Source organism: Lynx canadensis, chromosome C2 (genome assembly GCF_007474595.2).
Source record: "Lynx canadensis isolate LIC74 chromosome C2, mLynCan4.pri.v2, whole genome shotgun sequence".
In the NCBI taxonomy this organism is placed as follows: domain Eukaryota; kingdom Metazoa; phylum Chordata; class Mammalia; order Carnivora; family Felidae; genus Lynx; species Lynx canadensis.
Window position 1 is genome coordinate 93,693,358 of NC_044311.2, and position 128,216 is coordinate 93,821,573.

Consider the following 128,216-nt stretch of genomic DNA (forward strand, 5'->3'; position numbering starts at 1 on the left):
ACTGCTTTTGAATACTCAATGGCAGAGGAGCAGAAGGCGGTGGGCATGACTGAGAGGAAGTGCCATTTATTAGAGATGGGGCTCGTTACTCTTAGAAGAGTGTTGGTGTTAGTTACCTGAGGGGAGCCAGCATGGGGGTGAGCCTTTTTCAGTTTTTAAAACATTCCCCAAATGGAATTTGAGACCCATTTAATTTTTTCTCTTCTTCATTAATCTTTATTTTTCCTTCTCCTCCTGCCTTCTCATCTGTTTTTAGTAGTAGCCTGAGATTATGGTATGTCCTTATGTATTTCAACTAGTATACTCTAGAAGGTCACTGATTATTTACCAAATTCAGCACCTGCTATGTGTCAGGTCATTTTGAGGTCCAGGAATACAAAAAACAATGGTTCTCTTTGAGAATTAAGTTAACTTAACTGCTGTATATTGACTTGGGTTTTGCTCAGTCTCTGACTTTTAAAATTTTAACTTTTAATTTTTAATTAATTTTAGACTTAGAGAGGAGTTGCAAAAATGGTACAGAGAAATCACTCAACCTCCCCTAATATTAGACCATTACATAACCATGGTTCAATTATCAGTACTATTAACTAGACTACAGATTTTATTTGGATTTCATCAGTTTTCCTGCTAATAATTTTTTGTTGTTGTTCCCATAGTCTATCCAGGATCTACATTGCATTTTGTTATTTTTCCTTTGTCTTTTCCATCTGAGATAGTTTCTCAGTTTTTCCTTGTCCTTCATTATTTTGACCCTTTTGGAGAGTACTGGTTATTTTGTGGAGTTCAATATATCACTGATTCATGAGGTTGATAGGTCTTAACACTGATGATACTAAACCTGATCACTTAGGGTGAAATCTATGTTACTCTGCTGTGAAGTTATTGTCTTTCCCTTTGCAACTAATAATTATCTTGGGGGAGATACTTGAGACTATGCAAACTCTGTTTATCCTCAATTTTTCATCCACTAATTTTAATTCTCATTGATGGATCTTGTCTGCAGCAATTGTTGCAGTGGTGTTTGCCTAGTGATTTTTTTCTACCTCCTGCTTCCTTATTAATTGAGAGTTTCCTATAAGGAGGAGCTGCCCTTTTTCCTCCCATTTGTTTATTTGATCATTTGTATCACTGTGGACTCTTCATTGTATTCTGTGGGTTAACATGCAATGCCATCATCATTTTCTTGCTTAAATGCTTACAATTTTGGAGCTTACAATTAGGGGCTCAGGCTCTGAGTTTAAATGTGCTTGTCAGTGGCTGTCATCATTTCTATCCCATCCTTACCCCCAACCCGGGGAATCATTGCTTCTTCAGGGTCTGGGCAGCGATCACTTAGCAGCCAGGTAAGGGAGCTATAAATAGAAGAACGAATACCAGAGGCCCAAAGAAGGTAGGACGACATGTGTGCAGACACTCAGCTCTCAGGAACTCTGCGAGAGTAAAATGAGTAGCCTTTCCCCTGCTGCTGCTCCAGAGAGGCCTATGGGAGTAGGACCATGTGCCTGGGGCCGTGCCCTGAGAGGCTCTGTGCTTAAAGGATGACCAGATGGGTTTGGAAAACAGCTGGGTTTAGAACTCTGACTTGGCACTCTTGGCTGCTAAATGAAGACCACACCCTTTCTTCTGGTGCATAAATGTTTAGTAAATATTTGTGGACTGCACCTAGTATTCTCCCTCCATCCCCTGTGGTACAGAGATTTGTATGTGTAGAGATTCTCCAAAAATGATACCTAGCATAAATGCTGATTTATCTTTAGTTATAGCTTATCTTCCTTGCCAGATTTTTTCTTTCATTATTATGGAAAAGTTCAAGCATACACAAAAGTAGAGAGGAAAGCAAAATGAACCCTTGGGTACCTATCAGCTAATTCAATACATCTCAATATTTTGCCAATCTTATTTCATCTATTCCTCCGTTTTCAGGGGTGGGGCTGGCATATTTTAAAACAAAAGACTCGGGGCGCCTGGGTGGCGCAGTCGGTTAAGCGTCCGACTTCAGCCAGGTCACGATCTCGCGGTCCGTGAGTTCGAGCCCCGCGTCGGGCTCTGGGCTGATGGCTCGGAGCCTGGAGCCTGTTTCCGATTCTGTGTCTCCCTCTCTCTCTGCCCCTCCCCTGTTCATGCTCTGTCTCTCTCTGTCCCCAAAATAAATAAAAAACGTTGAAAAAAAATTTAAAAAACAAAACAAAACAAAAAAAAAACAAAAGACTCATTGAAATTTAAGAAAGGATTGAAATAAACTCTAAGTGCAAGGACTATACCTTAATTCCCTTTTCTTCTCTTAGTGCCTAGCACTATGCCTGAAAATAGCCGATGCTCAGAAAAGACTGGTTGAATTGAGAGGGAGGAAAAACCAGTTTTGAAAGCCTCATCATTTTGAACTATAAGACAGACTTCTAGAGTCTTGCCCTAAAATAACTTCTTTCACGTTACCTGAATTTATTGTCTACAGTCATGATTTTCCTGTCTGTTTTTTGATTGAAAAAGGAAACTTTTCAAGGGTAGGTTCAAGGTCTGTCAATTACTTAATGTTATTATAAATAAGTCCAGTCTAATGACAGTTCCCTAAACATTAACCCAGAGTTACCTGCCCTAGAAAGAACTTGCTTTTAAAAATCATGATTTGTTTAAATCATAAAGGTAATATATTACCCATTAAAAGAAAAATAGGGGTGCCTGGGTGGCTCAGTCGGTTGAATGTCTGACTTTAGCTCAGGTCATGATCTCGCGGTTTGTGAGTTCGAGCCCCAAGTCAGGCTCTGTGCTGACAGCTCAGAGCCTGGAGCCTGCTTCAGATTCTGTGTCTCTCCTTCTCTCTGCTCCTCCCATGCTCACTCTCTGTCTCTCAATAATAAATAAACGTTAAAAAAGATTAAAAGAAAAATAAATTACAGAGAAATGGAAAATTATCTGGACTTCATAATGTAATTCCAAATTTAACATTATGTTGCTTGGCACCCTGATAAAATTTGAGCATAAATCACATTGGTAAATAGATTTGATTGATAACTATTACGTTCCTGGGAATGTACCAGGTGTGTTTGGGTGCAACATCTCATTAAATTCTTATAGCAACATTTTAAGATAAGTACATATATATCTTTATGTTTAATAGCTTGATAAAGTTGTTGAGAAGGGTTGCCCTCAGTCACTCAGCTGATAAGCAGGGTGGGCAGGAGATCTCTCTTGAAAGATCTTTGGACCAGTGTTACAGACCCTTCACACTTCAGATGTTTACTCCCAGGTACCAAGGAGACCTCACACTTGAGCTTCCTTCGTGCTGGCTCCCTGTACAGTTGGTTTGAGGATAGCACTAAGGCTTGGGAAAAAGGGGAAGTGATTATTTTTAACTAGATTGATGTCTTAAGAAATGGAGTTAGCAGTGAAGGGCTAATTATGAAGTAATCATTTTTTTTTTATGAAGTAATCATTAAGAATGGTTCCTTGCTTTTGTAATAAATTTCTTATCTTTGGACAAATTCTGTAGGCTGCAGTTTAGCTATGTTAGTCTGCGATTATTCCCAGCTTGCCACTGCTTGGGTAGGTTTTAAATCTCTCTAAACCACTCTTCCTCCCTCTGTAAAAGGAGGGGGTGCTAGACTTGTGTGTTTTCTGCTCGTTTCTGCTTCTAACACTATAGTACCTCTGTGATCAGAAATCTCTTGGCTTGTCAGGGGGCTATCCCTCCATAAGCAGCTTTTAGAAGAGCAGTGTTCTCAGTCTAAATTTTCCAAGATTGAGATGGAAGTGTTGAATCGCTGTATTGTATACCTGAAACTAATATTACACAGTATGTTCACTGGAATTTAAAAAAAAAACCCAAAACTTTAAAAAACCACTATTGCCAATTCTAGCAGTTAAGCCTCCTATAGTTGAGTCCCCAAAATGTTGTCTGATTGGCCCCAGGAACCTGTAGACTTAACAGATACAGAAAGCCATGCCAACACAGTCCCAAGGAAAGGGACAGGAGGCTGACAGAGAGAGGGGCTGCCAAAGGGAATCCTGCATATTCTAAGGGTTTGTGTTGGGTGCACCCAGGTACCTAGATGAGGAAAGAGATCGAAATGCCTATGTGAAGGGTGTGTCAGAGGTAGGCTTTGGGCCTGGCCTTGTGGGTTCAGACCCCAGCTCCACCACTTACTAATTGTGTGGTCGAGGGCACGTTCCTTAATCTCCCTTCATTTTTCTCCTCTATAAAATGAGACTAGTGATTCTTACCTTGCAAAGTTGAGAGGCGAAGTAAGTTAATACAAATGATTTCACTTCAGCACGTGCCATAGAGTAGATGCACAAATCAATCACTCTTATTAGCTGTTATTACTGCCTTCGGCATCATTTCTTATGATGCCTTCACAAGACCCTAAACACAGGCCATAGTGTTTAGTTGCTTCCTGAGTCAAATCTCATTTGTGGCTTGACTCAAGAATCTAATCTTCATTTATAATGTTGAATCTAGAGAGAAATGCTTTCTGGGTTGCCTTCAAACTAACCTAGAGCTAAATTTTTGGAATTCTACCCTTTAGTAACTAGGGGACTATCTCAAGAGGTGCTAAGATTGTTTTGTTTTTATTTTTCACATTGAATTACCACCTAGGGATCCCTATGTCTAATTTTAAAAAACGGACAAAACTCAACAACTAAATTTTCACTATAAAAGGGCAGAAGTATATCATACAAAATTCCAGAAATAGAAAAAAGTACCCTTGGCTAATCCCTACTCTTCATGCAGTTCTCGTTAGCTTTTGGCTAATATTTCTCTCTGGAGTTTTATTTCTGTAGTTTGAGTGGTAATCATACACATGTACAGTTTATTTCTGTTTTTCTTTTATTTAAGATTTGATCATACTTGTTTTCATGTTATTACTTGGCACAGAAAATATTTTGGTCTCCATTTAACTATCCATTTAACTGAGGGCATGTTTGGCTGTGGAGATTATCGCTGCCGTGGCTTTAGCATTTTCTATCCCCTTCTGATAGCACACTTAGAATTCGAGGGCAGATGTGGTTTTGGCAATGCAGAGAACATGTGGGGGGGGGATTGCTGGCTGTGTCCTTGGGGGACTTGCCAAGTAGCCTTCATCACCTTAATGTGTTCACATGGTCCAGAGTGGGCCATCAGCTTTGTGGCTTCAGAAATGGGATTTTTGTCAAGAATGGAGAGGATAGTGACCTTTCAGAAGTGAGTTCACACTATTCCACCACATGCTCGTGAAGAATGGCAGTTCATCAGCTGGCAGTGAGAAATACAGTATGATAGAGTGGTGCTTGGGGCAGCCACCAGTGTGCCCACCTGTTGGCCATCCTTAGAGTCACTTTATGCAAGTAACAGGACAATAACAACAGTGGTGGTCAGCACGTAGTTGGCGCTCGCTGTGCGTCAGGCATGGGCTACACTTTATGTATTAATACATTAGGCTGTTCAGTCATACAGTAACCTCTCCAGGGAGGTACTGTTTTTATCCCAATTTTACAGGTAAGGAGACTGAAGTTAGTCAAGTGACTGACTTGAGGTGTCATGGCTGATATGTGGTGGAGCTGTAGTTTCTGCCTAAATCCAAACCACTGATCTTAAACACTGCACTGTAGTTCCACCTGTTAGTCTTACAGATTACTGAGCTCCTGTCTTGGCCTTCTCTTATGTTTCTTGCCCTCACCCTTACCTGTTGGGATGTGCCCTGTGCCAGTGCCTCGTTGTGAATGTAACATTTATAGCTGCAACATCCTGGACTTTAATGCCTGTTGTTGAGGAACGTGTTTTTCTAGCTGTCACAGAGAAGAGCTTTTGTCTTTCTCCTTATTTTCTCTTTGAGTCAAAATACAAGATTTTTACATGTTGTTAACCGTCTTTTAAAGCTGTGCTAGGAAGGGGCCACTAAAGAAAAAATTGGGGAGCTGTATTTTGGGTTGTGCCCGACTCAGTACTGAGGAGGCTTTCACAGCTTCCTCTTTGCCCTCTCCTCCTGTGCGACATCTGGAAATGCCTTTTCCTCTTGGGTGACAGACAGCCTGGGTGGTAACTCCTGGGATGTATAGCTGGTTGGAACCTTCGACCTCTGAAATCCGATTTTCTGATCTCAAACCCCTCATTGGAGAATTCCCATTCCTGTTAGTCAAGATCCACTGGGAATAGGTTTTCAGTTTGCACTGACATGAATCATTCAGGATAGGATTTCCATGTGAAACAACATGTCTTTGTGATTGCCTTCCAGAGATTGTTGGAGCGGAATTACTGAACAAAAGCAGGCATTGCATCTTCAGTTGTCACCAAGTTTGCCATCAGATTACAAGAGTTGAACTCGAAGCTTCCCCTGCAGTGAAGTGGAAAGAGACATAATCCTCACGTAATAACAGACATGGGCTTCTTCATGACTTTCCACCTTTCCTACAAGTTCCGGTTACTGTTGCTTTTTCTCTTATGCCTGACAGTGCTTGGGTGGGCCACCAGTAACTACTTTGTGGGTGCTATTCAAGAGATTCCTAAAGCAAAGGATTTCATGGCCAATTTCAACAAGGTCCTAGTCTGGGGGAAGGGAAAAACTCTGACTCAGGAAGCATCCGTGAAAGAAGCAGACCTCAACAACTGCCCTTCTGTGTCTCCATACCTCAGTAAGTTTTTTTTTTTCTTTTTTTCAAGTGCTATGTAAACTGCTTAGTTAAATATCACATTTATAGATACAGAAAAGCATAAAAATCAGAAGTGTACAACTTGGTTAAGTTTCACAAAATGAATATACCTGTGTCATCAGTATGTTAAATTAAGAACTGGAATCCTTCTGGAACCCTGGGAGTTCTCGTGCTTCTTTCGGTCATGACCCTTACTTCAAGATTCTAACACCATCCGTTAGGTTTTTCCTGTTTTTAAGCTTTACATAATTAGAAACACGATGTGTAATCTTTTGTGTCTGGCTTTTGTTGTTCAACAGTGTGTTTATGAGATGTGTCTATGTTGCTGATGTATAGTTTTCCATTATACGAGCATACCCAATTTTATTGTCAAGCCACAGAAGTCTCACATCCACAGGCATGTATTTCATTCACAAGTCTGCCAGATGAACTGGGGGGTGCATTGATTTAGGCTGGTGGCTCTGCTCCATATGTCTTACCTTTTCCACCTGAGACCAATGAGCTCGCCTGAGGATGTCCTTCTCCTGGCATCCACGGGACATAGGAGCACAGGTGGAGAAATCCACTCATGTCACATCTGTTAGCATTCCCATGGTCAGAAGTATGCAGTCAAGGGACAGGACTGAGTAGGTTTTTCAATGTCATCTTTAGTGTTTATTTCTTAAATGTATTGTCTGTTCTGATTCCCCTTTGATGTCTTGCCTTTCAGTTTAAATTAGCAGTAAATTGGTTTGGGTGCCTGGGTGGCTCAGTCAGTTAAGCGTCCAACTTCAGTTCAGGTCATGAACTCGTGTTTCGTGGGTTCACGCCTGGCATTGGGCTCTGTGCTGACAGCTCAGAGCCTGGAGCCTGCTTGGGATTCTGTGTCTTCCTCTCTTTCTGCCCTGCTTGCACTCTGCCTCTCTCTCTCTCTCAAAAGTAAATAAACATTAAAAAAATAATAATAATAAATAAATTAATGGTAAATTGGTTCTGTGGAACACATTGATTAGAGAGGAAAAGCTCCACAGCGATATTAGATATAATCCACAAAGATTCTATGAGACCTCTGATTCTCCAGAACATCAAAACACTTGTAGTTCTCCAGATACTCCTCTGAGCCTTATACTGTTTCCTCTTTCCAGAATGCCTTTCCTCAATCTCTGTCTGCCTGGTGGATTCCTGTTTGTTCATCAGAAATCCAGTTGAGATTCCTTCTGTCTCAGAAAAGTACATACACTGAAGTAGCCCCCTGTGGGGTGGCTTCTTGCTCTTAGCTGAACGAAACCTGCAGACTCTCTTTCCTCACTGAATCACAGCCTTGTGCTGTGTTTCTGCTGGCATACTGCTTCTCTTTACTCAGTCATGGAACAGCCAAAATATCACTCCTGATTACCTGAGGGAAATTGTTCTGCTCACAAGTTACACAAGTTGAGATAGGAAAATGAGGCATTGAACTACACATCTGACTCTACTGTCTCCCTTGTTCAAAATCCTCACAACATATTTAAGCAATTAAAGTTTTCATAAAAATACATGGGCCATGACATAATACTGAGGAAGTACCTGGATTAAGAAGGTGACAAAAGTAGTGATGAAGTAACATGGGCCATTAGTGACCCAAGAAGAAACAAAATTGGAGAAGATGCCAAGGGAGTGGTAGGGAGACTAATAGTGAATGGAAGCAGGCTCTAGAAGGGTAGGGCACCTGAAAAGTTAAGACAATGAGAAAGTGAGCAAGGGGACTAGCTTATATCAGACTTGTCGCATGGGGCTCTTTCAGGGGCCAAGAATAGAGGCGTGGGTTAACTCACATGGTGGGGCTTGATAACAGGCTACATGGGAAACCATCTCAACAGCCACACCATCATCTTCCAGCTGCTCTACGGCCTGACAGCAGCTCTGGTAGCTTGCCTTTCACATCACTCCCTTTCTTACTGTTTGTTTTTAGGGCATTTCTGCCTGCCAACTGCATGTGTCACACCTTCAGGAAAGGTTCTTTCCTAGAGGCTGGTTATTGTCTGTAGGTGGCTGGAAGCAGTTATTTGCCCTTGGTGCCATTGGGCCGAGTCTTTCAGCCACTTCACGGACACTGGAGCCTGGTCTAAGCAGCCGTGGCTAGGACAGCAGTGGTCACATGGAGCAAGGCGTGGTGACTTACACATTGGAGGGGACTGTGACTGCTTTGTTCAGGAGAGGACGGCACAACATGCAAGCATCTTGAGATGTTATGGCCCGGCCAGTATATATGGAGTTAAAAAAAAGCGTGGCAGAGTTCTCTATCCAAAGCTCTGCCTCTTCTCTTACCAGTCAGTATTCCCTGTTAATTCAGATTGAGGAGGAGGGCCAGTGTCTTCAGCCTGATCTGTAAAGCCTTGCATGAGGTCGGTTCCCATGGGTGGCGCTGGGTTTCATCTAGTTAGGCTGTGTCCAGACTCGCTGAGCAAATGCTCCACTGGGATGTCTGCTACCATGCACAATGGGAGAATTGTGATGTTGCACATACATGTTACTGCTGGGTTAGGCAGGAGGCTAGTTGCTATTTTCTTTCATGGTTTTTACCTTCAGGGAGCTAGGATAGCTCCCAGGAGCTCATGGAAAGAATGGGAAAATGGCCTTGACCATGAGCTTGATTCCATGGAATGCTCTTGAGTTTTAATTTTGAGAAGGAAAAGGGGATCGAGCAAATTTGAAGTTATTCAGTCTCGCCCTGATCTTGGCTCTTGACCATGGTCAGTGGGACAGAATGCATCTCCTCCGTATGGATGAATCACAGACCCAGAGTTGGTTACCCCACCACAAGAGAATGCTCTCATATGTCATTTACTTGCTTTTGCAGAAAATACCCTGGGTCACATGACTCTGGTTATAGTTCATGACCAAAAGAGGCTTTAAAGTAATAATAATAAAAGCTGACACTCATGGTCCTCACTGTGTGCTGGGCAATGTTCTAAGGGCTTTAGGTCAGTGCTCATATAATCCTATCAGCCCTTGATGAGACAGCTACTGTTCTTTCCTGGGTCCTGTTTTTATTGTAGGGGGCCAAAACAAGCTCGTTTTCAAACCAGATCTCACTCTGGAAGAAGTGGAGGCAAAAAATCCCAAAGTGCACAGAGGCCGGTATCACCCCGAGGAATGTAAGGCTTCCCAGCGGGTCGCCATCCTCATTCCACACCGGAACCGAGAGAAACACCTGCTGTACCTGCTCGAACACCTCCATCCCTTCTTGCAGAGGCAGCAGCTGGACTATGGCATCTACGTCATCCACCAGGTGAGTGTGGGGGGCACACCCAGGCTCTGCCCTCCCAGTCCTCCTCTCTGTGAGGAGAGACCGACGGACTTGGCCCTCTGGATATCTTAGGTAAAAGGAGCACCAAACTGTCACCAAAGAAAAGGTCTCCTACCTCATTTATCCATTAAAGGAGTAAAGGAAATTCTTGTCTCAGAGTGTGGAATAATCAGACTAAGTGCTGGGAATTTTACTGCCTCTGATGTGAACTTCTGGAGGAAGTCTGGTTTGTTTTATTTTTGTCTGTGTGAGCCCTTCTGTGTTAGCCAATGACTGCCCAAAGATTTCCTCCTGAGATTTACCTTATATTTCCTCCTGCAGCTGCTATACACTGCACGATGAGATGCTGGAATTTTTCATTATTGAGCATCGCTATTCAGTGGGGATCTAGGCAGGGGATCCTACAGATTACTGGGTTAATAGCCATGGAGTTCTAGGACTGTTTCCTCCTTTCTGACTATAACTTTTATTATATAAAACATTTTATGTTTCATTTTCACTTTCTCGACTCATGTATTAGGCTTCCAGAGGACAATTTAGTAGGTATACAGTAAGTGATAAGTGTAGGCTGCTTTTGAAGAATTTAGCTCTAAGTAGAGTGGCTGATGAAAGATGCCTGTATTTGGTATTAATGTTTATTGAAAAAAAAAATAAGATATCCACTTAAATATCCGTGTCTAGCTCCCCCAAATTGTCCCAGACCATCCAAATAATTTCCCCTCAAATCCTTACAGATGACAAGAATGCAAAATCATTAACTGCATGCTTCATATTCAAAATCATTAACTGCATTTTATAACCAGCAGTATTTGTTTTAGGACAACTTTCGACAAATCAGAAGATGCAGTTCTCCAATGTATACTTTCTAATAACCAGGGGCCATTTTTTACGATTTGAAACAAAATTTTACTATTGGTTTATACTTATTTTTCTTTTTAACATTGTTAGTCATTCTCCATCCTTACTCAGGACAGCAACCCCCAATGTACAGTATTTTGTGACTAGAAAAAATATGTGTGCTTTGTTATTCTTTTCAGGAAAATACTGTGGTAACTTGAGAATTGTCTGTACTTCTGTTATGATAAACTGTTTATTAAACTGGAATTTATTCATAAGGAATTTGATCCAAATAGCCATAAAAAATAAATTCCGTAAAATCTTTTTCATACTACATAGCTTTGTTCATATTATTGTTTGAATTGTGTTCTCTTCTTACCCAGTGATGAATCCCTTTCCATGAGGTCACTATGAGGATTACCTTCTGCCATTAAATGTTAATGTTTGTTTATTTTTGAGAGTGAGAGAGACAGAGTGTGAGCAGGGGAGGGGCAGAGAGAAGGAGACAAAGAATCTGAAACAGGCTCCAGGCTCTGAGCGGTCAGCACATAGCCCGACGCGGGGCTCGAACTCACGGACCGTGAGATCATGACCTCAGCTGAAGTTGGACGCTTAACTGACTGAGCCACCCCTCACCCCAATAACTTCTGTTTATAGGTCCAGATTTCTTGTTTTTTTTGTTTTTTTTTCTGGCAAGCTGTGTCTCTTAGAAGCTTAGTGCAAATTTGTTACATAGAGTAAGATTGGATTAGCTAGAAGTTAAACAGTAAAGCAATGATGGTAATTGGCATGACTACCATGTAAGAAGGTTTATGGTTTTATGTGGAATAAATGTATGTTTTTAAAAATTTTTTTTGAGTTATTTTTATTTGTATTTTAAAAGTATGACCTTTTAAAAAATTGTGGTGAAATATACATGAAATTTAGTGTCTTAACTTTTTTTTTTTTTTTTTTTTTTGGATCAAACCATTTTATTGAGGGGCTTCAAGGCAAGGTTGATGGGCTGGGAGAACAGTGAAATCTGACACCCTGCCAGAATCTCCCCAGGTTCACAGTCACTAAAAGTGCATCTTAACTGTTTTTAAGCATACAGTTCAGTGGTGTGAAGTATATTCACAGTATTGTGTAAGCACTCTCTAGAAATTACTCACCTTGCAAAACTGAAACTCTATACGCATTAAGCAGCAACTGTCCATTTCAAGGCATGTTTATAGCTTTTAGAATGTAAGTGTATATGAAAAAAACCCACAAACACACAAGCAAGTGGTCTTTTATGATCACATCTACTCTGTTAGATCTTCATGTCACAAGTATATTCTTGTGCTTTGGAAAGAATAATTCCAGCTCTTGCCTCCGAACTGAAGAGAGGCATGGTGTGAAACCTTATCTCTGGAGCTTTTCAAGTTTTAATTTCTGTACCTATAGGCTGGAAGTAAAAAGTTTAATCGAGCCAAACTCTTGAATGTGGGCTATCTAGAAGCTCTCAAGGATGAAAACTGGGACTGCTTTATTTTCCACGATGTGGACCTGGTCCCCGAGAACGACTTGAACATTTATAAGTGTGAGGAGCAGCCCAAGCATCTGGTGGTTGGCCGGAACAGCACTGGGTACAGGTAAGCGGTACGGTGGCTCTGCCCAGGGCTTGCGTAGGCAGAGAAACTTGCTCTGTTGTCATCAAAGCTGTGGGGGGTGTAGTGTCCAGACTATTATAGAAAAATAAAGAACAGGAAAAATGGTCCAGGACGTATCACTTAGAGTTCAAAACAGGAATTATACCAACCCTGGCAGAGGATGAAAGAGGAAGGGAAAGAACAGGATAGGGAAGGCAATCCAGGCATTGCAAATGAGGGCCAGCCCCGCCCACGGCGCCCCCATGGTGCAGCTTTCACAAGCAAGTCCACACTGAGTAGGTGTCCCTGACTTCCCCTTCTAGCAGGCAACAAGAGCATGCCCCTTCGGTCAACGTTTAGGCCTCTGTTGTGAAACTGACTCTTCTTTTCAGACTGTGACATCTTCCCAGGGTTCTGAGGGAGAGTGGGGAAGGGCATATCCACTGAGTAGTCTGTTCAGGAGCAGGACACCCAGGACAAGTTCCTCACTCTCACAACCACTGTGAGAATTGCTTAGACACCATCATTTCTATCTTCGTTTCCATCCCCTCCACCTCTGAGCAGACACATAGCTTCTGTTCAGCCTTACTGACTTTGAACCCAAGCCCCGTGTAACACTTGGGATATAAACAAATGCCTAGAATAAGCCACAATGGGTGAGCACACAAGGTCTTTAAGAAACACTTACGGAAGGGTCTAAAGCTCTTCCCCAGAGAACATGGCACCTTCATCTTGTGCAACAGTGGGAATTTCCCAGCTTCCAAGACGTGGAAGCAAGAGAGAACATGGCGTGGTTTTGGGGGAAAACGCAGGTAGTTCATTTGGGCTGGAAAATGAATGTCTGGGATGGTGGAGGGAGGAGAGGCAAGAGATGAGGGTAGGCAGATTATGCAGGCCTCGTTCAGTCTGCTGAGGAAGTTGGATTTCCTGTGGAAGGGACTGGGGGGCATCTGACACATGGTTACAGCTGAAGAATGACAGGAGAAAGCTCATTGCTGGCCTTTAGTGTGTTGAGTGGAGCAAGGCAGAGGGGAGAAGCTGGGAGAGGAGATGCCATGCTCCTGAATTAGGCAGGGATAGTAGGGCCAGAGGGCAGGGGAGGGGTCTGGAAGAGAATCACAGGATTTTTTTCCTTTGAGGAATTATATCCTGATTCTTACCTGGACATTTTGTTTTCTGGTCTCCTAGAGCCACCTCTGCATGGAAGAAAGCAGCTTATTATGTCGGGGTACCTTGGCATTTTCAGAAGCATGTCAACCATATGCGTAAAATTAATAAGCTATCACCATGAATATAACACAGAATACCTGTACTTTGACCCTTTCATAGGGTCCAATTCTTTCTGAACATCTGTGATAAGACATTATAATCACACAAGATTGTTTTCGTTGTTTATTTCAGAGTGTAGCTACACGGGATTGTTTAAAGACCTTCTGTTGGGATTCTAGATTTTTTTTTAAGCCAGACCTCAAGAATCTGAATTCTTGGGCTTTTCTGCTGGAAATAAATTTTCAGCAAAACTTCAGTGCCACAATCAGATGCTACTTACTCTAAAAACAGCCCTTGTATGAATCTTGATGTTTTGATTTGTTCTTGTAACTGGCCAGACATTTCTTTTATAACTAGATATCAGAGAGCCTTTGTCGTCTTTGAGTAACTGGCAGGGTTTTCTTAATAGGAATCAGGTGATTGAATGTGTCTTCTCTTCTGATCTGGATGTAAGAAGTTCTGAGCCAAACCCATGGCTTTCTTTCAGAAGCTGAGAGAAGAATCTATCTGTAGATCAGAGTTCTAATATATTTCCCATGTTAATCTTCTGTTCTGATTTAAGTTTTCCTCTGGTCCTGGTTGTTTGTTATTTACATTTTTCTACTTCTTTATATGAATCATGTAAACTGCTCATCTTCTGGGGCCAGAGAGAGGTGAGTGCAAGTAATGTAGGAATTGCTCTTATCTCCGCTTACCTACTTCTTACCTTTGTTACTTTGGGCAAAGCCCCTCTATTTGCCTGGAGGGCAGGTGGGGTTGAAGGTAGCTAAGTGTCTTCTCCCTGCTGGTCACTACGTTTCACTGAGTCACAGAGCTTAAAACCCCACCCACTTTAGCTTTAATCATTGTTACCACAGCCCCATGAGGAGAAGTACAAGAAGTTTTTACCCTGCAGAGGGAAGAACTTGAAGTAATTTGCCCTGTCTCGGACTCTGATGAGGCCAGAAATAAATCTTGTTTATCCTACTGACTATGGATCAGTGATGAAGCCCTGGACCAGCCTGTGGGAAATTTTACTGCCAAGAATTCCTTTGGTACCTGCCTGCTTTCTTCAAGGACTCTACTGTTATTTTATGACTATGTTTTCCCTACCGTTGGGCCTTACAGCCCTTAAAAAAAAAAAAAAAGTGTTCCAAGGCCAATTTAATATTTAAGCTTTTCCTGGTAAGAAGAAAAGCCAAAAGCAAAGATCAATAAACACGTAGACCTTAGCCATCTAAGAAACAGCTGGGAAACTAAGAGTTCCTTAAACCTTTCTTATGGTACCTCCCACTGCATCTACACTGCTTTGTGGGTGCTCCCAGACAGCCCTCCTTTGTGTCTCTCTCCACTTTTCCTCATGGAGTTCTGACCACCAAGAGTTTCCCCATTTTCCTACCTATCTGAATCCTCCCAGACCCACCTGCTGGCCCCCTGATGCACGGCATCTCCTTCCTCAGAACGCTGATGAAGTTTGCCTCTTGTGTTAGACTATAAGCTCTTTGAGGGCAGGGCCTACCTGTTACAGCATCTAGCCAGCGGTTTTGCACACAGTGGATAGTGGTTATTTAATACATCACTCCCAAATCGGTGATGCTGGTTCTCTTCTGGTGACCCATTGTTGGTGCTTGGCAGGTTGTGCCTGGGCAGTGATGCTGCTCGGTGTCCTGATGAAGCTGCTGGTCTCAGGTCCTTAATCCCTTGTCAGAGTCCAGTGGCCATGGCTTCAAGTCACTGCAGTGGGTGTCTTGGCCAGTAACGGCTGCCTTCTGAGCCCTGCATTCCTTTTGTTTACTTTAGGTTGTTGTAATACCATTTTCTAGAATTTTAAGGTTGAGGGGTTATAAGTAAATCTATTCCCCTGTGGGTTAAACAGGGCCTCCCCATCTATACTCAGAACATAGAAATAGCTGAATTACAAATTGGCTTTTGGGACTGACTCCACCTGTTAGATAGCAATGCCTATGTGTTTATTGATCTTTCCTTTTGTTTGTTTTTTAAAGTTTATTTTTATTTATTTTGAGAGAGAGAGAGAGTGCAAGCGGGGGAGGGAGATAAGAGACAGAGGGAGAGACAGAATCCCTAGCTATCTGCTGATAGCGCAGAGCCCGATGATGTGGGGCTCTGTCTCACAAATGTGAGACCATGACCTGAGCCAAAATCAAGGGTTGGATGCTTAACCTACTGAGTCGCCCAGGTGCCCTGCAAAGCAGAAATATTTAATTGGTCCTGGAATACTTTGAAGTGAAGTTAATTAAAGTTAGAAATTCTCCATATATTCTTATCTTTTTATTTAGTAACATGTAAGTTATTAAGCTGCCCTCATTTGCATTTCTGAATTGTTACAGTGTGATATTCAGGGGTTATCTTTATTTCTCAGATATGCTAATTTGTGTGCCAATAATCCATAAGAGTCCGTATGACTGGGAGGTGCTCTCTGACCTCTCAAGGTCCTTCTTGACCTCTTCTCCCTTCCCTTTTTCTTATCGTATCCACATAGCTCCACTCTGTGCTCTCTTATCACCTACTGTGTTGTCTTCAGGCCATGTCTCCTACTCCTGCCCCTTCAGCTACTGCCTCTTGACATCTTAGTTCCAAAGCCATATCTGTAGCCACTCTTCTCTTTTGAACTTGAACCCTATATCCTTTTGCCCACTAGCAAAAGCACTAGGGGTATCTCAAATTCAGCTTATCCAAAACATAAAATTCACTGTCTTCCTCTTATTGTTCTGTGTACTCTTTTTTTTTTTTTTTTAACATTTTTATTTTATTTTTGAGACAGAGAGAGACAGCATGAACAGGGGAGGGTCAGCGAGAGGGAGACACAGAATCTGAAACAGGCTCCAGGCTGTGAGCTGTCAGCACAGAGCCCGACGCGGGGCTCGAACTCACGGACCGCGAGATCATGACCTGAGCCGAAGTCGGCCGCTCAACCGACTGAGCCACCCAGGCGCCCCTCTTTTTTTTTAACTTTTTTTTTTTTTTTTACATTTATTTATTTTTGAGAGACAGAGAGACAGAGCACAAGTGGGGGAGGGGCAGAGAAAAAGGGAGACAGAATCCAAAGCAGGCTCCAGGCTCTGAGCTGTCAGCACAGAGCCCAATGTGGGGCTTGAACCCACACACCGTGAGATCATGACCTGAGCCGAAGTCGGATGCTTAACCGACTGAGCCACCCAGGTGCCCCTCTGTTTTTTTTTTTTTTAAGACTGTATCATCTACCTTGTTACCCAAGCCAGAAACCTCAGGATTGTTGAGGTGCCTTGGCTTCTCCACCACGCAGACAATGAGATGGAGATTTGCATGCAGAGAAGTGGAGTTTGCAGACAAAGTGTGTGCAGGAGCTGTGTCCTCTCTACCTGACCCCCGCCAAAAAAAAAAAAAAAGTAAAACTAAAAAAACAGTATATTCATTATGGCATTCATTCATGCTGAACCTGGAGGCTGCCTCAGAATCCTTCTTAACCCCGTGCCCTTGGCAGCCATTACTATTCACTGGATTGGCACGTGAGTTGAAATCTGTTGTTCACCCTGATGTCGTGCTGCACATTTACAGGTACCTCTGTAGACCTCCACACACAAACATTCACAGTAACAGGTGGATAGCACTTTGCTTAGTGAGCAGAAGTGAGCACTTATGTCGACAGGAAAGAAGGGCAGACAGGGAAGGCCAGGAACGTTGGGGGAGGTGGATGTCAAGTAGGGGTGGATGGATGAAAGTGCATGGTCCTCAGACTGTTCCTAGAATGCCAGGCCTGAAATAGAGATTTCTGAAGAGTGTGTGGAGAACAGACGGCCTTGTGCTAATGTTACCTTCTCTCTCCTCTCTTTTGCTCCAGGTTACGTTACAACGGATATTTTGGGGGTGTTACTGCCCTAAGCAGAGAGCAATTTTTCAAGGTGAATGGATTCTCTAACAACTACTGGGGATGGGGAGGCGAAGACGATGACCTCAGACTCAGGTGAACAACAGGGATAGGTCCCCTTCATGGGGCTCTGCTGTCTATCAGTGGTGGCTCTGGAAACCCTCATTTGTGGATAGTTCCTCTAGATGCCAGTCCAGCAGGTCATAAGGCCGTGGAGTCCGGCGTAAAAGGGGGCAGGGGGCAGGGGGAGGGCAGGATGGTCCAAATTGCCGTTCGCCATTGGCAGTTCAGAAATGATGGAGGGTCGTTTGTTTCTGCAGGTGTTTAGAGACCAGAAGTGTTGATGGGGGTTTCTGTGGACTTGGTGGGTATTACTTACAGAGACAGGGTCCAGAACTCTGCAAAACTGCAATTTGAGGAAAGTGGCCAGAGAGCCTATTGTAAGCCTGTAGCTTTTTTTTTTTTTTTTAATGTTTATTTACTTTTGAGAGAGAGAGAGAGAGAGAGAGAGAGAGAGACAGACCCTGAGTGGGGGAGGGGCAGAGAGAGAGAGGGAGACACAGAGTCTGCAACAGCTGTCAGCTCAGAGCCTGATGCGGGGCTCGAACTCGGGAACTACAAGATCATGACCTAGGCCAAAGTCTGATGCTTAACCAACTGAGCCACCCAGACACTCCTGTAAGCCTGTGCTTTTGACCAGACACCAGGGAATCCTGGCACAGTTCTCAATTTCCAGAGCAGAGAGTGCCAACAGCCTGTGAGGAGTGGCACACCCAGGATCAGACCAAGATTCCCTTTCACCCTTATGCATTAGCCAGCCCCCGACACTGGGAGCAACTGCTGGCCTGACACCCCAGCCAGACTCAGGGCTGCTGGCATTACCCTCAGGCTCTCTTGCACTACTTTCTGCTCTGGGGGCTCAAAGGGAGTATGTCTGGACTCTTCTCTCAGCTCCCCCCTCCCTGCCAAACTTGGGTTTTGTGACCCAATCTTATCCCTAGCTCCCAAGAATAAGTATTCAGTAGCCTCAATTGAGGCGAGTATCTTCAGACTTCTAATAATAAGGCTTTGGGGGCTATTGGGAGACCCTCTTTCCTCCTACTGTTGCCTCTTAGAAAGGACATTTCTTTTTTATTTTATTTTTTAATGTTTCTTTATTTTTGAGATAGAGACAGAATGCGAGTGGGTTAGGGGCAGAGAGAGAGGGAGACAGAAGCAGAAGCAGGCTCCAGGCCCTGAGCTGTCAGCACGGAGTCCCGACACGGGGCTCGAACTCATGAGCTGTGAAATCATGACCTGAGCCGAAGTCAGATGCTTAACCGACTGAGCCATCCAGGCGCCCCTATGAAGGACATTTCTTAGCTGGGGTTCTGAAGTAATAGATGTGTGACTGCCGGAACTGCCCCAGTGCTTTAGTGTGAAGGAGCCAGGGCTCCATGTTGGTCTTGCTCCCATGTCTCGGCTGAGAGTCTCTGGAATGTTTCTGGCAGGAGAGAATGGATTTCCCTCACCACAGGCTCCATAGGAATGGTCATAGTGATGGGCATCAGTACTTTAAGGCCCGGCCCATTGGCAGCCTGTGTGGCTGTGGCTTATGAAGTAAACACAGGGCACCTGATAGATTTCTGGGCAAGAGTAGCAAGGACTAGAGGTAAACAGTATCCCTCATGTTCCCCAAATCATTTCACTGTCCAGATGGGATGACTAATAGAATCTTGCCTGTATTATGTGACTTCACTATCTTCTTGATCCTCCTCAGCTTCAAGGCAGGGGGGAGACCCCGGTTTTGCTTTCATTTGAGAAGAACATCATGGTCTCCAGAGTCGTTCTTGACTAATAACTGTGAATAAACCAATGACTTGAACATAAAAGTTTCCTGAGGTGTTTTAGAAAATGACAAACTATAAATTGACACCTCCCCTTTTACCCCAATAATAAATGTTAAATGTGATTCTTTTATAGACTTGCTGCCTGAGGCCGGATGTTAAAAGATTGCTTTTTTTAATATCCTAATTTTAATATTCTAATATCCTAATAAGCTCTGTGTGACTGTGTGTGTGTGTACATATATGTAAATTTTTGCAGATGATTCTTCTTAAGTATCTAGTGGTAGATGAAGTGGGATAGACTTTTTTTTAAAAAAACACTTCTATTATTCTTCTAGGGTTGAGCTTCATAGAATGAAAATAATCCGGCCAATGCCTAATGTGGGTAAATATACAATGATCTTCCACACTAGAGACAGAGGCAATGAGGTGAATATAGAACGGTAAGTCCTGGATTCATATGGCTGGCAGGCTACCTGCTTAGTTTCTTCTGTCAGTGAGGTCTGCTGAATTCAATCAGATGAGCCAGTTTCTTTTGTTCAAAGCTTTTTATTAAGGCAGTTTTCAAACAGACACAAAAGTAGAGGGAGTGGTATATGGAACCCTCATGTGCCCCATTCCTAGCTGCGACAGTTACCAACTCACATCCTCTCTCCCTTCTCCTGCTTTTTCCTCCTCCCCCACTAGATTATTTAGGAGCAAATCTGATATCACAGCATATCTTGTGTAAATGCTTCAGTATGTATCCTTAAATATAAGAAGTCTTAAAGAAACCAGTATACCTAAAATGAAAACCAGTATACCTAAAATGAAATTAACAGTACTTCTTTAATATCATCAAATATCCACTTAGTGTTTGGATTTCCTTGATCATCTCATAATTTCTTTTCCCTTAACTGTTGGTTTATTCACATCAGAATCTAGACAGAATCCACACATTGCATTTGGACGATCTCTCTGAAATCTCTCAGTCTGTAGATTACCTCTCTACTACCTTTTGCCTGCTGCATTTTATTTGTTGAACAAATCAGGTCATTTGTCTCCTGCAATTTCATACCTTGTGGATTTTGTGACTTGCATCCTGGTGGTATAACTTCATATGTGCCTCTGACCTCTACATTCCGTTGTAAGCTGGGAGTTAGATCTGGAGGCTTGAACAGAGTGCACTACTATTCAGGGTTAGAACACTTCATCAATGATGTCACATCTCTCTTCTTGTATCACAACTGGAAGATATGATGGCTTGTTGGGTCTTTGTGATATTAAGATTGATCTGTGGATTTAGGTGCTACTAGTCCCAACCAGGTTCCCCATCAGTCTTTCACCTGATGATTTTATCAGCCATTGGTGCTCATTGAATATATTTATTATTCCATTGGGAATCACAAAATTCTGATATTCTATCATGCCTTCTGCATTTATTAGATAGATTTTTCTGCAAAGAAGGCCTTGCCTTCATCTGTTTGAGTATGCCAAGGTATGGCTCTTATAGAAAAGGCAGATAAAGGGAAAGAATCAGTGCTGATTTTTCATTTTTCAAAATGATGACTTGATGTTCCCTAGCATCCTTCAGGATGTAGTTAATATTCTTTTCAATGCTCAGTTTATCTCATTGTTGGCAAGTGGAATCTTCTTCAGGCTGACTCCTGAGTCCTTTGACATAACTACACTAGTTTTGAGAGCTCCCTTACCTGTGCTCCTATGTGATGAGCTGTTCTAGGCTTACCATATACTTTTCTTGCCCCAGGAATTAGACCTTTCACCCAGGAACCCGACAGATAAGCCAGTTCTTTATGGGACTGTAGTTGAAGAATCTACAGTTCTTTGTTCTGATATTTTCTTCTACATTTTAAACAATATTAGGGGTGACTGGGTGGCTTAGTCAGTTAAGCGTCTGACTGCAGCTCAGGTCATGATCTCATGGTTTGTGGGTTCGAGCCCTGTGTCGGGCTCTGTGCTGACAGCTCAGAGCCTGGAACCTGCTTCGGATTCTGTGTCTTCCTCTCTCTCTCTCTCCATCCCTCCCTTACACTCAGTCTCTGTCTCAAAAATAAATAATAAACATTAAAAAAACAGTATTAAAATATTATAGGGCTTTGTTAGAGCTTATACTTTAAAACAATATTAAAAGGCTTTTAATGGAACTTGGGTGTATTATGCTAAGTGAAATAAGTCAGTCAGAGAAAGACAAATATGATTTCATTCATATATGGAATTTAAGATACAAAACAGATGAACATAAGGGGAGCAAAAATAGTATAAAAACAGAGAGAGACAAACCATAAGAGACTCTTAAAAACAGAGACAAGCTGAGGGTTGTTGGCAGGGCGTTGGGTGGGGGGTGGGGTGGGCTAAATGGGTGGTGGGCATTAAGGAGGGCACTTGTTAGGATGAGCACTGGGTGTTGTATATAAGTGATGAATCAATGAATTCTCCTGGAATCATTATTACACTATATGTTAACTACCTTGGATTTAAATTAAAAAAAAAATTAAAATTAAAAAAAAGAAGGCTTTTAGCCCATGTGTTAGAATCTGCAACTTTAACAAAGCAGCTACTTCTGTTTTCCATGCGTCTTTCTAGTCTTTGTCCATAGAAGTGCATTTTTCTCTTTACATTAAAAAAAAAAAATTAATTATGGAATAGATGCAAAATAATACTTACAAACTGTCTGAAAAATGTGAAGATTCTTGGTACCATGAACAGTGGTAGTGCCCACCACCCAGATTATATTTGTTACCTGTGACCCACCCCCCCCATACCCATTTCCTTCCCCCAACCCAAGAGGTCACGCTTTCCTGAATTTTTGTGATTATTACTTGTGATAATGATCGTTATTTCTGCTGTTTCTTTGTTGTTGTCGTTGTTGTTGTTGTTTTTCCAGAGGTGTGTATCCCTGTGAAAAAGATTGTTTAGTTTTATATGTTTTTCAACTTCATACAAGTGAAATCATACTGTATTATTTTTCTCTGACCTTACTTAGCTCATTGTGTTTCTGATCTCTGTCCACATTGATACTGTCACCAAAACGTTTTGCTTTTCACCCCAAAATCCTAGAGACCAATTCAGCTCACCACCTGCTTCACTCCCCACATCCCTGGGCTCCGGCCATGCAATTGCTGCTGCTTCTTGAAGCGCATCCTGCTGCTTTGCATGTCTCTGCATCTTGCATGGGATGATGACCCTGCCTGGTTGTCCTTTCCTGCACCTTTCTCCTAAGCCTCAGTCATGTCTACTTTCTCCGCACCCCCTCCCCAGACTCCTTCACAAAGTCAGGTTCTGCTTCATTCATCCTCTTCTACATATATCCTGATTTTGTTTGAGACTCTTAGGAGAGGTGTGTACCCTCCTGCCTACAGACAGCACTATGGGAGGATTCATAGATACCCTGAAGCTTAGCCAAGGACCTGTTAGCAATGGATGGTGCGTATTGCATTGTGTCCGTGTTACTTGTGCGTCCTTCTGTCCTGTAGACTGGGTGCATTGACTCTTCCCATCATGGGCCCCTAGGGTCTTAACATGAGGTCTGACACGTGAACACATGGCTATCATTGGTGTCCTGTTACTTTAGATGGGGAAAATTAACTTTTTGCAGCAGGAAATCCAGATGGTACGATAATTGACAAAGATGTTTTTGTCAAATTTGGGGGCAGGGCAAAAAGCAATGGAAATATATGTTAAATTCTTGCATTACCATTTACACTGTTCTTTTTATCTTTAGGATGAAGCTCTTACATCAGGTGTCACAAGTCTGGAGAACAGATGGGTTGACTAGTTGTATTTATAAATTACTCTCTGTGGATTATAATCCTTTATATACCAACATCACGGTGGATTTCTGGTCTGGTGCATAACGTGACCTTGGATCTTCTGGTGACATTCGGAAGAACTGAATATTTTATTGCAGTAATTTTGGACTAGACACATTCGGAAGAACTGAATATTTTATTGCAATAATTTTGGGCTAGAGACCAATAATTTTTGGACTAGTAGCACACATTAAGAACTCGTTGCAGCTAATTATTGAGCTGAACTTTTTCTTTTTGTATTTTCTTAGCAGAGCTCCAAGTAATACGGGATGTAAAACAATTGGAAGAAGACAGCTTTCTTGGTTGTTTTCCCCCTGAGGGTTAAATCTTGTAATACAGATACTTGAAGGACTGAGTATAAAAGGACTATTCAAAGAATACCATGAAGCCTAGCTACTTGAGAACTTGGATTGAAGGATATTTAAGTTTGGGCTAAGAAAGCCCACAGGAAATAAGATTGCTGAATGTCTCAGAGAACCAGAATTGTTCTCGTCTGTGGTAGAAAGGTACGAAGAAGTCTACCTGTTATTCATGTATCCTGCACGCTCCTCTGAAGAGCTGGGCCCCAGGTGGGAAGAAGGCCGCAGAAAAGAGGAGAGAGGTGAAGAATCAAGATGCGGTGAACTTGAGGATGAATGGCTGGGAGGAGGACAGTGATGGAGAAGCAGCCACAGTTGTGCTGGTCACTGCTGCTGCTCCCTGTCCTGGGGGTCACCTGCCCAGACATGTCTTCCCAGGAATAGCCCAGCAGGGAACACATTATCTACTAGTTTTTAAAGTATTTTTGTAAAAATGATTTTGTACGTGTAGGATATGAATTAGCTGTTTACAAATTACATATTAACTCATAATAGATCGAAAGTACCTCTGTAGTAAAATATGGAAAAGCTTTTGGTGCCTAGTCTTGGTTTGTCACTGTTGTTTGAGGCCTGTAGATGTGTTTATTTCAGTATCCATAATCCTCAGCAGTTTACAAGCAAATGAGACTGAGTCCCCTTACTCCCTTTCTTTTTTTTTGTATCCTTCTGTTCCTTCTTCCTGTTTTTCCCCTTTGTCAACTGGTGGCAGGCCCATGGCAGCTGCCTCTGCATCTCCTCTCCTGGGCCTATCATGCCTTTGTTCTCTTCATCCTCTTGTGCCTGCTCCTTCCCTACCATCAGCACTGGGTGCAGCAGGACTGGCCTCTGGGGCGCACCTGGTTGGTTATAGGATAGGAGGGTGGAGGCCAGGGCTTGGGAAGCCTCTGATAAGGAAGGTGGGGCCGGGGCACTGACTTGGGCAGCAGCAGTGATTTGGGAGAGAAGCCACCAATACCGCTGAGCTTCCTGGGGTTGGGGGGCAGGGATGTGCAAGGATTATCTAAGGAAGGTAATAGGAAATGGATTCTGGGTCAGAACAGAAATAATATTTTGTTTGCATGAGTGAATGGGCACATAAATAAGGTAGATGCGGATGTTCTTAAGCAAGTATTAATGCAACCGTGCCCCAGGGTCTCTCCATCCATCCTTATTATATGACACTTTAATCGTTAAACTTTAACATGAACGAGTGCTAGCCAGTAAGTGTAAATAATGTCCTTCCCAAACGGAGAGGGAGGGAATAGGAGGGTTTGGGGCTCCCAAGAAAGGCAGCAGTCACCTCCCAAGTGGGGAATGAGAATTTGAAAGGAAGATACATTTTATAGATAGGACAGGTTTACCTAGGGCTGGCCTGCTTTACGTCTAACTTAGTAGGGACAAGTAAAAGCTGTGTTTTTTTCTCCATTTAGCAAAGAAAATAATGGTGGTTTTCATGTTCCTATTCTCTCTCTTTTCTGCAGAATCTTTAGCATGCTGCCCCACATTCTCTTAATTATAATCATATGCAGACTGCTCTGTTGTAATTGCCAAAAGCCCATGCCAGGGATCCCCACTTTGGAGGCTGTGGGTCCCAGGTCATGGTTGGGAGGGTAAAGGAAGAGAATAATACGTGCAAGGAATTTGAGGATCCGTATTTGAGAATTCAGTTTTTTATTAAAGAGCAACAGAATATAGCCACTACAATGGAAATTCTGTGTTTTCAATGACGAGTAGGCATCTGCATTTTTTTTTTAATGTTAGAAACCACTGTTCTATGCCTATTACTCTTCAGATCATTCTTGCAACCAATATAACGCACCAGTCGTTGAAATGACTCATTGTGAAACCTCTCAAGGTGGAACAGAATTTTTTAAGACCTTGGGGCATCTGGCTGGCTCAGTTGGTTAAGTGTCGGACTCTGGCTCAGGTCACGATCTCAGTTTGAGCCCTGCATTGAGCTCTGCACTGACTGTGCCCTGACAGTGCAGAGCCTGCTTCAGATTCTCCAGCTCCCTCTCTCTCTGCTCCTCCCCTGCTCGCTCTCTCTCTCTCTCTCTCTCTCTCTCTCTCTCAAAAATAAACATTAAAAAAAAAGGACCTCTATTTCTCTACCATGCCACTTTACCTGCACTGGGGTGTGACAACTGCCTGCTCATGGCTGCCATCCACCTCCTTCTCTCCACAGCTGGGCAGAGGGGTTCAGCCTCAAAGGAACCAAATTTCCCCAATACCTGCCCTGTATGTTCTCATTGTCAACTGCAACAAAGAGGCCAAGGTTTTTGAGCTTTGTAGATCAGCCTACCGTAATTGCTAAGGATTATAGGAGTGCAGTCTATTTGGACATCACAAATACTTGGAAGAGTGTGCTCCTTTAAAAGTTTGGGTTGGTTTTTTTCTCACTTCCACTTCCACTCAGTTTTACGATTCTTTATGCTCTTGTGATGTTTTTACTCACACTTTATTGATCCTGTTGACTCTTGAGATAGGTAGAGTGGATGAGGAAGTAGAGGTTCTGAACAGGTGGGGGACTTGCCAGAAATGGCACAGCTAGTAAATGGCAGAGTCAGGGCACACACTCAGGTGTCCTGACTTCAAGACCACATTGCCTTCATCTTGGCTTCTCTCATTTTTTAATTTTTGGAGGGGGGCTGGCTTCTCTCATTTTCTTTTCCTTTTTTTAATAGACTGGGCACAAGTGAGCAAGAGCAGAGAGAGAAAGAATCCCATGGGGGGCAGAGAGAGAGACAAGTGGGGCTCACCAGAAGCAGGGCTCGAGCTCACGAACTGTGAGATCATGACCTGAGCTGAAGTCAGATGCTTAGCTGCCTGAGCCACCCAGGTACCCAGCTTCTCTCATTTTCAAAGGTAGTTTTCCTGTGTATATATCTTTGTCCTATTTCCCAGAGAAGTTTGGTATCTTCTGTGATCTAAAAAGTATGTTTCATTCTCATCTGGTCTCTGAACTTTTTTCCTGACTCCCTCCCTGGTTTTTCTGCCCTTAGCCCCCTCACTTCCACTCAAACCCCAATTGGACAGGTTTCTCGAGGGGTCCCAGATGCTCTGTGGATGGACTCTTAGGAGAGATGAAAGATATTTTCTGCTAGACTCAAAACCTCTACTTTCTCCAATTTTTGTATGTACACAGTTCTTCTCAAAAGCCATTAACGTGTCCTACAAGATGGAACATATTCAGGTATATTTCATAAGTACTTTTTGCCAATCACATTCCAAATTTTAAATGTATTCCTTAGTACCTTATTTAAGCTATTGCCACCGTCACTAGTTTTAAGTACACTGAAGACCATCTTATACCTGCTAAGAGGCCCTCAGAGGTCTGAAAGGTGTTCACAGAGGACTGGCTGAGAGGGTCTCACTCTCAGGGAGCTTGACTGTACCAGCAAAGGGTCCGTTGTTCCATTGATGACTGTTGAAAACTCAAAATCAAACCTCGTGTGTGTGTATGTGTGTGTGTGTGTGTGTGTGTGTGTGTGTGTGTGTGTGTGTAATTTTGGTCCTTGGAAGAGAAGTTGGTGAAGGGTGGGTCATAATAATAATTGAATGCTTGCTCTGTATTGGCCAAGTTACCTGTGTGATTTTATTTATTTTTTTAAATTTTATCTTGCCAGTAGCCCTGTAGCTGTGTATGTACTGCAAAGAAAAAAGCAGATTCAAGTTAAGTAGCTTAACCGAAGTTGGTAAGAGGAGGAGATAAGTCACTTGAATCCATTCTTCTTGACCCCAGTATCTTATGTTCCCCCACCCTGAATATCACATTGTCAGGAGATTATGAAATTTCTCTGTGATGGCAGCAAGGGCAGAAATCTCATCTGTAGCTAGGGTTCTAGAAATAACATACATGAGATGTATCCATTAAAATGCCTTATCTGGACTACCCCAGTACATTCTTCCACCATAGAGTAGGAATTTTGCTAAAAAGCTATTACTCATTGCTATTGTTTCAGGGCCAGTAAATTTGGACTGCGTATTTGATTATCAAGCTTATCATAATAAATTGAAGCAACATGACATTAGTTGGCATGTTCCCAGGGATTATGGGCCAAGCAGAGTACTTCAGACCAGATTTATGGTATAACTTCCTATTGGCATCTCTTACAGCCTGTTACCATTCTAACGCACTTGACATATCTTAGTCCTCTCAGTCTCCTTTGGGGAGAGACCTGTTTTCCTGAAACAGGTTCCAAGAGGCTGAGTAAATTGCCAAAGTCATGCAGAGCTGGGATTTGGAGGCAGATATTTGACTCCAGAGTTTGTGTTCTTAACCACTTCATGGTAACAAACCAACAAATATGCCAAGAAAGGAAAGAGGGATGGACAGTTATTTGGAGTGGCTACGCCCTTCAGAGACCCCCAGGAACACTTTTGCAGTAAATAAGTTGGGATTATGACTCCCAGTGAGGGAGAACACGCCATAAGGAATCATGAGGTGTCTTAGAAAAAGGGAGTTTGAACCTATTATGGCGTTTGGGTTTTGGTTGGGTCATTTGGGGAGGGCCCGAGCAAGCAGGGTGTGCTCTACGTTTGGACATTGTCAGAAAGCGGGGGCAATTCTATAAGCGTGTCTACATTTTATTCATAGGGACTAGCAGGAGAATAGAGCTGTAATTGGTAAACTCATAGCAGTCACTTATTTTAGCCAAATTGGGTGTGTTTGGTATTTTGCAGGTGGCCCAGTGACCTTGTACTTGTGCTTGGACAAAATGATGAAGTGGACTTGCTTTGCCTCATTTTATGTGACCTTATCTGAAGTTGGTGTTCTGTGAGATTGTTTACATCTGATAGGATTGCTTATAGGTATGAGTGCAGGCCAGTTTCTGACTGTTGGGCTGCTCTTGTTTTCTTTTTCAGCAGGAACCCAGGGTAGAGGCCATTAGAAAGTAGGGCATGATGGCAAGCTTTCTCTAACCCCAGGATTTGGTTATTTGCCTCCGTCAAAGGTAGGGGTGTGTGTGTGTGTGTGTGTGTGTTGGGCGTTGGTTGGGGATTGTGGGGAGGGTTGCTTGGAGAAGGGTCTGGGAACTATGCATTTCTCAGCAATGCTGCCTTTTTCCAAGATGTTTGTGGATCTCATCAGATGGGATCATTCAAGCCTTATGATAAAAATGTCACACATGAAAGCAAACTCAGTAGCTTACAACTAGTCTTCTTTGGCTTTTTTTTTCTTTTTTCTGGGTTTCTTTTTTGATTGAGTCTCAAGTATAGAAGGTGATAAGGATCTGGGTGTGGTGAAGCAGAAAAGACAAAAGGAAGGAAATATTCGATTCTGAAGGAGAAAGACAATTGGTCATTCAGTAGAGATAAGAAACCAGCTCAGTTTCCAGTTTCTCAGCCACAACCCTGCTCCTCAGTGGGCTGGGTGGGGGCGTAGGGTGGAGCTTTGAGAGGAGATTGGATTTTCGAATTCACGTGACCACTGTTCTTTCTCTTTATGGGTAGCCAGGAAGTATCTGATGTGCTGTTTAGAATTGGAGCAGTTTCTGTGTATTCCAGCTCATGTAGGAAAAATAGTTACAGGGCTAACAAACCTGAGCAGTGGGCTTTATAACATTCTGTGTACGCAGCATGCCAGGAGCCCGGGTGACACCCTGGGAGGAATCGGCGAACCAAGAGAGCCATCTGCCATTGCCGCCAAGTGAAACCTACCCCAGAGTTAACCTGACCCATTTTTGGTGTTGGTGCAGGCCCATGGACTGTTGCAGAAGTGGGAATTTCTCAAGATGGTTTGTCTGGGTGGGTCTTGAGCACAGCAGCCTGCCAGCTCCCCAGATCCAGGTGCTCCTACTCTCCCTGGTCTGGTGAGGCTGGACCTGGGCCTCACCCCGGGGCCTGAATGGTGGTGTGAGTCCCACTAACAGTCCCAGAAGCCAGAAGGAAGTGAGGAAGGCTGGGCTTCCAGGGAAGGTGGAGAAAGGTGGAGGCCCAAACTAGGCAGAGTGGAAACTGCCCTGAGGTTAAACTGAAGACCCCTGGGGCACAAAGCACAGTCCCGAGTGGCTGGACTTCTCCAGTGCAGAGAAGTCTCCAGGCCTGGGATTCTCTCAGCTGAAGGGTATGTCCTACCCGAGTGTTAGCGGCCTGGATGTAGTGGTACCTGAGTTCGGGGCCTTATTTGGTTTTTTGGAGGAACGAAGTCTGTCCACATTTACAGTGGAATTTGCACCTTCTCTGAAGATGAGGCCGAGGCTCCAGGTAGAAGGCTAGCTGGAGAGGTGACAAGGGGCACTTACTAACTGAAGGCCTGTTCTCTTTCTAGTTAATTCTTGGTAGAGAAGGCAGGAAGTAAGATTTAGAGAGCAGCAGGCGGGCCATCTTGCCCCACAACAGCACTTTCCTGTTCCCACAGCTGCCTTGGATTTTTACCAACTAGAAATCATTTTCAGTTATCAATGAAAAATCCACATAGAAGATTAAGGGAGTGGGAACTAGCTGTCATTCACTCCTTAGTATGAATTAGTCTGTACAAAGCTTTCCCTTAACCTAGAAGAGATCAAATCACAAGAAGAATGAAATTTTGTAGGTAGATTTTTGGAGAATGAAGCCCTAGAGGGAAAGTCAAGAGTGGTTTGGGGCAGAATTTGCTCAGTCAGCAGAGAGCGTGAGGGCACTGGAAAACCTGGTTAGCACTAGAAGCAAAAGGTATCGGAACACATGAGAGAGGCATTTGAAAACTTTGCCCAGAGTGAGGTCTTCCCTCTCTTTCTTCTAAAAGACCATGGAGAGAATCTCAGCCAAGTACAGGTGTCATTTATCCTGACATCCCAAGCACTCTCCTGGAGATATAAGGTGAGGCAGGGGAGGGCAAGCCAGTTGGGCATCAGGACATGAGCCTTTGGTCCCCTATCCTGGGAATTAAGGATCAGGCTGTCACCCCAGTTTTACCAGCAGGTGCATGGTGAAGGCACTCCTCTCCCCCCCCCCCCCCCGACCCCCCCCCCCCCCCCCATCCCAGGGCTCAGCCCAACTCACCAGAACCTGGCCGGGGCATGAGATCAGGGCACTCTGTGAGTCATCTGCGAGTAAGACCATGAAAGAAACATACATTTCCTTCCTAGGGGACACAGTTCAGCAGTTGGAAGTTTGAGATGCTTCCTTTGTAGAGGAAAAGGATTGAAGAGCTGGAGCATCATCACTGCTATTGGGCTAAGTGCAGCAGGAGTGAAAAGTGAAAGTAAATTTAGAAGTTCCAACCATTTAACTGCACAGCAGGGTTACAGAGTTTCCAGCAGGAAACCTCACCCTATTGCATTTTCCATCTCCTACACTTTAATTCCCATGAGCCTAAAAGGCTCTGCGGTTGGACCACTCATTTTGTTATACTTGTATATGACCAATTATGCCACTGGTAAACACAAAACAAAGTGAACACATTTAAAAGCCTTCTTTATTTATAAGACTAGACAAACAAATATTGAATTATAAGAATTTCTTTCAGGACCACAAATAGAAACAGTTCAGAAGAGGAATATTTTGACAGTAACAGAAATCACCATAAATCATGTAGCTAATAGCCAGCTTGCTTCTCTCTTGTTTGAAAGGTGTTTCAAAAGTTGACATGGGTGAATATGTGACAAGCCCCTTCTTTGACCCCAAAAGTCCATATACTTTTCATGGGAGAACTGAGCTTAATAGACAACATATCACTCTGCTGTGTCTGAGAGGAAGTTTCAACCACTATTAACTCAAGGTTGGATATTGTCCTGGAGAATAAAGGTGTCCTAAGTTGGCATTAAGGGAATCACATGAGTCTGCGTAGATGGGAGACACCATAGAACAAAGGCCAAAGACACCAAAGAACAAAGGCCATAGAACAAAGGCCAACTTTTCCTTAGTTCTCCCACCTGTGCAAAGTTGGCTTGAACAAAAGCCTTTGGAAGTCTCTTTTAGAAAGCAGTGAGAAATATTTGCCTTCCAAATACAGACTTGGGCTTACTGTGATAAAGGTTCCTGTGGATGTCTTTATGCCCCCAAATTAAACATAAACAGGGGTGGAAGTAGTTACCGTCTTTCTAAAGTCTCCTTTTCCTACCATGTATAAAAATGTCGCAGAACTCCAGACCAAGCTGAAAACACTAGTGAGAATTTTGAGAGGCTGAGAGCTCAGAGGAACACCACACCAACTGACTTGGTAATTTGAGTAAGAATGCACACATCCCCTCAGGGCTCAGATGTGAGAAATATACTGGGAAAGCAAGCTTGCAGCACGCGGTCCAGAGTCGCTGGAGGAAGGTGGTATAATGGTGACACTTCATTCTTAATATTCAATTCTGCTCCAGTAGAACATGGTACCCAGGAGAACCCAAAACTAGAATAGAAAGGCCAAAAAATAAATAAGGAATTGTTTTAGAAACATCTCATACTTGGGGGGAAAAGGATGTTAGGTTCACTCAGGTTTAGATGATGCTGAAATTTTAAGAGTAATCTCACCTTAAGAAACCTCGTGGGGCAGGGACACCAGGGTGGCTCAGTCTGCTAAGCGACCGGCTCTTGATTTTGGCTCAGCTCACGATCTAACAGTTCTTGAGATCGCGTTGGCAGCATGGAGCCTGCTTGGGATTCTGTCTTTCCCTCTCTGTCTGCCCCTCCCCTGCTTGCATTCTCTCTCTCTCTTAGTAAATAAGCAAATAAACTAAAAACAAACAAACAAACAACACCTCATGGGGCAGAGGTAACTATCCTGCCACTCAGACACACCTTCCCCATTTCCCACCTCCCTGTCCCAAACTGCACCCAGACTTGCCATCTTCTGGGATTGCTCCTCTCACCTCTGTGCTAAACTAGCCCCCCTGGGGAAATCCTTTCTTCTTCCCATCAGGGCTAATGACCCTCCAGTGGTTTCCTATTTCTCATATGTACCATTTGGAGGTACAATTTTCTTACCTTCTACTATTGAACCTCTCCTCCCACAGGACTCCCTCTTTTCCCAAAAATGCTTATGACCTGGTACAGCTGCCCCTGCAGAATGCCACAGAACTCAAGGCATTCGACTCAGGCACGGGGCTGGAATATCTGGGTTCTTCTGCAGCTCTGCTCCTCCCTCCCTACATCTGGAAAGTAGAGATAGTACCATCTTCTTCACCTACCCTCCAAGTTAGAAGATGGAATGAGATTATAAAATGAGATCATCAGACTACTAATGTCTGATGTTTATTGACTACGTATTACACATCAGACACTGTCCTGAGTGCTACGCATATAACTCCACTGAGTGCTTCCAGAACCCAGTGAAGAGACTGAGAGAGTGAGGAACTTAACCAAGGAGACTGGCTACCTACCTAGCTATTATTCTAGGGATTTAATGCTAAAAGCATTGGATACGACACCTTGTCCATAGCAGATCCTCACTACACTTGGTTTCCTTCCCTTCCCTCTTTTGAATTTCATTCAGGAGGGCTTCCTAGATTCAGAGTCCATTTGAGGCTTGTGGAAATGTCAAGGGTTTTAACTGGTCTGGAGTTTTAAGGTCCTTGGGAGCCTTTAAACATTATCCCACAGTTCCTGCTAGCATGGCTGAATAGGAACTTCACTGTTACAGTTTTTCATTCATTCAACAGAATATCAAGCACATGCCATGTGCTCTGCTAAGCACTGGGGATACAGAACGCTGCTGGTTCCCAGGCTTTTGGCGGAGACAAATCCATTGTAGTAGAGTGACCATTACATGACAGAGGTGTGTGCAGAGTGTTGTGGGTGTTCCTGAGGGTGGGTGAGGGACCACCGATGACTTCTCAGAGGAAATGGTTTTCCCTTCCTGCCTGCCTCACTCAGCTTCTCACCCCAAACCCAGCATTTCCTAAAGTGTGGTGCATAACCACCCAAGGGACCCTTGTGGGTGTCCATGAGGTCAAGACCTTTTGCATAACAATGTTAAGACTTTTTTTTTTTTTTGCCCTTTTCACTGTTTTCACATTTGTACTGATGATGCAAAGCAGTGGATAGTAAAACTGCTGGCATCTTAGCAGGATTTAAGGTAGAGGCACGAAACCGTGTTAGTAGTCAGTGTATTCTTCACTGCTCTGTACTTGCAGTAAAAAAAAAAAAAAAAAGGCAGACTTAAGAGATTTAGAGTTTTAGAATTTTAAGATTGTTTTTGGTGAAGCAGTAAGAATTACTAATTTTATTAAGTGTTCACCTTTGAATATACATCTTTGTAATATTCTTGAAACAAAGTATGCACAAAGCAGTTTGTTGCATAGTGAAACCTGATGGTTGTCTGAAGGCAAAGCACTCGTGTAATTGAGTTGTATGCTAAACCAGCCATTTTTTCATGCAACATGACTTTTACTTGAAAAAATGACTAATAGACAAGCTACAGTTATTCAGATTGGATGTTTGGCAGACATTTTCTCAAAATTTTACAAAGTGACTCTGTCACTTTGAGGAAAACAACTGACAATACTTGTTGCCAGTGATAAATTTGGGCACTCAAGCAAAACTCAGGAAACTTGTTTCTGTCATGATGGGCCCATAGCACCCCAATGCTTAAGGTCCTTTCCAATATGGCAATAACAATGAATGTGATTTATTGATATTGCATAGAGAATTCAGCCTACATTTGGAAGATCAGCATAACACATGAACCAATATTTTCCCAAATAACCGATGCATGTTGTTAATACAATCACAGACGGGTAAATGACGTATGCAAATTTCAAGACAAACTGATGTAACCTATTTTAATATAACAGTCTGAAAAGTTTGTTGACATAATTTTAGAACCCACATTGCAACTAATGTTTAAAAACTACTAGTTGTCAAGCTTTGTGTAATATCAAAGAATATTCACAATTACGTTTAGATAAGGCTATCAAAACATTCTTGGTTTTTTCACTACCTATCAGTGTGAGGATGGATTTCTTAAAATCCTTCAACCTAAGGAATATACTATTACAGAGGAAGTGAAGAAGCAAATATGAGAACCCAGCTGTCTTCTATTAAAACCAGACACCGAAGATACTTTTAAAAATGTAAAACAATGCTACTTTTCTCATCGTTTTTGTTTTAGAAAATAGGCACTTTTTTCACAAAAATATATTGTTAACAGTAACATGTAATCAGTTTATTATTGTTACTTTAAATGAATTAATAAGTATTTTTAAAAATTCTGTGTTAATTTCTAATAGCGTAACTATAAATAGATATAGCCCCCATAAATAAAAGCTTGCTGGAGTCCTCAGTAATTTTTGAGAGTGTGAAGGGGTTCTGAAACCAAAAGTTTAGAACTTCTTCCTGAATGCAATGAGTGGCTCTAAATCCTGACAGCAAATTAGAATTATGTGGAAAAAAAAAAATCTTTTTTTTTAAATGCCTGGCTCCTGCCCCTAGATCCACTGAATCAGAATCTCAGAGTTTGGGGCTCATGCATAGTTTCTTTTCCCCGAGCTCTCCCAGGAAGTTTTAATGCGCAGCCAGGGCTGAGAACCACTGCCCTACCTTTCTGTTGCACGAACATCAGATAAAGTAGATGAGGTGAGCCTGGAGGAGGCAGCTCTTTGGAAGGAGCAAACGCAGATCAATGCTGGGCAGGAGCCATCTAGGGAGCTGACAGTGTTTGGTATTTAACTATAATGAATTCATGAGATCTAGAGAGCCGGAAGGGCAGTCAAATGCTTCCCCATCAGCCTGAAGAAGGATGTGGCTAGTAGGGCACATCTCTTCCCTGGTAGGGGATGTGAACACTCACTTGCCAGGGGAATCCACTGTCCTTGGTCTGGTGCCAGCAGCTTCCTGACTAGCCCTCAGGTCCAAGGTTTTGCTTCCAGACTGTCTAGTGTGGCTGGATTAACCAGGGGTTAATTTCAAGTCATCTCCTTAACTTGTGCAGGGAAATACTCACAGTCCAGCAGAGAATGGCAAATCCAAACCAGGCGACCCCCCAGGCATGTCTGTTCATTGGTCCAGAGATGAGTTCGTAGCAGCCCTGGAGGGGCAGGTGATCCCACATGGGTGTGAGAGGAACCAGAGAGAAAGATGTAAGAGATGGGGGAAAAGCAGATATCTATTTGTATCAATACTCTTCCAAAGTCTAATTTAACACAACCAGGCTATTTCAACATCCCCGTGGACATCCAGGTATTAACAGCGCTCTGCCGAGGGGATAGAAATAATTCTGTTCAACAGCTACTCTATATCACATTATTTTGTGTTTTTATCACTCACTCTAACAAAGGTGCTGCTATTTTAGTCTGACTTTTTTTTTTTTTTAATTGAATACGCGGACACTGTCAAGTATTCTTTTTTTAAAAAACTGTAGTATAAAGTACAATATAAAGTATTCTTAATAAAATTTGAGTATTTTTCTCTCCTAAATTGGTGAGTTGTTTTGAGGGGACAATTACTTTTTAATTGCTTATTCTTTTTTTTTTTTTTTTGAAGTTTTATTTTTTTTTCAGAGAGAGAGAGAGAGAGAGTGTGTGCACAAGCGGGGGATGGGCAGAGAAAGAGAGAGGACAGAGAGAATCCCAAGCAGTTCTGCACTGCCAGCACAGAGCCCAACACAGGGCTCGAACTCCTGAAACCACAAGATCATGACCAGAGCCAGAACCAAGAGTCAGATGCCCAACTAAGCCACCCAGGTGCCCGTGATTATTTATTCTTTTTTTTTTTTAATGTTTTCATTTATTTTTGAGACAGAGAGAGACAGAGCATGAGCAAGGAGGGGCAAAGAGAGAGGGAGACACAGAATCTAAAGCAGGTTCCAGGCTCTGAGCTGTCAGCACAGAGCCCGACGCGGGGCTCATACTCACGGACTGTGAGATCATGACCTGAGCCAAAGTTGGACGCTTAACTGAGCCACCCAGGCACCCCTGTTTATGCTTAAAGAAAACTTCTAATCTATGAAAATCAGAGTTGTTTTTTTTTAACCATTAAAAAAAGTCCTGTTTCATGCTTTCATTTGACACTATGTTTCAACATATCTTTATTGGATTCTAGTGAGGGCTTGAAAAGCCATGTGTGCGTGCAAATGATTCATTTTTTATTAATCAAATCATTCATTCATGCATGCCATAATCCAGAAAGTTTGTATATTTGACACACTCTGTTCCAGTCACCATGTGAAGTTGGAGTAATACACACACATGGGGCTAGGGCTGACCTCTGAGTGACCCATGCTAAAGCCCTGGGAGAAGTCTAGGAAATGCAATCACCAGATGATTCCGTGGACTTTCATGTCCAGAGGGAAATGTTCTCCAAAGGCTGACCTTGAAGTTTAGGCCCTGCCCAGTGGCTATAGGTGACTGTTTAAGGTTCCATCTTTTCAGACCCTGTTCCAGTCCCTTGTTAACCCACTTACGCACCCTGCCTTTGCTAAGTACCTCTATTTTCTCCATTTATTCTTCTCTATATTACAGACATCTCCATTCAACTACATGCTCAAGTAAAAAAATTGAATTACCTTTATTTAAATTTTTTTAACATTTATTTATTTTTGAGACAGAGAGAGACAGAGCATGAACGGGGGAGGGGCAGAGAGAGAGGGAGACACAGAATCGGAAGCAGGCTCCAGGCTCTGAGCCATCAGCCCAGAGCCTGACGTGGGGCTTGAACTCACGGACCGCAAGATCGTGACCTGAGCTGAAGTCAGACGCTTAACCGACTGAGCCACCCAGGCGCCCTAACTGTTCTTCTCTTATCCAACATCAAATACTCAGGCAAAACCTTTTGGGTCTACTTTATTTTTATTTTTTTAAGATTTTATTTTTAAGCAATCTCTACACCAACATGGGGCTCAAACCTACAACCCTGAGATCAAGAGTAGCATACTCTTCCAACTGAGCCAGCCTGGGTCTACTTTTAAAATATATCTCAGGGACACCTGGGTGGCTCAGTCAGTTAAGTGTCTGACTCTTTGCTTCCGGTCATGATCTCACGATTTGTGGGTGTGAGCCCGTGTTGGGCTTTGCACTGGAAGCATGGAGTCTGCTTGAGATTCTCTCTCTCTCTCTCTCTCTCCCTCTCTCCCTCTCTCGCTCTTCCTCTCTCTCTGCCCCTCCCCCACTGATATCCCCCCTCTCAAAATACATAATACATAAACTTTAAAAACTATATCTCAAATTCAAACACTTACTAACTCCTGCTACCACTTTGGTCCACTATGGTCTCACACCAGAATTACTACAATGGCCTCTTCATTGGTCTCCCTGAGGGCTGAGCCTACTGTTGGCATCCAGTAGGATGCCTTTATATAGTGCCAGAGGGATGCTTATAAAACATAAATCAGATAAATCCCTGCTCAAAAGAAATGGCTCTCCGCCACCCTTAAAATGAAATTCTGAGTCCTCACAATGGCCTGCGGGATACTCTCTGATGAGGCTCTGCCTCTATGACCCCAGCTTCCTCTACCAGAAGCTGTTTCCCTGCAAAGCTAATGAGCTTAAGCTTCAGGGCTGCTTACTTGCAAGACCATTTCAAGGCCCTGCACCTAATTTTGTATGCGTATTTTTAGTTTTTTTTTTTTCCCTAAGGGGGATCCTTCCCTGCAGATTCAAGCCCTACAAATTCTAGATCATCTTTGCCTTCTACTCCTCCACTCATTCTGGCCTTGCCATGCTGATGTCCTTGGTGTTCCTCTACAAAGCTAACGGGTGCCTGGGTGGCTCAGTAGGTTAAGCCTCTGACTTCAGCTCACGTCATGATCTCACAGTTATGGGTTTGAGCCCTGCATTGGGCTCTGTGCTGACACCTCAGAGCCTGGAGCCTGCTTCAGATTCTGTGTCTCTCCTTCTCTCTCTGCCACTCCACTGTTTGTGCTCGCTCTCTCTCTCTTTCCAAAATGAATAAACTAAAAAAAAATTAAAAAGCTAAGAATGCTCTCACTTCAGAGCCTTTGCACTTGCTGCTTCTTTTCCTTAGAACTCTCTTCCCCAATCTTCTTTAAGTCAGGGTCTCATTTCCTCACTTAATTCAGAACTCTATGCAGATACTATCTCAACAAAGCCTTTCCTGACCACCATAGAGAAAAAAACCCCTATCATTCCTTATATACCTACCCTGCTTTATTTCTGTCTATGGCATTTATCACTACCTGGAATGTATCATGTATTTACTTGGTAACTTGTTTGGTGCCTCCCATACCACAGTGCAAGCTCTGGAGGGCAGGGATCTTATTATGCTCATTGTTGAATCTCTAGAACCCAGCACAAGTGCCTGGCACAAAATAGGCACCCAATAAACATTGATAGAATGAATGGAACATGATACGAAGAGATGATTATGACAGTATCATTCATGACACAATAGTTCACAAACACTCCTGTATCCATTACTCACTGATCCTCCTGACAATCCTGGGAGGGGGGGTCATTTGTCCTAACATGTACAAAAGCCCACTTATGTCAGGTGCCAGGCACTGGGCTGGACATTCAGCAGTGACAAGACAGACATGTGTATGTTCTCATGGAACTCACAGACAAAAGCCCCAGGTTTTTCACCTCTTCTTATTTAGTGCCTTTTCATGATGCCTTTTTATCATTGTAGTGGTGCTTACTTTGGTCGTCCTTAGTTCTGTGATAATGTTCTTGAGGTATAGTGATTAGATAGCGCGTAGCATTTCTAGGGCAGTTGGAGCATGAGTAAGAATACATATACCAGCATCTTACATGCTATATGAAATTCTGGTTTATTTATTTATTTTTTTAAGTTTATTTTGAGAGAGAGAGAGAGGGAAGAAAGAGAGAGAGAGAGGGAGAGAGAAGAAGGGCAGAAAGAGAATCCCAAGCAGTCTCTGTGCTGTCATCGCAGAGCGCAACATGGGGTTCAAACTCACAAACTGCGAGATCATGACCTGAGCTGAGATCAAGAGTCAGACACTGAACCGACTGAGCCCCCCAGGTGCCCTGGTTGATTTCTATTATCACCACACTTATGATGATATCCCTAATTTTGTTAGCCTTCATTTATGCAGATTTTGAAAAGCCACAATATGGATATGAAAAAGAGTCATTTATCTCTTCAACCACCCACCCACCAAACATTCCCCAATGCCTGCATTGTGCCAGGCAGCCTGTGGGGTACTGGAGACACAGAATGGAGTAATGCATGGTCCTCAAGGGGACTCAGAAAAAAGGAGCCTTGTGAAAAAATACTTACGATATGTCAACTGCAATGACAGAAGTACAGTGTATGAAGTACTGGGTGGCATATTTTGCTTTGTGGAAAGGGATTGCTATAGGAGAATTAGCAGGACTTATAACGTGGAAAGAATTGTGGTGTGTGGGAATCTGGAGGACCAGGAGGGGGAGAAGTGGAAAGGATTAGAAGATAAGAACTATGTCGAGAGTGAAGAATGAGTGAGATTGAGAAAGTAGGAGCACAGGGAGTTAGAGACAGAAGGAAGTTAGAGACGGGGACAGAGAGAAGAATTTCAGGTCCAGGAATTTGGCAGGAGGGTAGGGTTGCGTGATGATGAGTTTGTAGCTGTGGTGTAGCTGGTGGGTGGGTAAGGAGATGGAAATGTTAAGGACAGGTGAGGCCAAGGAACCGAAAGGGAGAATGTGAGAACGGTTGTCAAAACTCGAGTGAAGGTCCCTCCCTACTAGAAAATCACATGTCCTAGGGAGATAAACTGATTATCTGAGGGCAAATACCCCTTTCTGTCTCTCTCACAGAGATGATATAATTTCTATGTAATTACAGTCCAATCAAGATATGTTTGTGAGGGTCAGTGCCAAGGTTGAAATATGGAAAGCATTTTATTACTCCTGAGAGTGATAATTATATTGCATATTGTGATTATAAGGAATAAATTGAATCTTTAGAGCAGTCTGAATGTACCTGATTAAAATGACACTAAAACAATGCTGCTGAAAAGCTAAATAAGGGTTGCTTTGAAGGATTCTGCAAAATAATCTCCATCACCCCCACGTCCTTTTCTGGATTAATGCATCCAATCCCAGTCCAGGCACCCTTCCAGATGTGGGATGATGATCAGCTGTACAGTGTCCTTCATTCTGGACGTGCACGTTGCATTATTTACTGCCAGACTAAGGAGTCTGACATTTCTCAAATTATTTAACAAACTGGCACACAACCAACTTTCCTCAAAATGGTAACTCGCAAAGCAGTATAAACCTTTCAGAGGCTGGCTACAATGATACAAGGATTCGCATTGGGCTATTTGGGAATATTTCCAAATTCTTTCTTGGCTTATAGGCTAGGCTCTGGAACCAGACTGCTGGGGTATTAATCCTGATTCAACCATTTACTAGCTGAGTGACCTTGGGTTAGGTACTTCTTATATCTCTACATCTTAGTTCCTCATCCCTAAAGTAAGAATCATAATGGTGCCTACTTTTTTTTAACGTTTTTATTTCTTTTTGAGAGACAGAGAGAGAGTGTGCATGTGCGAGAGTGAGCAGGGGAGGGGCAGAGAGAGAGAGAGGGGGAAACACAGAATCCGAAGCAGGCTGCAGGCTCTGAGCTGTCAGCACAGAGCCTGATGTGGGACTCGAACCCATGGACTGTAACATCACGACCTGAGCCGAAGTCAGACGCTCAATGAACTGAGCCACCCAGGTGCCCCCTACCTTTGACCTTTAAACGAGTTAATATACATATGGTACTTAGAACAGTGTCTGGCTTTAGTAAGTACTCAATAAATGTTAGTTTTCAGGATCATTATATCATTCTCATCAGTCTGGAAACACTCAAAAACCATCTGTAACCAAATCACCAATCTAATATTTTATTAAGACTATCCTAGGGGAACCTAGGTGGCTTAGTTGGTTAAGCCACTGACTCTTGATTTTGGCTTAGGTCATGATCTCATGGTTCATGAGATTGAGCCCCATGTTGGGCTTCAAGCTGACAGGGTGGAGCCTGCTTGGGATTCTCTCTCTCTCTCTCTCTCTCTCTCTCTCTCTTCCCCTCCCCCACTCACATGCTAGCTTTCTCTCTCTCTCTCAAAATAAAAAAATAAACATGAAGAAAAGTATTATCCTATATTATCACTGAATAAGGAATGTGGTTATATAATTACTGCATTTACCATCAGCAATTGCCATTGCTTTGGAAATTAGCAAAGCATTCTCTCTTTATACACCCCTTCCAATTTACATTTTGCAAAAATAGAGCAAATCTTTGCTTAATGTAAATAGTTTTTGAAATACCAGTTCTAGGGGTCCGTAGGTGGCTCAGTTGATTAAGCATTTGACTTCGGCTCAGGTCATGATCTCTTGGTTCATGGGTTTGAGCCCTGCCTTGGGCTCTGTGCTAACAGCTCAGAGCTGGGAGCCTGATTCAGATTCTGTGTCTCCCTCTCTCTTGTCCCTCCTCTGCTCATGCTCTCTCTCACTCTCTCTTTCTCTCTCTCTCAAAAATAAACGTTAAAAAAAATTGAAACACCAATTCTATACATTGTGCAAATAGTTTGCATTTAAAAAAGTTGGACTTTGTTATTGCAATTCTCATGTTCTGTCAATTCTTTTAATATGTAGATTTTCCCAGATCACCCTGCTAATCTTAGCATCCATATTTTACTACCAGAGAAGGATATAGTTGACAAAAGGTTTAGGAAAAAGGATGCGGAATTCTTTATGAGGACTATTACCTACAGTTAAGCAGTATTTCCCTCATGAAGAGCAGGAAACCTGGCCGGTCTGGGGTGGCGAGGACTCACCTGCTTGTGGTAGTAACCAGGCACTCCTAGCTTGCAGGCCTCCAGGTTGAGAGGTTTTTTAAGACTGTCCATCACACAGCACTGACGAGGCCAGGGATAGTCGGCATCATTATTCTCGGTCCGGAAGGCAGATGTATATTTCTGCCAGTCTGATGGACCATTTACACCACAGCAATTGTCCTGTCAGTGGAAGAGAGATACAAAATTCTCTTTCATGGTCCTTGCTAGAGCCACCAATGTAGCAACTGAGATTTTATGGAGAAAGAAGATACAGAAAGTATACCATATCTTGCGTTTACTAAAATTCCCCAAACAGGGGCGCCTGGGTGGCTCAGTCGGTTGAGCATCTGACTTCAGCTCAGGTCACGATCTCATGGTCTGTGAGTTCGAACCCCGCGTCGGGCTCTGTGCCAATAGCTCAGAGCCTGGAGCCTGTTTCGGATTCTGTGTCTCTCCCTCTCTCTCTGACCCTCCCCCGTTCATGCTCTGTCTCTCTCTGTCTCAAAAAAATAAATAAATGTTAAAAAAAATTAAGAAAAAAATAAAATAAAATTCCCCAAACAAGAGCTGAGGGTATTAATAACTTATGTTTTAGAGGTTGGAAAATACTTCAGCATTTGTTACTTTACTAGCTATTGATGAGCTCCATGGCCTTTGATGAGTTCAACTCCCTATGCCTCATTTTCCTTAACTGTAAAACATGGCCTAGTTTCCTTAACACAGCCCATGGTCCTCAGAGTTTCAGTGAGGATTAGTTAATGCACCTAATCTGTTTTGTACAATGCCTGGTCCATAGTAAACCCTTGCTAAATGTTAATTATTATTAATATGAATATCTTGATACAGCAGTGTGAGAGAGCTATAATTATTCTCACGACATATGAGCAAATCAAAAATCAGAAAATTAAAACTTCTAGTGGTGAAGAAATTAGGAATAATTCTTATTTTACATTTCTATATTTTTAACATTTTCTAAAGTAATTATGTATGACTTTAATAATGGGAGAAAAAAATAACCAAAACCTGGTGGCACACAGCTATGTCTCTACATAGGAAACGAAGATCAGTGAACACATAGCTAATGTCCTCACAATCTGGATAGAGTTGAGGTTAAGGGATGAAACATACTTCACATCATTTCCCTTCCTTTTTCTAAATTCTGTTCAAATGTTTCAAGGGGAGGAACTTAAAACTACAGGCCCCTCTCAACGTTTAGAATAAATACTTCGCAACAAACTTGATGATAAATCAGCTGTCTTTAAAGCATGTCCTATTTTGCTACTGGATTATGGAAAATCTATCACCAAGGGAAATAAGTATCCTGCATTTTGACCTGAGACTTTTGGGGGAAGAATGGTTAAGTTTGAGCCAGGATTATTTTAGACTGGGTTTTTAAAAGTTGGTAAGAAGGTTTTTCAAAATATGTGGGCATTCCCATTTCCATTCAAAGGGCTTAGTTCTTGTTAAAAGAGTGGAAAAAGTACGTGACCTATGGTCAGAAGAGTGATAGAAAGTAAAAAAAGTGGCCAATGAATTGGAGGTTCTAATGGGGTAAAAAGAATTATTGGAATAGGAATATTCAGATAAATGAAGGAAATGATAGAAGATAGAGGGTAAAGAGACATTAAAGAAGGCACAGAGGCCATATGGGAGTTTGCTGATGATGTACTGTGAGCAGGTAGAGGGGAGGGGAGAGAGGGGGCAGTGTGAGAGTTGGGTCAGATTCGGGTTTATGTAGGGATAAAAGTTTACAAAGGCAGTAGGGGTGATTATGGATATTCTGAAAGACTTGGATTTTTGATGATATTTAAGATAAACTTGCATATAAGGTATGATGGCCAGTTAGAGAAAAGTGGGCATTCAAATCAATTCATACCCCATGGTCCTTAGGAGGACTAGCCCATAGGTACTACATAAGCAAAATAGGGAATGATTGCCACTTGAGTTCACTGTGGTGTGGAGGAAGCAAACTTTTTCTTTTAATGTAAGTGACGCCTGAGTTCTAAGAGGCAGCACGTGCCTCTAGATTTCTTAACAATGTCATTATCCCTAAATGGAAGTTAATCAACATCATGGATTGAGAATAAAATAGAGATCTTGGGGTCCCACTGAGTGATGTGCACACAAGAGGCATAGATGAGAGGAATAAATGAATTTGCCTATGTCCAGTCTCTTTTTGAAGGAAACGGCCTAGAGACTGTGGTCCCCACACTTTGACTTCACTTCCAACCACATCTTCACACCTGGATACTGGAGTCTCCCCAAGACTGCAGGCATTACCTGGAGCATGAGTCTGTCCCAGGTCTTGGTGACTCCATTGTTTTTCCATTGGTCGTCATTGTTTGGAGGGCTATTATTTTGGTACCTCTCCAGCATCTGCTTCAGGAAGAGGTTGGGCGTGAACTATGGTAGGAGGAGGCAACACAAGAAGAAGAGTTAGCACACTCATCCCCAAGGAAGCAAAATGATTTGCTTTGCCTGTTGCTGGGGGCACTGCACGTTATCTTCTGGAGTAAAACTGCTGGAGTAAAACTGTGCTCAGAGGCACCAAGAAGGGTGGTGCATGTGGGAGGTTGCTCTGCATGTCTGAAGTCCTTATGAGGGGGAATTTAAAGTCTACCATCCTCAAACAAATCCAAGTGAGACTAGGGCAGGGGGCAGGCATCGTAGGGTGGCTTGAACTGGGAAATGGAGAAAAGGAGAGAATGAGGGATGCTGAATTGAGAGGAAGTCTTAGATGCTGTGGATTATTGCCCATCCTGTTGGAGGGCTAGAGGCTACTGCAGTGTGGGGAAGAGCACAACAGTACAAGCTTGGGTCCTGGAGTCGCTCTGCCTGGACTCAGGATTCTTCTCCTTCCCTTACCAGTTGTGTAACCTTGGACAAGTTACTTCACCTTTTTAAGTCTCTTTTTTTTTTTTTTTTTTTAATCTATAAAATGACCACAGTGATAATACCTACTTCATAGAGTTCTTATGAGGATTAAGTAGTTATATATTGAAATTTTTTTAATGTTTATTTTTGAGACAGAGACAGAGTGAGAGCCGGGGAGGGGCAGAGAGAGAGGGAGACACAGAATCCAAAGCAGGCTCCAGGCTCCGAGCTGTCAGCACAGAGCCCGACGCGGGGCTTGAACTCACACACCGTGAGATCATGACCTTGAGGCAAAGTCGGATGCTTTGCCACCCAGGTGCCCCAAGTAGTTATGTATTTAATATTAATGCACATATTGGAGTGCCTGGTACAGTGTAAGGGCTTAATACATGTCAGCTCTTATATTGTTATGATGATAACAGTGATTCATGTGATCATTTTTGCTCTGTGCTTTTTGTGATTGTACTCACAAAGTCTCGTTGTGTTGCTGCTGTGATACAAGATGCCACTTCAAAGCCATATACTATAAACATCAGAATGAAATACTGGAAGGGAAACAAATTAAAAAAAAGAATTACATGTATCTCCAAAGAGAGAATTAAAAAAAATTGTTATATTCTTTCAGCATATTCATCAAAGTGTAACCATCTAATCAATAATGAAATTATTCAACAAACCTTCATTGATCAGCTGCTTGGAGCAAGTCTGGGTGCTAGGTGCTAGGTGCTAATCAGCTCAATTCTCTCCTTATCCCCAGACAACAAATGGCTATTGAATACAGAGCTTTCTCAGTCCAGTATATCCTATATTTCTACTTTAACTGAGAAAAACAAATACAAGAGAATGAACTGGGGTGTGCGTGCGTGTGTGTGTTCAATGTCTGGCAAAAGAGTTTTGGTGGATCGGACACTATGTACAGCTTCAAAAATCCCCTCATTAAGATAAATTTTCTTTATGGTTTACTGGAAATTTAGAATTACAAAGGTCAGAAAAAGATGACTGGATCGTGTTTAATATCCATTGTCCCTCCTGACAAGGGTCCTGAGAGGAGCAGGCAGCCTCCAGGTACACAGCTCTTCGCCGGCATTCTTCTCTCAAGCCCCACCCTTCCAGTTATGGGCCAGGCGAGTGGAACAGACCTTGCTGTGTGGTGTTGCTCTCATGTGTGTGTGTCCACACTCACATGCGTGCATGCACGTGTTCACGTGATGCCTCCCCACCACGCAGCCCCTGTTTGTGACTGGAAAATATCTGAACAGCAAGTTGCCTCTGAATCAGGGATGGGAACTATTTGTGAGGGTCTGTCTTTGCTTTCCTCAGCCTTGCACATTCACTGTTGGTCCCCTGCTGCAGTGTCCGTGGGGGAGGGCAAGGAAAATGGTCCTCTCTCCCTGGGCAGGGGCAGCTGGGCAGCTCTCTGAGCAGGACCCTCTGCTGCCCTAATTACTCAGCTTGGATAAAGGCTCTGGCTGGAGCAGGAGCACCTTCAGAGGCCTCAGAACATTTGCTGCCTTGTTCTTTGTCAGAGCTTTGTGTTATGGGTGCCTGGCTGGCTCAGTCCATAGAGCATGTGACTCTTGATCTCGGGGTTGTGAGTTTGAGCCCCGCGTTGGGTGTAGAAATTACTTAAGAGTAACATCTCTGAAAGAAAAAAAAAGAGCTTGACGACTCTTGGAGAGGCTCAGAAACCCCTTAGAGACACTCCAGACAGGAGGCCCAGGGTTCAGGTGTTTTCTCTGTCAGCCCCTTGGAAGGGGCACTGCTCCTTTTCTCTGCAGGGCACGGTGAACAATGTTTCCTTCTGGCTGTGTCAGGAATACATGGAGGGCCCAAAGTGAGACCAGGATGCAGGTGAAGCTGGTCTCTGAGGACACCTGCCCCTCCTCTCCCTTTCCCTGCATTGTTGTCCCCACCCAAAAAAGTGGGTGCTTTTGCCCTGGAACTTAACTCACACTAAAGGAATCAGAGAATGTAAAAGTTCTGCATTCCCTGGGTGCCAGGACAATGTTTAGATCACAGGAAAAGTAAACCGACAAGCACTTTAAGTTGCTGGGCTTGTTCCATAAAGATGTAACTCAGGTCCTTCAGCATTTGGGTAGGAGAGTTATTTCAGGGTGGGGAGTGGGGCTGGGACCCCATCACAGTGTGAGAAACCATTGACCTGAGCATGGGGGCAGAGAATAGAGGTCTAGACCCAATACCAAGGGTTCTTAGCTCAGCTGGTTGCAAATTTGCTTCCATCTACAAAGGGAGGGCATGACTGTCTGTGGCTTGGGGCAGAAGCTTCTCTGTGGGTGCACAGTGTTAGAGCCTCCACAGGCAGATGGAGCTGAAGCTGAACTCTCTAGTGCTGTGCATCAAGGTTTCCTAGGGGCCCTGAAAAGCAGAGTGAATGTATAATGTAGGAAATGCAGGTCATTATACAAAATCATCAGCCTTGGGCTCAAAAATGTCTGAAAAAGCTCATGCTTTCTCTTAAAAATTCATGCATATTTTGTATTTTATATCCTAAAATATCACTGATTAATATTAAAATAATACTTTAAACTACTTGTTGTCAAGAGAAAAACTCTAGTTATCAAATTCTCACTCTGTCTCTGCTTTGGCCTATATAGCTCCTGGCTGAACCCACTGGCTGCAGCTGGTTGGAGAAGCACAGATCTGGAAAATACTCAACAGGGTCACCATCAGGTTTCTCTCCTTTGGGTTCTCTGTACTGGAATCTTCTGGACTTGCAATAGTGGAGGGCATCTTTGCCCCCAAAATGGTCAAGCTTCGCTGCAGGGAAAGTGTTTCCTCCTTCTCTCCCCTTACCTGTCTCTCTCTGCTCCCACTTAGCCCACTAAGAGCCAAATCACTATGCTCAGGGAAGAAGAAAAGAATCCATCGAAATTGGCCCAGGAGGCAACCGTAGAGTTTTAAGCTCTCACCGCCAGAAGAATTTTCCTGTTGGACTTCATGATGCCTACAATGCCTAGAACGGACAGGCAGAAGAGGCAGATGCCAACAAACATGCCAATCCAGGCTGCCCCATAGATGTCATCATTGTCAGTGGCTTCCAGCAGCGGGTAGAGGCTATGCTGGTCGGATACAAAGAAGATGCACTCTGCAGTCAGGGCGATGCCGCACATCTGGGGGCAGAGGGCATTCTGTCAGGCTGGTAGTGCAACAGCGTTGGAAAGGGGATGCAAAAGTGTGGGGAGGGGTTGGTAAGAGAGTCTAACTCCATCTCTGCATAGGCTCAAAGCAATGAACTGAGACTCATCACCAGAAAATCAAACTGCTCCTTCTATCCTATTACTAGGATGTATGCCTCCTCCTACCTGTCACTCTGTCTTACTGCTATTTGGGGGAAAGACCCAGGCAATTTCAGACCATCTAAAGTCTGTGGGGCATGAACCACTCAAACAACATCTTGTATGAACAGAACCTCCCACCCCTACTCCCACGGTCCTTCGTCCCAATTCCTGGATTATAATATTTAGACTAGTCTTTGTCTGGCACTGAGCATTAGCGCTGGAAGTGACCTTGGTGGTTATCTTTCCCACCCTCTGCATTTTATTGATGAGGGACCTTGTCCTTGAAAGCTGATAACTTGTCCAGAGTCATGGAGTCAGAGGCAGGGCTGGGCCAAGACCCAGAGATCCTGACTCTCAAGCGCTCTGTCAGCACACTGAGCCCACACAGCCTGACCTCTGAGTCACTCTCCCATCCTGGTACTGGCCTCTGTGTGATAAGGACAAGTAAATGCAAACATCTGTCCCCAACAGCCTTAACAGCACTGTTCCATGCAAATCAAATCAAGGCAAAATAGGAAAGAAACACTGAAGTGTGTGTGTGGTGGCAATGTTTGCACAGTGACCACGGTTGACATGGCTTCTTTCGGATTCTTGTGTTTTAAAGTTGGGAGGGAGGGGTTTGGGAGGGGGCATGGGCTAAATGGGTAGGGGGCATTAAGGAATCTATCCTGAAATCATTGTTATACTACATATTAACTAACTTGGATATACATTTAAAAATTAAAAAAAAAACATTTAAGTTGGGAGGGAAATATCCATTTTTTTTGACATATCACATAGTTACATACGATTATTTATATAATTAAATTCTAGCTGGCCTATTTTGCTAACACATTTCCTAAAATTAGGAAGAAAAAAGATAGGAAGCCAGTAAGGATATCATGGTTTTCCTTTAAACTCCCACTTTCAATTAATCCAAAAATTGTGATTACAGAAAGAACAGAATTTCCTGAAAAATACTCATTACTTACACCAACAATCACATTTCCAAAAATCAGCAGGCCCTGGAAGCAACGAGCAGTGGAGTCATCTTTGGCCATCTTCAGGATTTCCCCCAAGCTGAGGACACGAGAACATTCCAGCTGAGTAGGACCGGGTGACAAATGTTGCTCCAGGTTTCATAACATGACTCCATCACACTATCACCTGCATCACCTTCTCGTGTTCCAAAGCATCCAAACTGAAGTCAGGCAATCATTTAGCAAGGGAGGGAATTGGATTACTAAGCTCAGGAATCATTGCATTTTTTTTTTTTTTACTGTAATTTTATAAAGAAGAAAAAAAAAGTAAAGCTTGCCAGAGTCTGATCAGTAACTTTCAGTTGTTCCTTAAGGTGGAGAATATACAGACTGTGCACTTCTGAGTGATGCACTGAGGTCCTGCATGTTAACAAGGGCAGACATGGGGTGCTGAGGACTGGGCAGGGCTGAAGCACCCCCAGGTGCCCCAGCATGGCTCTTCCTATCCTTGGTCATGGCAAACCGAAACCCCAAAGGAAAACCCATGGCCAAAGTTGGCAGCTGGTGCCCATATGGGCTACAGGCAGCTGTTAAAAATAATTATTATCAGAATATTTTGTTACCTTCAAAAATAGTTGGCAATTTAAAAAGCTCCCTGGGGGCACCTAGGGGGCTCAGTTGGTTAAGCGGCTGACTCGATCTAGGCTCAGGTCATGATCTCACTGTTTGTGATTTTGAACCCTGCACTGGGCTCTGCACTGATAATGGGAGGAACCTGCTTGGGATTCTCTCTCTCCCTCTCCTCCTCCCCTGCTCATGTGGTCTCTCTCTCTCTCAAAATAAAGAAACAAACATTTTTTAAACATCTTTAAAAAATAATGAAAAGTTCCCTGTTGCACGAGGCGGGGCAGTGGGAGAAGAGGGGCTGACATATAGTTCCTGCCATGTGTCGCTCTACTAGGTACTTCACATGCACACATCTAAGTCTCATAGCCCAATTAGGTAGAAAAGAAAAAAGGTGAGGAGGCTCATTTTGCAGATGAGGAAACTAAAGCTTTAATTTAGGTAATTAAGTTCCCTGGGGTCATGCAATGGAAGAGGTAGGCTGGAGACCATGGTCTGTGTGACTCTGGAGCCTAAGTGCATCCCCTCAACCCACACTGGCTCCTAGAAATTATTTACAAGATTTAGTGCTTTGAATGGCACTAAAAAGAAGTGGGCCTCTCCCTCCCTCAGGATTCTCTGGAAGGAACATGAGGGTAAGTGTTTGGGTCAATTACTTTAGCTTTTGTACTTAAAATACCTCCAGAAAAGCCGTCCAGATCTCTTATTGTGTTGTTAATTAAATTAATCACTTCCTGTATTCATGCTTTAAACCAAAATGTATTAAATGATATGACTTGAGTTTTGAGGTATAAAAGATAGGAAGATTGCTGTTTTCCAGGATTTTGTGCTCTCGTCGGGAAGCTAAGGTTCCTAAATAATTTTATTACATCTAGGAAGACCCTAAGTGCTATGGGAGTTCCGAGTAGGGAAGACGTAAGCCTTGCAGAGTATGTGTGGTTTTGGTAAGTAGACTAGAGATATAGGGTGTGGTGTGGGAGGAAGTGGGGGTGTGCGGCTGAAATTCCAGGGAAAGGAAATGTCAGGGACCAGAGACCTAGAAGAGCAAGGTGGCGGTGAGGTGGCAAGTGAGTCAGTTTGGCTGAAGTCCCAGTTTGTACAGGGGATCAGTGGGAGGCAAGCCTTCTCAGACTTTGCTAAGATTTGACTTCCTTTGTTACTACTCTCTAATGTAAGTGTTAGCAGCCTTCCAAAGAATCTCAGCTTCTCCATTTTTCCCTTCCTGGTTCACCTGGGTAGCTGTGGGAATTGAAAGGAATTAAAATTCATGAGTGTTTCTGGCCCAGAGCTGGGTGCATAGTGGGTACTCTATCAATGTTTGCTGAATGAATAGAACCAGGCCATTGTTACAAGATCTTTATGTGTAGTTTCTGCTTAGAAATGGCATTCATTCTTTCCCGCAATTGTTCCAGTAATTGTTAAACATTAGACTGAGTGGAGCCCGAATGCCCTGAAGGAGTTAATACACAGTCTGCCAAGGTAGATCTTTACTCATGTAACCAGACCAGTCACATTGTAAAGTTCATTACTGGTATGCACAGACATTGCTCCTGACAAGTTAAGTTACCATTTAGAGACATGAATAAATAGTGGAAGGCAGAAGTTCAAACAACACAAGTATAGAGAGTAAAGGGCAAAAGTCTGGAGGCCAAGTGCAGCACCATTTCAACCAGTACAGATTATGCACCCATTTGCTGGGTAGCAGCAGCCTGTTTGTGTTGACTAGTTGGTTAGCAGCAATTCGTTCTTTCAAGGAATGTAAAGTGTGATGACAGCAACATGGGTTCAAAGCAAAAATGACTGTATGCAGTCAAATAAAGGGGGAAATAGGACTATGGATAAAAGGAAGAGAGTATGAGGCTACCGAAGAGGGACTTTATTGGTGCAGAAAGGAACTGAAGATACTCTGAACAAGGGATTTGGCCCGGTGACTCATGAAGCCCCATAACGAACTTTTCCAAAGAGGAACCTGCCACACTGAGTTTTATAAAGGAGGAAGGGACAAATGAATAGAGGAGAATTGTCCATCAGAGTCAGGGTGGAAACGTGCAGACAAGAGTGGGAGAAGACAAAGAGTGGGCAGATGAGGGGTTAGTATGAGCAAAAAGAAGAATTAACAGAAGAAACCTAGACAGGCATATGGAAGGAAATGCCAGAGAGGCAGCCTGACTGTATTTATGGAAGGCAGGGATATAGTGATGGTAAAACATTCTGAAGTTGCTGACCACTAGATTTTTCTCCTTTTCCCCTGTGAATTCTCGTCTTCAGGCCTCTGGGATCAGTGACACATAATAACTTAGAAAGTCACTCTCGTCTTCCAAAATAACAAAATGATGATGAAAGCTGCCATTTAATGAGCACTTACAATGTTCTCAGCACATGTTAGGTACTTTATGTGCATTTCCTCTCAACAGATCCAAGAGATGGGTATTTTTTTTTAAGTTTGTTTACTTATTGTTGAGAGAGATAGAGCAGGAGTGTGGGAGGAGCACAGAGAGAGGGAGAGAGAGAATCCCAAGCAGGTTCCATGCTTGGCTCAGAGCCTGATGCAGAGCTTGATCTCACGATTGTGAGATTATGACCTGAGCCAATACCAAGATTCTGATGCTTAACTGACTGAGACACCCAGGCACACCATGAGATGGGTATTTTTTTTTTTTTTTACTAAAGTCTGTACTAGTTCCTTATGGCTGCTGTAACAAGTTACCACAAACTTCCTGGCTTAAAACAACACAAATGTAACATCTGATGTGGAGGTCAGAAGTATGAAAATGAGGGGCACTTGGGTGGCTCAGTGGGTTGAGCCATCAACTCTTGGTTTTGGCTCAGGTCATGATCTCCCAGTTTATGGGTTTAAGGCTCTCCCACCCACCCCCCCAGTGGAGCTCTGTGCTGAGCATGGAGCCTACTTGGGATATTCTCCCTCTCTCTCTCAAAAATAAAATAAATAAACTTAAAAAAAAAGTGTGAAATAAGCCTCACTGGGTTACGATCAAGGTGTCAGTAGAGCTGCCTTCCTGGAGGATCCGGGGGGAGAATCTGTTTTCTTGTCATTTTGCAGATGAAGAAAGGGAGGCTTGAGAGATTACTTACTTTGCCCAATACCACATTGCTAGAAAATGCAAAAGCTCAGATTCAAACCCAGGTCTGCTTGGTTTCGGATCATCTACATAACACTGTGCAGTTTATAAAGTCCTGTCATGTAGCTAATACTTTCAGTATAAAAAGCAACGCCTGGCTCGCTTCCTTGGCAACCCTTAAGCAGAGAGAACAGGTCCATCTTCCTGCTCAGATGAGCCTGTCTTTGCAAAGGTCAGAATCAGTCTTCACTCACTTTTCTAGGTTCTTGTCTCCTTAGCTCCTCGACGTTGCACTAATATTTGTACATTTTCCCCAAACCCAGCGCTGGACCCACATGTTTTTCCAGAGATTTTGTTGAGATGTATCCCAAACCTGCAGTTCTCTCACCCACCCCTTGGGACCAAAATTCTTGGAAGGAAAAGGTGCAAATGTGCAGGTTAATATGACAGTCAACATTTCATAGCCTCTCCTTGGTCATTTGTATTTTAGACTAGGTTGGTGTCTCGAAGATTTAAAACGTTGTATCCATCAGATAGCTGCAAATGTCAAGAGAGATGGCAATTAGGGAACCAAGTGGAGGCTCTTCTGGTGGCTCACAGTGTAGCCTAGTGGCTGTGGTCTAGCTGTGAGCACACTGGACTTGGTGTCAGAATGCTGAAGTTCCAACCCCCAGTCTTGCCCATCCTTACTGTGTATCCCTGGGCAATGCCACTCAGTGTCTACTTCCTCATTTATAAGATGGGTAAAACACAATGTGTTTGATGGGGTTGTTGTGATCACTGACATAAAAGATGCAGAAGTGGTTGGCAAATACTAAGAATGTTTACAAACATAAGAAATTATGATTAATAACCAGGGGCATATTTAGGAAGGGCAGGATATTGGGCTATGGCCTTTCTCCGTGGACCAGTGGTACTCTAACACCTGGAGCCTAGCCCGGAGGTTTGAAGGTGACTAGTCCCACAGCCAAGGTCTTCCAGGTTGAGGTGAGGCAGCCCCTTCTTCCTTCCCTCTGTCCCCTGCCTAGGGCCCAGTCTGCCATAAGGACCTATAGTCCTTACCCATGTGTGCTTATTTTTCATGGAAGGATTCATGGGGGGAAATAATCTCTTTGGGACAAGAAACAAGTTTCCCAGTTGTGCTTGGGGTGTGGCCAGAGTCAGGTACCAAGCAGCACGTCCACGTGGGAGGGACCCTCTCTGCATTCCATCAGCATTCCTGAACAGTTAACACCGGACACTGGGCTACATTGCCCTGGCTTTGGCTAGCTCCAGGGCCTCTGCTCCAGACCGAGGCGGCACAGAGCTGACACTCAAGATTCTCCTCTGTGCCCAGGCTGCGTTTTTTCTGATACAGAATTTACTTAGGGAGGACTCTGTTCTGCTCCCCTTGTGCATTCTTTCCTCCTGTTATCAATGTACAAATGGTTTCCTGCACTTTATTGTAAGAGTCTCCAAAGCAGGAGAAGGCACTGGGACCCTGTTTCATTTGTCTTTCTAGGTCCAAGGTGGCGCAGTGCTTGACACATAGTAGGCACTCAATAAATTATTTTGATAGACAAAAGGCAGACAAAGTAAAATTTAGAAATGTATATTTGAATCAATGAACGAATGAGTGAATGAATGAATAAATAAATAGACAAATAAATATATGAGTGAATTGTTTGCATAGACCTCTATTGCACAGTAGGTTAGAGAGTACAATGAAGTAGGAAGAACATGGGCTTTGACTCTGCTACTTAGCAGTTTTGTGAGCTTGGGCAGTTTCTTTTTTCTTGTTTCCTTTTCTTTTCTTTTCTTATCTTTCCTTTTCTTTTCTTATTTATTTTGAGAGAGAGCATGAGAGAGAGCACAAGCAGGGGAGGAACAGAGAAAGAGGGAGAGGGAGAGAATCCCAAGCACCATTAGTGCAGAGCCAAACACAGGGCTGAAACTCACGAGCTGTGAGATCATGACCCGAACAGAAATTAAGAGTCAAACGGTTAGCCCTTTGAGCCACCCAGGCACCCCAGCTTGGGCAGTTTCTTAATCTTGTTGAGCTTCATCTTTAAATGGGTATCGTAATAACTCACTCAAAGGGTTTGTGTGAAAATTCAGTGAGAATATATGTGAAATCTAACACAATATTAGTTACTCAACCAGTACTAATCTTCTCCTCACTTTTGCCTCAGTTTCTTGAAGCAGGTAGACCACGCTAACAGACTTGAATGGTGAAAGTACCTAAAACTAGCCATTCCATTGTTTTAAAACACAGAGCCACATTCCCTTTCCAAGAAAATAGGATTTTAATATGGAATGCTAATATATACAACCAGATCAAAATCTGGCTGAAACAAGAGTGGAGAGCTTCTCCTCATCAGCTCGGAATTTCCAAGCCACATGGCAAGTGTGGCTGCAAACCACTCTTCTAGAACTATCAGAAAAGAAAGATGTAGGAAAAGTACTGAGCTGGAAGGCAGCTACCCAGGAAACTAGGAGACACTCAAGAGTGAAGTTGGGAAACCCGGTCGAAATGACTCCATGACATTACACAGTCTCTGTGTCAAAGAGACTGCACTGAGTGGAAAACTTCTAGGAAAAGTTCTCGGAAAACAGGGGACTTCCATAATAGACAGCTGGAGGAGTGTCCCGGAAGGGGTTCCTAGCACACTTGGAGGAAAGGCAACATGATTTCTATGAAAGGAAAAACGATCAGGCCTGGCTAATCTTTCAGAGTTCTTTAAAGGCTCTGAATGTCTGTGCACAGGGACAGACTTATGAACTTATTTAAGTTAAAAAAAAAGAAAGAAAAACCTTGACAAATTTTCACACCAATGGCTACTAAAAAAAAAAAAAAAAAAAAAAGAATTGATTGCCCTTTCCAGAAAGGACAGGCATGGAGAGAGAACAAAAAGGTGAGACAGATAGGCACCTCTCTACATAAAGAACATAAACTGTGGTGTTCTCTAGGGCCTGGTGGTAGATGTGTCTTAAGTTAATAACTTCTTGAGTTTTGTTTCTGCCTGCCTAATGAAGAAACATTGTGATAAATGCCCTGTAATGGTTAATTTTATGTGTCAACCTGATTAGGATATGGTGCCCAGTTGTAGGGTCAAATACCAGTCTATATACTACTGTGAAGATATTTTTACAGACATAATTAACATTTAAATCAATAGACTTTGAGTAAAACAGATTATCCTCCACAACATGGGTGGGCCTCTTCCCATCAGTTGAGGTCCTTAAGGGCAAAGACAGGTTTCCTGAGGAGGAAGGAATTCTGCCTCAAAATTGTCTGCAGATTTCAGACTCAAGACTGCAACATCAACTTCTTTCCTGAATTTTCGGCTGCTCTACAGATTTCAGGCTTGCTAGCCCCTACAACCCCATAAGCCATTTCCTTAAAACAAATATCTCTTTATGTGGCTGAAGACGTAGAGGCTTTGTAGTCAGGTCTCTCATTGTGCAAATGAGGAAACCAAGGCTCCCGGAGGGGAAGTGACTTGTTCAAGATCATGCATGTGTTGTTTGCAGAGTCAAGATTCAAGTCCAGGTCTTCTGACTCTTAATAGCCTTTTATTGAGCTTGTCACTAATCATTCTTCTTTCTAAGGTAGGTAGACACCACCTCCCTTTATGTTTTTTTTTTCTTTTCTTTCTTTCTTTCTTTATCTATTTTTTGAGAGAGAGAGAGAGAGAGAGCACAAGCAGGGGAGGGGCAGAGAGAGAGGGAGACACAGAATCCGAAGCAGGCTCCAGGCTCTGAGCTGTCAGCACAGAGCCTGACGCAGGGCTGGAATCCACTAACTGTGAGATCATGACCTGAGCTGAAGTCTGGCTCTTAACCGATTGAGCCACCCAGGTGCCCTTCCCTTTATGTTTCTTTAAAGTTGAGAGAAACCTCCAATTCCCTGCCCTTGAACCCGCTCTTTTCCCTTAAAGGTTAAGCCATAAAGGGAGGCACATAAACAAAGCTAGCAGGGAGAGAGCCTTCTACCATTGCCCTCCATTCAAACTCTTCTCACTAATTACCCTAATTTCCGAAATCCCACAAGAGAGTCACTCCTTTGCTCCTGATTAGAATGCACATCCATGTAAAAGAGGCACAGTGAGGCTCATGAGGCTTCAATGTCAATGCCTCATTGTGAATGATTTTATCAGATCTCTTCTGTATATTTTCAAACAGAGGGGGAAGACACATGAGACAGAGAGAGAGAGAGAGAGACCCAAGGAGAGTAAAGCCTCAGTGGGCTAACGTAACTCATGATCTGGGGGCTTGGATCCGTCTTCTGTGGATAGAGACCGGGTCCTGAAAATATGATGTGTCTTCCCCGCCTACCTACCATTTCAGCCCCCAGTATGTATGTATCAGCTATGTCAATTATGGGGTCTATAGAAACTTTCTTGTGTTATTCCAAAGCAGCTCTTCCCTCATAGATAGGTATTAGGTTTGTTTTTAAACCTAGCAGGGATTAGCAGTGATAAAAAATAAGCAAATGGGGTGAGCTGAGTTTTAAAAAGTGGGATTGGTAGAGGGCAGAGAGCCAAGTAGTGACTATTTAATTTTTTAAATTATTTTTTTAATGTTTATTTCTGAGAGAGAGAGGGAGAGAGAGACAGAGCACGAGCAGGGGAGGGCAGAGACAGAGGCAGACACAGAATCCGAAGGCTCCAAGCTCTGAGCTGTCCTCACAGAGCCCAACGCGGGGCTCAAACTCATGAACCGTGAGATCATGACCTGAGCCAAAGTCGGACATTTAACCGACTGAGCCACCCATGCGCCCCTATTTAAACATTTTAAAAAAATATTTAGTTTTGAGACAGAGAGAGAGATAGCACGAGTCGGGGAGGGGCGGAGAGGGAGACACAGAATCTGAAGCAGGTTCCAGGCTCTGAGCTGTCGGCACAGAGCCCAACATGGGGCTCAAACTCACAGACTGCAAGATCATGACCCTCACGTCATGAGGGCTCACCCAAGTCATATGCTTAAGCAACTGAGCGACCCAGGCCTCCTGTGACTGTCCACTTTAGAAATAATATCACCCCTGACTGAAAGTATGCAGCTCACCTCAAAGTGTTTTCCATGTTCAAGAATAGCCTCTGTGAGCCCCACCCTGTGGAAAACTGCCCAGTGGCCTGGCACCATGATGATTTACGCAAATTGCTCAACATCCCAGGAGCTCCTTTGCTCTGGAGAAGTGCAAACATTTTAAAAGGCTGGAGTTTTCTTTTTTTTTTTTTTCTTGTGCCCTCATTCAGTTTGTTTTCTTATAAAAATTACTCATATCCATAGTGTTGATGTTTCCAGACACATTGAATAGGTCTAAAAACTATTGCTCACTAAAGAAACCATTTTCAAAGTAAAAGAAAAAGAAATAAGACTCTCCCACCAAGCATGAGATCATTTCTTCAAGTTCATTACCTCTTTTCCTCACCCAAGTTTGTTGGACCAGAAAACACGCAAACCACACCTCAAACTCTAGCTCATGCTAGGGAAATTTGGATTAACAAAGGAAAACAAAACAAAACAAAACAAACAGAGAAATAGGAGAGGAAGAAATAAGAAACACACTGTGCTGTTACCTTAGCCCTGACCTTGAAACCCAGAACAAGAGTAGACAGTTTTATGACTTACAGGGGAGAATAAAGGTGGGTGTGGGGATTTTAGATCAGGACAATTGCTAGTCTGCTTAAATTTAGGGTAGGATGAGTCTCTGGCAATGATGAAAAGCAGTGCTTGTGCCTATGGCTCTGACACCCATGGCTCACAGCATCCATTGGTTTTTCTTGTTTTAAAGCTTTAAACCTGCTCTACTATGGCAACTAGTAGTTGGATGTAGCCATTTTCATTCAAATTCATTCAATTAAATAAAAATTAAAAGTTCAATTATTTGGTTGCACTAGCCACATTTTAAGTGTTCAATAGCCACATGTAGTTAGTGGCTATTGTATAGAACATTTCCATCATCACAGAGGATTCTATTGGACAGCACTGCTCTAGACTCCTGATGCTTGCCGTGGTGACTTCAGAGCCCTTGACCCACCTGAAGTCAGGAATAGGATAGAAACAATGGCTCAGGCATTCTCAGCCACGTGAGGACCTCAGGTGTGGGTAATGCCAGCCGGATGCCCAGCCCCAAGGCAGGAATGCTATGGAGACTCCTTGGGGGAGGTGAGGTTAGGGCGACTCTTCATGAATTTGGTCTTTGCCCCAGTTAGGGAACATCAGGGGTGTGTGCAGCCTGCATGGGCTGATCAGTGTTTGCTCTGGGTGAGATGTAGGCAGGAGAGGTCAAAAAGAAGTTCTGAGATTTCATTTGTTTTTCTTGACTAAATGGTATATAAATTCCCCTAGGGATTTACAAGTCTATGATTCTTTCCAGGTAGTTTAAAAACAAAAAAATGGGTGAGTTGGTTTTTAAGCCTATTGTAGCAGAAAGCAAAATAAGAAAATTTTCTCCTCATCAAGAAGGGCTAATCAAAAGGAAAACCATTTCTTTACAAGGTTTGAAAACTATATAAATATATATAAAATATATATATATATATATATATATATATATATATATATAATCTAAGTTCTTTCTTCTTGTGCTTAAGCAACTCTATTCAGGTAAGAAACAATCAACATTATCTTTAATTTTAAAAAGACATTAAAGGGCGCCTGGGTGGCTCAGTCGGTTGAGCAACCGACTTTGGCTCAGGTCATGATCTCAGGGTTTGTGAGTTCGAGCCTCGTGTCGGGCTCTGTGCTGACAGCTCAGAGCTTGGAGCCTGCTTCGGATTCTGTGTCTCCCTCTCTCTCTGCCCCTCCCCCACTCATGCTCTGTCTCTGTCTCAGAAATAAATAAACATTTTTAAAAAAAAATTTTTTTCAACGTTTTTTATTTATTTTTGGGACAGAGAGAGACAGAGCATGAACGGGAGAGGGGCAGAGAGAGGGAGACACAGAATCGGAAACAGGCTCCAGGCTCTGAGCCATCAGCCCAGAGCCTGACGCGGGGCTCGAACTCACGGACCGCGAGATCGTGACCTGGCTGAAGTCGGACGCTTAACCGACTGCGCCACCCAGGCGCCCAATAAACATTTTTTAAAAAATAAAAAAATAAAAAGACATTAAAATTAATGATATTCAAAATGTATTAAAAGTCTTTGAAGCTACTTGTAAGTGGGGTTTTAAACCCCACTTATATTATATAAACTATAATTTTATATATTAATATATAAAATAATATTAACACTATTTGAAACTTAATTCATTTTATGTGTAGAAATGTTGTTAGAATGAAAAATATAGTTAGGACCTGTGGATCCTGTAGATCAACTAATTGGTGAAGAGTAAAAATAAATTATGTAAAAGTAACGTTGTGTAGATAGAGCTAATTTGTTGACTTATTTCAACGGACACATTTATTAAACAGAACTGTCTGCAGGGAAGAAACATGAGTAAATAGCCCCACAAATCCCATTATGAGTAGGCAGGACCAAATGATTTCTGATGAGACAAACAGGGAACTTTCTCTCTACTACATTATTAAGAAAGAACATGATCCGTTTCCTTAAATTTTATTTTTGCTTCTCAGACTTCACAAGGAAATTGGGGTCCACAAACCGGGGTCTGTCTGAAATTCTAATCAGGAGATACAGGTTTTCCCAGGATTCTTGGATTTTTCTTGGTCTTTCTATTGGGAAAATTTGAGGTTGAGATCAGGATGGGTGAATAATACTCCCAGAAGAATTTTAATCTCCTTTCTGAGAACTGGACAATATCAAATGGTTTAAGAAAGCAATTTGTACCATTTAAAGTAAAAGAGAACAAAATCGCTACAATATTCTAAATAACAAAAAATGACAGATCTATTCATGAGGACATTATCTTCTCCTCTGCTCTCTTTCGGACCCCAGCTCACCTCCCAGGAAAGCAACCCAACCGTTGAGGGTGCAGTTGGCTTCCCTGCACAGTGAGATCAGTCTACTCACCAAAGTGCCCACTGCTCCTCCTTCCTCCTCCTTGTCTTTCTTGTGCTGAGCCGGCCCACTCTGCAGGCTGCTCCAGCCTGAGGTGCTTTTCTACCCAGCACCAATTCTGTGAACCTCCACTAGGGAAGGGTGGTCTGTGATTGGGAGGAAGCATCTCACATGGGCTGGGCCTGATGCTGCCCAAGCTTGCCTGGCTGAGGCCGGAAGTAACAGGAAGTTTTCAGGCAGTAGATTTCTGCTACTTTTGGAATGTGTGATTCTGACAAATGGAAGCACCTTGACAGGGCTCAGCTCAGCTCTCCTCTGGATTTCTCCTGGGTCTGGGCTTTCCTGGAACACACACTACTCAGGGCTTTTGTTTTTGTTTTGATTTGGTCTGGTTTTACTATTTGATCCTTAATTGTGCTTTTGTGCCTTTAAAGGCCCATCTATTTTTCCTGACTGCTCATGGTCATGCTGGTACATGCAGATCTGTCCAGGGTCATGGCTAGTTTCAGTTTCTATAACTTACATATGCTACATTTAGGGGGAGAGTGATACACTGTAGGTGGTCCAAAGGCTAATAAGGGGCAAGAGATCTGGAACAAACAAGACTAGAGAAATTCAGGCATAGAGAGAGGGCTCAAGGAATTATCTGATGATATCCAATTCCTCCCTCCCCTCCCCTCCCCTCCCCTCCCCTCCCCTTCCCTTCCCTTCCCTCCCCTTCTGTTCCTCTGGAGCCACCATGTGTCATACACAGCAGCAATAATTCTTTGAATGTCTGCTAACGTATCATGGTATGTATGTACAGTAATTTATTTAGCCTGTAGCTGGGGATGGGTGATGGCAGTAATATTAGAATTTATTGAGTGCTTTAAGCAATAGACTCAGGAGTTCTCATGGGTCTGGATCACCTCTGTAACAGGTTAGGTTCTTCAGGGAGCAGACTCTGGTACAAGTTTAGTGTGCAGTATATTTCTTAGGGAATGCCCTTGAGATTAACAACCTTGGGAGGGAGAGGGAAGAAATAGGATTGGGTAGAGAGAGAAGACAAGTTGCCATGCAGGTGGGACAGCCTCAGGCAACCCCCTCTCCCTAGACCGTTAGCTCCAGGGGAGGATGGCTTGTCACAGTTGTTCTGCATTGGGCCCCTCTGTGACCAGTCCTTACATGTAGGTTGCCCTGGGAAAGCAGCTTTCAGTAGCTGAGGCGATCGATCCCTGAAGGGAGCGGAGAGTGGAGGCTGGGGGTGCCAGTACTCCCAGCAGCCATGCAGCACACTCCCCCTTGTTGAGGGGGCCTGCACAGGGCATCTGTGTGTCCATCACATGCCTTAATCCTCCTCAGTCCTCCAGGGCCCGTTTAGACACAGCATGATAACTCACACAATGGAATTCTATGAAATTGTGAAAAAATGATGCCATAGAAAAAAATTGCAATGATGTGGAAATATGTTCACTTATTTATTCAACAAATATTTACTGAGAACTTTTGTTCTCAGTAAATATGTGAGAAGATGTGCCAGGCACTCTTCTGAGTGCTAAAAGTGAAAAAACCAGGAGATATGTATATATATATATATATATATATATATATATATATATATGAATTGGTATTGTATATACATGACGAATGTAAAATAAATATCATCAGGGTTATATCTGGATGATGTGATATGGATGGCTTTTATTTTCTTCTTTTTATGTCGACAGTTCCTCTGTCTGCAAAGGATCTCTATTACAATTATAGAAAGAAAAGCATGTAAATTATTAAAAACATGCTCTTTTGGAAATCTTTGTGATAAAGCAGCAAGGAAGCAAATAAGGACATATGTTTCCATTCATATCCTAGGCATTTTAGGTTCTGTTACTAGGATTATGTGGGGAGAAAATAAACATGAATCAGTTTTCAAAATATACAATGTGAACCCAAAAGCCCATAACAAGAAACAAAAGACCAGCTAGAAAAAAGATTAATTTTCCAACAATAATTACAACTCCTCCATCCTTCGTACATGTCCAGAATCTGGAAATAAAGAAGAGTATGCATGCCCCTCTCTGCCTGGCCATCCCACTGTACCATCACCCTATGCTTTTTCCTTTTCTGTGGTTGTGCCAAGGCAAGTTAACAAACCTGGTGACTAATGCAATGTCTCACCGAGCTACAGGCTGTCGGTGCTATCCACTCCCTCAAACTTTCCAACCCTCATGGGTCTTCTCTCTTTCATCTTTGGGACAAGGGAGCACTGGACTGTTTCTCTTCATAATCAGTGCAGTCCCTAAATGGACCCCTCACTTCAAATCCACTTTGTTATGGGGGAGGGAGGGAGCTGCAGTATAAACTGGATGGGAAAGCAACTGGCCCATCCTGGAAGTTCTGAGCTCGGAATGTGAGTTACTTAATGGCTTTTTCCCTACTCACCAGTTTCTTTCTTTCTTTTTTTTTTTTTTTTAAGTTTATTTATTTATTTTGAAAGAGCGAGAGATAGAGAACTCTGAAGGGGCAGAGAGAGAGAGAGAGAAAGAGAGAGATTGCTAAGCAGGCTCTGCACCATCAGCACAGAGCCCGATGCGGGGCTCAAACTCACAAACTGTGAGATCATGACCTGAGTTGGTGGCTTAACCCACTGAGCCACTCAGGCACCCTCTACTCACCAGTTTCAGGAAAAAAGAATTCTCAAACCATGATTTGTCTGCCATATTTCCAATTCTTCTAAAAGTCCCAGGCACTGTAAAATTTACCTTTGACAGTGACCCTGTGAAGTATATACTATTATGGCCCCCTGTTTAATAGATGAGGGAAACAGGGGTTGAGGAGGTTAACTTCCTCATAGTTCCAGAGCTATTTAGGAGTGAAGACTCCCATCAGTCTGTTCTCACCGCCTACACTCTTAACTACTATACTGTACTATTTGAGTGTACTTAGACAATTGGTGTAACTTTGAAAATGATATCAAAATCTTAATGTGATTTTTTCTGCTAACTAGTTAACGAGGTGAATAGAGAGTAGAATATCGTTCATGGCATATATAAAAAGCCATTGTCTGCAAAACTGGCTCGCAAGTAAGTCTCCCAGAGCACCCAAGCTCCTGGTGGAGTAGAGCAGGTCACTAATCAGAGCTCAGCTTCTGTATTAGAAATAACTGGGCCAAACCTGCAGACTGAATGCCCAGGTTCGCCAATTCACCAGTGCCTCTGAAAACTGCTTTTTTTCTGGCAGGTGTTGACTCTCTATGCTAATTTTACTGAAAAGTATAGATTCAGGCTTTTTGGCCTTTAATGTGTTCTCTCTGTGACTCAGTTGTCCTCTTGCTCAACATTAAGGACATTCTCATATTCTTGGCTCCTGTAGATGATAAATGCTTAATTCAGTTCACATTTTAGAATATGGCTACCAAAAAACAACTTCTTAAGTCAATGTAGTCCTCTCCCAGGAAAGGGATGTGCCATTATGTGGACTCTTATAATTGGAGGGGACTTTAGGCCATTTCAATAACCAGGCATGGTTATTATATGGAATTGTTATATGGAATAACCATATTCCAATAAAATAACCAGTTAGCCCAACTTTTCACCCAATGAAAGTCTCTATAATATTTCTGATATCCAGTATTAAGGGGCAAGTCTATGAAACTTGTTGTGTTTACTGCAGAGATATTGTTGAGGATGCCATACACAATCATCCACGTTGGGTCTGAGAGGTCCCAAGGCAAAACATTCCCTTTGCTCTCAGTATCTGTAATGATGATATTTTTTCCTAATCAACTGGTTTGTTTTAAACTGTTAAACACTGTAAATCTATAGTCAAATTCTATCTTCCCTCCATTCTTCCACTGAAACTGCTTGTCAAGTTACAAACAACTTCTGTTTTGCCAAATCCTGTAGACACTTGTCTTCATTTCATTTGGTCACTCAGCACAATTGATACAGCTGACGAGTCCATTCTCCTCTTCTGGTTTCCATACTACTTTATTCCAATATTCTTGTCATGTTTCCCCTAGTTCTCTGGTTGTTCCTTCTCAGTCCTGTCTCCTCTTGGGCCTGACCAATTCTGTTAGAAGATTTAAGAGCTTGATCCAGCTCTCAACTCTGAATCTGGCTCTGAACCTGTACTGCCATCGGGAGCATCAGCCCCTCTCTCCTCACTCATTCCCACTACTTCCTGGTTAAAATTTCTATAAGAGGGGCGCCTGGGTGGCGCAGTCGGTTAAGCGTCCGACTTCAGCCAGGTCACGATCTCGCGGTCCGTGAGTTCGAGCCCCGCGTCGGGCTCTGGGCTGATGGCTCAGAGCCTGGAGCCTGTTTCCAATTCTGTGTCTCCCTCTCCCTCTGCCCCTCCCCCGTTCATGCTCTGTCTCTCTCTGTCGCAAAAATAAATAAACGTTGAAAAAAAAAATTAAAAAAAAAATTTATCTATAAGATAAAGCAACATTGCCTGGATTTAAGGAAAATAATAAGAATTCCAGGTCTTTGTTTTCTTACAAGGACAGCTGTGTTTCTCTGCTTTTCTTCTGGAACCTACTCTTTCTTTCTTTGGCCATCAGCTCTTGAAGAACGGTGAATTAGGTTGTGGCTTCTCTCAATATGATATTTAGTAAGTATATATACTTCTGATTTTTTAAAGTTTTTATTTTATTAGATATTGGGGGCAGAAAATGCTATGATGCAATTTAAAGCTACCCTCTTGAACAGAAGTGTCCTGAGAATGTTTAAGAACATAAATCAGACTTTGTTGTTCCCCCTCCTTAAAACCGTTCAGTGGCTTTCCTTTGTGCTCAAGAGTAGGATCCAAACTCCTCACCATGGCTTATAAGTTGCTCATGTATTCTCCAACTTCTTAGGTACTAATTTAATCCTATGTGTGCTCCAACCACACGGCTTTCCATTCCCATTGGTGGAAATCCGTGTCCCCTACTGGTTCCAGGCTGCCTCCTTGTCATTCTTCAGGTGCAGCTCTGCTCCCGCTTCCTCTGAGAAGTCTTTCCTGATGGCCCTTTCTAGTGTAGCCTGCCCTCTCCACTAGAGTTACTCTCTCATATATAAACACATTTTATTTGCATCATAATAATCAGGCTGGTATTACCTTGCTATTTATTTGTTGTTTTTTCTTCCTCTGCCTTTGCTACCTCACTAAAACTAGAATAGTTAAAAAAATTTTTTTATTATGTTTATTTATTTTGAGAGAGAAAGAGAGAGAGGGAGAGTGAGAGTGGGGGAGGGGCAGAGAGAGAGGGAGACACAGAATCTGAAGCAAGCTCCAGGCTCTGAGCTGTCAGCACAGAGCCCTAGGCAGGGCTCAAACCCATAAGTGTGAGATCATGACCTGGGTCGAAGTCAGATGCTCAATCAACTGAGCCACCCAGGCGCCCCTGAAACTAGAATAGTTTAAAATGAATGAATGAGTTTCTGATTGGGGAGGTTTAGAGGAATTAGATCTTTTGTCCTTGGGGGGAAAACCCATTGCATTAAATAATGCTTGAGAAGAGCCAAAAGTACGTAACCAAAGTGCCAGTTTTATGAAAGTATCTGCATTTCTTTATGTATTGCCCTAAATTATTCTCTGCTTTTAAAAAATTCATTATTTTATTTGGATAACAAAATGAATGCATGTCCATTGCAGAAAATAAAAATCACGAAACCTCCTTGTCCAGTAATAAGTACAGTAAGCATTTTGGTGTAGAATCATTCATTCAGGAACTATTTGAGGTACTATTGCTTATCAGGTACTGTTCTAGCAGGCATTAAGCAGACAAAATTCCTACCCTTATGGCACTTCTGATCTTCTTTTAGTTTTCCTCCATGTAATTAGGATCACAACTTATTTACAGTCTTCTAAAACCATTATTTTCATTTATAATATGGTATAGGCATTTCCCTATGGGATTATTCCATAACATAATTTTGGTGGATGTATTATATCTTGCCATATGAATATGCTATTACATATTTAACCGAATCTCAAAGGTTGAAAATTCAGATTTTTAATTTTTCAATATTATAAATAATGTGAAGAATCTTCTTTTTTTTTTTAAGTTTATTTATTTTGAGAGACAGAGAGAGAGAGAGAGAGAGAGAGAGAGCAGGAGCAGGGGAGGGGCAGAGAGAGAGAATCCCAAGCAGACTCCATGCTATCAGCATACAGCTCAATATGGAGCTCAAACTCAGGAACTGTGAGATCATGACCTGAGCCAAAATCAAGAGTCACAGACACTTAACTGACTAAGCCACCCAGGTATCCCATGGAGAATATTCTTATACATCAATTTTAAAACACATTTCATTATTTCCTTAGTGTAAATTCCTAGAATTAGAATTTCTGACTAAAGGGCATATTTGTTTTAAAATGTTTGGATTTGGGGTTCCTGGGTGATTCAGCAGGTTAAGCATCAGACCCTTGATTTCTGCTCAGGTCATGATCTCACTATCATGAGATCGAGCCCCGTGTTGGGCTCCACACTGGGTGTGGAGCCTGCTTAAGATTCTCTTTCTACCTCTCTCCCACTCTCCATTCGTTCAAGCATGTTTACATGTGCGCACTCTCTCTCGCAATAAATATATAATCAATCAATCACTCAATCAATCAATGATTGATCCGATTGCATTCCAGAGAGGTTGTAAAATGTATATTCCCCAAACAGTGTAAGAAAGGGTCCATTTAGCTGTACTTTCAGACAGATTAGGTGCTACCTTTAAAAAAATTTTTGTCTAGGGGCATCTGGGTGGGTGTTGGTTAAGCATCCAACTCTTGGTTTTCGCTCTGTTCATGATCTTGCAGTTCCTGGGATTGAGCCCTACATGGAGCTCTGTGCTGGCAATGAGGAGCATGCTTGGGATTCTCTCCCTATCTCTCTGTCTCTCCTCCGCTACTGCTCTCACTCTCTCTCTCCCTAATAAACATTTAAAAATATTTTTTTCTATAAAAAATATTTAAGTGGTATCTAATTTTTGTTTTAATTTATTTTTCTTTGGTTATTTACATGTTTTCTTCAATAAATTTCCCATTCATGTTCCTGGACTTTTTCTTTGATTGGGAGTATTTATGGGTTTAAAAATTGATTTGTGGGTATCCTATGACTTCACTCATATGAGGAATTTAAGATACAAAACAGACGAACATAAGGGAAGTGAAGCAAAAATAATACAAAAACAAGGAAGGGGACAAAACATAAGAGACTCAAATACAGAGAACAAACTGGAGGTTGCTGGAGGGATTGTGGGTAGGGGGGTGGGTTAAATGGGTAAGGGGCATTAGGGAAGACACTTTTTGGGATGAACACTGGGTGTTATACATAGGGGATGAATCACTGGAATCTACTCCTGAAATCATTATAGCACTATATGCTAACTAACTTGGATGTAAATTAGAAAAAAAAGTACATTTAAAAAAATTATTAAAAAATTGATTGGTGGGAACTTATTACATATTTAGGATATTGATCTGTCATTTTGACTGCAGCTATTACTATTAATCATTTGCATTTTTGCTAACTTTTTTCATACTTTTAAAATATGTCATATCAATTATATATTTTTCTTAATGATGTTCACTTTGGCATTATGCTTAAAAGAGGCTAACACAAAACTTTATATTTTCCTATTCTTTTACTTTTGTCTGTCTCTTTCTCTACTTAACTCTTTATACGTATATGTATATAGTTATGTATATGTATATTATATGGTTTGGGATAGATCCAACTATACTCATCCAGATAATTAAACAGAAATTATAGCAACATTAATTGTATAGATATGTTGTAATCAATCTGTGGTTGGACATTTTTGAGGTTGGAAAATTCTCCTTTCTTCTCAGTATAAATTTTTGACACAAATCGTTTCTTTTTTTAAGTAGGCTCTATGCCAAGCATGGAGCCCGATGCAAGGCTTGCACTCACAACCCTGAGATCAAGACCTGAGCCCAGATCAAGGGTTGGATGCTTTACCAACTAAGCCACCCAGGTGCCCTGACACAAGTCTGTATAATTATATATATATAAAAACAAGGAAGGGGACAAAACATAAGAGACTCAAATATATAATTCTCCAGGTTCAGTGTCATTTCTAGGAGTGTAATTTTACTATATGAGTGATTTCACTATGGAGCAGTTTTGGTGATGACAAGGTGGGGCTCTGGTAGTAGGTGACTGAAACAGACTGTAAAGGTCATTAGGAAGGAGGAGTCCTTTGTTACTCACAGCTCACGCCCTTTCCCCTGTATCTGCCCACCCAGCCTTTGGAGCCTCTGAGGCTCTGCCTGGAAAAATGTCTTGTCCCTCCACTCAGTCACCTTTGTGGGTTTTGAGGTGGAACTTCTGTTCTGGTTTACCTGTCCTATCTGCTTTCTGTTTTCAGAAATCACAAAAATCTCTGGTTTCTCCCCCACCTGTTTTGAGTATCAAGATGGATTTACTTCTTTCTGTAAATCTTTACTATAATTTTAATGGAGTTTGAGAAGAACTGCTTTTTCTTAAAAAAAAAAAAAATTAAAACACAGAATTAGGCACTTAGCTTTGCCTGTTGGAATCCTATCTGTTCATAACAACCGGCCAGACTACCACTCTCTGATGTTATAGTGTGTTGCAAATTCTGCCAATGCTACAAGAAAAAAAATAGCCTTTTGAGAGCATGATAAGGCACTGGGATACCAGTATTGTTTGCCACTCGTAAAAAACACAGTTCTCGGAGTTTTAGCCTTACAATGTTCCCAAATGACTGATGTGAAGATTCAAGCATAGATACACAGATATCCGGAACCAAATTTGTCCACACCTCTGTACATAAAAATATATCTAGACACATGAGCACAAAAACATCAACAGACATAATTGTGTGCGTGTGTGTGTGTGTATACACACACACACATATATACTTACTTATATATTCACATTGATTACATAAGAGAAAAAGAAGGTAAGTGGAGGAGAGTGGGTGGAGTAAAACTGAGAATAAGTCAAGAAATGATAGGAGGCTTTATTGTGGAAATCATTTCACAGTATACACATGTATCTATAATCATTACATTGTACACCTCACACAATGTTATACATTCTGTCTCAATAAAGCTGGACACACATATGTGCTTGCATACAAAATAATAGGAAGCTAATTCAAAAAAATAAAGCATATGCAAAATACCAAAGAGTAAAACAAGGGAATTTGAAAGAATGGAGGAAATAGGATAATTCTCCTGGAAGGCTCGGGTATTCCTGTTTATAATGTTTCTGAGTTTCATAGCTATTCTCTTTCACTCACCTCTGTCATAAAGCGGACTTAAAAATATTAACGTCCTGGGGCGCCTGGGTGGCTCAGTCGGTTAAGCATCTGACTTTGGCTCAGGTCATGATCTCACGGTCTGTGAGTTCCAGCCCCATGTCCGGCTCTGTGCTGACAGCTCGGAGCCTGGAGCCTGCTTCGGATTCTGTGTCTCCCTCTCTCTCTGACCCTCCCCCGTTCAAGCTCTGTCTCCCTCTGTCTCAAAAATAAATAAACATTAAAAAATATATATTAACGTCCACACTTATTCTTTTTTTAGAACAGCGTTATTTTTTTTGAAAGTTGTTTTTTGTTTTTTGAATGTTTATTTAATTTTTTGAGAAAGAGTGTGTGCAACAGTGGGGGGAGGGGCAGAAAGAAAAGGAGAGAGAATTCCAAGTAGGCTATGGAGCCCAATCAGGGCTCGAACCCACAAACCATGAGATCATGACCTGAGCCAAAATCAAGAACCGAAGCCCGGATGCTTAACTGACTAAGCTACCCAGATACCCCTTAGAACAGCTTTATTGGTGTGCAATTCACATACTATAAAATTCACCTTTGAAGCATAAAATTCAGTGCTTTTTAGAACAGAGTTGTGCACCATTACTGGTAATTCCAGAACATTCTCATCACCCCCGAAAGAAACCCCCTACTCATTGCATTCACTCCCCATTACCTTCTTTCCTCTGCCTCTGACATCCACTAATCTACCTTTTATCTCTATGGGTTTGCCTGTGTTTGATATTTCACGTGTATGGGATCATATAATGTATCGTCTTTTGTATCTGGCTTCTTTCCCTTAGCAGAATGTTTTCAAGGTTCAGCCAAGTCATAGTCCTTTATCAGTACTTCATTCCTGTTTATAACTAAGTAATATTCCATTGTATGCACATGTCACATTTTTTCATTTTTAGTTATTTAAAATTGTGATAAAAAACATGTAACATGCTGTTGACTACCATACCCATTTTTAAATGTGCAGTTCAATGGTGTTAAGTACATTCACATTGTGCAACAGGCCTTCACAATTTTTCCACCTTGCAGAACTGAAACTCTATGTCTACTAAAAAACTCCCTATTTTCTCGACCCCCCTCCCCCAATCCCTGGTACCCATCATTTTACTTTCTGTGAATGTGACTATTTTAGATACCTTATGCAGGTGGAATCATAAAATATGTCTTTTTTTGACTTGCTTATGTCATTTAGCGTAATGTCCTCAAGGTTCACCCATATTGTAGCATATCACAATTTCCGTCCTTTATAAGGCTGAATACTATTTCATTTGTATATACCATATTTTATTTATCCATTCATCTGTTGATTATCACATTTTTTATTTTTTTATTTTTTATTTTTCAACGTGTATTTATTTTTGGGACAGAGAGAGACAGAGCATGAACGGGGGAGGGGCAGAGAGAGAGGGAGACACAGTATCAGAAACAGGCTCCAGGCTCTGAGCCATCAGCCCAGAGCCCGACGCGGGGCTCGAACTCAGGGACCGCGAGATCGTGACCTTGCTGAAGTCAGACGCTTAACCGACTGCGCCACCCAGGCGCCCCCACATTTTTTATTTTTTATGAGAGATAGAGGGCACAAGTGAGCAAGGGGCAGAGAGAGAAAGAGAGAATCCCACGAGGGGCAGAGAGAAGGGGAGAGAGAGAGAGAAGTGGGGGGAAGCAGGCCTCACTTGAAGCCTTATGTTCACCTGGGCTTATGTTCACCTGAAGCAGGGCTTATGTTCACCTGAAGCAGGGCTTGAGCTCACCGGATGTGGGACTCAAACTCATGAACTGAGAGATCATGACCTGAGCCTAAGTCAGATCCTCAACAACTGAGCCGCTCAGGCACCTGATTATCACATTTTTAAAACCCATTCATCACTTGCTGGACATTTTGCTTTATTTCCACTTTTGGTTATTGTGAATGCTGATAGGAACATTCATGTACAAACTTTTGTGAGGCTGCATATGTTCAGTTGTCCTAGGTATATACCTAGGTGTGGAATTGCTGAATCACATGATAATACAACATTTAAATTTTTGAAGAGTTGCCAGACTGTTTTCCAAAGTGGCTACACCATTTTACATTCCTCTCAACAGTGTATAAGTGTTCTAATTTTCCCAAATCCTTGTCAACACTTCCTTTTGTTTGTCTTTTTGTGTACAGCCATGCCAGTGAGTGTGAAGTGGTATCTCATCTTGGTTTTGATTTCCATTTTCCTAATGATGGATGATGTCACATTTATTCTTTAAATGGAAGAGGGGAGGGGATAAGGGCCAGGAAAACTGGTCTAGTAGCTTTACTTTCTGTTACTGTGAGATCAGGGTGGTAAGGAATACATCGAGGGAGGGTCATTAGAATTGCTCAGGTAAGGGGCGCCTGGGTGGCTCAGTCGGTTGAGCATCGGACTTCAGCTCAGGTCACGATCTCGCGGTCCGTGGGTTCGAGCCCCGCGTCGGGCTCTGGGCTGATGGCTCGGAGCCTGGAGCCTGCTTCCGATTCTGTGTCTCCCTCTCTCTCTGCTCCTCCCCCATTCATGCTCTGTCTCTCTCTGTCTCAAAAATAAATAAACGTAAAAAAAAAAAAATTACAAAAAAAAAAAGAATTGCTCAGGTAAAATGGAATATTAATACTGTTGATGATAATACCACTAAAATAATAAGAGCTAACAGTGCCAGGCCCTTTTCTAAGTGCTTTTTCATGTTATCTCACTTAACACCTGGAACACTCACACCTCGTATCTATAGGAGTAACTCCTTCTTCAGAAGCATCCTTGGAGGATTCCTTCAAGGGATATTGTATCTTTTTGTTCTGACACGGAAACTTTTTTTTTTCTTTTGTTCTTCTACTTCTCATCTCTTTATTTTTCTTTTCGAACAGAGAGAAAGTTGAAACAACAGCCTCACTTTCTTGTCTGTAATCAAAGTTATAAATAAACTATTGAGTCAGAGACCAAGTGGCCTCTTTATTACAACAATATGAACATATAATATAAGCACATAAAGGTCATGAAAATGACTGCTTTGATGATAATTACAAAAACAGTAACGATTTTTATGGTTCATAAAACTCACACATCCATAGTTGTATTCATCATCCCTGTTGCCTAATCCCAATGAATGGTTCAAGCCAAAAATGAAGGCTGTCTTTCCCATCTCCCTCTCTATGAACACCCACATTGTGTCACTTCCTATTACTTTGACTTTCTGTCTATGCCTTAAATCTATCCATTCTCTCCCTCTCCATTCCAACCCTTGTTTAGGCAACCATCATCTTTCACCAACTATGATAATACTTTCCTAATAAATGTGCTCCTCTCACCTATCAGTCCCCACTCTGCAGTGAGAGGGAACCTGTTTGAGATGCATGTTGATCATTCCACTCTTGTATTTAAAAACCTTTTGGTAGTTTTCCATTGAGCTTAAAATAAAGCCCAAATTCATGACCATGGTTGAGAAGACTCTGTATCAGCTACCCCTGTCTACATCTCTGGCCTCATCTTACAACACTCTCACTCTTGACTCCTGCTACAGTTTTCTCTTGGGTCCCTGAATGGGACAGGGAAACTTCTTCCTGGTAGCCTTCTGCTCTAAAAGAGATCAAGTCCCTCTGCTACATGCTCTTGCAGTCCTCAGGGTATCATCTCTGTAGGCATATATATATATATATATATGCCTACAGAGATTTTATATATATATATATATATATATATATAGTTTATTGTCAAATTTGTTTCCATACAATACCCAGTGCTCATCCCAACAGGTGCTCTCCTCAATGTCTATCACCCACTTTCCCCTCTCCCCACCCCCATCAACCTTCAGTTTGTTCTCAATATTTAAGAGTCTCTTATGGTTTGCCTCCTTCCCTCTCTGTAACTTTTCCCCCCCCTTCCCCTCCCCCATGGTCTTCTGTTAAGTTTCTCAGGATCCACATATGAGTGAAAACACATGGTATCTGTCTTTTTCTGCCTGACTTATTTCACTTAGCAGAATACTCTCCAGTTCCATCCATTTTGCTACAAATGGCCAGATTTCATTCTTTCTCATTGCCAAGTAGTATTCCATTGTATATATAAACCACATCTTCTTTATCCATTCATCAGTTGATGGACATTTAGTCTCTTTCCATAATTTGGCTATTGTTGAAAGTGCTGCTATAAACATTGGGGTACAAGTGCCTCTGTGTATCAGCACTCCTATATCCCTTGGGTAAATTCCTAGCAGTGCTATTGTTGGGTCATAAGGTAGATGTATTTTTAATTTTTTGAGGAGCCTCTACCCTGTTTTCCAGAGTGGCTGCACCAGTTTGCATTCCACCAACAGTGCAAGAGGGTTCACTTTTCTCCACATCCTCTTCAGCATCTACAGTCTCCTGATGTGTTCATTTTAGCCACTCTGACCAGTGTGAGGTGGTATCTCAGTGTGGTTTTGATTTGTATTTCCCTAATGAGGAGTGACGTTGAGCATCTTTTCGTGTGGCTGTTGGCCATCTGGATGTCTTCTTTAAAAGTGTCTATTCATGTCTTCTGCCTATTTCTTCACTGGATTATTTGTTTTTCAGGTGTGGAGTTTGGTGAGCTCTTTATAGATTTTGGATACTAGCCCTTTGTCCGATATGTCATTCGCAAATATCTTTTCCCATTCCGTCGGTTGCCTTTTAGTTTTGTTGTTTCCTTTGCAGTGCAGAAGCTTTTTATCTTCATGAGGTCCCAATAGCTAATTTTGGTTTTAATTCCCTTTCCTTTGGAGATGTGTCAAGTAAGAAATTGCTGCGGCTGAGGTCAGAAGGTTTTTTCCTGCTTTCTCCTCTAGGGTTTTGATGGTTTCCTGTCTCACATTCAGGTCCTTCATCCATTTTGAGTTTATTTTTGTGAATGGTGTAAGAAAGTGGTCTAGTTTCATTCTTCTGCATGTTGCTCTCCAGTTCTCTCAGCACCATTTGTTAAAGAGACTGTCTTTTTTCCATTGGATATTCTTTCCTGCTTTGTCCAAGATTAGTTGGCCATACATTTGTGGGTCCAATTCTGGAGTCTCTAGTCTATTCCACTGATCTGTGCTGACACTGAAACTTTTATTCCCCATTACATTTTTATTCCACATGGCCAGCCATGTCCTCTGTCAGTTTTACTCTTAGAAAGGCCTTCTCTAAGACTCTACTTCCCCTCCTAGCCAACAGGTCTTTCCACCTATATTCTCACCTCTAGTGTTTACTCTGGGCCTGGGATTACTTCTTAGCACTTAGGGACTAAGAACTGAATATACCTTCAATTTGTTTCCTACACTAGACAGCTCTTTTAGTAGAGAGCCTGAGTCACTGAAAGTGAGGCTTAATCTCCCTTTTTCTTCTTTCTCTTTTCTGTCAAATGTGTTCAGACAGGACCATGGGACCATACATACCAAGCTCATCCCCTCTGGTCCACTGCCTCACTGCAAAAGGTCAAAATGACACTTGTGAAACATATCACAGAGAAAGCTAACGCAAAGTGCTGGATGGCTGGGATGGTCTGGTCTGAAGTGTTCCGCTTTGAGAAATACATCAAAGCTGTCTGGTATTCAGGCTGAAAACCAGTGAACTAAATTTAATACTTAATTTCAGAAGTTAATGATAACATCCAACTTTTCGATCACTAATGATATTGTTGGCCCTTCCATCTCTGGGTTATTTTGTTCAACCAACTGATTAATTATAGTCTTAGTCACATCACTCAAACTTACCCCACAGGTTATCCAGCTTTCACCTGGTTTTGCTAGCCCACAATCAACAGACAGATTCCTTATCTGAGTGGAGAACATTTGTGGAGTCTGAGCACATGCACGTTTTATGGACAACTAAAGGAGCTAAATAAAACTCTGAAGGTATTAGGAGATTTTTTAAAAAAGTATAATTATTAGAAATGACATTCAGGTATTAAAAAAAAAAGTAGGATTTGTGCTTGATTGTACAAACAGAAACTTAATTCATTGTAATGCAACCACATAATTACACCGAGTCAGCAGTTAAACAGTATAAAGAATCAATTCTTTAATGTTGAAATAGAAATTAAACAACAGGTTCAGCTTACAAAAATAGTAGATGATCATCTCAGTTATGAATGCTGGGCAGGTCCTCTCATACCAGACTATATTAAGGCCTTTTGCATTTAAATACCAGTTCTACTGGTTACACATTCCATGCAATGTGGATACTCTTCATAAAGGTAATGAGGAAGTGTGATTCTGCCTCTCCCATAGGTATGCACATAGTAGTATAACATGTTTGAATTTTGCTGTAGGTTAAAAATCAGAAGAGAGGTATCCCTAGGATTAGATTAAATCACATCCACTAATGGCAGAAAGTAACAGGCGGGGTCAAATAGGAAAATAGTAAAAATATGTTGGAGGTATTAAGAAACAAGAAAAAAGAGATTACAACAATCACCCTCCATGAAGAGAGAAAAAAAGTGCTGCTAAAAATTATTTTCCACACATTTTCTGATTGAAAATTTTATACACAGTTTGGAGACATGATAGATTTGTATGCTTTATGAGAACTACATATAAATTGCTAATATTCTTTTTTTGATCTTCTTTGGGATTTGTGAACTTGTTATTATGCAGTGCTTTAGAGGAATGAGTATTGAAATATCAATGCATGGATAAGTATTACATGTATATATTTTGCATGATTAGCCTGAGGTATCTGTAACTTATGTGAATTTTTGAAGTGGATAGCTTATAGATTTTACTTAAAAATTAAGAACATATTTAGGCAGAATCACTACCAATGACCATTCAAAATCATTTTTCAGAGTGAGAAACAGAACATAGTGTAGATACTGAGGGTTGTAAACAATGTTGAGGAGAAATTCATTCTTTGTAGGTTTCACATTTGTCTCTGTTTTCTATCATTTCCTGTACCTGAGGAGAATGAAAAAGAATTTTTTTCTACTTGCAATTTTGGATGACTTGGAATTACTGTTATCTTGTGATGTTAAAATACATAGAAATTTAAACTACAAAAGTCCTTCTACTGACCAAGACAAATAATTTAGACTTTGATAAATCAAGAATACCTGTTGCAATTTCTAGGGGAACTAATAAAATATTAAAAAGAATTATTATGACAGTGACTCTATTCTGTTTGATACTGTAATTATAGGTACATATCATATACATTTGCCAAAACCTATAGAATTCACAACACAAAGAGAGAATCCTAACATAAACCACGGACTTCAGTTAATCATAATGTATCAGTATTGGCTCATCACTATAAGAAGTGTAGCACACTAATTCAAGTTATCAATAATAGGGAAAATTAGAGGTAGAAAATTGGGAAAGGAGAAGGGAGTAAATGAGAACTCACTGTACTTTCTTAATTTTTTTTCTAATGTTTATCTATTATTGAGAGACAGAGAGAGACAGTGCATGAGCAGGGGAGAGGCAGAGAGAGGAGGAGACACAAAATCCGAAGCAGGCTCCAGGCTCTGAGCCATCAGCACAGAGCCCAGGGCGGGGCTCAATCTCACAAACTGCAAGATCATGACCTGAGCCGAAGTCAGATGCTCAACCGACAGAGCCACCCAGGCGCCCCAAGAACTCACTGTACTTTCTGATCATTTTTTCTGCAAACCTAAAAACTGCTCTAAAAATATAAAGTCCATTAATTTTTTGAAATCATCCTAGGGCAACAAAAAAAATTAAGAGTGTATAACTTCTAAACTAATAGAAAAAAATAGAGTGATAAAAGAAGGCAAAAGTAGAGGAAAAGAAATAGAACAGGTAGAACTAATAGACAGCATATGGTTGGACAATAGATGTAAATCCACATGTATTTTTAATAACATCAAATATATGTGAGCTAAATTAAAAGCTTGTCAGATTTAAATAATGATAAAAATTTAAAAAGCATCTAAAACTTAAGGACAGTCAGTTAAAAGTAATAAGGATGGAAAAATCCATGTCATTTAAACATTGACTCTGAACCAAGAAGTCAAAGTTCATTATATCTCTTAGTGAAAGGTAGTTCAATTTACTGGAAAGATATAGGAATTCTAATTCATATGTATCTCATAACGTAATCTTAAGTACATACAAACAGCATAAATTAACAGAACTATAGGAGACAGGCAAATCGACAGTCATATTGGAAGACATGAACAACATATTTAGCAAACTTGGTCAAATCGATATATTTAAAACACTTCCTAATAATTTCAGAATAAGTTTTTTTCAATTCTAAGTAATTCATTAAAAGTTAAACATATGTTGCATCATAAAGCCAATCAATACATTTCAAATATTTGAAATCTTGTTTTATGAGTGAAGTGCAATTGGCTTAGAAGTCATTAGTCAAAGGGAAATTAGAAAATCCAATATTTAATAATTTATATAAATAATGTCTCTAACCTCATGAGTTGAAGAAGAAACATAATGAAAATTAGAAACCATTTTGAAGTAAATAAGTGAAAATACCACGTAGTTAAACTTATGTGATAAAACCTTAAATGCATATGTTTTATACAAAAAAGTAAGATCTGCTTCCTATATGCAAGAGTAAGCACTCAAAAATGAATCCTGCAGGGGCAACTAGTGGCTCAGTCAGTTAAGCACCCGACTCTTGATTTCAGCTCAGTTCACGGTCTCACACTTCATGAGATCGAGCCCTGTGTCGGGCTCTGAGCTCACAGCACGGAGCCTGCTTGTGATTCTCTCTCTTCTAGTCTCTGCTCCTCCCCCACTCACACTCTCTGTCTCTCTTTCAAAATAAATAAACTTAAAAAAATGAATCCTGCAAATAACAGCTATGTACTATGAATTAAAATCAATTAATGTGATACACCATATTCACAACATAAAGGATAAAAATCACATGACTGTGTTAATAGATCCAGAAAAGGCATTTGACAAAATTTAGCACCCTCTCATGACAAAAACTTTAAGAAAGCAGGAATAGAAGGAAGTTACCTCAACATAATAAAGGCCATCTATGAAAGGCCCATAGCCAACATCATACTTAGTGGTGATAAAATCTTTTCCTCTAAGATCAGGAGCAAGGCAAAAATACCCACTCTTACCACTTGAACGTAGTACTGGAAGTCATAGTCTGAGCAATTAGGCAAGACAAAGAAATAAAAGGCAACCAAATCAAAAAGGAAGAAATCATCTTTTCCACTTAAAATGGGTTGTATATTCTAGGTTTTCTGTAAGTAGAATTATTTTATTTTATTTCTAAGTGTTTATTTTGAGAGAGCACATATGAGTGAGTTGAGGGGGGGGGGTGCAGTAGAGAGAGTGGGAGAGAGAGAGAGAATCCCAAGCAGGCTCAGCACTGTCAGTGCAGAACCCAACATGAGGTTGGTTCTCACAAACCATATGATCATGACCTGAGCTAATATCAAGAGTTGGACACTTAACCAACTGAGCCACCCAAGCATCCAGGTAAGTAGAATAATTTTAGGCTGTAGTCTATTATGAATACTATATTGTGTAGACTGAGTTCCACCATATTCTTCTGATAAATGTTGAAGTAGAAAAATGAATTCTAAAATTCTTATAGAACCACAAAAGACCTTGAATAGCCAAATTAAGCTGGAGAAAAAAGAACAAAGATGGAGGCATCACACTTCTTTATTCCAAAATACATTACAAAGCTATAGTAATCAAAACAATATGGTACAGTATAAACACAGATATATAGGTCAGTAGAAAACAGAATAGAGATCCCAGAAATAAATCCATACATATACAGTCAACTGATCTTCAACAGGGTGCCAAAGATACACAAGAGGGAAAGGAAACTTTTTGCAACAAATGGTGCTGGGAAAACAGGAAAGAATGAAATTGGATCCTTAATAAAAATCATCAAAATGGGTTAAAGACTTACACATAAGATCTGAAACTGTAAGATTCCTAGAAAATAACATAGAGGGAAAACTTCATGACATTGGTCTTGGCAATTATTTCATGGATATGACACCCAAAGCACATGCAACAAAATTAAATAGGTGGGACTACACCAAATTAAAATTCTTCCACATAGTAAAAGAAACAATCAATCTCCCACCTACAGAATGGGAGAAAATATTTGCAAACCATATAGGAAGTTTATTTCCCAAATATATATTGTAATTCCTACCATTCAATAGTAAAACAAAAAACAAAAACCCTAATAACCTACTTTAAAAATGGACCCAGGACTTCAGTGGACATCTCTGCAAAGAAGACATACAAATGACCAACAGGTATATGAAAAAATGCTCAATGTCACTAATCATCAGGGAAATGCAAATCAACAACCACCATGAGACATTATTGCACACTAGTTGGGATAACTATTACCAAAACAACAAAGACAATAAATGTGGAGAAATTGGAGCCTTTCCTGCTATTGGTGGAATGCAAAAATTGTGTAGCCACTATGGAAAACAGTATGGAGATTCCTCAAAAAATTAAAAATAGAACTACCACTTCTGGGATTGCTCTATTTATCCAACAGAATTGAAATCAGGATCTTGAAGAGATATGATCATTGGAGCACTGTTTTCATAATAGCCAAGATGTGTAAATAATATAAATGTCAACCAACAGATAAATGGATAAAGACAATGTGGTACATACACGTAATAAAATTCTAGTCAGTCTCAAAAAAGAAGAAAATTCTGCAATATGTGACAACATGGATGAATGAGGACATTATGCTAATTAAAATAACCCACTCACAGAAAGACAAATACTGCATCATTCCACTACATGAGGTATCTAAAGTGCAAAGTCATAGAATCAAAGAGTGGAATGATGGTTGTCAGGAGCTTGGGGCAGGGGAAAATGGGGAGTTACTAATTAATGGGCATAAAGTTTCAGTTAAGCAAGAGGAATAAACTGTAGAGATTTCCTATACAAAATTATACCTATGGTCAACAATAATGTGTGGTACACTTAATAATTTGTTAAGAGGGTAGATCTCATGTTAAAAGTCATTACCACAATAAAATTTTATTTTTTTTTGGAAAACAAATGGAAAAGACAATCAACAGATGCCAACTCCAAGATGATCCAATGTTGAGGTTATCAGATAAGTGTTTTTAAAGCACATATTATAACTGTGTTCAGTTAAGTAAAGTCAAACATACTGGAAATCAAAGAAAATATAAAATATCACAGAAAATAAATACAAAATAAAGAAAACTGAAAAGATATTTTAGAACTGAAAAATAAAAAATTCACTGGATGGGCTTAAGAGCAGAACATAGATGACAGAAGAGCCAGTGAACTTGAAAATGGAGCCAAGGAGTTATTTGATCTGGAGAGCAAGAAAAGTCAAAAGAAATGAGCAGAATTTAGCGATCTGTGGGATAATAGTAAAAGGTCTAATATAAGGTTAATTTGAGTATCAAAAAGAGAAGAGGAAAAGAGACAGAGTATGGGGCAGGAAAATACCTGCCCGAGCCAACTTCCAAAACTTGGTGAAAGGTGTAAATTTATAAGATTTAAGCAGCTCAGGGGTGCCTGGGTGGCTCCGTCAGTTAAGCATCCAACTCTTCGTTTCAGCTCAGGTCATAGTCTTGTGATTCACGAATTCGAGCCCCACATCGGGCTCTGCACTGGTAAGGTGGAGCCTGCTTGGGATTCTCTGTCTCCTTCTCTCCCTGTCTCTCCCTGGCTTGTGCTGTCTGTCTCTCACTTTCTCTCTCTCTCTCTCTCTCTCTCTCTCTCAATAAATAAATTTAAAAACACCTTAAAAAAAAGATTCAAGCAGCTGAGCTAACTCCCAGAATTATGAATTCCAATGAACATCATGATTAAACCTCTGGAAACTAAAGAAAATGACAAGATTGTGAAGGCAGCCAGAGAAAAATGGGACACTATATACAGGGGAACAACAATTTGGATGACTGTGGATTTCTCCTCTGAAACTATGAAGGCCAGAAAGTGATGAAACTACATTTTTAAGAGCTGGACAAGTCAACTCAGAATTCTATATCCAGCAAAAATGTTCTACAAGAATGTGTGATAGATTTTCAGATAAAGGAAAACCAAGAGCGTTCTCTGCCAGCAGCAAGCAAAAGAGGCTGAAAGAAGTTTTTCAGGTTGAAATGAAATAATTTCAGAGAGAAACATGGAAATTCACAAATGAGTGAAAAACATTAGAAATAGCAATTATCTGGATAAATGTAAAAGATTACTTTTTTTCTCCCTCTATGTGTATACATATATACACACATATATATGTATGTGTGTGTGTGCGTGTGTGTGTGTGTGTGTGTGTGTGTGTGTGTATATATATATATATATATATATATATATATATATACTGTGAAAGGTTAGGGATATATATTGTAATTCCTAGAGCGATCACTAAAAAATAATAGGAGGTATAGCTAAAGCCAATACATAAATTAAAGTAGAATACTAAATTTATTCAAATAATCCAAGAGAAGGCAATAAAAGAGGAACAGAAGAATAAGACATAAAAAGAAAACAAATAAAATGAGAGCTCTAAATTCAACCATATTGATAATTAGGTTAAACACTGATGGTTTAAACCAGGAGGTGGCAAACTTTTTCTGAAAAGAGCTGAATAATACACATTTTAGCATTGCAGTACACAAAATATCTGTTGCTGCTGCTGAATTCACCTCCCCCTTCCCCTTCTTTCATTTACTTCTCCTCTTTTTCTTCTCCCCCTCTTCTCCTCCTTCTTCAACTACTTTATTTAAAAAAATTAAAACAATTTTTTTGAATGTTTATTTTTGAGAGAGAGAGAGAGAGAGAGAGAGAGAGAGAGAGAATGAGTGGGGGAGGGGCAGAGAGAGAGGGAGACACAGAATCTGAAGCAGGCTCCAGGCTCTGAGCTGTCAGCACAGAGCCCGACATGGGGTTTGAACTCACAAACCGTGAGATCATGACCAGAGCCGAAGTCGGATGCTCAACCGACTGAGCCACCCAGGTGCCCATTTAAAAATATTTTTTTAACATTTATTCATTTTTGAGAGACAGAGAGAGACAGACTGTGAGCAGGGGAGGGGCAGACAGAGAGAGGGAGACACAGAATCCAAAGCAGGCTCTAGGCTCTGAGTTGTCAGCACAGAGCCCAACGTGGGACTCAAACTCACTAATGGAGAGACCATGACCTGAGGTGAAGTCGGACGCTTAACCAACTGAGCCACCCAGACGGCCCAATTTAACCACTTTAAAAGGGCAAATTCTTTCGTAGCTTTTGGGCCATTTAAAAACAGGTAGCCCACAGTTTGCCTACCCTTGTTCTAAATGGTTCAGTTAAAAAGTAGAGATTATCATAAAAGATAAGAAAGACCCAACTATGCGGTACTTACAAGAGACACAATTTAAATATAAAGCATTGTTAGGTTGCAAGTAAATGGATGAAAAAATATATACCAAGTAAACTGTAAGGCTGGGCTGGCTATATTAATATGAGGGGAAATAAACTTCAATAAATAAACTTTAAGGCAAAGAATATAACCAAGGAGAAAGATAGACATTTCATAACGATAAAAGAGTCAGTTAATCAGAAAGACATAATAATCATAAATGTGCATGTACCTTACAGTTCTCAGAAAATTTCCTGGCTTTAGTGTGTAGGAAAAGAGAACCCAACAGGAACCCTGCAGACCCTTGAGTTGAGATGATGGAGCTGAAATCCTAGGGAAATCAAGACAGTTATGGTCACAGGGCAGAGTGCCAGAGAGGAGAGAATGGTACAGAAAGAACTCTGGAAATCTGCAGAAGGTCCCCTTGCAGTAATCCCTTGCATATAGATCAGTGCATGTATATGAGAAAACTACCAGAGGCCATGAAAAGAACCAAGCCAGGAATAGTGCCTATTACCACCAGTCAAACTAGAAAACCTCATGATTCACGGGGCATTGGGTGAAATACTCAAAAGGGTCTTGTCTCAGTAGTGGGGACTAATTAGCCCTAGACTGAAAACTGATCTGCTCCACTCTAAAAAAAAATCTTAAAAGCAAAATCTGAGAAGACCAAGCTTTTTCCAAGTTAATTAGCTAGGCCCCAAAATAAAGTCCAAGAACATTTACAGGAAAACAACAACAAAAATCCAGCACCCAGAAAGGCAAAATTCATAATTATCTTACACCAATCAAAAATTACCAGGCATATACCTACAACTAATACAATATCATGTGTCAATTATATCTCAATAAAAAAATTGCTAGGCATATAAAGAAGCAGGAAAATAAAAACAGTTATAACTGCATTCTCTGTTTAAAAAGTAAAGTAGAGGGGCGCCTAGGTGGCTCAGTCAGTTGAGTGTCCAAATTTGGCTCAGGTCATGATCTCACGGCTTGTGAGTTTGAGCCCTGCGTCAGGCTTTGTGTTGACGGTTTAGAGCATGGAGCCTGCTTCAGATTCTGTCTATCTCTCTGTCCTTCCCCCTTGTGCTCTCTGTCTTTCTCTCTCAAAATAAACATTAAAAAAAAAAAAAAGTAAAGTAGAGATATCAACGCTCTAGAAAAGACACCAACTAAATTCCTAGGGATGAAACTACAACACTTATAATGTATGTAGTGAAAAATACACTGGCATTTTATTATTAATGGTACTTTAGACACTGCAGAAGATTAGTAAACCTGAAGACACAGTGATAGAAGTATCTAAAATGATACAAAGGGAAAAACTTTTTAATAAACAGAGAATGAACTTCAAGTGACCCATTATATGTATAATTGGAGTTCCTAGAGGAGGAGGCAGGGACAGAAAAATGTTTGAAGAAACAGTGGCTGAAAATTTTCCAGGTAGAATGAAAACCATGAGTCCCCAATTCCTAAAAGTTCAAAGGACCACAGCACAAGATACATGAAGAAAACTGCAACAATGTCACTTTAAATGAGAGTATAAACTGATCAGAGTACTTTGGTGAACCTTTTGGCAGCCATCTTTCTTTTTTTTTTTTTTTTCATTTTTATTGCTCTGAGGAGAGCTTTTATTTTTTTTTATTTATTTTTTTCAATATATGAAATTTATTGTCAAATTGGTTTCCATACAACACCCAGTGCTCATCCCAAAAGGTGCCCTCCTCAATGCCCATCCCCCACCCTCCCCTCCCTCCCACCCCCCATCAACCCTCAGTTTGTTCTCAGTTTTGAAGAGTCTCTTATGCTTTGGCTCTCTTCCACTCTAACCTCTTTTTTTTTTTTTTTCCTTCCCCTCCCCCATGGGTTTCTGTTAAGTTTCTCAGGATCCACATAAGAGTGAAACCATATGGTATCTGTCTTTCTCTGTATGGCTTATTTCACTCAGCATCACACTCTCCAGTTCCATCCACGTTGCTACAAAGGGCCATATTTCATTCCTTCTCATTGCCATGTAGTACTCCATTGTGTATATAAACCACAATTTCTTTATCCATTCATCAGTTGATGGACATTTAGGCTCTTTCCATAATTTGGCTATTGTTGAGAGTGCTGCTATAAACATTGGGGTACAAGTGCCCCTATGCATCAGTACTCCTGTATCCCTTGGGTAAATTCCTAGCAGTGCTATTGCTGGGTCATAGGGTAGGTCTATTTTTAATTTTTTGAGGAACCTCCACACTGTTTTCCAGAGTGGCTGCACCAGTTTCCATTCCCACCAACAGTTCCCGTTTCTCCACATCCTCTCCAGCATCTATAGTCTCCTGATTTGCTCATTTTGGCCACTCTGACTGGGCAGCCATCTTTTAAAGCTGAACTTATGTCAATACCCTAGGACTTAGTAGTCCCATTTCTAGGTATGAACCCAGTAGAAATGAATGTACATGTGCACCAAGAAATAAGTACACAAATGTTCACTGCAGCATTGTTCATCACAACCAAAACTCTAACTCAGAATAGAAACTACAGAAATGAGGGGCGCCTGGGTGGCTCAGTCGGTTAAGTGGCTGACTTCGGCTCAGGTCATGATCTCGCGGTCTGTGAGTTTGATCCCCACGTCGGGCTCTGTGCTGATAGCTCAGAGCCTGGAGCCTGCTTCTGTTTCTGTGTCTCCCTCTCTCTCTGCCCCTCCCCCATTTGCGCTCTGTCTCTCTCTGCCTTTCAAAACTGAATAAATGTTAAAAAAAAATTAAAAAAAAAAGAAACTACAGAAATGAAAAGGAATGAATATGCATAAGATGAATGAATCTCATAAACATACTGTTGATCAAAAGAAGCCAGCCACCAAATAGTACATAATATTTAATTTCATTTACACAAAAATCTAAAAAAGCCAAACTAATCTAGAAGTCAGAATAGTGGTTATTTTATAGAAGAGAAAGGGTAGTGATTAGACTCAGGTGCCACGTGGGATTCTGAGGAGCTGGTAACGTTCTATCTCTCGACTTGACTGGTGGTTTCATGGGTTTAGCCAATTAGTGATAATTAGTCAAGATGTACAGTTTTGATCTGTGTAATTTTCTGCATGTATGCTTGAAAAGTTTTTTAAATGAAAGTAGATATAGTTTACCACATTACCAAAGTAAGGGAGAAAAATCACGCAGTCATCACAATAGATACAGAAAAATAATTTGATAAAACTTAATGATTCATGATGAAAAACTCTCAGAAAACAGACTAGATGAGAACTTCCTTAATATGATTAATAGTATCTATAAAACGGAGCAAATACCATACTTAATAGTTAAAAAGGGAAAACTTTTTTAAAACAAGATCAAGAGCAAGCAAGGTGAACCACTGTACCTACTTCAATTCAATACTGATTCTACTGGAGATCCCTAACTAGTGTACTATATCAGTCAGTGTCCCGACAGGAAATAGATGGCACATTCAAAATAGAAGAATTAGGGGCGCCTGGGTGCCTCAGTCAGTTGAGCATCTGACTTCGGCCCAGGTCTTGATCTCACGGCTTGTGAGTTTGAGCCCTGCATCGGGCTCTGTGCTGACAGCTCAGCCTGGAGCCTGCTTCAGATTCTGTGTCTCCCTCCCTATCTGCTCCTCCCCTGCTCACGCTCTGTCTCGCTCTCTCTCTCTCAAAAAGGTAAATAAACATTGAAAAAAAAAAGAAGAAGAATTCAATGAAGATTCATCCAGAAAGGGTTTATTTAAAAGAATTAGGCATAGGGGAGTCACAGGAGATAACACAATAACCCAAAACCAGTAAAAGTGGAGCTAACCTCTTAACCTCGAAGGTCAGAAGAGAGGACATTACTGGAATTCAGAAACAAAGAATCATGTAAAAAGATGCCTTGAGAGGAGCAGTGACCTCCAGACAACTCAAGACAGATCATAAGGGAAAAGGCCAGGGAAATAAACCTGATTTCACCTTCTTTCCTGCTTCCAGTCTTCCTCTAGGTTTCCCATTGGGTTAACCCAGCAGGAAGTCAGAAGGAATGAGAGCCTGTTGATCTAGTCCATATGGATTAGCTACTTTGTACAACAGAAAAGAGAAAAAGGTAGATCTGAAGGGACAAAGAGAAGGTACATAATACATGCAGTAAGACAAGGAGGAAAAAAGGATAAAGATTGGAAAGATCAAATAAAACTGTCACTATTTGTAAATGATATGACTATATATGGAAACACCCAAAGTATCTACAAATACATGTTTCGAATTAATAAGTTGAGTTTAGAAAGGTTGCTGGATATAAGATCAACCAAAAAATTGGCTGTATATCTATATGCCAGGAATTAGAACATGAAATTTTTAAAAAATTCTATTTCCAATAACATCAAAATTATAAAATACCTACAAATAAGTCTATCAAAAATATATAAAACCTTTGTGCAAAGAATAAATATACTGAGACAAATTAAAGACATAAATAAATGGAGAGGATAAAGGACTGGAAACACTCATCATGTCAAGCTATTCCTTCTTCCCCAATTGATCTACAGATTCAATGAAACCCTAGTAAAAATCCCCGCAGTGTGCGCTTCTGATTGTGTATGTGTGTATGACTTGACAAATAATTGTAAATATTGATATGGGAATGGACAGGCCTAAGAATATCCAAGATATTTTTAAAGAAAAATAAGATATGAGGACTTGTTCTGACAGACATTATGACTTATTTTAAGGCATATGAATTAAGACAATCTTGTATGGAGCAAGGATAGACAAATATACCATCAGAATCAAATAAAAAGCAGTATGGGACATATAGTCTTTTACATAAAAGGTGCTGGGTCAACTGGATGTCTGCTTAGAACAGAAAATGAAACTTGACCCCTCCTCACAGCCTACACAAAATCAATCCCAAATTGACTGGAGATCAATGTCAAAGACAAAATAAACAAAATTTAACTCCTCCACCCTGCCAAAGAAATTCCACAAACTTCTGAGATAATATAAGGGGCTACGGTCAGGAGTTTGGACTAAGGAGACACTTCTAAAACAGGACAGCAGAAGTGATAATCATAAATTTAAAAGGTTGTTAAGGTTGACTATATCAAAATTAAGAATTTCTGTTTATCAAAGGATACCTTTAGGAGATAAAAAGGGAAGGCATAAAGTGGGAGAAGAAACATGCAACAAACACAACAAAGGGTGTATGATTTTCTAGAATACATATAAAACTGTTTTAAATGAGTAAGAAAAAGACAAAAAATGCCATAGAAAAAGAAGTTATTTCCAAATGGCCAATAGACAAATGACAAGGTATGCAACCGCCTTAGTAATCAGGAAAAAGCAGATCAAAGTTGCAGTGATTACTATTTACCCATCAAAACAGCTAGCGCTAAAAAGACATTAGCATTCAACGCTTTAAAAGTGCTCCCTTCACGGGGTACCTGGGTGGCTCAGTCGGTTGAGCGTCTGACTTCAGCTCAGGTCATGATCTCACAGTTTGTGGGTTCAAGCCCTGCATCAGGCTCTGTGCTGACTGCTTGCTCACAGCTTGGAGCCTGCTTCAGATTCTGTCTCCTTGTCTCTCTGCCCCTCCCCACTCATGCTTTGTCTCACTCTGTTTCTCAAAAATAAGTAAATGTAAAAAAAATTTTTTTAAGTGCTCCCTTCATGATAATCTAGTGAGTTGTACATGTCTTGTTTTGTACATGTGTATGTGTGCTATCTTTATTGTAATAAATAGAATTAAAACATTGTTCTTTTTCTCCTGTTCCATACCTGGTACAGCATAAAACTCAGGGGGTCCTCTGGCTTTTCATAGACTAAGTTTTCAGTGATCTGCTGAGAAAGAGCATGAGGCATGGCATTATGGTTCTGAACTAAAGTAATGTGGTTAGGTTATATGTGAAGAAATCTCATGCACTGACCTAGTGTGCACCATAGCCTTTTAAAGAAATTCATGTATCTCTACAAAGTGACAAATTACTTTCTTACTACTCATAAAATCAGGCAAATTATGGTAAAATTTAGAGGAATAAAAATTTAGCAATAATAGCAATGGATACTTTTCTAGTTCCAAGATCAAACAGGTACTGAGACAGTTTTGGACAAAGTTTTTGTTTTGAGAATTCTGATTTTGCTAGACTGAGAAATTAGTGAATTAATCCCTTTATTTAAAAGAAAAGCCTTTTGAATAAATTAAAAACACTATATATCTTTACATAGAAACTTCCCTGTGAGCCATCTGATTCTAAAAGGTGAAAAAGATATTTAGTGTTTGTAATGATAAACGAGAAAACATATACAAAACTTCAGAAATTCACTTCCATACTTTGTTCTTGTTTAATAACCCAAAACATCAGAATAAAGTATAAGCAGAATTCTCATTTGCAGGGAATAACAGTGGGGCAAGTTCCAGGTATAAAATACTTAACATCTGTTAAATGCACCATGCCAATTATGTATTTCATATATGTTTCTATTGAGCACATATTTGATAACTAATTTTTCTTACAATCACATTGCATTAGCAAGTATTATTTTTCCTTGGCAGATGAAGAAAATTATAGAATAATTTGAATTGTACTTTCTTCAACAGCTTTCCTCCTTCAGTTTAATAATTAGTAGTTCTTTGATTAAAGCCAGAAAACCCAGCCATTAGCACTCTCCCACAAAAGGACATTTTAAGAAAGAAAAGGCATAGAGCAGGGTTAATGAAGTAAAATCACTCATCTCTGTTTTATATGGGGAAATTGAGATTCACTGTTTATTAATTTTCTCCAAATCACAAAGATGAGAAGTGGCAAAGTTAGGTTGAAGCTTTGGGCTAACAGATGGCATAATTTGTGCTCTTGCTTCCATACCCTACTTCTTTAAACTTAAGTTTCTCCAGTAAAGTGGATTTTTTTTTTTCTAGTTTAAATGTTTTCATTTGAGATGGGCCAGTCTTACTTTCCACCTTTCTAACCACAAAGTTACTATACGTGCACATTTTAATATACACACATGTGCCTCGTTGGTTAATAATATTAACGTAAAAATAAATATGTCAGGCAAACAAAAACAAAAACCCACCAAAACCCAAAAATGTTATAAATGTGATAATCTCTTATAATTCTATATTGGCCATGGAAATGTCATAGTTTAAAAGAGGCTCCAGCCCCATCTCTGGAGGTCAATAAGATTTGTAATTTCAAGAATTAAAAGCAACTTTTCACTACTTCTTTTCCCCCCTAAAGAATGCAGGTTTTTAGATGGTCACAGGTTGGCATCTTTTGAAAGTATTACATACCTGGCTGAAAAAGCTTTTTTTCTCTCAATTGCCAATATTTTGTCCTTCCTTCCCAGTCTGACTCAAACTTTAACCCTTGGCCATGTTTTTCCATATCAACTAACCTGCCTGATCTCTAATCCCTCTAAAGGGCTTTACATCATGGTAAGTAGCATTCTTTGGTGTTTATCATTTACTACTTTTGGTTGAATACATCTTAGTGCATTTACTGACTTCTCAATGAGATTATATCCCTTTTATAAACAAAGGCCATTCTTGTACCTCTAAAATTCAGGTCCAAGTTTGTTTTTTACATTGTAATTACTATAAAACTCGCTCTTAAAGAAAGGGATTGAGAGATTTACCTGGAATATTTGCAGAATGTGGTGTTTCTCCATGTATTGTAGTGCAACTTGATAAGGATCTTCGTATACGATAGGAGGGAATTGTCTCCTAGAAGTCTGACTGTATCCAAGAGGCCTCTTTCCTTCTTGGTATTCTGGAATATCATCCTGCAATAGAAATATACCCTCCACCCCCACCCCCAGAGAGTCTTTAATAAATGGAAAAGCCCCAGGAAGCTTTGTTGTTATTGTTGCTGTTTATCTTTGGAATCTGGTGTTGATGGAAACTGGACACCAGGAATTGGAGATAAGATACATTATGATGACAAACCTGGCTGATCCTCCTGACAATATAATGCACCTCAAGTCCTGGGAACTACCTAAGGTATCTCCAATCTACTTCAAATACTTTTCCCTTCACAAGGACCTCCAATTGACTCCAAATTCCTTTTCTTTGGTAGAAGCCCAGAGAAGGGAAATGACTTAGCGCCCCACAGCAAGCAGCAGAACCAAGACTCATGAATCCTGGTTCACTGATCCTTCCTGAATGGCCTTCCAGTAGCAGAAGACGCAACCCATCTATTTCCCACCCTTCTCCTGCCCTTCCTGAATAAACCATTATGTGTAGGTTTATTCCTCATCTTTGATCCAACATGCACCCTCTTCCTGTCCTGCCCCCATACCACCACACTAGGCCCCTGGCTTGGCCTCCAATTTCCCAGGTGGTATCAAATGCCCCTTTAACCTACAGGCTTGGTTTCTGTGGCTTTAGTTTTTTCTTGACCGATGGTATAGTCCAGCTTGGATGAGATACAGGGAAATCTCTGGGAATAGGCTTGGTCTTTTGCTTGGAAGTTACTGGTGAATCTGGTATTAAATGAGTCAAATGCTTGCAGATCAGTTACACTTTCTGTGTCAGTTTCAGTTGAAACTGGGGAACTGTCCTGGTCTATTCCTCTGGCCTCAAATTTGCAGGGTTCTACTCTGAATTCAGCTTCTTTGGACTCCTTATTGCCACCAGATTGGGTAAATATTCTGTCATCATACTGGCCAGGTGCTCCATAGTCAGCCAGATAGTCTTCTCTGGGGTAATTCTCTTCATCCATTAAGTGGTCAACCTTGTAATAGTCACTGGAGTCAGTCTTGTCCACTGTAAGGTGATCGGCGTTACTTTCAGCCTGGTCAGCAGTTTGCTGTTCAGCTAGTTCAATAGCTTCCTCGCATACTTCGTGGTGAGTCTTTATAGACGTTCTGGAATCAACCTGGTTAGACGGTATATAGCCAATCGGTTCAGAAGTTCTTCGTTTAACCAGGCCACACAATCTGCTGTCAATCTGTTCAGAAGTTCTTTGCTCAGCTTGGCTGGACATTCTGTGGTCAATCTGTCCAGAGGCTCTTGGTTCAGATGAGACAGACAATCTATGGTTAATCTGTTCAGAAGTTCTTTGGTCAGACTGGTTACACACCCTACTGTCAATCTGCTCAGAAGAACTTCCTTCAGTCTGGTGGGACATTCTGCGGTCAATCTGTCCATCAGCCCTTCCTTCAGCCTGGCTGGACCTTCTGCGTTCAATCTGTAGGGAAGTTCTTTGTTCATGCAGAAGAGACATCTGGCTGTCATGATGGGCTTGGCCAGATGTCTTCTCATACATTCTTTGGTCATCCTGATCAAATGCACCACCCTGAGCAACATCAGCACGGTTGTATGTTCTGAGATCAGCCTGATCAGATGTTTGGCCACCAGTGGGTTCATATACTTTATGGTCAGTCTGTCCAGACACTCTTTGGGCAGCCTGCTCAGCCCTTCTGTGATCATTCTGGTCATCTACCTCTTCTTCATGCTGGTTCTGCCAGTTGTCTTCCTGGTTGTCTGTCCTGCTGTCATCTGGGGACTTGGCTGTGCTTTCAGGTCCCAAGGACTCCGGAGGAGCCTCTTTGAGAGGTTCTTCCATCTTCTGCCCTGCTGGTCTAGGTTGCCAGACGCTGTGGGTCTGGCCGAGCTGGTCGCCTAGGTGACCTTCAGGGGCGCGCACGTCGCTGCTCCAGGGCTTTGTTTGGCCTCGGCGCACAGACTCTTCCGGGTGCGCGGGCGCCGCCCCTGCCCCGGTCTGGGCTGCCTCGGGCCGCCAGTGCCCAGTCCGCTGACTCGCCGTGCGGACACGAGCGCCGGGCGGACGCCTTCTCCTGAGAAGAGGTGATAACCACACGCGGCAGTCGCCACCGCCCAGCCGCTAAGCTCGGGGCTCTGAATCGGTGCCCCAGAGCGGTACCCGCAGCGTTCGAGTGGAGGTTCCCGGCGGCTGCGTGAAACTCGATCGCCCAGGTACCGCTCCTCTAGTCGCCGGCGACGTGTTAGCGGAGGAAGCGGCGGCCGATCGCGTGGGGGCAGCATACTCCCGGTTGCCGCCCAATCAGATCCACGCTTGGTCGGACGACCCTGGTCTTTTCGCAGGTGCTCCTGTAGGGGGTCAGTGCTGGGCACTGTGCTAGCGAATGGTTCTGCTGAATGCTCTTCGGCTTTAGGCTCTCGTCGGCGTTGTAGTGACGAGGCCAAACGTTGTGTTTTTTCCTATTAAGTTCTTAAAACCATTTTTTAATCCTGCCGGTACCAACTGTGCCCGTACCGTTTTCAGTGTACCAGGAAAGAGTTTTGTCCTTCTAACACCCGTGTTGGCAAAGTCAGATGGGTCTTTCCGCACAATACGCGTGTAGAGAGGAGAGGTTTGCTCTCTTCCCCACCTTCACCACCACGCACCTCTGGGCATTCATTGCTGCAGGATCATCTTCTTTGTCTCCAGGGACAGATGAGCAGCTGTTTTCCTCCCCTTTGGGAAGAGCTGTCTTGGCCGTGGAAACTTGGGGCTGTGAAAGCCCCAAGGTATATGGTTTTTTGTTTATTTGTTTTGCGGAATTAGACACACATGGCTGGAGGTCTAAAGGGAAGAGAGGAGATCCAGTGAGAAACGGGTTCTAAAATCACCCCCATTTAACTGATTTATAGCAGAAGGGATTAGGGCCCAGAGTTCCAGAAAGGGAGTAAGAAAGGGGAGAGGGGATAGGAGGAGCTATACTTAACAAGTGGGGAATTTGCACCTGGTGGTGATGGCCAGTGGGGTCTGGGTTTTGAGATCTGGCCCGTCCTTTTTTTTTTTTTAATTTTTTTTAACGTTTATTTTTGAGACAGAAACAGAGCATGAACGGGGGAGGGGCAGAGAGAGAGGGAGACACAGAATTGGAAGCAGTCTCCAGGCTCCGAGCCATCGGCCCAAAGCCGGACTCCGGGGCTCGAACTCACAGACCACGAGATGGTGACCTGAGTTGAAGTGGGATGCTTAACCGACTGAGCCACCCAGGCGCCCCTGGCCCCTCCTTTTTGAAATAAGAGTTAAGAATCCACTCCAGGCCAGCATGCCCTCTACTTTCAGGAGTAGGACAGTACAGAGGTGGTAGGTGATGAGACATTTGTCTGACTCTTCAAAGCTTGAAATCACTGAGGCAGACCAACCATTGGTAGTATAATACCAGATATGCCGTTAGTATGAGTTTAATTGCATTCAGTAGTTAGAGATATGCTTAAAATCCAAATGCAAATAATTGTGATCAAGATATGAAAGGGAGAGTGGGTACCATTGATGCCACACTTAGGAGTAAAAAGAAGAATCTGGGTATACTGAAGTAATATCATTTATGTAACAGTATCTAGAACATAGTAGGTGCTCGAGATGTGTTTGTTGAGTGTAAATATATGAAGGATCTACCTCATTTATTTATTTAAAAGTGTGTGGAGTGGGGCACCTGGGTGGCCCAGTCGGCTAAGCCTTGGACTTCTGCTCAGGTCGTGATCTCACAGCTCATGAGTTTGAGCCTGGCATTGGGTTCTCTGCTGTCAGAGCAGAGCCCCCTTCCCTTCCTTTTCCTGTCTCCTCTCTGTCTGCCCCTCCCCAGCTTGTGCTTTCTCTCTGTCTCAAAAATAAATAAAAACATTTAAAAAAATGTGTGGAGCAAGTAGACTTTGCATTTGTAGTAAAATAGGTGATAGGCTATGGTTTACAATTTCAAAGCGGTATTGGTTTTGTAGATGTGTTTTTCTATTTATAACTTAAATTTAATCACTGTAGAAAAGTAAGAAAAACAAGCATAAAGAAAAAAATTGAATTCCTCAAACACCCAAAGGATAACCTTTAACATTTTAATGTATATCTTTGTAGAATTTGCCCATGCAAATCTATATATCTAATAGCTATAGTTATGTGTATATTTTACAAAATGGAATCAAACTGTGCAACTGTTACATAAAGTGCATTTTCATTTAATACTGTGGTATAAATGTTCTTCCTTGTCAATAAATGTAATCTAAATTAAAGAACACTGCCTTTTGGAGTCAGACCAAGTTTGTTCTAATTCTGTATCTGTCATTCACTAGATTGTTGAGCTTGGGCAAATCTCATTATTTCTCTGAACCTCAATTTTCTCATCTTCAGATGAAAATGGGAATAGTGTAATAGCTCTCAGAGTTCTTGTGACAACTAAATGAGATAATATATGTAATTAGTTCATATGTGCCTCATAAAGAGTAGCTATTTTAAAATTTATATGTCATCTATTCTATGAATTTATTTTGTTGCTTTTAACAGTGCTGCCTTGACCATCATTATACAGACATTTTACAAGCTTGTCATGTTTTTTTCCTTAAGATGAATTTTTAGTTGTGGAATTGCTTGGCTAAGGAAATGTGCTCATTCTGGTCTTTGGAAAGTACTATATTTTAAAATGTCCTTCAGAAAAATTGAGCCATTCTATGACTCCACCAGTAATATATGGGAGTGCTATTTCTCTATACCAATGCCAATTCTTTATATATTTTTATTTTTGCCCATCTGATAAGTGAAAAATGGTATCTTGTTTAATCGGTATTCTTTTCATATGTTTAATGGCTATTTGTTTTTGGTTTTGGTAAATGTCCTAGTCATGCCCTTGTCTTTTCCTTATTGATTTGTGAGAACTTCCTGTATATTAAAATTTTAATTCTTTATTATATGAATTGCAAATAAAATTTCCTGTCTTGTTTGCCATCTAGAAGTTTGATATTTTTTTTTATTTTTATGGAGTAAAATTCATTTTTCTCTTTGTAGTTTTTACCTTTGGGTCATGCTTACAAAGACCTTCCCTGTCTCTCAAGATAACATAAATGTTCCCCACCTGTATTTTCTTTTAGTACTTTTCAGTGTGTGTGTATTCTTTTTTACTTCCATAGAGTTAAGTGTACAAAACTTAAGTGTGAAGCTTGATGAATTTGTTTTTTAATGTTTATTTTTGAGAGACAGAGACAGAGCACAAGCAGGGGAGTGACAGAAAGAGAGGGAGACACAGAATCCGAAGCAGGCTCCAGGCTCTGAGCTGTCAGCACAGAGCTGGATGTGGGGCTCAAACTCATGAACCGGGAGATTGTGACTTGAGCTGAGGTCAGACACTCAACTGACTGAGCCACCTAGGTGCCCCAAAGTTTGATGAATTTTTATGTATGTATGCATCCATGCATACACCATCCAGATCAAGAGATAGACTGTTTCTAGCATTCTAGCAGTTAACTACTGTTCTAATCTGTGTTTCCATAGCTTAGTTTCTCTGATTTTTGAACATCATACAATATGACTCTTGTTAGATATTATTTATGATTGCTGAGCAGTATTCTAGTGTATGATTATACTACAAACTTCTGATGTTGGTTGACATTGGATTGTTTACAGCTTGGAACTATTAAGAACTTTTTTGGTGTGTGTCTTTTGCTGGACATAAGTGCTTATTTCTCTGGAATATACCACTGTATAGGATTCCTGGGTCATAGAACAGACTCCTTAATAGATACTGCCAGACAGTTTCCCAAAATGGTAGTACCAGTATACACTCTCACCAGCAATGCATAAGAGTTCAAGTTGCTTTGCATATTTGCCTTTTACTGTTGGCTGTTCTGGTTTGTTGGTACTCAGTGGAGTTTTCATTTGTGTTTCTCTTATGACTAATGATGTTGAGCACTTTTACAGATACTTATTGGCCATTTGGATATCCTTTTTTACAAAGTGCCTGTTCACTTCTTTTGCCCATTTTTATGTTGGATTGTTTGTCTCATTCTTATTGATTTGTAGGACTTATTTACGTAGCATGCTTGTATGTATGTGTTTGTATTTTTTAAACCTTAAAGCTTTAAGTATTCTGTATTTTATTTTGGTAGATGGTTTGTGATAGAAATCTCACCTAATCTTATTTTTAAAAGGTTATCTAGATGTTACAATGACATTTTTTTTTTGAAAAAAAAATTTCTCCATTGATTTAAAATACTAGCTTTTCCATATAACACTGTCTAGTACATACTTGAGTCTATTTCTGTACACTTCACTCCTGTTTTGTCAAGAAAAAATGATCTGTTCTGGTGTTTCTCTCAGACTGTTTTTTGGTTGTAGGTTTATAACATACGATAATATCTCATAGAACAAATACCCTTTCATTTGTTTTCTTTAAAAATAATTTGTGAGTACTTCATATATTTGTTCTTCCAAGTAACTGTAGGATATTTTTGTTCAGTTCCAACAATGACATCAAAAAGTTTGTTGGGATTGTTTAAAAATTCAAGAAAAGTCTTCTAGGTCAAGGATATCTGTGAGTCTGGCTTGCTGATGTTGTTTCATTGATCTCTGTTATGGGCTGAATTGTGTTCCCCCCAAAACTCATATGTTGAAGCCCTAAAGCCTGTAAAGGACCCTGGAGATAGGGGCATTAAAGAGGTAATTAACCTTAATCATTGGGGTGGGACTCTAATCCAATCTGACTGTTGACCTTGTAAGAAGAGGAAAAGATAGGGGGAGGTGCTCACACAGAGAAAAGACCATGTGAGGTTTATTTTTCTTTTCCAATTTGGATGCCTTTTATTTATTTTATTATTTTCTTGCCTAATTACTCTTGATAGGACTTCCAAGAAAATGGTGAATAGAAATGGTGAAAGTGGGCGTTCTGATCTTGTTTCTGATCATAAGGGGAAGGCTTTCACTGTTGAGTATGATATAGATTTTTCATCAAAGCCCTTTATCAGATTGAAGAAATGCTCTCTGTTCCTTGTTTTCTGAGTATTTTTTTTTTAATCAGGGAAAGGTGTTGAAATTTTTAAAATAGGCATTAATTGAGATGATCCTATGTTTTTTCTCATTCATTTTATTAGTGTGATATATTACATTGATTTATTTTTGTACGGTGAACCATCTTTGCGTTCCTAGAGTAAATCCTACTTTGTCACAGAATGTGATGGTCTTAATATGTTTCTGGATTCAGTTAGCTAGTATTTTGTTGAGGATTTTTGCATCTATATTAATAAGAGATATTAGTTTGTAGTTTTCTTGTGATTGTCTGGCTTTGATATCATGGTTATGCTGGCTCATAGAATGAGTTTAAAAATGTTCCCTCCTCTTTTATTCTTTGGAAGAGTTTGAAAAGGCTTAGTGTTAATTTTTCTGTAAGTGGTTGGTAGAATTTATCAGTGAAGTCTCTGTTTCTAGATTTTTTTTTCTTCTAATTTTTGGGAGATTTTTTGATTCAACCTGTTTATGTGTTATAGATCTGTTGAGGTTTTTTTTTTTGTTTTTTGTTTTTTTTTTCTATTTCTTCTTGAGTCTGCTTTGGTAGTATATTTCTAGGAATTTTTCCTTTTTATCTAGGTTGTCCTTTTTTTTTTTGGCTGTATAGTTGCTCATAGAATTCTCTTTATAATCCTTTTTACTTCTGTAAGATTGATAGTAATGTCCCCACTTTCATTTCTTTCTTTTTTTTTTTTTTAATTTTTTTTTTTCAACGTTTATTTATTTTTGGGACAGAGAGAGACAGAGCATGAACGGGGGAGGGGCAGAGAGAGAGGGAGACACAGAATCGGAAACAGGCTCCAGGCTCTGAGCAGTCAGCACAGAGCCCGACGCGGGGCTCGAACTCACGGACCGCGAGATCGTGACCTGGCCGAAGTCGGACGCTTAACCGACTGCGCCACCCAGGCGCCCCAACCCACTTTCATTTCTTTAGTTATTTACTACTTGTCTCTCTCTTTTTCTTTGTCAGTCTAGCTAAAGGTTTATCAGTTTTGTTGATCTTTATTTTAAAGGACCCGCTTTTGTTGACCCTCTCTATTATTTTCCTATACTCTATTTAGTTTATCTCTGCTCTATTTTTTAGAATAGAATTTTGTTTCATCTTTTAGATTAGGGTTTAGTTTGCTCTTCTTCTTAAAGATCTTTAAGGTATAAAGTTAGTTTACTGATTTGAGATCTTCTTTTTTTTTTAAATTTTTTAATGTTTTTATTTATTTTTGAAGGAGAGAGAGACAGAGCATGAGCAGGGGAGGAGCAGAGAAAGGGGGAAACATAGAATTTGAAGCAGGCTCCAGGCTCTAAGCTGTCAGCACAGAGCCCAATGTGGGGCTCGAACTCACGAACTGTGAGATCATGACCTGAGCCGAAGTCGGACACTTAACCGACTGAGCCACCCAGGTGCCCCTGAGATCTTCTTTTTTTAATGTAGGCATTTATAGCTGTAAATTTCTTTCTCAGTAGTTTATTTCCAGCATCCCATATCTTGGTATGTTGCGTTTTAGGTTTCATCTGTCTCAAGGTATTTTCATCCATCTCAAAGCATTACATTACTCTTGTAATTTCTTTGACTCATTGGTTTTTTAAAAGTGTGCTGTTTAATTTCCAAATATTTGTGAAATTTTCAGTTTTCCTTCTGTTATTGATTTATAGCTTCATTCCACTCTGTTCAGAAGAGATGCTTTATATGATTTAAAGCTTTTAAAATTTATTAAAACTTGATTTGGGACTTAATGTATAGTCTATCTTGGGGAATGTTCCATGAGAAGAATGTATATCTGCTATGGTTTGGTGGAATGTTCTTTATATGTCTGTTAGGTCTAGTTGGTTTATAGTGCTGTTCAAGTCTTGTATTTTCTTTTTAAAAATGTTTTTTAAGTTTATTTATTTATTTTGAGAGAGAGAGAGAGAGAGAAAGTATATGCATGAGCACAAGTGCAGCAAGGGACAGAGAGAGAGGAGAGAGACAATTCCAAGCAGGCTCTGTGTGCTGTCAGTGCAAAGCCTGATGTCGGGATCGAATTCACAAATTTGAGATCATGACCTGAACTGAAATCAAGAGTCGGATGCTTAACTGACTCAGCCACCTAGGCGCCCCAGGTCTTGTATTATCTTATTGATCTCCTGTCTAGATATTTTATCCACTGGACACTTTATGTCAGTTCTTCAGGTAGCCCTCAGACAAGTCAAAACACAAGCAGAATTCTTTGATAACAGGTGTGCTCTGCTCCCTCTGGAATGAGGGACTATGATCTCATACTTGAACATGGGCTTCTGTCTTCAAAACTGATGCTGAGTTGAGGAGCAGAGCAAGGACAAGTAAAAATGCTGCAGTGGTCTCCTGCTGTTTGTAAGTTGCCCCCTTGATTCAGCATTCACTTGATTGCTATTATCTTTGTCTGTTTTCCAGAGTTCTGAGAAAGTTGACTGAGATTTTTTGCTCATTTTTTTATTGTTTTTGTGGAAGGATGAGCCCCTGGAGCTACCAACTCTATCACTTTTACTGACATCACTCCCTACCTGCCCCCACCCCCTTAAAGTTTTGAAAATGGCAACTTGTATATCCACATCAGATGCTTGGTTTCTTTTGAAGAATTGAAAGTATGTTACTACTGAGCCCATAGTTCCACAGATCAACAATTGCCTGGTGAGTAGCAGTTGCCCAGTTCAGGTAGGAAATAGTTTCGCCTGCACTTTCCCTCCTGCCCCTTAATCATTTAAGTTACCTGATTGGTTTCTCCACCCATTTTAATTTTCAATCTCTTTAGTATTACATATTGACTACAAGCCTAGGCCTTAAGCCAGATAAAATTGGATTTGAGTGTTGTCCTGACCATTTAAAGACTGTGTGTCCTTAGAAAAGTGACCTGTTCTCTGTGATCTTTAGTGTCTTCATTTGTAAAATGAAGAGAAACATAATTACTCAATTTAGTTATTGAGATAAGTAAATAATATAATATTTATGAAGAATTTAGCCCAGTGCCTAACATGCAGTAAGTAAATAATAGTTGTTATGAGTTTTAGTGTAAATTTATTAAAGTCATTTTTTATGTTCCTTGGTAATGTTTGGAATTTTCTTCTTATATGTTGAGTATATTTGTTTAAAAATGTTATTCTTATATAATTTGTGAATTTTATTGTTGTTGTGAATTGGATCTTTTTTTCCTACTATATTTTCTAAATGGCTAATGCTAGTATGTAGGAAAGATAATTTTGGTTTCTCTTTTCTCCTGCCATTTTTTAAATTTTCTTATTAGATTAAATAGATTTTCTGATTAGCTTCATTTTTCTTTTTGTTTTTTTTTAGTTTCATTTTTCTTGATACACATTGTAATGACAATTTCCCCCACCTTTATAATATTTATACTGTAATTCTTTTTTTCCTAATATTGACTAGGACTACAAAACAATGTTAAATAATAATGAGGATTACAGATGTCATTTTATTCCTGAATATAATGGGAATGTCCCAGCAAGTGCAATGCTTAATTTTGGTTTCAGATATATACATATATATACATACATATGCATATACGTGTATATATATATATGTATATATATATGTACATGTATAAATATATATGAATATATATAGAACAATTTCTATGATGAAGTTTCTTTCTATTTCTATTTTACAAAAAATTTTAACTGGCTTTTGAATTTTATCAAATAATTCATTGAATCTATTGAAATAGTCATATGATTATCTCCATTAACTTATTCATGTAGTTGCATCCATAGATTTTTTTTTTAACGTTTGTGTATTTATTTTGAGAGAGAAAGAGCATGAGCAGGGGAAGAGGTGGTGGGGGGGAGGTGGTGGGGAGAGAGAATCCTAAGCAGCTCCACACTGAGTGTGGAGCCTGATCCCATGACTGTGAGATGACGTGAACCAAAATCAAGAGTGGATGCCTAACCAACTGAGCCACCCAGGTGCCCCACATCCATGGATTTTTAAATGTTAAATCAGTTATCCATTCCTAGAATAAACCTTACTTGGTCATCCTATATTTGTCTTTTAATACAATTCTGAGATCAGTTGCTAATATTTTATTCAGGATGTTTGTATTTTAGTAGTTGATCTATTGTTACCCTTTCTTGTTTTGTATTTGTAGACTTTTGGCATTAGTAGTATGCTAGCTTTATAAAGTGATTTTAGAAACTTACTATCTTCTTCTGTGTCCTGGGACAGTTTATATATGAACTATCTGTTCTTCAAGATTTTCCAAAACTCACCTATAAAATCACATGGTCTTTGGGGTGCCTGTCTGGCTCAGTCGGTTAAGCGTCTGACTTCAGCTCGGGTCACGATCGCGCGGTCCGTGAGTTCGAGCCCCGCATGGGGCTCTGGGCTGATGGCTCAGAGCCTGGAGCCTGCTTCCGATTCTGTGTCTCCCTCTCTCTCTGCCCCTCCCCCATTCATGCGCTGTCTCTCTCTGTCTCAAAAATAAATAAACGTTAAAAAAAATAATAAAATAAAATCACATGGTCTGGTTTCTCGGGGTGTGGGGGTTATGGTTGTGGTGTATACAGATCTCTTGTAGGTTTTCCAGTTACTGTAGGTTTTCCAGTATTGTATGATTATTGGTCTACTTAAATTTTTTCCTTATACTTTAAAATTTTTTGATGATTCAACTTAGAAAAATATTGCATTTCCTTTCAGATTTATGATTTATTGAGACTAAGTATTTTCTTAGACTGTTACTTCAATCCCCACATATGTTTTTAATTTCCAATATTGAGTCCTCTGTCTTTCTTGATTATATTCAGTTATACTTTCTAGTATGTTTTAATGTTTGTTTAAACAGTCTTTTTAAAGAAACACCTCTTTTGTTTATCAAGTTTATTGTGAGTTCTTTTGGGGTGTTGAGGCTGTAATGTAACAGACAGTGAGTTTATAGTTTTGCGATCCTCTGACCTGTAATATCTAACTCTATGGGGTACCAGGATCACTAAATTTGGAGTGTACATCCATGATATACAAAAGGATTAGTGTGGAGCCTTCTGCAACTTCTCTTATTTTTATGCTGCTTACTTATTGATTTGTGAGCAAACCAAAGTGAAAGTAACTTTGAGCTGAGTTCAAGGTATCATATTTGCCTGTCCTTAAACTCAGTTGAGAATCTGTGGTTTGGACTAGAGAAGATAGTTTTTTCTTGTTTTTGCTTTGTTTTGTTCCTTTTGGTTGGTGTCTTGGAATTTCTTGCTCTTTAAGCATGAAGCTAAGTGTTTTAAACATACTTAATTATGTATTTTTTAAAAATAGTTTTATTAACATATAAAAAAAATACCATACCACAAAGTTAACTCACTTAATGTGTATTCAGTGGTTCTTTAGGATATTCACAGAGTTTTGCAACCACACCACAATCTAATTTTAGAGAATTTTTAACACTCTAAATAGAAATCCTGCACACATTAGCAGTCATTTCACATTTCTCCCCTACTTCACCCCAAACCTGGATAATCACCATCCTGTTTTCTGTATTTTGCCTATTTGGGACATTTCACAAAGATAGAATCATACAATATAATGTATGTCTTTCACTTAGCATAATGTTTTCAAAGTTTATCAATGTTGTGGCATGTATCAATATTTTATTTTCTTCTTAGTGCCAAATGATTTTTATTATTATTTGGATATACCACATGTTGTTTATCCATTCTTCAGTTGATGGACATTCACATTGTTTCTACTTTTTGGCTATTATGAATGATGCAGCTATGAACATTCATGTACAAGTTTTTGTGTGTATATATATTTTAATTTCTATTTGCTATATACCTGGGGTGGAATTGCTGGTCATATGATAACTCTCTGTGTAATCTTTTGAGGAACCACCAAAACTGTTTTCCAAAGTTGCTGCACAATTTTACATTCCCACCAGCAGCATATGAAGGTTCCAATTTCTTCACAACCTCATCGACACTTATTATTATGTGTTTATTATGTTAGCTTTATTAGTGGGTATGAGTGGTATATCTTTGTGGATTTGATTTTCATTTCCCTGATGGCTAATGATGTTGAACATTTTTTATGTGTTTATTGGTCATTTGTATATCTTCTTTGGAGAAATTTCTATTCAAATTCTTTGCTCATTAAAAAATATTCTTTAATAAATTTTTAAATTTATTTTTGAGAGACAGGGACAAAATGTGAGTAGGGGAGGGGCAGAGAGAGAGGGAGACACAGAATCGGAAGCAGGCTCCAGGCTCTGAGCTGTCAGCACAGAGCCCAACATGGGGCTTGAACCCACAAACCATGAGATCATGACCTGAGCTAAAGTCGGATGCTTAACTACCTGAGCCACCCAGGCGCCCCTGCCCATTTTAAATTGGGTTGCTTGTCTATTTATTATTGAATTGTAAGAATTCTTTATATATTCTAGATATAAATCCCATGTGAAATATATGATTTGCAAATATTTTCTCCCATGCTGTGTGTTGTCTCTTTACTTCCTTGATGGTATCCTTTGACAGAGAGAAGTTTTAAATTTTAATGATCTTCCATGACCTATGCTTTTGGTGTCATATTTAAGAGACCATTGTCGAATCCTAGATCTCAAAGATTTACACCCATTTATGAAAACCAGTAAATGCCATCTTCTTAGTGAAGATACTCAATGTATGTATGGTTTCCTAATCTGCAAAGAACTTGTAACATTTAACTCCTTACTGATTATGGCAGAGGAGCCACAATTTACTAAGAAAGATCGGATGAGTGTGTGACTATTCTGATAACTTGTCAAAATTGATGTAGGTGACTTACTCTGAGGAGTAAAACAGGAGAGAAGCAGGTCAGAGTTCCTGCATGGTGATTCCATCCCAAATCTAGGTGATCTCATACAAATCAAAATTGGGTTAGCTTCAGATAGTCCTTTTCTTCTTTTAATGTTTCCATGTGACTAAGTAGTCTAATAAAATGGTTCCCATCCTAATATTTTGTACTCAAATCATGTATCCAAAGATGTCTTATTAAAAGCAACTATTTTTTTTACTCTTGAAACTTGGAATTTATCTATTATAATGTTATCACAGCACAGAATCTTTTTTTCTTCTTTTCCTCACCCCTCTCAGGTAAGAAGAGGAGATGTCTCCGGTGGGACTTTTGCTCTCGTGGGACTACTTTTCTAGTAGTGGTGAGTTACTTAATACTAGATTTTAAAACTATCAGTGGTTATTATTTCTGATGACCTGAGGGAAGGGCTTTCTATGATATTGATCTCTTCTCACACTTTCCTACCTTTTTTAAAATGCTTATTTATTTTTGAGAGAGAGAGAGGGAGAGAGCGCATGCAAGCGGGGGAAAGGCAGAGAGAGAGGGAGACGCAGAATCCCAGAACGCGAAGCAGACTTCAGGCTCTGAGCTGTCAGCACCGGAGCCCAACACGGGGCTCAAACTCACGAACTGTAAGATCATGACCTGAGCCGAAGTCAGATGCTTAACCAACTGAGTCACCCAGGTGCCCCTCGCACTCTCCTACTTTTTATGATACTAACCTCTTCTTACACTCTCCCATTTCTCAATCCTGGGAAAAAATATTTTATTTTCTTTAAAAAAAAAAAAAAGAAAAATTATTGAGCCCTTGCTATCTATGTGTAAGGCAAGATGGCTACAAAAGGAAACAAGGCAGATATGGTTTTTAACCTCAGGAATCTTATATTCTAGAAGGGACCTCTAGAAAACAAGCAACTATAATGCAAGGTGGTAAGAGCTATGCCAGGGTAAGTACAGACAGGTATTTGTGCATGTAAATGCGACACTTGAATCAAAGTTGGAGTGCTAGGGTCTCACTGCAAGCACAACATCTACTAGCTCGGTTACCTTGGACAAGTTTCTTTATCTTTACTGCCTTCAGTTTTCTCATATTTAAAATAGAGGCAATAAAAGTACTCATCTAATTGGTTTTCTATGAAAATAAATGAGTTGATGCATATAAATTGCTTAGCATAGTGCCTGAATATACAATAAAAAGGTAACTCATTATTATTATTATTATTATTATTATTATGAGAGGGATATTATTCTGAAGGGTTATTTAAGAGCTAAGAAGTAAATGGAGTGGTCAATGTCAGAAGAATATTCCAGGCAGAGAGAAGAGCATGTTGCATGCCTGGAGGCAGAACAGATCATGGAGAGTATGAATAACTAAATGAAATTTATTATGCTGAGTAGGAGAGAGCTGGAGAAAAAGATATGATACAGGAGAAATAGGGGCCGGATCAGAGACATGTTTGGCCTTTATGCCAAGAGTATGCAGATTTGAGAGGGGGATCAAGATACTCGAGTAAGAGGACCCGAAACTCACCTCTTCCCACAGAAGGAACTAGATAACTCATATTAGCATAAATAACCCAGGAAAAGACCCAAAGACTGGCAAAACAAACTCCACAACTAAAGTAGAGAAGAGACCACAATGAAGATGGTAGGAAGGGCAGAGATGTGGCAATCTGCAGCAGGGAAGGAGCCCTGGGTGCAGAGAAGGGTGAGAGACAGACTATCACACTGGCTATCCTGCACTGGGAAGATGAAACTCCATAGCCTTTGACTTTTAAAACTAGAGGGACTGAATTTCATGAGTTCTTACAACCAGTGGGACTTAAGGCTTGGAATCTTAAAAATCAGCAGACTCAGTTCTACATCTTGGAGATAATAGCTAGAAGTGGCAGTTTGAAAAATGCCTGGGGCACATGGGAGGAACCGTTATTTATACATCTCAGAGCATGTCCTGAAGGAAATTCTCCACAAACAAAGGAGCTGGCAGGTGCCATATCCCTGCCCTGCCCCACAGCATAACCAGCAGGGGCACTGACATTCACTAACTTGCTTACACCAAGCCCCACCTCCCACACTTCAGCAGATCCACCCCTTCAGGTCCTGTTTACCTTAGTCTGGGCACTGCAGGTCCCCTCCGCCAGAAGACCAATGCAAACCTTGCCAACACTGCATCTCCTGACCCATGCATTTTACAAGGCCCTGGTCTCAGTGGTGGTGGGGGTGGCAGGCCTCATTTTGCAAGCATACCAGAGCTCACCTTGTTAAAACTACACATAATATACTGCCCACAACAGGCAAAGAGAACCTCTGAAGATGACTGGACTGAAGGAAAAAGTGGCCAAGACATAATAGCTGGGCACACACCACACACATAGCAGACACCCCTGAACCACCAGGTTCTGGTGAATAGGGGACACTGCAGGATATCTTCTTCATAAGGCCATTATTTTCAAGAGCAGGAGACATAGCTGACATCCCTAACACACAGAAACAGACACAGAGAGACGAAATGAGGAGACAGAGAAATATGTCCCAAATGAAAGAATAGGATAAAACCACAGCAAGAGACCTAAGTGAAATGTATGTAAGGAAGATGTCTGATAGAAAATTTAAAGTAATGATCATAAAGATACTCACTGGACTTGAGTAAAGTGGAGGACATCATTGGGACCCTTAATAAAGACATATGAAACATAAAAAAGAACCAATGAGATGAAGAGCACAACACATGAAATAAAAAATACACTAGATGGAATAAATAGCAGGCTGGAGGAAGCAGAAGGATGACTTAGAAACTTGGAAGACAAGAGTAATGGAAAGTAATCAAGCTGAGCAGGTGAGAGAAAAAATTATGCAAAATGAGAATAGAGTTAGGGAACTCAGTGACCCCCTTCAAGCATAATAACATTTGCATTATAGGGATCCCAGAAGAAGAAGAAGAGAGAGAAAACGTGGCAGGAAATTTATTTGAAGAAATAATAGCTGAAAATTTCCTAATATGGGGAAGGAAACAGATATCCATATACAAGAGGCACAGAGAGCCCCCAAAAAATCAACCCAAGGAGGTCCATACCAAGATATATGGTAATTAAAATGGCAAAAAGTAGTGATAAAGAGGGAATTTTAAAAACAGCAAGAGAAAAGAAGACAATTATATTCAAGAGAAACCCCATAAGGTTATCAGTGGATTTCTCACCAGAACTTTTGCAGGCTAGAAGGGAGTGGAATGATATATTTAAAGTGCCAAAAGGAAAAAGTCTACAGCCAAGAATACTCTATCCAGCAAGATTATCATACAGAATAAAAGGAGAGATAGTTTTCTAGACAAACAAAAGCTAAAGAAGTTCATGACCACTGAATCAGCCCTACAAGAAATGTTAAAGAGGACTCTTTGAGTGGAAAGGAAAGACCATAAGTAAGAGTAAGAAAAGTAGGACACACAAAAGCAGTAAAAATTAGTATATCTGTAAAAATCAGTCAAGGGACTCACAAAATAAAAAGATATAAAGTATGATACTATATACCAAAAACATGGGGGGTGAAGAGTAAAGAATGTGCTCAAATTTAAGTGACCATCAAGTTAATATAGACTGCTATATGCAGAAGATATTATATTCAAACCTAATGGTAACCATAAATCAAAAACCAGTAATAGATATGCAAAAAATAAAGAGAAAGGAATCAAAATGTATTATTAAAGAAAGCTAGCAAATTGAAAGGAGAGTAAAAGGAGAAACAATCAGGGAAGAACTACAAAAACAACCACAAAACAAGTAACAAAATGGCAATAACTGTAAATAATTACTTTGAATGTAAATGGACTAAATGTTCCAATCAAAGGTGTAGGGTGATGGAATGGATAATAAAAAATAAGACTCATCTATATGCTGCCTACAAGAGACTAATTTCAGACCTAAAGTCACCTGCAAATTAAAGTGAAGGGATGGAGAAACATTTATCATGCAAATGGATGTCAAAAGAAAGCTGGCAATACTTACATGAGACAAAATAGACTCTAAAACAAAGACTGTAACGAGAGACAAAGAAAGAACATATATAATAATAAAGAGGACAGGGGCGCCTGGGTGACTCAGTCGGTTAAGCGGCTGACTTCAGCTCAGGTCATGATCTCACGGTTCATGAGTTCAAGCCCCTCATCAGGCTCTGTGCTGACAGCTCAGAGACTGGAGCCTGCTTCGGACTCTGTGTCTCCTTCTCTCTCTGCCCCTCCCCTGCTCGTACTCTCAGTCTGTCTCTCAAAAAAATGAATAAACATCAAAAAATTTTTTTTCAAAAAAAAATAAAGAGGACAATCCAATAAGAAGATATAACAATTATAAATGTTTATGCACCCAACATGATAGCACCCAAATACATAAAACAAGTAACAACAAACATAAAGGAACTAATTGATAGTAATATAATACTATATTAATACTATATATGATACTATCTATAGGGGACTTTAGGGGACTAATATAATACTATAGAGGGCTTTAACACTCCCCTATGTCAATGGACAGATGATCCACACAGAGAACCTGCAGGGAAATGTGATTTTGAATGACACACTAGACCAGATGGTTTTAACAGATATATTCAGAACATTACATCCTAAAGCAGCAGAATATACATTCTTTTTGAGTGCACATGAAACATTCTCCATAATAGATCATGTGTTACACAACAAAACAAGTCTTAACAAATTAAAAAAGATAGAAGTCATACCATGCATCTTTTCTGACACAATGCTATGAAACTAGAAATCAAACACAAGAAAAAATCTGGAAAGAACACAAATACATGGAGCTTAAATAACATTATACTAAACAATGAATGGATCATCTAAGAATTCAAAGAAGAAATAAAAAATTGCATGGAGAAAAATGAAAACAAAGACACAATGGCACCAAATCTTTGGGATGCAGGAAGTGGTTCTAAGAGAGAAGTTTATAGCAATACGAGCATACCTCAAGAAGCAAGAAAATTTTCAAATAAGCAACCTAACGTTATACCTAAAGTAGCTAGAAAAAGAACAAACAAAACCCACAATCAGCAGAAGGAAGGAAATAATAAATATTAGAACAGAAATAAATGATATAGAAACTAAAAAACAAAACAAAAAAACAATAGAACAGATCAATGAAACCAAGAGTTGGTTATGTAAAAAGATCATCAAAATTGACAAATCTCTAGCCAGACTCATTAGAAAAAGAGAGAAAGGCCTCAAATAAACAAAATCACAAATGAAAGAGAAGAAATAACAACTGACACTACAGAAAAAAAATTATAAGAGAATATTATGAAAAATTATATGCCAACAAATTGGACAACCCAGAAGAAATGGATGAATTCCTAGAAACATATAACCTACCAAAGCTAAAGCGGGAAGAAACAGAATTTGAACAGACCTACTACCAGCAATGAAATTGAATCAGTAATCAAAAAACTCACAACAAACAAAAGTCAAGGACCAGATGGCTTCATGGGAGAATTCTACTAGACATTTAAGAAAAAATTAATACTGATTCTTCTCAAACTTTTCCAAAAAAATAGAAGAGGAAGGAAAACTTCCAAATTCATTCCATGATAACAAACCAAATAAAGATACCACAAAAAAAAAAAAGAGAACCAATATCTATGATGAACATGGATGAAAAAATCCTCAACAAAATATTGGCCCACAGAATCCAACAATACATTAAAAAAAGCATTCACTATGATCAAGTGGGATTTATTCCTGGGATGCAAGGCTAGTTCAATATTCACAAATCAATCAACATTATACATCACATCAATAAGAAAAGATAAAAAACGTATATATGGTCATTTCAATAGATGCAGAAGAAGCATCTGACAAAGTACAACATTCATTCATAGCAACAACATCCTAAAGGGCATATGTGAAAAACCCACAGCAAACATACTCGTTGGGGAAAAACTGAGAGATTTCTCCCTGAGGTAAGGAAGAAGACAAAGATGTCTACTGTCACAACTTTTATTCAATATACTACTGGATGTCCCAGCCACAGCAGTCAGACAACAAAAAGAAATAAAAGGCATCCAAATTGGTAAGGAAGAAGTACAACTTTCACTATTTGCACAGGACATGTTACTATATGTAGAAAACTCTAAAGACTCCATAAAAAAACTACCAGAACTAATAAACGAATTCAGTAAAATCTCAGGATACAAAATCAATGTGCAGAAATCTGTTGCTTTTCTATACTCTAATAATGAAGCAGAAAAAGAGAAATTAATAAAGCAATTTCACTTACAACTGCACTAAAAATAATAAGATATCTAGGAATAAACTTAACCAAAGAGGTGAAAGACCTGTACTCTGAAAACTACAAAACATTGATGAAAGAAATTGAAGACGACACAAAGAAATGGAAAGATATTCCATGCTCAAGGATTGGAAGAACAAATAGTGTTAAAATATCTATACTACCCAAGGCAATCTACAGATTTAATTCAATCCCCATCAAAATACCAATAGCATTTTTTCACAGAACTAGAACAAACAATCTCTGAATAGCCAGAGCAACCTTAAAAAAGAAAAACAAAACTGGATGTATCACAATTCCAGATTTCAAGTTATGTTACAAAGCTGTAGTAATCAAAACAGTATAATACTGGTACAAAAATAGACACATTGATCAATGGAACAGAATAAAAAGCCCAGAAATAAACCCAAAATTATATGGTCAATCTTTGATAAAAGAGGCAAGAATATACAATATGAAAAAGTCTCTTCAGCACATGGTTTTGGGAAAATTGGACAGCTACATGCAAAATAATGAAACTGGACCAGTTTTTACACCATACACAAAAATAAACTAAAATTGGATTAAGGACCTAAATGTGAGACATGAAACCATAAAAAGCCTGGAGGAGAAGACAGGCAGTTATTTCTCTGACATTGGCCATAGCAACATCTTTCTAGATTATGTCTCCTGAGGCAAGTGAAACAAAAGAAAAAATAAACTATTGGGACTACATCAAAATAAAAAGCCTCTGCCCAGCAAAGGAAACAACCAACAAAACTAAAAGACAACCTGTGGAATGGGAGAAGATATTTGCAAATGACATATCCAATACAGGGTTAGTATCCTAAATTATAAAGAACTTATACAAGTCAACACCAGAAACCCAAATAATCCAATTTAAATTGGACAGAAGACACAAACAGACATTTCTCCAAAGAAGACATATGTATGGTCAACAGACACATGAAAAGATTCTCAACATAACTAATCATCAGGGAAATGCAAATCAACATCACAATGAGGTATTACCTCACACCCGTCAGAACGGCTAAAATCAACAACACAAGGAACAACAAGTGTTGACAAGCATGTAGAGGAAAAGGAATGCAAACTAGTACAGCCACTGTGAAAGATAGTTTGGAGGTTCCTCAAAAAATTAAAAGTAGGGTTACCCTATTATCCAGGAATCACACTACTGGATATTTTTCCCAAAGAATATGAAAACACTGATTTGAAAAGATATATGCACCCTTATGTTTATCACAGCATTGTTTACAACAGCCAAACTATGGAAGCAGCGCATGTCCGTCAATAGATGAGTGGATAAAGAAGCTGTGGTATATATGTACAGTGGAATATTATTTAGCCATAAAAAGAATGAAATCTTGCCATTTACATCTAGAGAATATAATGCTAAGTGAAATAATCCACCCAGGGAAAGACTAATACCCTATGATTTCCCTCATCTGTGGAATTTTTTTTTTAATTTTTTTTAACGTTTATTTATTTTTGAGACAGAGAGAGACAGAGCATGAACAGGGGAGGGGCAGAGATAGAGGGAGACACAGAATCTGAAACAGGCTCCAGGCTCTGAGCTGTCAGCACAGAGCCCGACGCGGGGCTCTAACCCACGGACCGTGAGATCATGACCTGAGCCGAAGTCGGACGCTTAACCGACCAAGCCACCCAGGCACCCCATCATCTGTGGAATTTAAGAAACAAAACAGCAAAGGGAAAAAAGAGGGGCAAACCAAAAAACAGACTTTTAACTTTAGAGAACAAAGAGATAGCAGAGGGGAGGGAGGGAATAGGTGAAATAGGTAAAGGGGATTAAAAGTATACTTATCTTGATGAGCACTGAGTAATATACAGAATAGTTGAATCACTATACTGAAACTAATATAACACAGTATGTTAACGACACCAGAATTTAAATGATAAAATAGTATGCAGAGTCATGAAAGGGTTTCGTGCAAGGCACTGACATGATCAGATTTGCATTTTAGATCATTCTTGTTGTAACTAAAAAACCAGATCGAAGTAGTAGACCAGAGGTGGGGAGACTAATAAAACCTTATTACAGAGAGTTCCATTTATAAAATGGCCAAGTAAAGATAGCGTTATACTCGTCTTCTCTCAGAAATCAATGCAAGATAAGAAGAGCAAGAAAGAGAAATGCAAATTCAGTCTTTGAAAAAAAATTAGATGAAATCTATAACCTGAACCACAATATGTGAGGAAGGATTACTAAGAGGAGTTGTGGTCAAAAAAGAGTAGGAGCAGGTACGGAAAGATGCTGTTTACCTCTTGGCACATTTTAGCCAAAACTGGCAGGGAAAGTTCTCTAGAGGAGATGCTATACCTTCAGGGGAAAAAAAAAAAATCCTCAAACATTTCCTTATTTGGAATAACAGGAATGTGCCAAAGGTATTGGAGTGAGAAGGAGCAGAAAGGAACTAGCAATAAAGTAATATACACATTGAATCATTTAATCCAAAGAAATAGAGGATTAAATATACTATAAAATTTATAGTAAACCCACAGATACAATTGTAACTGTGAGAAATAAAGCGAGTGAAAAGATATTCATTGCAACATCAATTGTGTAGGCAAAAGATTGGGAATAACATATATAGTATATCAATTATCAATAACAAAGGTATGTATATAACACAGGTTATATCCATACAGTGCAGCTATTATAAAGAGTGAACTCTTATGTATATTTATATGGAATAATCTCCAAAATGTATCATTAGGTGGCAAAGCAAGGTACCAAGGGAAAAGAATGGGGAATGAGAACCAATATATATGTGCTTGCATATGTTTAAAATATATCTCTCTTTTAGTGTTTTATTTATTTTTGGGAGAGAGAGAGAGCGCAAGTGGGGAAGGGGCAGAGAGAGAGGGACAAAGGATCTGAGGCAAGCTCCATGCTGACAGCAGCAAGCTTGATGCAGGGCTTGAATTTACGAACCGAACCATGAGATCATGACCTGAGCCAAAGTTGGACGCTCAACCAACTGAGCCACCCAGGTGCCCCTAAAATATATCTTGAAGGACACACAGAACTTTGGTTAGCTTGGTTTCCTCTTATTAAGGAAACTGTGTCACTGGTGGTCAGGGATGAAATGAAAATGTTTACTGTATACTTCACAGTAATCGTAAATTTTTGTGTCATGTATTTTTTGTACCATAAATTTTGTATCATTACTTTAGAAAAAGTAAGACTTTTTTTTTTTTTAAAAAAAACGAGGCTATTTAAGTTATTTGTGTAAGAGAGAATGGTGATCTGAGTTAGAGAAATGGCAGTGGGGATGGAGAAAAGTAGATGGATTAGAAGTATTATCAGTGGGAATGATGGGTAGTGAGTGAGGAAGAAGGGGTCAAAGATGACAGGTAGCTTTCTTCTGGCTTGGGTGACTGGGTGGGTGGTTGTGCTGTCCCATAAGGTGGGGCACTCAGGCTTCATCCCTCAACTTTCTTTGTAGAATTCTGTTATTTCATGCCTTTCTACCTTTCCTGCTATTTTAACCTCTTTGTGGATAGTTTCCCTGTCTTTTATAAGCTCAGGATTATCTGGAATATCAGATGTATACTGGATGTCAGCTCAAACACATATTCTTACCTAATTACAGGATTAAAGAATCATAAAAGTTAAATCTTAAAATGGATCTTAGAAATTTACCATGGTTTCATTGTTTTATTTTCACAATGAAAACCTTAACGACAGAGGCATTATGTGACATAGATTCCTGTTAAAAATTTAAATAAGTTGTATAATGAACTTACATTTTTTTTTAAATTTTTTTTTCAATGTTTATTTATTTTTGGGACAGAGAGAGACAGAGCATGAACGGGGGAGGGGCAGAGAGGGAGGGAGACACAGAATCGGAAGGAGGCTCCAGGCTCTGAGCCATCAGCCCAGAGCCTGACGCGGGGCTCGAACTCACGGACCGCGAGATCGTGACCTGGCTGAAGTCGGACGCTCAACCGACTGCGCCACCCAGGCGCCCCTGAACTTACATTTTTAAAAAAAATTTTTTAGTGTTTTATTTATTTTTCAGACAGAGAGAGACAGATCATGAACGGGGGAGGGTCAGAGAGAGAGGGAGACACAGAATCTGAAGCAGGCTCCAGGCTCTGAGCTGTCAGCACAGACAGCTCGAACTCACGGACTGTGAGATCATGACCTGAGCCAAAGTTGGACACTTAACCGACTGAGCCACCCAGGCGCCCCTGAACTTACATATTTTTGATCCCTCTTTTCTTCCCTTAGTTTTTTTAAAAATTAATTTTATTTATTTTGAGAGAGAGAGAGAGGGAGGGAGGGGGTGTTAGCAGGGGAGGGACAGAAAGAGAGGGAGAGAGAGAATTCCAAGCAGGCACCACACTGTCAGTGCAGAGCCCGATGTAGGGCTTGAACTCATGAACCATGAGATCATGACCTGAGCCAAAATCAAGAGTCAGATGCTTAACTGACTGAGCCACCCAGGTACCCCTCTTCCCTTATTTAAATGATAATAAATCATAACACGCCTAAGTAGTGGATTCTAGAACAACATTGTCTTAAAAACATTTTTTTTTAATGTTTATTTATTTTTGAGAGAGACAGAGCACAAGTGGGGAGGGGCAGAGACAGAGAGGGAGATGCAGAATCTGAAGCAGGCTCTGGGCTCCAAGCTGTCAGCACAGAACCTGATGTGGGGCTTGAACTCACAAACTGTGAGATCATGACCTGAGCCGAAGTCGGACACCCAACTGACTGAGCCCCCCAGGTGCCCCCAAAACAACATTGTCTTTTAACCACATGTGGCAAATAGACAATGTATAAGAATGTCAAACTGTCTCCTCTGTGATCTCTGTCTCATTGGCTTCAACATCTCTCAATCTGCCTAGACTCAAGAGGTCAAAATTTTCTTTATTCTCTCTTATTTTAATTATACTCTCCTATCCCACACCCTGCATCAACCCACTGTTGAATGACTGATTTTGGTTTTCCTTCTGAAACACATCGATGTTTTTTTTTCTCCATTGCCATTAATACAGATGGAGTTCAGATTTTTTTGCCTGGATCATAGCAGCGGCCTCCAAACTGATCTCCTTGACTTCAGCCTTTCTCTGTTTCAATTTATCTTCTGAATTACAGCAAGTTTTACTTTCTAGAGGTGTGGATCTTATTGGACCTCTCATAAAATTTTCAATAACTGTTCAAATAACTTATTTTCAATAACTAGATCAAATGTCCAGATTTCCTGGTGGCATTCAGTGCCTCCATGATTTGTAACTAGCCTTTGTTTCTGATTTTATTTCTGAATACACCTTCCACTGACTAGTCATCTTTTCCAAAATTCAATCTGTACTTCTTCACTCTGAAGTAACTTTTCCTTTGTTTATTTTTGTTGAAGATTTATCCATCTTCAAGAGTCTGTTCATATACCACCTGGCTTTCGTAGAGCAAACCTTCCACTTACTCACGTGTCTTTGAGTTTGTGCCATCAATAGAATAGTATTCTCATGGTTTGCTTTCTATTTTATTTAGTGGTGTTCGTGATACTGTGTCTTTTTCATTTAAGTGTATTTCACCAACCTCTTTCCCAACTTTTGTACATTCTATAGGCTCAGAAACAATGCCCTAGATGACTTGAAAACTTGTGACCGCTCTGCAGAACTTCAGGGGTCTGAAACTGGATTGAAACGGGTTAGAAACCAGATTAGAAACCAGGTTAGAAACCACAACAGAAGTACCCTGGAGATTTGCTATACAGTAAAACCTTGGATTGTGAGTAACTTGTTCTGAAAGTTGAGCAAACATTTCGAATGAATTTTAACTTGATAAATGAGCTATGTCTTGCAATAGGAGTAGTACATGCCGCCCAACATCACATGATCACAACTGAGCCAATGGTTCTTCTCTCTGTCTCTCTGTGTCTCTCTCTCTTTCTCTCTCTTGCTGCAGGATTGTGGGTGATCGTCTCGCATGCTCAGATGCTCGGTTTCAGGCCGAGGTGTTTGGTAGAAATCAGTGACTTTTCAGAGCATTGGAAGGTACCCACAACTGGCACTAGTGTATTTTTTGTCACTTCAAAGCACCTATGGACAGTCTTTTGCTTTTCCATACAAGAGTAAGCTAATGAATACTTTGTTTCATTCTGGGTCAGGCTGCCTACAGATATAGATCCCTTTCCTCTGCTGCCTTATTGCCAGTCACATTAAATACAGCAGATGACAAGAGTTTATTAATACTGTACTGTAGTCAGCATCCTTGCAAGGTATACAATGGCCCCCATGGAGAAAGATTCCATTGAGCCAAGAGACAGCAGTGATTCCATTAGTGATAGTGAAAGTCGTCCTACACAATAACCCTCCTCTCTCTTGTCTCCCTCACACCCGCCATGAAGGTTTTCAAAGGTAAGTGCAGGTGAATTTGTTCATTTTTCTTTATATTTTGTATTTTCTTTACTATTTTGTGTTATATTACAATATTGTAATTATTTTAATATGAATATTTTTGGTTGTGGAACAAATCATCTGAGTTTCCATTATTTCTTATGGGGAAATTAGCTTTGATATACAAGTGCTTTGGATTACAAGCGTGTTTCCAGAATGAATTATGCTCGCAAATCAAGGTTTTACTGTACTTCTAAATGGCATTCTCTACCTGTGACCATTTTTTAGTTGTAATTTTCACACGTCTATTTATTTTACAATTTATTACAATTGGTACAGAAAGTGAAACATTGTATTTGATATGACTGATTTCCCAAAGGGACTAGATGATAAATGCAAACAAATTTGTTACCTGAGATATTCATTCAAATTTTGAAACAGTTTTTGAAAATTTATGTAAGTATTTGAAAAACATATTTGAGTAGAAAAGTTTTTTAAGAAGTCGCTCAGCTAGGGACATCACTTTTATGTGCACTACATAATTTCTTCCACTAGAGGGCAGCAATGACTCATGACAGCATTAGGCAATAGTAAAAATGTTTCGGAATTATCCTTGGAATAGTTTGCAATGCAAAATTGGACAAAATTCACTTGTCACTAATTTAAGAAGCGTCTATTTTGTTGACTTTCTGTCCAAGTAGAAATTAATCCCTAGTACTAGCCGTTAAGTTTAATAAAGCAGATTGTGTTATGTGGCAGAACAATTCTTTTACCTTAGTTTTCAACTTATTTTCTCATGTTATTTGTTCGCAGAGCAAACATGAATTAAGCTCACTTCTGTGATAGGCTCTGTGTTTTTCCTGGGAATACAAAGCTGAATAAGACATAGTCCTTGCTGTGGGGAACCCTGTTTTATTAAAAAATTTTTATTTTGGAGTATTCCTATGCTAAATAAAACGGGATACAAATGTGTACAAGACATAATTATAAATAGCATGCATTGGACGCATACGGTGTGCTAAGCACTGTTCTAAGTTGCTTTACTTCTGTCATCTCACTTACCACTCAGAAAAACTTTGAGAAGTAGGAATCAGTATTACTGTTTCGCAGGGAGGTGGAGGCACAGGAGATTAAGTCCCTTGCCAAGCATCACACAACTTTTAAGTGATGGAGCCAGCATCTGAACCGAGGCCATTTTAATACAACACACACTCCCATCACTCTACTGCTCTGCTATTACCCATGTGAGCTCTGTCCTCAAAAAACAATTACTTCTGGGAAAATGAGGCATCTTGGGGAAATAAACAGCATCATCAGTTAGGTGCTTCATCTTGAAGTCTATGACAAAGTGTCTATAAAAATACTCCTCTGTCTTGGCTAGATTCTGACCAGTTTAAGGAGTAAACAAAAGACTTGGGAGATGAGGCCAACATATCACCTTTATTACTGATGGAAGCCAAATTGGGGGATTTGGTTTTAGGTCTCTTAGGTAAACAGGCTTACAGATATTGAACCACAGAATTAGACTTCCCCACCCCCACCCCACCTCATAAAGGGAAGCCTCAGGCCTAGGGTACGCCTCACTCCCCCCCACCCTTCATCCAGCACTTGCCCCCAGCAGGGGCACAGTCCCTAGAGGAGCAGTGAAACGAGTGCTTTCTAGAAGCACCTCACTCCCAAAAGGAAGAAGGGAGGCTCTGAGCCAAGCATGAACAGTTTATTCTTCTCACATTTACTTCTCAGATAAATCACACCATGTCTTCTGAGCAAAGAGAAGCCAGGAGAAAGTCACTGGGGTAGACAGAATAATGGTCCCCCAAACATGTCTACATTCCAATCCCTGGAACCTGTGAATGTCAGGTTCCATGTCAAAGGGGAATTAAGTTTGCAGCTGACTTTAAAATGGGAGATTTTTAAATGGCAGAAAAGTTTGTTTGTGGTTTTTGCTTTAATTTCACAAACCTCCTTATTTAAAAAAATTTTTAATAACATTTTATTTAACCCAATATACCCAAAATATTTTAGCTTCCGCATGTAATCAATATTTAAAAACTAGCAATGAAATATTTTTCTTCCTTTTCATACTGTCTTTGAAGTCCAGTGTGTATTTTATACTTATAGCACATCTCAGTTCAGAAGCTATATTTTTTTAGTTGACTTTTATTTTTGAAATGTTTATTTATTTTGAGAGACAAAGAAAAAAAGCACAAGTCAGGGAGGGGCAGAGAGAGAGGGAGAGAGAAAATCCCAAGCAGGCTCCATGCTGTCAGTGCAGAGCCCAACATGGGGCTCTGTCCCACAAACTGTGAGATTATGACTTGAGCCAAAATCAAGAGCTGGATGCTTAGTCGACTGAGCCACCCAGGCCCCCCTACTTGGCTTTTTTTAATTGAAGTATAGTTGATACACAATGTTGCATTCGTTTCAGGAGTACAACATGATTCCTAAGTTTACACATTGTGTATGTTCACCCCAAGTGTAGCTACCATCTGTCACCATATAACAAACACTAGTACAATATCATTGATTATATTTCCTTTGCTGTACCTCTCATCCCCATGACCTATTAATTCCAAAACTGGAAGCCTGTCTCTCCCACTCCTTTTCCCACACTTGTCCCATTCCTCCACCCCCACTCTCTGTCAACCATCAGCTTGTCCTCCGTACTTATGGGTCTCCTTCTGCTTTTGTTTGTTTATTCGTTTGTTTTTTAGGTCCAAATATAAGTGAAATAATATGGTATTTGTCTTTCTCTGACACATTTCACTTAGCATAATACCTTCTAGTTCCCTCCATGTTGTTGCAAATGACAAGATCTTGTCCATTTTGAAGGCAGAGTAATATTTCATTGCGTATGTGTATGTGTATATGTGTGTGTATATATATTCCATCGATAAGCGTCTTCTTTATCCATTCATCTATTGATGGACACTTGGATTGTTTCCATATCTTGACTATGGTAAATAATACTACAATAAACATAGGGTGCATATATCTTTTCAAATTGGCATTTTCGTTTTCTTTGGGTAAATACCCAAAAGTGTATTGCATTACCACCAACAGCGCAAGAGGGTTCCTCTTTCTCTACATCCTCGCCAACATCTGTTGTTTCCCGAGTGGTTGATGTTAGCCATTCTGACAGGTGTGAGGTGGTATCTCATTGTGGTTTTGATTTGTATTTCCCTCATGATGAGTGACGTTGAGCATCTTTTCACGTGTCTGTTGGCCATCTGGATGTCTTCTTTGGAAAAGTGTCTATTTATGTCTTCTGCCCATTTCTTAACAGGGTTGTTTGTTTTTTGGGTGTTAAGTTTGTTCAGTTCTTTATAGATTTTGGATACTCACCCTTTATCAGATATATCATTCCCAATACCATTTATTAAAGAGACTGTCTTTTCCCCATTTTATATTCTTGCTTATTTTTTTGTAGATTCATTGACCATGTAAGTGTTGGTCTGTTTCTGGGCTACCTCTTCTGTTCCACTGATCTATGTGTATATTGTTCCTTGTTTTATGTGGATATTGTGTATATTGTTTAAAAATATGGCAGCTTGCTTTCTGGGGCTTCTGGCTTTGTTTACATACACTAGTGTGTCTAGACATTCTTGTTCCTTTTTCCCTGTTCTGCTGCATTTTGACATCCAGAACTTTCTCCTTCTTGTTCTGCCCTTCCCCAGCACTCCCAACTCTACATCAGTGTCTCCTTCCATGAGGACATGAACTGATAAAGGAGTTCTGTTGTCAAGTCCTGCGGGAGCTGCCTAATTGCTGCTTTATATTTCCTACGGAACAGACATCAATTCCATACTAGTTTTGTGGCTGTTAGTGGTTCACCTGCATTGATTTGTACTTTGTGGTTTGTAAGCATACCTTGTTGTCCCAATTTTTAAATTTTTTTTTTTCAACGTTTATTTATTTTTGGGACAGAGAGAGACAGAGCATGAACGGGGGAGGGGCAGAGAGAGAGGGAGACACAGAATCGGAAACAGGCTCCAGGCTCTGAGCCGTCAGCCCAGAGCCCGACGCGGGGCTCGAACTCACGGACCGCGAGATCGTGACCTGGCTGAAGTCGGACGCCCAACCGACTGCGCCACCCAGGCGCCCCTGTCCCAATTTTTAAATAAATGTTGTTCATGGGTTCTTGGCTTTGTTGTCAGGTTGCTCTTCCTGTTTTTATGTAAGGATTTGGGAAATTGGAAAAATTATGCTGCCACTGCTGCCATCTTCCTGGGATCCGTGGAAAAACTCTTGTCAACTCTAACTATTGATATCATTGTCATGGCCAGTATATTCCTGACTCCTGCTGTATCTGATGAGGTGATTTATAAGAATACTTGAGATTTACAAAAGTACCTCTAAAATGTCTGAAGATCATTTCCCTTATTGTATCTAGGCTATCGTCTGATCTTAATGTGATTTCTCTCTCAGAAGCAATCATGTTGATTAGCTGAGATAAATAAATACCCTTGGTTGTTCTATTTCTCACAATGAATTATTTACGTATTCAATTCAGGCTAACCTTTATTTGGGGCTCCTCTACGTGTCAGTCAGGGTGGGTTGGGTACAAGAGAGACAGAGGTGAGTAAGCTGTAGACCCAACACTGCAGGATTTCTCAGATAAATTTGTTTGCTGATATTAAGGATCTACCCTTACCTCAGATGATATCAGACCTTAAGCAAGCTCTGATGAAGAGAAGGAATTTGAACTTTCTATCAAAATCTTATGAAAAAAAGGTAAAATTTCTAGGAGATAGAGAAAACAGAAACTGTTACTGAGCCCTAAATTAATTCGAAGGAAAGACTTTGTTTTGAGTATTGATATTGGAAGTTCCTGGTGGTTGTTAATGGTTTATCATCTCAAAATGTGTATGGGTAGAGTCATTTGATGATTCAGGGTCAACCAGGGTAATTTTAATAGTCTGGTGAAGGGGCGCCTGGGTGGCGCAGTCGGTTAAGCGTCCGACTTCAGCCAGGTCACGATCTTGCGGTCCGTGAGTTCGAGCCCCGCGTCGGGCTCTGGGCTGATGGCTCAGAGCCTGGAGCCTGTTTCTGATTCTGTGTCTCCCTCTCTCTCTGCCCCTCTCCCGTTCATGCTCTGTCTCTCTCTGTCCCAAAAATAAATAAACGTTGAAAAAAAAAATTAAAATAGTCTGGTGAAAAAAGGCCTCAGAAACTAAAAATATATGAATAGCCAATAGCTTCTGCAGGGAGCACTCCACAGTACCAGGTTTGGGTCTGTCTGAGCCCACTCCATTGACATGGAGCTGGTAAAGTGGAATCCCTGGGAAGTGTATACAAAAAAATCCAGTGCTAATGATTAAAGGTGAAATAACTGAGCTTTGCAGTAGAGGTAGCTTAGCAATCTTGTTTTTTTTGTGTAACATTAAGACATTTAGTGTGCGAATTGTATGATAGAGCATTTCTTGTTATTTACACTTTTAATACATCTTTGTGATATTCTCTATGTGTGTGTATGTGTGTATATATGTATATCTATATACAATGGGTATATAGCTATGCAATTGATTGAATGTTTATGTCCCCCCAAAATTCATATGTTAAAATCCTAACCCCCAAGGTCATCACCTTGGATGGTGATGGATATTAGGAGGAGGAGCCCCTGGGAGGTGATAAGGTCATGAAGAAATTAGTGCCCATAAAAGAGAGGTCCCAGAGAGATCCTTTGCCCCATCCACCATGTGAGTACACAGTGAGAAGATGGCAGCCTGTGAGGAAGTGGGCCCTCACCAGACATTGCTGACACTTTGATCTTGGACCTCCCAGCCTCCAGAACTGTGAGAAATAAATTACTGTTGTTTATAAGGCACCCAGTCTATGGTATTTTGTTTTAGCAGCCTGAACAGACTAGGGAATTGGGAATAAACTAAATAGAAATAGTTTATGAAGCTAACTGGGGGCACTCAATGAAAGAATACATAGCTTGTAGTGCTACATTTGAATTTAAGTTGTCAACTTAGGCTGCTTGATTATACCTTTGTCTTAAAAACATAACCCTGACAATTGATTTTGAAGCTGTATAACCCTTAGCTGGGACTATTCTTTTTATACCCCCTGAGGACAGTTTTTTTGTTTATTTTATTTCTGAAAACCCTGCTTTTCTGGGTAGTTTTGGTCACAGAAGTCTGCTAAGCTGATGTTTTCCAAGAAAGCTTATTATGGCTCCCAGGACCTTCTTTTAGGATTTAAGTAAAATTTAGTTTTTTTATTAGTATAAATATTTAAACATACAAACTCTGAAGACTAAACATAGATAAATAGAATGTCATGTTTTAATGAAACTTATAGTGACATCAATTAATCTGAAATATTTAATGATGAGATGATTACTATTATGCTTCATGAAATTTAAGGACAAATGGTGAGCATTGAACTTTGGCATTAAGGTATTTACATCTGTTTAAGGGTAGAATAGGCATAACCCGATAAAATACCTTATTGAATTAACTGTAAGGACTCTTTTGAAGGTATGATTTAATACATTGTATATTATTTTCTGGATGAGTACTTATGGAAGCAATCTCTCTCTGTTCTTGGTACCTGGAATAGTTAGGCTGCTCCTAAACTACTGTTTTGCTTACCTTTTAAGGACCCTGTATTGTATAACTGATTATGTTCTTCTTTGCATCCCCTGCCAGGAAGCTCAGAGCCAAATTTATGGCTGACCTATAGTAAATTTGGAGGACATAATGACATACATTATCTGCTGTAATCTCACACTTCATGTAACTTTTACTTTACCATTATTTCTTTCCTATTAGTTTTTATTTATAACTTATTATATTGTTGATGTATTTTTTAGAAGCCACTAAATTTAATTGAGGGTTGAATAGATAAAATGAGTAGCTCATATAAACAGTTACGAGCGGGAGGCATTGTTGTACTCCAGGTCTTCTACTCCAGGGGTGGTGCTCAATCTGGGCACACTGGATGAAGCAGGAAGTTGCTCTGATCTCTACATGGCAGTCCCACAACCCATCACGTAGGAGGAAACAAGAGGTCAGGCTTTATGGCTTCTCTTGTTGGAGTCTCCTGCTCTTAATTTGCACTGTGACCTCAGATTTGAGGCCTGTGACTCTCAAACTCTCTCCTTTTTCTTCCCTGTCTTCCATTTTCAGTGTTTGCCTTAGCAGTACAGACCAAAAGTGTATTGTAAGGGGAGGTCTTTGTCCACCCTCAAATATCATCCCTAGCTGCCTAAAATTCCACCAGATACAGATTTATTTGACCCACTAAGCAAATGCCTATGGAAAGACTAAGAATTGGACCTTCCTACTTCCTTCCCCGAGTAGGTGTGGATATGCAGCAGCATTATAAAGCCAAAAGGGACATTAGAGAGCCTAAGAACTCTCACTTTGCTTTTTGTTTTTTTGTTTGTGTTTGAAGTTTCTTTTTATTTATTTATTCTGAGAGAGGCAGAGTGTGACTAGGGGAGGGACAGAGAGAGAGGGAGAAAGCGAGAATCCCCAGCAGGCTCCACAGTGGCAGCTCAGAGCCTGATGTGGGACTCACGAATCCTGAGATTGTGACCTGTGCCCAAACCAAGAGTCAGACGTTTAACCAACTGAGCCACACAGGCCCTCCCGAACTCTCACTTTGTAAAAGAGGACATTGAAGCTCCCTGAAGCTAAAGTATTTTGCTCAAGAGCATATAGTTTAAAAATGTTAAAAAATAGGACTAGAACTCTTGACTCCCAGCCCAGTGTATGATAGAAAATAGATTTTTAAAAGAACTGTATGGCATGGTACAGTTATTTATATAGATTTAGTGTATACTTAATATTTATAAAATGCTCTACCAAGGGAGTGTCACTTTGGAGCTGGCACGGAACCAGCCAGCTCTTGTGGAATCAGTGTTCCTCTGGGTGTCACAGTCATGATAGTAAGAATAGAGATCGATCATGATAATGAGAATAGAGGTTGAGTAGAGCATGAGGAGATAGACTGGGGAAAAGATACATGAGAACAGGTAGCCATGAAAAGGGGAGGGGAAAGAAGTAAAGGAGAAGATTATGAGGAGAAACAGAAGCATATGGGAAAGACAGAGGCAAAAATAGAAGTGAAGGAGGCAGAAAAAGGACAATAAAAATGAGCAAAATAAAAACACGAGAAAAGGGGACTGAGGCTGAAAAGTGAGTCCATAGTAAAGACTAGGACAAAGGATGAGGAGTACCCCACGGGCAGTCAGATGCTCCGTCAGACGTTGAAAATAGCAGGTGGATCAACACATTAAGTGATTGATATTCAAACAAATTGGATTTCTTTTAAAATTTTTTTTTTCAACGTTTATTTATTTTTGGGACAGAGAGAGACAGAGCACGAACGGGGGAGGGGCAGAGAGAGAGGGAGACACAGAATCGGAAACAGGCTCCAGGCTCCGAGCCATCAGCCCAGAGCCCGACGCGGGGCTCGAACTCACGGACCGCGAGATCGTGACCTGGCTGAAGTCGGACGCTTAACCGACTGCGCCACCCAGGCGCCCCTCAAACAAATTGGATTTCATCTTACTTTCCAAAGTTATTGAGAGGCATCAATATATTGCCCTAAAATGAAAATGAATGCAACATCTAAAAAAGCAAAACCAAAAAATAGAACGGATAACTCCCTAGGTAAAATTTTAGTAGGAACAAAATTCATTAATATATGAATAGATTTTTGGTGTGCAGGGAAGTAGTTAAACTGAAATAAAAAAATAAAACAACTGTCACCCTAGGTATGGTCTTCCTTTAAAGATGCAAATTAAGCATGGACTCTCAAATGTTACTTAGAATAGGAAAGTTACAATTAGCTGCTATAATAATATGCTCTTTGGTTCTTGCTTTGTTTCACAGTGGCTTTAATTAAAGGCCTAGTGATGTCGGAAAGTCACATTAATTATTCATCTGCAAACATTTACATAGACTTCCCTGTTCCCCTTCAATAAATTATCAACTTCACATCTCCATAATTTAATCAAATGACTAAAAATACACCATCTCCAGCTTCTGCCCCTCCTCTCTGGGCTTTGTCTCTTCCATGTTATTTGTTACTGGAGAAGACTTCCCACTGTTATTGAGAAAGAAGAGAAGAAAATCTGTCTGCTGAAACTGTGTAGATTGTGTTTCCTCTTTTTCACACTGTCATATTGATTGGTATAAAGCTGTGGTTTGCAAATGTCCATAATTTTTTGGAGCAAGATGAAAGGTACCATAGAATTGTGCTATTATTAAAAGCTAACTTGATGTTGGGATATATTAATAGAAGCGTAATATTCGAGAATAAAGCAACTTTTCCCATAATCCTCAGAGTGTGAAGAATCAAAGCTTCAACCACTAAGCACAGAAAAATCATAAAAAGGGAAACTTCTAGAGGTTACAGCTGAAGGAATAAGCATACTTAGCCAAAAGTAAAGTTAGAAGTGCCATTTAAGAAAAATTACTCAAGAAAGCAGATGTGCAATTCGATACATAGTTACTTAGTAGGTCTGCAATTTGGCCTAACCCTTAAAGGAACATTGGGGAACAATTAAATCCAAGGATTCAAAACATGGTAAAGGGAAAAACATGGACTTTGGAGTCAGCTGGGGCTGAATTCAAATCACAGCTGTGCCATTTACCAGTGCTCTGATTTTTAGATACTTTCTGAACTTTCCGAAGTCTTCCTGATCTTGATAGGTAATGTCTTAGCCCAGGGTCATTTGATTACAGGGAGTAAAAACCCATTCAAGCCAGATTAAGCATAGCAGATTTACTATGAGGAAACAAAGGAATCTCATGGAACTTTCCAACTTCCATGAGGCGTGGCTACCGTTAGTGTATATGTGTTCCATGAGATTCCTTTGTTTCCCCATAGGCAGCTTTTCCTCTTCCCTAAGTGTTCTCCTAGAGTCTCTTATTTGTGATTCTTGTGCAAGATTTGTATTTCCTAAAGAAATTAAAGAGGACCTAAATAAATGGATAGACATCCCATTATTGCACATCCAAAAAACTTAATATTGTTAATATGGCAATGCTCCTTAAATTGATCTAGAAATTCAACACAAGTCCCTATCATCATTCCAGATGTGTGTGGGTTGTGGGTTTTTTTTTTTTCAGAAACTGACAAGCTGATCCTAAAATTCATATAGAAATCCCAGAGACACAGGATAGCTAAAACAATTTTGCAAAACAAAGTTGGAAGACTCACACTTCCTGATTTCAAAATTTACTACAAAGCTACAAAAATCAAGACCGTGTGGTTCCGGGGTGAGACCAGACCCATATATTCAATGAAACGTAATCGTGAGTCCAGAAATAAATCCATACATTTGTGGTCAAATTATTTTTTACAAAGATGCCAGAACATCCTATGTGAAAAGAATAATCTTTTCAACAATGATGCCAGGACACTGGCTATCCATATGTAAAAGAATGAAGTTGAAGCTTTGTCTCACACCACATACAAAGATTAACTCCAAATGGATGAAAGGCATAAACATAAAAGTTAAAACTTCCAGAAAGAAAAATAGGTCTAAATCTTTATGGCTTTGGGTTAGGAAATGATTTCTTAAATATGACACCAAAAAGCACAGACAATGAAAGAAAAAGCAAACAAATTGGACTATATCAACACTAAAAATATTTGTCACAGGACACTATCAAAAGAGAGAAAAGAAAGCAGAATGAGAGAAAATATTCA

The 128,216-nt window shown here is 40.5% G+C and overlaps 3 protein-coding genes and 1 long non-coding RNA gene across 9 annotated transcripts in view; 2 read left to right on the plus strand and 2 right to left on the minus strand.

Moving 5' to 3' along the window:
• The window catches only part of B4GALT4 (beta-1,4-galactosyltransferase 4), a 27,638-nt gene extending 3,752 nt beyond the window's left edge, over positions 1–23,886 (plus strand). For 3 of the 4 annotated variants that reach the window (XM_030329995.1, XM_032594752.1, XM_032594751.1), the window contains exons 2-7: positions 6,213–6,609; positions 9,645–9,877; positions 12,158–12,345; positions 17,429–17,551; positions 19,620–19,724; positions 23,003–23,886. In XM_030329995.1, the coding sequence (XP_030185855.1) occupies positions 6,357–6,609; positions 9,645–9,877; positions 12,158–12,345; positions 17,429–17,551; positions 19,620–19,724; positions 23,003–23,135 (1,035 nt within the window). In that variant the 5' untranslated portion in view covers positions 6,213–6,356 and the 3' untranslated portion in view covers positions 23,136–23,886. The remainder of the gene's footprint in view (positions 1–6,212; positions 6,610–9,644; positions 9,878–12,157; positions 12,346–17,428; positions 17,552–19,619; positions 19,725–23,002) is intronic. The other variant, XR_004344093.1, reaches the window with a different exon arrangement.
• Positions 23,887–31,683: 7,797 nt separating this feature from the next.
• Positions 31,684–60,904, minus strand: UPK1B (uroplakin 1B). Its single transcript, XM_030330553.1, has 8 exons — positions 60,854–60,904; positions 49,204–49,291; positions 47,864–48,064; positions 45,404–45,478; positions 44,340–44,462; positions 42,060–42,239; positions 35,280–35,363; positions 31,684–31,748 (listed from the first exon to the last, which is right to left on the minus strand). Exons 2-8 carry the CDS (start codon positions 49,270–49,272, stop codon positions 31,698–31,700), a joined length of 783 nt encoding a protein of 260 aa, XP_030186413.1. The 5' UTR covers positions 49,273–49,291; positions 60,854–60,904; the 3' UTR covers positions 31,684–31,697.
• A 14,194-nt stretch (positions 60,905–75,098) lies between these two features.
• TEX55 (testis expressed 55) lies at positions 75,099–93,173 on the minus strand. Of its 2 annotated transcripts, none has more exons than XM_030329933.1 (4): positions 91,731–93,173; positions 91,003–91,167; positions 89,146–89,205; positions 75,099–76,986 (listed from the first exon to the last, which is right to left on the minus strand). In XM_030329933.1, exons 1-4 carry the CDS (start codon positions 92,931–92,933, stop codon positions 76,936–76,938), a joined length of 1,479 nt encoding a protein of 492 aa, XP_030185793.1. In that variant the 5' UTR covers positions 92,934–93,173; the 3' UTR covers positions 75,099–76,935. The 2 variants fall into 2 exon arrangements, with proteins under 2 accessions (XP_030185793.1, XP_030185792.1); XM_030329932.1 differs by having other exon boundaries at positions 89,146–89,208.
• LOC115523715 lies at positions 93,161–121,428 on the plus strand. Of its 2 annotated transcripts, none has more exons than XR_003971824.1 (3): positions 93,161–93,304; positions 105,180–105,241; positions 121,220–121,428. It is a non-coding gene; the product is annotated as an uncharacterized LOC115523715 (long non-coding RNA). The 2 variants fall into 2 exon arrangements; XR_003971823.1 differs by lacking the exon at positions 93,161–93,304 and adding an exon at positions 100,521–100,749.
• Positions 121,429–128,216: the final 6,788 nt, after the last annotated feature.

What these genes read in the sequence shown, in the direction of transcription:
- UPK1B (XM_030330553.1), bottom strand. Translation starts at nt 49,272, where the DNA reads ATGGCCAAAGATGACTCCACTGCTCGTTGCTTCCAGGGCCTGCTGATT. An exon ending in TTGGAAATGTGATTGTTGGT is followed by an intron (nt 48,065 to 49,203) that starts GTAAGTAATGAG and finishes CTCTGCCCCCAG; the next exon opens with ATGTGCGGCATCGCCCTGAC. An exon ending in CTGGTTACTACCACAAGCAG is followed by an intron (nt 35,364 to 42,059) that starts GTGAGTCCTCGC and finishes CTGCCCCTCCAG; the next exon opens with GGCTGCTACGAACTCATCTC.
- TEX55 (XM_030329932.1), bottom strand. Translation starts at nt 92,933, where the DNA reads ATGGAAGAACCTCTCAAAGAGGCTCCTCCGGAGTCCTTGGGACCTGAA. An exon ending in ACATTCTGCAAATATTCCAG is followed by an intron (nt 89,209 to 91,002) that starts GTAAATCTCTCA and finishes GCTCTTTCTCAG; the next exon opens with CAGATCACTGAAAACTTAGT. An exon ending in TGAGTTTTATGCTGTACCAG is followed by an intron (nt 76,987 to 89,145) that starts GTATGGAACAGG and finishes CATTCTCCTCAG; the next exon opens with GTACAGGAAATGATAGAAAA.